General features: G+C 52.3%; 7 protein-coding genes across 9 annotated transcripts; 3 read left to right on the forward strand and 4 right to left on the reverse strand.

The window, feature by feature from the left end:
* Positions 1-2,928: 2,928 nt before the first annotated feature.
* Positions 2,929-31,823, forward strand: TESK1 (testis associated actin remodelling kinase 1). Its single transcript, XM_083465972.1, has 10 exons — positions 2,929-3,195; positions 17,752-17,873; positions 18,339-18,387; positions 18,569-18,715; positions 18,803-18,885; positions 19,006-19,096; positions 20,646-20,729; positions 27,803-27,892; positions 28,932-29,079; positions 29,857-31,823. Exons 1-10 carry the CDS (start codon positions 2,944-2,946, stop codon positions 30,798-30,800), a joined length of 2,010 nt encoding a protein of 669 aa, XP_083322098.1. The 5' UTR covers positions 2,929-2,943; the 3' UTR covers positions 30,801-31,823.
* Positions 31,824-34,163: 2,340 nt separating this feature from the next.
* Positions 34,164-53,904, reverse strand: CD72 (CD72 molecule). The gene is made up of 8 exons (XM_083466219.1): positions 53,479-53,904; positions 53,286-53,393; positions 48,323-48,412; positions 47,756-48,061; positions 45,798-45,979; positions 44,445-44,536; positions 39,800-39,941; positions 34,164-34,647 (listed from the first exon to the last, which is right to left on the reverse strand). The coding sequence occupies exons 1-7, from the start codon at positions 53,546-53,548 to the stop codon at positions 39,803-39,805; spliced, it is 987 nt and encodes a 328-aa protein (XP_083322345.1). The 5' UTR covers positions 53,549-53,904; the 3' UTR covers positions 34,164-34,647; positions 39,800-39,802.
* Positions 53,905-58,353: 4,449 nt separating this feature from the next.
* On the reverse strand, positions 58,354-67,738 carry LOC310689006 (B-cell differentiation antigen CD72-like). Its single transcript, XM_083466213.1, has 7 exons — positions 67,434-67,738; positions 67,255-67,344; positions 64,523-64,612; positions 63,348-63,713; positions 62,309-62,478; positions 61,381-61,460; positions 58,354-60,528 (listed from the first exon to the last, which is right to left on the reverse strand). The coding sequence occupies exons 1-7, from the start codon at positions 67,501-67,503 to the stop codon at positions 60,390-60,392; spliced, it is 1,005 nt and encodes a 334-aa protein (XP_083322339.1). The 5' UTR covers positions 67,504-67,738; the 3' UTR covers positions 58,354-60,389.
* Positions 67,739-71,354: 3,616 nt separating this feature from the next.
* Positions 71,355-80,079, reverse strand: LOC310689005 (B-cell differentiation antigen CD72-like). The gene is made up of 6 exons (XM_083466212.1): positions 79,624-80,079; positions 79,240-79,329; positions 78,224-78,526; positions 74,480-74,649; positions 73,479-73,558; positions 71,355-72,649 (listed from the first exon to the last, which is right to left on the reverse strand). Exons 1-6 carry the CDS (start codon positions 79,850-79,852, stop codon positions 72,511-72,513), a joined length of 1,011 nt encoding a protein of 336 aa, XP_083322338.1. The 5' UTR covers positions 79,853-80,079; the 3' UTR covers positions 71,355-72,510.
* A 3,584-nt stretch (positions 80,080-83,663) lies between these two features.
* Positions 83,664-90,216, forward strand: LOC310689009 (uncharacterized protein). Of its 2 annotated transcripts, none has more exons than XM_083466217.1 (5): positions 83,664-84,784; positions 86,294-86,665; positions 87,925-88,074; positions 88,981-89,130; positions 89,687-90,216. In XM_083466217.1, exons 2-5 carry the CDS (start codon positions 86,320-86,322, stop codon positions 90,028-90,030), a joined length of 990 nt encoding a protein of 329 aa, XP_083322343.1. In that variant the 5' UTR covers positions 83,664-84,784; positions 86,294-86,319; the 3' UTR covers positions 90,031-90,216. The 2 variants fall into 2 exon arrangements, with proteins under 2 accessions (XP_083322343.1, XP_083322344.1); XM_083466218.1 differs by lacking the exon at positions 83,664-84,784 and adding an exon at positions 85,130-85,199.
* On the reverse strand, positions 90,169-96,094 carry LOC310689003 (beta-1,3-galactosyltransferase 5-like). Of its 2 annotated transcripts, XR_014517260.1 has the most exons (4): positions 95,349-96,094; positions 93,083-93,827; positions 91,221-92,564; positions 90,169-91,159 (listed from the first exon to the last, which is right to left on the reverse strand). XR_014517260.1 is itself a non-coding variant. In XM_083466209.1 (3 exons), the coding sequence occupies exons 2-3, from the start codon at positions 93,443-93,445 to the stop codon at positions 91,896-91,898; spliced, it is 1,032 nt and encodes a 343-aa protein (XP_083322335.1). In that variant the 5' UTR covers positions 93,446-93,827; positions 95,349-96,094; the 3' UTR covers positions 90,169-91,895. The 2 variants fall into 2 exon arrangements, 1 of the variants encoding a protein (XP_083322335.1); XM_083466209.1 differs by having other exon boundaries at positions 90,169-92,564.
* A 267-nt stretch (positions 96,095-96,361) lies between these two features.
* LRPAP1 (LDL receptor related protein associated protein 1) lies at positions 96,362-108,210 on the forward strand. Its single transcript, XM_083466200.1, has 8 exons — positions 96,362-96,614; positions 98,401-98,545; positions 100,307-100,431; positions 102,224-102,344; positions 103,339-103,503; positions 104,762-104,844; positions 106,373-106,549; positions 107,465-108,210. Exons 1-8 carry the CDS (start codon positions 96,456-96,458, stop codon positions 107,528-107,530), a joined length of 1,041 nt encoding a protein of 346 aa, XP_083322326.1. The 5' UTR covers positions 96,362-96,455; the 3' UTR covers positions 107,531-108,210.
* The last annotated feature ends 7,980 nt before the right edge of the window (positions 108,211-116,190 follow it).

Below are 116,190 nucleotides of genomic sequence, written 5' to 3' on the forward strand. Positions count from 1 at the left end.
AGGAGGGAGAAAGGTTGTTTTCTGCTGCTCCAGAGAAGCGGACATGGAGCAATGGATCCAAACTACAAGAAAGAAGATTCCACCTAAACCTTAGGAAGAACTTCCTGACACTAAGAGCTGTTCGACAGTGGAATTTGCTGCCAAGGAGTGTGGTGGAGTCTCCTACTTTGGAGGTCTTTAAGCAGAGGCTTGACAACCATATGTCAGGAGTGCTCTGATGGTGTTTCCTGCTTGGCAGGGGGTTGGACTCGATGGCCCTTGTGGTCTCTTCCAACTCTAGGATTCTATGATTTACCTTGGTGAGCAGTTGCTTCCCCCCCCCCCCAAGTGCAACTGCTGGACTCCAGTGTGCCCACTTTCCAGAGAGAATTTGACCACCCTTTTCCAAGTAGGCGGGACGCGGGTAGCGCTGTGGGTTAAAACACAGAGCCTAGGGCCTGCCGTTCAGAAGGTCGCTGGTTCGAATCCCCGCGACGGGGTGAGCTCCCGTTGCTCGGTCCCTGCTCCTGCCAACCTAGCAGTTCGAAAGCACGTCAAAGTGCAAGTAGATAAATAGGTACCACTCCGGTGGGAAGGTAAACAGCGTTTCTGTGTGCTGCTCTGGTTCGCCAGAAGTGGCTTAGTCATGCTAGCCACATGACCCAGAAGCTATAGGCCGGCTCCCTCGGCCAGTAAAGTGATATGAGCGTCACAACCCCAGAGTCGGCCACGACTGGACCTAATGGTCAGGGGTCCCTTTACCTTTACCCTTTCCAAGTAGGCAGCCTTGCCAATTGTGTGCAGCAGCTAAAAACTTTGCCGTGTTGTCTTTGTACCACAGGGTTGGCGTTAGAGTTAGAGCCAGGTGAAACAGCCTCCTGAACCCCGTGTCTGACATTGTGTGTGGTTTGCACCCGAGAATGAGACGCATGAGGCCTCTGGCTGGGACACGGGCAGAGTGCTCCTCGCTGAGTACAGAGCACCCATCCCTAAGCCCAGACTGAAGCCATTTTACGGCGCCTGAGAAGACCTTTCTCTTGGGCGGTGAGGACAATTGCCTCTGTCAGGCGAAATGGCTGAGTGTCAGCAGCGGGTGAAGGGCAGCCGTAAATCTCCCGCAGGCAGCCCTGTCCCAGCGCTGGTGGCTTAATGGGGTGGAACAGGCAGGCCTTGGCTTGGAAGGAGCCTCAGGGTGGGGGGGGGGCGGGGGGCTGGCATTGCCAAGGGAGAGGCTGCAGCAAAGGGGGCATGGGCCTCCACATGCCTCCTGTACTGCGTGGCCTTTCTAGGAATGTATTATCCAGGCCGGAAGAGAGACGCCTATTTTAAATTGGATTTAGATTGGACAACCGGTGAGCTGTAGAAGTTTGGGGAAGGGCCATAGCTGAGAGGTAGAGCACCTGCTTTGGGTGCAGAATGTCCCAGGTGCAGCATCGCCATGTGGGGCTGTGAGAGGCTGCTGTCTCCAATCCCAGAGAGGCATTGCTGCCAGCCAGGGTAGACATCACTGCGCAAGTAGACCAATGGTCTGATTCTGCTAAGGCAGCTTCCCATCAGGGCCAGATTTAGGCTTCATGAGGCCCTCAGCTCCTGAAGGTAATGGGGCCCTTTCTATGTCCAGCTGTCCTTTGTCTACAACAAAGTGTCACTGTTATTTTGTGTTGAATATATGCTATATGGCAATTTATGGGCCTAATAGGTATCTCAAGCCATTTGCACATCACAAAATATGTATTTTATGAAAATAATTGTTGAACTGAAATGCAATTTTAGGGAGCAGGCTAGCAGGTGGGGCCCATTACTCATATATTGTGGGGGCCCAGGTAAGCCCCACCCTGCATAATTGATCACATGACATTGATGTGCGCACACCCCATGTGAATGGGAATGCACATCCACTTTGTGGGGGCCCAGCGCCCTCAAATATTTTATTGTGGGGGCCAAAGCCGCCACAGCCCCCGGTAGTTGGCCCCTATGCCTCGCTGGATCTCAGGCGCAGGGATTCTTCAGAAGGTTCCTTCCTTCGCCTGCTCCAGCTCCACCCCACCCGCCGCCATGGCTCTCAACAGCACATTGATTGACTTAGAATCAGAGACTAGTATAGTGGGAAGGGACCCTGAGGGTCATCTAGTCCAACCCCCCGCAGTGCAGGAATTGTGCATTTATTCCTTAAAATATATGTGCATACCGCTGCATCAGCAATAAAACTAGAAGGAGGTTGCAATGTTCAAAATGCCTGGGGGAGGAGGAGAGGGGCTGGGGTGGGATCCTCCCCGCGGGCCCTGACGCTGGTCTCGATGGGAGCCGCGACCCTCGCGTGCCTCCTGCTCTGCGCGGCGAGGGCGCCGAGGAGCCTCCCTGTCCCGGCGCAGTCTACCCCGGAGAGAGACCGAGAGGCGGACGCGGCGTCGCCTCCCTCCCCGCGCAGCCGTCGTGGGGGCAGCTCCTTCTGGCCCCCGTCTTTCTTTTTGCGGGATTGCGCTTCCTCTGCTGCCGGTGGGAAGCGGGGCCCCGTCGGTCTTCGGGGGGGGGGGTCAGACGCGGGGAAGGCGGAGGGGCAGCGCGCTGGCACCGCTGGGCGACGGGGAGAGCGATGCGCCGCTGCGGGGCGCGTCCGTCCGGGGCGCTGCAGGGCGGCCGGTCCGTCGGGGCTGCGCGGCTCGTGCCCGCGCGGCGGCAGCGGCGGCAGGCGAGGAGTTAAGGGTGGCCCCGCCCGCGCCGCCGCGGCTCCGCCTCCGCCGGTGCCTCCGCTCGCTCCGGGGCCGCCGCAGAGCAGCCGCGATCGCCGCGCCCGGAGCCCCGACGCCGCCGACGCCGCCGCCCTCGCTGCCCGCCCGCCCGCCCGCGCCCTCCGGCCCGCTGCTCCTCCCGTCCGGCCCGGGCTGGCCCGCCCGCCCCGCCCCGCTCCCCCCGCCGCCGCCCGCCATGTGAAGGGGGCCGGGGGTGCTGCGGGCCGCCCCGGCGATGGAGCGCGAGAAGGCGGCGTCGGGGGGGGCGCGGCGCCCGGCGCTCTCTCTGCGGCTGGACGAGGCGGGCGGCGAGGGCGGCGAGGGGGCGGCGGCGGCGGGCGGGGGCGGCGGCGGGGGCTGTGCGGGCGGGGGGCGGCTGCGGCCCTCCTCCTACCGGGCCCTGCGCAGCGCCGTCTCCACGCTGGCGCGCATCGACGACTTCTACTGCGAGAAGATCGGCGCCGGCTTCTTCTCCGAGGTCTTCAAGGTGAGCGGCGGCGGCGGGCCGCGCGGGAGGCTGGCGGGGGCCGGGGGAAATCTGACAGCCCCGCGCTGGGCGGGCGGGGGCGGGGTGTCCTCCTGGTGGGGGGGGGCAGCACCTTCAGAGCCAGCCCTGTCAAGCCCTTGGGGTCCCCAGGCTGGGGAGGGGGCGCTGTGCCACTTGTGCCCCCCCTCCCCGGCCTGCTCGGGCAGTTGGCACGCATGCCCGTGGTCTGGGCCAGGCCCTGTCATGACAGCTGGGAGGCGTGTTGTTGTCATGGGGCCTGGCATGGCGCCCTGGCACGGGGTGCTTTGTTCTTTGGGGTGGGGAGAGGGTGTCCCTTCTGGGCGCCCCCACCCCGTGCCTGTTCTCCTCTGTCAGTGTGCGAGTGGGAGGGTCCAGCTCTCTGTTGACAGCCTGGGTGAGGTGGGAGGGGACGGTGCCAAGGGGCAGGGCTGGCATTTTTCGGCCACTCCGGAGGGCGCAGCTGGGGCACACTTGGAAAAGCAGCACCCCCTCCATGAGAGTGACCATGTGGGCACTGCCCTCTAGCCCCAGATGTGGAGGCTGGGGTGCCCTGGGGCAGAGAGGAGGCAGCGGCCAGCCACTTGGGGTGGCATGCATGAGGCCTGGGTGAGCTGGGCAAGGATTTTGAGGGGGCCAGAAGGTTGAGGCCCTCACGAGAGACAGGAAGGCAGGCTTGGAACAGGTGGCGGGTTGGTGCCCGGTGGCTGGCAGAAGGAAGGCTGCCCCTCGGTGGATCCTTTGGCTGGCAGGGAGCTCCTCTGTCCTGAGGGCTGGCGAGGCTCCCGGGTTCACCCTCACACTTGTGGGCCCCTGGCACGAAGTAGCTGGCACAGTGCCACTGCTCGGGGGTCAAAATACCTTCTGTTCGCATCTCCCCTTCCTCGGGAACTCACTCTGCTCAGAGCATCTGCCCGGCGTGCAGAAGGCGCAACTTCCGTCCCCAGGAGAAAAACATGGCGAGCTGATGCTGCCAGCCAGTGCGTGCAATACTCAGCCTGGTGGGCTGTTGCTCTGACTCTGTGCCTGAGCCCTTCTCTCTCAGCTGCAGCGCTGGCCTACCTCGCAGGCTTCTTGGAACATCTCCTGAGGCGTGTGAAATGCCGTTGTCCTCTGAGGGGGGAGCCGAAGGGGGCAGTGGGTGGGCCTGGGAGAGCCAGGGGGCCTGTCCTGCCCCAGCGGAGAAGGAGAGTGGGGCAGGGTGGGGAGGGGCCCCCTCCTTCGGCTGAGGATGCCCCCTCCTTGTTTTTGTAAAGTGCCAGGGTCAGGCTCCGTCCAGCACTCCCTCTTCCAGAATAGCCAGAGTCTCTGCTGTGCCCGCTCTTCTCTGCACCCCTTCGGTGTGGGACCCCGAGTGACTGGATAAACTCTGCCTGGTAGATCCATCCCTCTGGCCCTGGGGCTCCTCCAGAGTCACCCACGAGGTTTCGGGCACAAAGATGGTCCTGGCTGACAGCTGCTGCAGCCTGGGTGGCGTCAAAACCCTCTCCCCCCACTTTCACCCCCTTGGCAGCTGCCTGCTCGAGGCTTGGTGCTCCTCTGCTAAAGGCAAGGCAAGCCGGGCAGGGGCTGAGGGACACATCCTGACTCGGGAGTGGAGACCCGCTGTGTTCTGGACTGGCCACGTCCCTTGCAAGAGGCCTCAATGCAGGCTGTGATCTGACCCTGAGCACCGTCCGGCCTCCTGCCAGTCAGCTGGCCTTCTGCCCATGTGCAAACTTCCAGGAGAGATTCAGGACAGGGAGAAGAAAGCCCTTCTTCACACAGGGCATCGCTGAACTGTGGAACTCCCTCCCACTGGAGGCCACCAACTTGGGTGCCTTTAAAAGAGGATTTAGATTAATTCAGGAAGGGAGACCAAGCTCTCGGCGGTTGGCAGCCAGGGTGGCTGTGCTGTGCCTCCACGGGGGCAGCCAGGCCTCTTCTGAATCCCCGTTTCTGGAAGCCCGATGAGGGGCGAGGCTCCTGGGGCTCAGAACCTGCCTGCTGGCGGAGGTGAGTCCCCTTTGGCCTGACCCAAGGCTTTTCTCTTGGCCGTAGGAGAACCTTCCTTGCCTGCCTGCCAATGCCACTTGCTTGCCCTGTGGCTGCTTGGGAAAGGGGCACCTTCCACTGCCAGCCCCGGTGCCCAGGAGGCCCCTCCCTTTGCAGGGCCCCCCGGAGAGGCTAAGGAGGGCGCTTGGCCAAGAGCCACCCTCCCTCCCTTCCCAGGCCTCTCCTGGCCGGGCTCTTTGCACTCAGCCCTGAAGGTGTCCCAGTTGTTGTTCTCCGGAGGGAGCAGTGCATGCTGGGATCCTGCCATGCCCGCTGCCGGCTGCCAGTTCTTGGCAGGACTTTGGGAAGGAGCAGAGGGAACGGCAGAGCGGCAAAGTCCCCTTCGGTGCCCGGGCAGGGGAGGAAGTGGGAGGGCTCTCAATTAGTCCTGGCAGCTGGGCTGCGGGGAAGGGGCAAGGGGCAAGGTGCAGGCGCTTGGGAGATTGCACTCTGCACGTGTGTGTGTGTGTGTGTGTCATGCAGGATCCCAGGCAGGGCCAGTTGGGCCGGCCAGGGCTTTGCCTCGGCTCCTGAGTCATCCGGCCTGGCCTTTCCAGCTTCTCCGCTGCCAGGCAGATGCCACCCGCTTTTGGGCCAAGGACAGAGTTGCCACACGTGCTGCGCATTCCTCGGAACAGCCTTGCTTTGCAGACATAGGGCAGGCGGTTCCCCCTGTGTCGGTTCTTGCCAGGGCCAGCCAAAGGCCTTTTGACCCTTGAGCTCATCTCGGCCAAGAGGGCAGGCTAGGGTGCCACTCTGTACAAATCCTGGCGCCCTGAACTCATGGATGTGTTTGGGCTGCCCCGGAGATTCTTGCAGCTGGCCTCCCTCGGGGGATTTCGACCCAGGGTGGGCTGATCCCCCCGTGGGGCTGGCGGCTTTGTGGGGTCCTGCCCTTTGCAGGGAACTGGCCCTCAGGCAGGGGAGGAGGGCAAGGGGGGCAGCGCAGGAGGGTCTCCAGTCACCAGGACAGAGGCAGCAGCTGGTGCTGATCCTTTGGCCTTTTCCAGCCCCAAATCCCCCAGATTCGTCCCACTATCTCCACAAAGGCAGCTGCGGCTGAACAAAGGCCCCGTCTGCTTCTCCTCCTCAAAAAAGGACTTATCCTCTGCAATTCCAGGCGCAGCTAAAAGCATCACATGCAGATTAAAGTGGCAGATACAGGGTTGTGTGTGTGTGTGTGTGTGTGTGTGTGTGTTTTGGGAGGCAGCTGAAACTAGGAAAAGTTCTTCAGGGCTGCGAAGGCCCCATAGAAAGCCCCCTAACCAGAGACGCTGAGCCCCAAGGCCTGTAAACTGAGAGCAGCCGCTCTGTGACGCAGAGCAGGATTCGCCACCCTGGCGCCCTTCAAATGTCTTGGACCACAGCCCCCCACCTGATGGGATTTGTAGTCGAAAACAGCGGCAGGGCGCCTGGTTGGCAGAGGCGCTGGGTGCAGGGCATAGATTCCTCTCTTGGGCCTCTCTGAGCCAAGCGCATTTGCTCCTTGGCTGAATAATCCTGGCACTGAGGAGGGCATTTTGGGGCAGGCCCCTAAGAGGAGGCTGGACTAGATGACCGCTGAGGTCCCCCTCATCCTGGGTCCCACGAGAGGCCGGCCTGCCCCTGCCTGCATTGCCCTTGCCAGCCCAAGGGGGCTCTTGGATCTGATTGGGTCCCCCCCGCCGGTGTCTCCTGGCACTGATCCTGAGCGCCTCCGCCTTGGCTCCTGCCGGCCGGCCAGCGCTTGTTTCCAGGAGCCGCCCTTCCTTCCGTCCCTCTCTGGGTCGCTCCTTGACCCCTTGCCCTTCCCCCACGGAGTGTGGGGGGGGTGCTGGACCCCCCATGCCTGGGCTGCTCTGTGTCTCTGGGCCAGTCCCAGCTTGCTCAAGTATTTTGTAAATATTGGAAGAGATGCTCAGGAGGCCTGGCTTGTGTTTGGGCTCTGGCGGCTGCCTTGCGAGTCAGGAAGGAGCTTTTCCTCCGCTGGAATTGGCCGAGCTCCAATCCTGGGCCTTTCCCCTCGCGGCTTGACTTGCTCGCTCGAGTCACCTGGAGGTCTCTGCCTCTGCTTGCTCTGGGTGGCTTGCTAAAGGTCCCCTGGATGCAGCGATGGGGGGGGGGGGCAAACCCTGCCTTGGGAGCGGGGGTCTTCTGGTCTCTCTCGCCCACCCCCAACTACATACAGTGGGGAGCCCACATTTCTGCCTGGAGGTTTTCTGCGCAAGCTGTGCGCAGGGTTTGCATTTGTGGATTTGTGTCTGTGTGTTGCACACGATCCCACTGGCATTTGCTGAAGGGACGCTGTGGGGCTTGGAGGCGCTGCCCTGCAGCCCTGCCTCCCTCACAAGGCTGGCGTTACCCCACAATGAACAGCAAGGGCTCAGCCCTCCTCCTCTGGATTTGGAAAACTGGAGCAGAAGCAAAAGCTGAGGTGGTTATTTCCACCATCCAAGAAAGACAGAAAAATCAAGTTGTGATTCCTGCATTGTGGTGGGTTGGACTAGATGACCCTTGGGGTCCCTTCCAACAAGCCTGTGATTCCGAGTAGTCAAAGGAGGCTCCCGACAGAGAAAGGCATTCACAAACACACATGCACTGCACAGCCTCTGACCCCCCCAGACCCCCCTGCCCCCCTTGGTGCCTGGGGCCGAGTTCTGGGGCCCCTGGGGCCCCAAATGTCACTTGGTTGCTGCTTCCCACTGGGAGGGGTGCCCCAAGTTGCCCAGGCCTGGCCTGGCTGTGCCCTGCACTGTGTGTGCCCGTGGTCTGGAGTTTGGTCTGGAGGAGGGCAAGGCCTGGCACAAGGCTGCCCACCCACCTGCCAGCCGCGAGGAGTGGGCTCGGAAGCCGTTGGGGTGGGTGGGGAGGCCCATCTGGGCCCCAGCTGCTGCCGGGAGGGAGGTGGGCGGCCGCAGCAGCAGCAGAGTGGCGGAGCTTGGCTCTGGGAATGTGCCCGGATTGCAGGCCCCGTGCCAGGAGTGGGTGGCATCACTGCAGGAATCTCTGCCTGCTCCTCTCGGAGCTGGAGAACATCAACAGCCCACCCCCCGCCATGCACAGAGGAGCAGGCCAGCTCGTGACTCCTGCCTGCCAGCCAGCCAGGGTGTCCCCAGACCGGGTGCCATTTCGGATTCCCCCCCCCCCCCCGTTTGGAGTGTCTTGGCAGGGGCCCTGCCCTCCTCTGTGCCAGGGGCTGCTTTGAGGAGTGAGCACTGGCCTCTGAGCCTTGTGTGCGAGGTGCCCCTGCCTCTGCCCTCTTGGGGGGGGGCACACCCCTCCCCCACTCTCCCCTCCCCCAGGCAGACTCTCCCAGCCTGGCCTGCCGCCTCTGATCTTCTTCCCGGCTTGTGCTGAGGGATTATTAGGGTCATTAGGTGCCACACCCAGCCCAGGGCTCATTAGAGGGGAATTAGAAGCCGGCTAATCTGGGTTTGCCCCTGCTTTGCCCTGGCGGGCAGCCGAAGCCACTCAGAGGGTGCCCACCCACACAGAGCCACACAGTGGGGGCACTTTGAGCACAGCAGGAGGCATGGATTTTGGAGTGGGGTGTTGTGTGTGTGTGTAGAAACAACCCCTTGTGATCTCTGGCCTGCTCTGCAGGGAGGTTGTGTGTGTGTGTTCTTTGCAGTTTGTGGGGCCTGCCTTGTGCTTTTCAGCTGTGATTCCTGTGTTGCAGGGGGTTGGTCTGGATGACCCTGAGGGTCCCCTTCCAGCTCTCCCATTCTAGGATCTCTGCTGACAGCAGGACCAGACAGAAGAAAGCTTGGGGGGGGGGGAGAGACATGGGTGGCTTTTGCGGCTCCTGCCAGTTTCTCCCCTGATATGGGGGTCCCTTTTTTCTGGGGATTCCCCCTGCCACCCCCAGCTCCTTCTGTGCTGCCCCTTTGCCTCTGGGGCTGGCTTGCCCCACTATAGGAAGGTGCCAAAGCCTGCAGGGGCACAAAAGGCCTTGCCCGGGTGGGAATGGGGGGTGGGAAGCCCTTCCTGAGCCAGGAGGAGTTCTGAGAAAGCAGCAGGAGGGGAGAGGCTGGGGGTTGGCCGTGGGTCTTGGCTGAGGGCCAGCCAGACTGGGGAGGGGCCCCAGGCTCCCAGCCAGGGCAGGGGCTTCCACGCTGCTCTTCCTGAGCCCAGCCCTCCTCTGTTAGCTGCTGCAGCCTGGGCCCGGGCCCTGGGGGGTGCAAGAGCAGTGGTGGGTGGTGGGGAGGGCTGGCGCGTGTGGGGAAGCGCCTCCTTCGAAGGGGTGAGGGTGGCAGCCGTGTGAACATCTTTGTAAGAGAAGCATAGCACTGGCAGGGACCACGAGGCATGAATCTTGTAAGTGTGGCCGCCTGTGCCCTTTGGAACTCCCTGCCTCTTGACTTCAGGGAGGCGATTTCGCTGCCCCCTCTTTTTCGGCGCCTGCTAGAAACAGGTTTTGTTTTGACAAGCCTCCCCAGAGATTGAGAAGGTTGCTGCCAGTTTTAATCCAATTTTATTCCGTTGTTATTTTAGCTTTTTGAAAGTCTTAAATTATAGCTGTCGGTTGTTATTGATAATTTTATTGCTTAATCTTTTTTTGTAAGCGGAGGCTTTCTTGAACAAACAAGCAGCGTATAGATTTCATGAAATAAAGGCGGAATGACTTGATGCAGGAGGCTGCCTTGCCCTGCCCACCCCCTGCCCACTAGCCCCTTCTCTGGCGGCCAGAGGCCAAAGAGCCTGGCACCTTTTCCTGCTGAAGGTGGTGAGGGTTGCACCCGGGGCCCTTTTGCGGGCAAAGCAGAGACTCTCTTGCTGGCCTAGGGCCCTTGAGCTGCCCTCCGAGGCGCAGTCTGGCCGCTGGCCCCCTTAGCCCGGGCATCTCCCGCTCTGACTGGCAGCAGTGGCTTTGCAGGGCCTCCCGGAGAACGAGAGACACCCTTCGCCAGCTGGAGATGGTGCCAGGGCCCAAGCGGTGTGCCAGCCGAGGGAGGCTCTGCCCTGTCCTTGCCACCCTCCGCATCTATCAGCGGCTGGATCAAGCCAGCTGTTCATCAGGTTCTGCCACGTCCTGGTTTCAGAAACAGGCTGGGCTGTGCCGGTATTTGTCTGCTCTTGCCAACGCCAGTGTGGCCGTAATCAGGTCAGTGCAGGCTGGAGCTTGGGCCAGTGGTGGCCGAGGTTTGCAAGGGTGGCGGAAAGTGGCGGAGGTTTTTAAGCAGAGCTCGGAGGGCCGCCTGTGGGCGATTCTTGAGCCGTGATTTCTGCATTTCAGGGGTGCGCTGGATGACCCCTGGGATCCCTTCCAGCTCTGTTGTTCTAGGCCTCTATGATAGGGGCTTTTTCCTCACTGTCGTTGTGGCCAGAGCTTCACATGGCAAGACCCGTTTCCCATAATCTTATGCTGACTGCTAGCAAAACATTTCTCTGTCATGGCAAGTTGATGATCTCTTGGTTTTAATTTTCCTCTGCGGTTTTTATTGCATATAAATACCATTGCTATAAGCCTCTTTGATTTATTTTTTAATGATGTAGCAATATATAATTTTTTTTACACAAATAAATGAATACGCCGGTCTCCCCAGAGGCTACTGCCCCCAATGCCCCTGTTTCAGCTCCCCGGTTGGAGGAAGTCAGTCTCTGCCAATTAGGCCATTTGCTAGGAATCCCACGGCTGGGGAGAGCTGCTTCTGCTGTGCTCCGATCCTGCTTGTGGGATCCCTTTGGAGGGATCTGGTTGGCCCCTGTGAGAACAGGGTGCTGGACCAGATGGGCCTCTTCTGGCCTGATCCAGACTCGGGCCTCTTCTGATGTCCTTATTTTGCCACCAGGGCTGGAGAAACACCAGGGACAGGTTTGAAGCGTCTTTCAGACTCTTGCTTCTCATCAACAGCATTTTTTTTAATTTCTTGCCATCTTTTCCTGGTTTGTCCTCAAACACCGACCCAGCAAGGCAGGCCAGGCCTCTTTCTATTGTAGGAGCAGAAGAAAACAGTAACTTTATTACCATAACTCTCGCTTTGTTTTGTATTTGTGTACTTAAACCTAGATTGGTTTCTTTCCTCTTTTTTGTAATGTTGAATTTATTCTATGTTTGCTAAATTGTTGGTTTTTGAGTTTATTAACATGCTCTGTATTTTGTATATTTGTGTTTTGATGTTTTGAATGTCTACTGTCAGCTGCTTTGAGTAGAGCTCGTTTTGGAAAAGCGGCGTAGAAGTAAAATCAACCCACCAACCGGCTGAGAGTTGGCTGGCCTGAACAGTTTTCACTTATATCCCCCCAACCCAACTCTGCAGTTGGCAGAGAAAACTACACTCTTTTATCTTCTCACATAAAAAACCAAGGATAAGCCCCAAATACCTCAGAAGGAGGATGGGGAATCCCCAGCATAGAAGCATATTACATTGCCAACCAAATACGCCATATAATCCCATATATACTAGAAGATGAGACAAAACAATGGGTACGCCTAGAGAGGGACACAATTGAAAATACCTGCACCATAGCATACCCTCTCCTCCCAAACAAACAGTTTTTACTTCATGCTTCCTGGATGCGAACCCGTCTCATTCCCAAATGCCGCTGTGCAATATGTTCTGGATATTCAAAGTATTTGCACCCATGTTCAAAATCAGCCAGGCACATTTTGCACCCGGCTCTCAGCCACTTGCGACCAAGAGAAGATGCCCATTTGCCCGGATGGCGCCTGACGTCTCCCCCATCTGGAGGCGCATGCCAGGGGATCCTTGGGTCTGCTCTCATACACTAGCAACGCATCCTGTCGAATTCTATCAGTTATACATTATCTGCAGAATCAGAACGAATGTATTGAAAATTACAACTTTCACGTCATCTGCCCCCAAATGGCCACCGGGCACTCCGTTTTGGCAGCTGTATCCCTGGTTTGAGGAGCCATTTGGCACCCAGCTTCTATATCTGAGTTTCTATTTTTGTATAATCATTTTTATTAGTTTTACATATGTTACATTGTTACATATGTTACATGTTACATTGCGTAACATCGTATCTTATTAAATCTTTTTGGCTCAACTGAGCTTAATGGCTTCCCTCCCGCCTAATAGTTTACAAACTTAAATTTTGCATCTTTGTATTTCACTTCCTTTCCTATTCTTGTTATATCAAGTTATTACATTGCTCATCCTGAATAGGTAGCCGTTTCATCTTACGTATCTTCAGGTAACCCTGCTAGTGATGTTAATTGCTCACAGTTGTCTTTCAAACTTAATATAAATTTATTCCAGTCTTTTCGGAATGCTTGGTCTCGCTGGTTCCAGATTCTTCCCGTCAGTTCTCTATATCTGAGTTTCTAACTCTGGTTTGCACTGAAATTCTCCCAGAAATGTAAACGCTAACATGCAATAAGCACATCAGTAGGTTAAAAATTCTCCTCTTCCAACTGTTTTGAAATCTGCCCCCAGCTGCGAGGGAAAGGGCATTGTGGCCCAATCCTTTTGCAATCCTCGCAGGCCCCAGCCCGGAAGTGCTGACGCTCAGCTCCAGCTGGGCAGGACTTCCCTAAGGGAGCGTTGGGCAGCCACCACAACCTCATTAGGAGGCTTGCCTGGCTCCCAGGCTGGAGCTTATCTGGGCCAGATCTGCCTCCCTGGTGCCTCCCTGGCATTGACGGGAGGTGCCTTCAAAGAGACCTTGCTGGGACAGAGGGGGCCACAAATGGCGTCGCCGCTGCTCTTGGGAGCCGGTTCCTTCTCCTCTGCTGTGACGCCGCCTTGTTTAGACGTAAACAGAGGCCCCAATTGTTCCCTCTTGCATCACCTGCCTCCGTCCTGGCCTTTCCCTCGGATGCTTTTGTGTTCCTTGGTGCTCACCTGGTCCCTGGGTGGCGCTGGCTTTGGACGTCCTTGAAAGGGGACCGAGGAGGGGAAAGGGTCAGGGATGCAGGGAGGTCTGGAGCCAGCAGGTCCGTCTCTCTGTATCTGAACGATAATCTTGGTCATTTGATTGCCCTTTTTACCCATTGTTGTCTTCTTAATTGTATATATTGCTTGTTTTATGTTGCTATGGCCATTGGCTAATGCAAATAAAGTTTGTCTATGTACAGTGATACCTCGGGTTACATAGGCTTCAGGTTACTGACTCCGCTAACCCAGAAATATTACCTTGGGTTAAGAACTTTGCTTCAGCATGAGAACAGAAATCGTGCTCCGGCAGCGCAGTGGCAGCAGGAGGCCCCATTAGCTAAAGTGGTGCTTCAGGTTAAGAACAGTTTCAGGTTAAGAACGGACCTCCAGAACAAATTAAGTACTTAACCCGGGGTACCACTGTATCTGTCTGGGAAATGGGCCTTTCCTCCTGCATCTGAATGCTGGAAGATTCGGGACAGAGAAAAGACAGTCCTTTTGCACATAGCGCAGAGTTGAACTGCGGAACTCTCTCCCACAGGAGACAGGGATGGCCGCTGACTTGGGTGGCTTTAAAGAGGATTAGACGAATTGATAGGGGAGAGGGCTACTGATAGCTCTGTCTCCATGGCTGGAGGCAGCAATCTTCTGAATATCCCTTGCTGGAAACCACAGGACTTGCTCTTGAGTTCGAATCTTGCTTCCGGGTTTCCCTTTGGGGCGTCTGCTTTGCCACTGCAGGATTAGAGAGCAGGGCTAGGAGGGCTCCCTCTGGCCTGATCCTGCTGCTGGGCTCTTCTTCTGATGTTCTGCTACGGCTAGAGTTTGGGTCAGCTCGCATCCTTGACTTCCTCAGGCGAAGTTCTCCCAGTCCTGTTCTGAGCCCTTGATTCTTTTTTCTGCATTTATATTCCACGTTGAGCTCCTTGGAGAAAAGGTGGGGCCATAGAATTGTAGGAAGGGAGACGCACAAGGTCATCCGCTACAACCGCCTGCATTTCAGAAAATGAACCCAAGGCAACCTGCTGGATCATCCCTGCCTGGGCTTTCATGGCTGGCAGGGGCTTGACCTCTGGTCCTGCTGGCTAGCTTCTGGCCTGGCTTTGGCACAGCAAGGGGCTGCGCGGGTTGGGATGGATGACCCCTGGGGTCCCTTCCAGCTCTACAATTCTATGATTGGAAGGACGAGCCGGATCAAAGTGTCTGCGATCCACGAACATTAACTCTGTTATCTGGAGCCCAATCAGTCAGGCTGGATTCTGGAACATGCTTGGTTTTATCAGCCCTGCACTTTGGAGCAAATCCTGGCATGTGATTTACGGTTTTTCTATTCCTTTCTGTAAGCCCGGAGGACGGGCCCTTCCTCCGAAGGGAGCTGGCAGAGGGGAGGCTCTGGAGAAGTCTCTGCTGCATAAATGTCAGGCTCCAAACTTGGACATCCTGCCTGAATAAACAGGCTGGGAAGGAGGCCTTAACTCTTGCAAGGCGCTTGCATTTGAGTTTAGGGGGAAAGCGCCAGACACGAGTTTGGGGTGGAGTTTCCTTCCATGCTGCTGAGGGAGGGGGAGGCGTGGGGAGAGGGGAGGGGAATTGAGTTCACGTGTGTGTCGTCCCCCATCCCCCGCAGTCCCAGGAAGATCTGTGTCCTTTAGCAGAAAAAAAGGGGGGGGGGAATCTGGCAGCATGTTAGAAGGTAGTTCTGCTCCAATCCTGAGCACTAGAAGGCTGCTGCGTGGCTTTTCCTTTGGCCAGACCCATCGGCTGGGGGGTCTGTGGGGCTGGCAGCCTCCTTAGTCCTCCGTCTTGCAGGGAGTCCCTGCCCTGAGGTGCTTCCGCTCTGTTTGCGGGGGGGGGGGGCAGGGGCGGACTCTGATGGAAGGCGACACCTGTGACAGGTGATCTCTGGGCCACCATTTGGTGAGAGAGAGCTCAATAATTGAAGGACCTGGCGGAAGGGATGCATTAGGGAGGCTGGCTATCGCCTTTCACACACCAGGCCTTGGCAGCAGTTGGTGAGGCACACACTCTGCCCCCTCCGCCTTGCCTGGCACCCGAGAGAGTCTGCCTGCTGAGCTCTGTGCCTTGCAGGGCAAGGGTGGGAAGAGCTGGCATGGCCAAGGAGAGTCTTGGGGGTCTGTCTGTCCGGGGCACGGAAAATCATCGTGGAAGCACAGAATGGCTGAGTTGGAAGGGACCCCAGGGGTCATCTAGACCTACCTCTCGCAGTGCAGGAATAAATGCAGGCGGCAAACTCTCCTTCCTTAGCGGTTCTTAAGCAGAGGTGGGAGGGATTCCTGGGGGTTGGACTAGAGCACCCTTGAAGGTCCCTCTGTGAAGGGCTGATGGCAGCCCCACCCCCAGCCCCACCCCACAGCATCCCCTGACCTGAGCTGGGGGGGGGTTATGCCCTTGCCAATCATGCTGGGGTCGAGCCTTGGCCCACCTTGAGCTTCTCTCACCAGGCAGCCCTGCGCTGGGTGCAGACTCAGCCCCAGAACTCTTCCAGGCTGATGTGAAGGTGTCACGAAGCAGAGGGTCCCTGAGCATGTGAAGAGTGCACCTGGGATTTGGGGGCACAGCGGCTGGAGGAGGTGCTCTTCCGCTCGGTACAGAGCAGCTCAGTCAGTAAAGCATGAGACTTTCATCTGTGGGTCGGGGGTTCAAGCCCCACAGGGGCAAAAGATTCCTGCATTTTGGGGGTTGGACTAGATGACCCTGATGGTCCCTTGCAACTCTGCAGTTCTGTGATTCAGCTGGATGGTGCTCTTCTTTAGAGACATTCTGTGAGGGGACTCCTTCCCTCTGGGGTCCTGCAGCCACCAGCCCTGGGTCTCCCCTGCCCCCCACATCTGTTCTGCCCAGACCCCCTTGCCCCCTTCCTCCTCGTCTTCCCTGGGGCTGCAGGGGGGGGGGGAAGCAGCCAGAGGCGGCGCAGGAGGAGCAGGCAGCCTCGCCCGCCGGGCCTTGGAGCATCGACTAAAAAGGGCAAGAGCAGCAGCTGACGGCAGCAGCCAGGAATCTGGGAGGCAGCCCCTCGGGGGAGGACTCCCTGCAGGGGGGAGAAGCAGCTGCTGGGCCCGGCTGGGGGGGGGGGCAGCTGTCTCAGAGGCCTCCAGGTGTGGGCTGGCGCAGACGCTTCTCTCCCCATCCCATGCCAGGAAGCCGGGGGGGGGGGTCTTCCTTGGGAGCAGCTTCTGGCTGGGCTGTCATGGAAAACCTCCCTTTTGCACAGCCCTTCTCCCCCCACCAGCTGCTTCCATGGCATATGGAGAGCTGCAGAGCGGGGGGGGGGGCAGTGGCAAAGCTACCTGCTCTGGCATCAGGAGTGAGGTACATCCGGGGGCATGGCTGGTGCACGTCCCAGGGGGTGTGGCATGCCACCTGCGTTGGGGGCGTTGGGGGTGCACAGCACACGGCACATGTCCTGGGGCATGCACAGCGAGTGCCAAGCACCCCAGAAATGTGTGGTGAGCACCGAGGGTCCCAGGGGTTGGGTGCAGGGGCAGCTGCGACGTCACCCCCCCCCCAGTTGGCACCCAGGGCGGACCGGCCCCCCCGCCCTCACCTTCATCCACCAGTGGGGGGAGGGAAACGAGGCCAGCACCATGTCCTCAAAGTGGTGTGATAGGAATTTTGAGGTCTTAGATATGTGTTAAATATTCAAAAGTGTACCAGCCAAGCATGTACATAGATTGTATGTATGATGTATGGAGGGGTGGCCTGGAGCTCCAGGGCAGGGAATTTAAAATGTCTATATAAGGCCTTTCGCGCCATTGTTCTGGATTCCTCCTCCTTTCCTGCGTGTGAGGGGAGCCCCCTGTTGCAACAGATCAATAAAGATCAGGCTTACAAGCTGCTTTGCTTCTCAATATTCTCTGCTTGGCCTCCGTTATTTTCTCCTACCAATAGGGAACCTACGTAAGGACTCTATACGGGCTCTTGGATATCCCATAAGGGGAAAAGGGCAGATTTTGTTTACAACAGTGGCCAATGACTCCCCTCTTCTGAGAAGCCTACAAGCCTATACGTATTTTATCAAAGTAATTCTTGAACTGAAATGTTGCTGTATGTAGGTTTTATTTTATTGTTTTTTTATCTTGCATTTTAGAAATGTCCATCCAATTGTTTTTTCCTTTAATATTTTTTGGGCCCCCAAGAGAGTGGGGCCCTGGGCTACAGCTTGTTTAGCTTATACTCAGGGGCGAACGAAGGCGTTGTGACACCCAGGGTGGCAAACTACTATGTACAGTGCATGTGCGGCTTCGCTACGTACGGCGCATGCACCAAATGTAGCAATGCCACACATGCACTGTACATGGCAGTTTGCCAGCGGCGTCACTCGAACACCATATGGACGCATGTGCGCATGTGCAGAGTCGTTACGGACGTATGTACAGCGCATGTGTGGCGTTGTTACGTATGGCGCATGCATGTGACACCGCACATGCACTGTACATAGCGGTTTGCTGCTGGTGCTGGGATCCTCTGCTTGCGGCTGCAGCTGCGAACAGAGGATCCTCCACATGTGGCTGTGGTGGCCTTCTTGTCACCCCCCAGACATGGCACCCGGGGCACCCCGCCCCCCCCACTGCGACGCCACTGCTTATACGTAAATCTGGCACTGAATGCAACAAATGGCGAAAGCTCCCCCCCTCAAGGAAGGCCTCCGCTCTCCCTGCAGGTGAGGCATCGCCAGTCGGGGCAGATCATGGTGCTGAAGATGAACAAGCTGATGAGTAACCGTGGCAACATGCTGCGCGAGGTGCAACTCATGAACCGCCTCTCCCACCCCAACATCCTCCGGTGAGGCTGCCTTGTGGGGGTGGGGGGCTCTGGCCAAAGGGGGTGCCCAGCCTGGCCTGAGGGGGTTCCGGGTGCAGCCCCCCCAACCTCTGCCTGCCCTCGAGGAACATCTCCTGGGGGACTCTGGCTTCAGTTCAAAAAAGCCAGCGCTTTGTTCCAGCACAGGAGATGGAAAGGTCTGGGGAGTTGGGGCTTCTCTTGTGAAGTACATAGAAGGGGGGGGTCTCAATGTTAGAAAGTGAGGGTTTGAGTGGGCTGGGCTCCTTCTGTCCCCCCCCCAAAAAAAGTCTGGAGCTCTGTGTCCTCCTTCCTAGTTGCCAGAGGTGCTGTTCCCATTTTACAGACTGGGGACCTGAGGCTGAGGGTCGGAGGGGCGTGGGTGCCTCCCACCCCCAGGGCACAGTGCGTGAGGGGAGGGTCCCCCGGCGTCCTGACGGGTCCTTCTGTCTCCCCCTCTCATTCCAGGTTCATGGGCGTCTGCGTCCACCAAGGCCAGCTTCATGCGCTGACGGAGGTGAGGCTCACCTGCCTGCCCGCCTGGGCCCAGGAAAGGTGGACGGGGAGCCACTGCCATCCCTCGAAGGGAGGCTGGGGGCCAGAGAGAGAGGCTGGGTGGGGGCCGCCTAGAACTGTAGGGTTGGCGGGGACCCCCAGAGGCCATCTAACCCACCCCCTGCTGTTCCTCCTCCCTGCAGTACATCAACGGTGGCAACCTGGAGCAGCTGCTGGACAGCCCCACCCCGCTGCCCTGGCCCGTCCGCGTCAAGCTGGCCCTGGACATCGCCCGCGGCCTCCGCTACCTGCACAGCAAGGGCATCTTCCACCGCGACCTCACCTCCAAGGTAGGCATGGGGTGCCCCACAGCCCCCTCCCCGCCCCCCCTCCTTCCTTGGACGCCTGTGACGCCTCTTCTTCCTCCCTCTGCCCAGAACTGCCTCGTGAGAAGTGAGGACAACGGCTACACGGCCGTCGTGGGAGACTTTGGCCTGGCGGAGAAGATCCCCACCTACAGGTGAGGCGGGTGGCCCTTCCTGGCCAGGGGGAGCCGTGTGGGGTCCAGGGGGAGTCCTGCTGGGCTTCGGCTGACCTCTTTCTCTTGGTCCTCCCCTCCCCCTTTCTGCTTCCTCCCCAGTGACGGGGGCGAGAAGGAGCCTCTGGCCGTCGTCGGCTCTCCGTACTGGATGGCCCCGGAGGTCCTGCGTGGGGAGCTGTACAACGAGAAGGTAGGACCGTAAGGGGGGGCCAACGGGGGTCCACCCAGCCCCACAGCCTCTCCTCACAGGGAGACCTCAAGCAGCGCACGACGGCCACAGGGCTGCCCTCCCAGGCATAGTCAGAATCGCAGAACTGGAGAGTTGCAAGGGACCATCGGGGTCATCTAGTCCAACCCCCTGCAATGCAGGAATCTTTTGCCCAATACGGGATTCAAACCCACGACTCCTGAGATTAAGAGTCTCAGACTCTACCATCTTCAGAGGATATGTAGTCATTGTGGCTAGTTGGACTGGACAATATATCACCCAAAACCGGTTTGAAGCTCATATCATGATATTGGTTTCATAATTTTTGACCTAGCAATATATTGTGAATGAGTGTGTGATTTTGCTGTGCAAAAACCACAATACCGGAGAAACCATGAAGCCAGCTGATGCCTCTGCCTGGCTCCTTCCTTATTCCAGACATTGTGGTATATCAGCGCATCAGGATTAGGTAAACGGCGTTTCCATGCGCTCCAGTTTCCGTCACAGTATCCCATTGTGCCAGAAGCGGTTTAGTCCTGCTGGCCACATGGCCCAGAAAGCTGTCTGTGGACCAACGCCGGCTCCCTCAGCCTGAAGCAAGATGAGCGCCACACCCCATAGTCGCCTTTGACAGGACTTAACTGTCCAGGGGTCCTTTACCTTTTACCTTTTATTTTGTGATGTCTAGCTGATGATATATAATACGATATTGACAACCAGATATCGCCCAGGCCTAGTGGCTGATGGTCAAGAATAGGCTCACCCTCCCTGAATAATAATAATAATAATAATAATAATAATAATAATAATAATAATAATAATAACAATAACAATAATAATAATAAATAAAATAAAATAAAATAAAATAAAATAATAATAATAAATCAATTGATTAGGTATACCCCACCCATCTGGCTGGGTTTCCCCAGCCACTCTTTTAAAGCCACCCAAGTCAGGACGTCTTTTGAGAGGGAGATCCCTTGTTCATGGGCTGCATGGAGGAATGTCAGGACGTTAGAAGAGCCTGCAGGATCGGGCCAAGGGTGGAGCCTCGAGTCCAGCCTTCTGCTCTCTCTCATAGTGCCCAACTAGATGCCTCAATGGGAAGCCAGCAAGCCAGGCCTGAGGGCAACAGCAGCACTGTCTTCTCCTGGGGCTTCCAGCCTCTGGTCTTAAGAAGCATCTCTGCCTCTGACCGTGGAGACGAGGAGAGCTGTCCTGCCTAGTAGCCCTCGAGAGCCCTTCTCCTCATGAATTTGTCCGATCCCCTTTCCCAGCCAGAGAATTAAGGGGGGAAGTGGGGTGCACAGGGTCAGCCTGCTGTTGGGCAGGGAAGCTGACCAGGAGGGTGAGGGGGTGTGGGGACTGTGGGCCTGGACCACAAATACCAGGGGGCATGGGGGGCTCTTCTTCTGTCCCCGGTTTCCCTCTGGGTCTGGGGGGGGGGGCTGGAGCCTCTTTTTGTCTCCCCTTCCCCTGAGTGCGCAGGGGCCCTTCCTGCCTCACTGCCTCCCTTCTCCCATCCCGCCAGGCTGACGTCTTTGCCTATGGCATCATCCTCTGCGAGACCATCGCCCGCCTGCCGGCCGACCCGGACTACCTGCCCCGCACTGAGGTAAGACCCTCCCTCCCTCCCTGTGGGGGCTGCTTCCTCCCCTTCCTTGCTCTGCTAGGCTCCTTCAGGCAAACCACTGCGTGTCTTTTAGGCGTTCAAGGGTGTCTTCTGGAGGCCCTCCGAGACCCTCCTGGCCTCATGGGCACAAGACAGGCTGGTTTTGTTGTTGTTGTTGTTGAGTCGTTTAGTCGTGTCCGACTCTTCGTGACCCCCTGGACCAGAGCACGCCAGGCCCTCCTGTCTTCCACTGCCTCCCGCAGTTTCGTCAAACTCATGCTGGTAGCTTCAAGAACACTGTCCAACCATCTCATCCTCTGTCGTCCCCTTCTCCTTGTGCCCTCCATCTTTCCCAACATCAGGGTCTTTTCCAGGGAGTCTTCTCTTCTCATGAGGTGGCCAAAGTCTTGGACCCTCAGCTTCAGGATCTGTCCTCCCAGTGCGCACTCAGGGCTGATTTCCTTCAGAATGGATACTGGGTTACACCAAGGATTCTGGGCCAAGGAGGCAAGGCTGATCTCCCACCCAGATACCCAGATCCGTCCAGGGCTCCTCGCTCAGCGGAGAGTAGAAAAAGAGTGAAAAAGAGACATCCTTAGATTAGGGCATGAGATGGGCACTTTGGCCTTTATATTTAGCTGCTCAGTCTGCTCAGAATGTGTCTTAATCCACAAATAAAACCTCAGAGCTCTGTGTGGATTTTCTCCCCCTCTCTGACATCTGTTTATGACTGTGCCCAACGCAGTGTGTGTTGCCTGCCATGTTCCTCTCTCTAGCTGAGCTGTTCAGTCATGAGGAGGAATCATTGTTTGGGGCAGGCAGGGGGCGTTTTCACCCCCCGCCCCACAGCTTCACTGGGGGTCTCTCTCCTCTTTTCTACTGTCCTTAATATGTTCTGTCGAGACGCAGTTTGGTGTTCCTGGCCAGATCGGCTGCTCTTTCAGAAACGCTCTGTTGCGTTTTTGCTGCCTTGGTTGCTCTGTTTAGGAAGGCTGGATTAGCACAGACATCACAGGCAAATAAATAGACCGCAGAATCACAGACGGGATCCCCAAGGGTCATCTCTGACAGTAAGAGCTGTTTGACAGTGGGATTTGCTGCCAAGGAGTGTGGTGGAGTCTCCTGCTTTGGAGGTCTTTAAGCAGAGGCTTGACAACCATATGTCAGGAGTGCTCTGATGGTGTTTCCTGCTTGGCAGGGGGTTGGACTCGATGGCCCTTGGGGTCTCTTCCAACTCTAGGATTCTATGATTCTATCTAGTTTAATGTTTGATCTTTTATTGTGTTTTTAATGTTTTGTTGGGAGCCATCCAGAGTGGCTGGGGAAACCCAGCCAGATGGGTGGTGTGTGTGTGTGTGTGTATTATTATTATTATTATTATTATTATTATTATTATTATTATGGTGCAACCCCCTGCAATCCTGGAATCACAGCTAAGTAATCCCAGAGAGATGGCCACCTGACCTCTGCTTTAAAACCTCTGATAAGGAAAATTCTGGGTTGAGAGACTCCTCAACAGCACAGCTCATCGGGGTACCAGTCCCCTGCGGGTCCATGCCGTCAGTAAAAGAAAGAAATTCCAGCCAAGCAATTTGGAGCACAACAGCAGTCAGTAGACTTCGCTCCTTCATTGTTGTGCAACAGGTTCAAACAGCAGTGAGTGAACCCTGAACATGGGGCGACATTGACTTTTAAAACTTTCCCACCATATCCCAGAATACAGTTTGTACAGCATCATCGATACATCATTGTTACATCACTAAAACCTCAGAAAGGGGAGGGTTACACAAGATTAGCATAGACAGATATGTCAGGGCAAGACCCAAGGATGAGATTAGCATAAGGCAAACACTCCTTAATTACCCACCACCCAAAGTACAATAGAACTTCCTTTGAAAGTCTGGTGATGAGATTTGGTTTCCCTTGGCCAACAATCAGCTGAGCAGTTGCCACCTCTGGGTTCTACCCTGGTGGGGTGTGAGGTGGAGGGAAAAGAGTCCTTTTCCAAGGGCAAAATAGCGTTGGAATGGAGGAAACTGGCAAAGGGGTTGGTTTTACAGTATATGATTTTTCAAGCTAGGTATCTTCCCAGAGCTGTCAAGTTGAAAGGATACATTCAGGCATAATATTTGTAACATCTAACAACTTTAAATATGTGCCCCCCCCCTGTAATTTCCATAACAGCTCAAATGAAGGAGAGCTCACCGCCTTGCAAGGGAGCTGCAACACCTCTAACTGTCAGAAAGTTCTTCTTAATGAATTAAATTCTGCCCCCCTAACCCCCCAGAGATGGGACACGGGTGGCGCTGTGGGTTAAACCACAGAGCCTAGGACTTGCCGATCAGAAGGTTGGCGGTTCAAATCCCACGACTGAGTGAGCTCCCGTTGCTCGGTCCCAGCTCCTGCCCACCTAGCAGTTTGAAAGCACGTCAAAGTGCAAGTAGATAAATAGGTACCACTCCGGCGGGAAGGTAAACGGCGTTTCCGTGCTTCTCTGGTTCGCCAGAAGCGGCTTAGTCATGCTAGCCACATGACCCGGAAGCTGTAAATAAAGCGAGATGAGCGCCATAACAAAGAGTCGGCCACGACTGGACCTAATGGTCAGGGGTTCCTTTACCTTTAACCCCCCAGAAGAAGTTGCTCCGCAGGTATTCCCATCCCAGCCTCTGTAGCGCAAATGCATCCCTTCCTGGCTCCCTCCCAGGAGACTTGGGGAAGCCCTTAATTACGCCTATTACCTGTGCAGGTGAGGAAGGAGGTGATAATTGGCCCTCCTCCGCAGCCCCCTGAGGAATGCTGGTCTCCCAGCTCACCTGGGCTGCTTTGGATAACCTGTTCATGCAAACCAAGAGAGCTTTCTCTCCAGGGAAAGGCGGAGCTCAGCTGCCCAGGCAGGGACTTTCCCAGCACCTGGTGTCTTCCAGCCGCTTCCGACTACAACTCCCATCAGCCTCAGCGCTGTCATGTGACCATGCTGGCTGGGGCCGGTGGGAGGTGGAGTCCAAGGCCTCTTGCGGTTGGGGGGCACCAGGGGTCATCTCTCCTGGCTGCCCTGTGGGATTCATAGCGCAGGAATTTTGCAGGAAAAGGCTTCGAAGCATCTTTGGGGAGCTTTGGTCCTCAGATGGTGAGGGGAGAGCAAAGGGTCCTTTGAGAAGCAGGACTTCATTTCGGAGACAGATGACGCCCAATATCAGTTTCCAGGGCCTGTATAATTTGGATATTTTTGGAACAACCGAGGGCCAAACTAGACATTATGTTAAACGTCATAGTTTGGCATCATGGGACATATTTATTTTTAAAAAAGACTTTGAACAGTATATTGTAGGCGATGTGTCGGATATGAGGACCATTCATAGCTGTCAACTTTTCCCTTTTCCTGCGAGGAATCCTATTCGGAATAAGGGAATTTCTCTTAAAAAAAGGGAAACGTTGACAGCTATGGGATCATGGCATGAGGACAGCTTCCCCCTGCAGTTATCGAACTCTCTGTCCGATCCTATGAAATCCCTGCTCCCCCCCCCCTGCTCTTTGAACCCGGAGGAGCATTTCCACTGTTCCCTCCCTTCCAGATATAGCAGCTGCAGGTGGGGGGGGGCGCCCTTTTTTTCACATCTCCCGCGAATCCCCTGGAGGAGAGCGGTGCCACTCGCTGCATTGTCTCTTTCCAACAGAGAGAGTTTTTTTTGGGGGGGTGCACTCAGTTGCTGACTGCAGTTGAACAGTTCACTTTAAGGTAGAAGGAGAAAACATCTGGGTGGGGGGATTCTGCCCCCCCCCAAGTCCTTCCTCCTGCATTTCACAGAAAGAAAACCTGCTCCTAGGAGAGCAGCCCGTGCTTTGTCTCAGCGGCTTCCCTGGAGCCCAGCGCCCCCACCCTTTGCCCTTGGTGCTTCCTGGGAGTCGGGCCAGGAGCTTCTCCGCTCTCGGTTGCCGTGGAGCCGCCTGCCTCAGAACTGGGCCACGGCCCCCTCTCTCCTGGGCTGTGTCCTAATAATAGGTTGCCCTGGAAGGCGGCCTCTGGGTTGGGCGTTTCCGGAATGACTGCTCCAGGACCCAGGACCTCTCCTGGTGCCAAGATGGAGAGGAGCGTCTGCCTGGCCTTGCCGGGCAAGAGAAAGGGGCTTGGGGGGGGGGGAGGAAGCCCTTGCTGTGGTAGCCCCCTCCCCACCTCTAATTCCACAGCAGCCTTGACTTCAAGGTGAAGAAGACAGGAGGGCCGCAAAGAGACCCTCTGGGTTTTCTGCAAGACTTTCTCTCCTTTTTGCTTCCTGAAATTCATTCTGATTCTGCAGATAAAATATCTGGGAGAGAATTCAGCAAGATGTGTTGCTAGTGGGCGAGAACGGTCCAGATCCAAGGATCCCCGGGGGTGCACCGTGTTGTAAACAGAATCTGCTCTTTCCCCTTATGGGGTACCCAAGAGCCCATATAGAGTCCTTACGTGGGTTCTCCATCAGTAGGAGAAAATAACAGAGGCCAACCAGAGAATATTGAGAAGCAAAGCAGCTAGTAAGCCTGATCTTTATTGATCTGTTGCAACAGGGTCCCCACGAAGGGAGGGAGGAGAGAACGCAGAACAATGGGTTCCAAAATGACTCCCAGGCTGCGCACCTGGTCCTTCAGTGGCACTGTTACCCCATTCAGGACCAGGGAGTCTTCCACACACCCCGCCCCGTCCCCCCAAAACAGGTCTTCTGTCTTGTCATCTAATTTTAGAGTGTCAGCCCCCCACTCTTGATGATTGTTTGAATGTTGCCTGTGGACGGCATTGTGCAGATAATACTCCGTCCCCAGAACTGCCCCATCATCCCAGAAAGATGCCTGCTCCGTGAGATAAAGGCTGCTGTCCTTCCGCCTCCGGAGAATGCCAGATGTGTGTGTGGGGGGGCCTCTGCCAGGCTGAGCGCTTCCCCTTTTGGAGGGGGGCATGGAGAGAGCGGCTGATCCACCCTCTGGCCCTGCGGAGAAGGCCCTGCTTGCCACCTCGTGGCCAGGAGCTGCGTTGCACAAATCTCTCTCTCGGCAGGATGAGCACAGAGCCGGCTGGATGCGGCCGCTGGACCCTGCACACATTTGGGATTCAAGTTGTTTCCTCCTCTCACCAATACTTGTGATCCTTCCATCATTTTTGGCTGGGTCTGCACTGACCACTTAGCTTAGCTTCTCCAAACGCATGTCATGTTTGGGTCAAGCAGACAGGTGAAGGGTGACAGAGGCTCATGAATTGATTTTAGAACGTATTTCAATTAATTGATTGTGATTTTATGTAAACTCTTTTATTTTACAGTTGTTATCCGCTCTGAGCCCGGCTTTGGCGGGGGACGGCGGAATATAAATAAAATTTTATTATTATTATTATCGGTCTCCAGCAGACTCTCGGGCAGTGGTGGCAAAAAATTTAGAGATTGAGTGCCCAAACTGCAACCCAAACCCACTTATCTTTCGCAAAGTGCCAACACAGCAATTTACCGTATTTTTCTGTGTTGTTGAGCTATTTTGGGGTAAGGAAGGTCATAAGAACTTAAGGAGAGATGGCTGGACCACCTAGTCCAAATGCCTGTGCAAAACCAGCAAGCAGGATTCGAACACAAGAGCCCTCTTCTCCCCTCCTGAGGTTTCCAGTGACTGGGGCACAAAAGGATTGCTGGCTCCAACCGCAGAGGCCGAGTCCAGCCCTCCTGGCTAGTAGCCATTGCTAGCTCTCTCCTTCTCCATAAATTTGTCTAGCCCTCTTTTCAAAGCCATCCAGGCTGGTGGCCATCACTGCTTCCAGTGGCAGTGAGTTCCAGAGTTTAAGTATGCACTGGCTAAAGAAAGACTTTCTTTTCTCTGTCCTGAATCTCCCAACGTTCAGCTTCCTTGACTGTCCACAAGTTCTAGGGTGGAAGGAGAAACTCTTCATTTTCTCTATGTCATGGCTATTATTATTTTTTTAAAACTTCTATCATGTCACCTACTGATCTTTTCTCTAAACTAAAAAAATCCCAAACGCTGCAAGCTTCCCTATAGGGGAGTCTCTCCACCCCCTGGAAAATTCTGGTGGCCCTTTTCTGATCCCTTTGCAACCCAGAAATACCCTTTTTCGGAAGAGGCATTCAGAACCGGACACAGCCTTCCTGATGTGGCTGCAGATTTGTATAACGGCATTATGACATCGACAGTCTTCTTCTCGATTCTTTTCCTAGTGATGTTAATGGAAAAATCTGAGGGCTCCCTTGGACAAAAACAAAGATACCAACCAGGATAACTTGGAGCAAAACGGCAGCCTGTAGGCTTGGCCTTTATTGAACTGTTGCAACAGGGTGCTCCCCTCACCTGCAGGAGAGGGGAGGGACCCAGAAAAATGGTGTGCAAGGCCTTATAAAGACTTTTGAAATTGCCGCCCTGTAGATCAAGCCCACCCCCAGAAACATCATGCATACATCACAGAAAGGAGGGGTTGAGGGAGGAGTTGTGGTGGTAACCTGAGTGTCCTGTCACCTGGCTGGTTCCTCCTTTCCCCCTCCCCATGAGTCACTTCCAGGAGACAAAGGGGAGTTGGCAGTTTCCTGCCCCCAGAGGGAAGAGCTGATTATTGTCCTTTGTTCCAGTCCATGCTGAATCCACTCCCATATGCAAGTTCTTTGTGATCTTGATGGTCTTCTGTCTAGGACCATCAGGGTTGGCATAGCAACTGGGCAGGGCTCCTGTGGATGTGCTGGGATGGTGAAGGGATTATGGCTGCCCTGTATCAAACCTTCCCCTGTTTGTAGTCCTTCCTTCATGGAGTAAAATAAAAGTGGAACAGTGCAAATCTGATGTATGGTTGATTTTCTATGAATTTATAACAGAAGCGTAGCGTATGTAGTGTGTGAGTGTGTGTGAAGTTTGTACAAACTGAATGATTGGGGGGGGGGTTCCTGCGACAGTGATCCCTAGCATGGGCCATTTTCTGCAATTTAATCTTTCTTGGTTTTAAATATTGAATCCATTCACCACAAAAAGAACTGCAGTTTAATCTTTATTGATTTTAAATATTGGGAACGGGCCTTTCTCGCGGCCGAACTCACCTCCCTCTCCCTTCTTCCCTGCAGGACTTTGGGTTGGATGTGGCCGCTTTCTGCAACCTGGTGGGAGCCGACTGCCCTGCAACATTCCTCCAGCTGGCCTTCCACTGCTGCAGCGTAAGACCCCCCCCATCACCCCCCCCCCGAGACCTGAAGGAGCCTTCAGGCTGCCAGACCCACCTGCCAGAAGGGAGCCTCTTTGCCCCTCCTGGCCCTATACGCCTGTGAGAGAATCAGCCCTGGCTGGGTGTGGTGGCTTTGCAGGGGCTGGAGGGGGGCAAATCCTGAGGAATACAGAGTCCCAGCCCCAGCCATGACCACGAATGCATATCACTGGCCTTGAGAGCACCTTTTGGGTTCAATTTAAAGGAAGCTTTCCTGGCTACTTCCCTCCCTTGAGAGTCCTCTGCTTCACAAATTTGTCTGACCTTCTTTTAAAGCCATGCAGCTTGGTGGCTATTCTAGCCTACGGTGGCAGGGAGTTCCACCGTTTAGCTACATGTCACCCAAAGAACTACCATATTGTTGTATAAGATGATGCTTTTTGCTGAAAAGGGGGGGGGGCAAAAATTGGGTGTCATCTTGTATACAGATAGTGAATGTGTGTGTGGGGGGGTGATTAATGGCAGCAGCAAGCAGGAGATTGGCAGCGGCGATGGGGCGGGTGGCGGGTGTTTGGCGGCTGTGGCCAGGCGGGCAGGCAATTGGCAGCTGCGGTGAGGTGTGCGATCGGCAGTGGGGGGCAGGTGGGGGAGCAATTGGCAGAAGTGACCTCCCCCATGTCCCCCAAAAGTTGTACAACTTAATTTTGGGTTAAAATAAATAGGGGTCGTCTTATACATGGAAAAATACAGTACTTCCCTTTAGGGGGGACTGAAGTCGGTGAGAACTGTGTACCATGCCCAGAAATCTGTCCTGCTCCCAGTCTTGGTGGGTCTGGGTCTCCGAGGGGAAGGCAGCCCTCCCCCTGAGGCAGGCTGGACCCCCCGCTTTCCATCCCATAGATCCCCCTGGTTCCTGGTTCCAGGGGAGGCAGCAGCCCACCAAGCCCCCCACCCACAAAGCCTTGGGGCTTTGTTTTGCAAGTGCCCCCCCCCCACAGACGGGGTGTGTGTGTGTCTTCTGCTGAGCCAGCTGCCTTCTCCCCCTCCTCTAGATGGAGCCCACCTCAAGGCCCTCCTTCCTGGAGATCACGCAGCGCCTGGAGGGCATCTTGAAGCAGCAGCTGGCAGCCCGAGACGCCCGAGACGCCCTGCAGAGCGACAGGACCAGCACCCCGGGGAGCCCGGCACTCTCCCTCCGTGGTACCTTTCCCAGTTTGGCTTTCCATTCCTGCGTCACAGCGGGTTGGACTAGATGACCTCTGGGTCCCTTCCAGCCCTGCAATTCTTTTTTTTTTTTAGCTAATCTTTATTAATTTTTTAGTTACATACTGTACATTACATTTTACATTTGTACTTGCTCCTAAGAGCTGACTTTCCTCCTTCCTTCTTCTGGCTTTTTTATATAGTCTTTAACTTTTCGCAATGTCTTCAGCTCTGCACTGCTATGGTTCTAAGTGCACAGCCTGTTTGGGACAAAGGCATTGGACTCTAAACAACAGCTTAAAAAGTATTCCTTTTAACCAGCCTTCTGCCAACTGCCTTGCCTTGAAAGTGGCATATAATATATTTTTTTGCAAATTAGTATTCTAATTATTCATTACATTCATACATCACCTTTTCCTCCAAGGAGTTCAAAGTGGCTTGCATGTTCCTCCTTTGCAACAAGCTTGAGAAGTAAGTTGGGCTCAGCGCCAGGGCCTGCCTGCCAAGGTCAGCTTCCTAGCTGAGGGGGGATTCGAACCCTGGGCTCTCCCAGCTCCTAGTCCAGCACTCTAACCACTGGGCAACACTGTAGTGTCGTGGTAACGCCACGCCTGCTCCAAAGGACTCCTGCCCTCCTGAGTGATGTGGACCCAAGCCACAGCCTTCACTTGGTCAGAGAAGCATAGAACGGCAGAGCTGGAGGGGAACCTAAAGGCCATCTAGTTGTCATGCTTTGAGGTCTGTCCCTGACCACCCTTTCTCCCTCTGTTCCAGACAAAGCCGCCCAGGAACCCCTGCTGCCCGCCATGCCACCCAGCCTGCTGGACCAGCCTCCCATGCCCCCGGACCAGCGCCTCTCGCGCAGCCAGTCGGACATGGTGCCGCCCAGGGCGCCCCAGGACACCCCGCAGCGAGTCAACCCCTTCTCCCAGCGCCACGACCTCCAGGGCGGCCGCATCAAGCTCTTCGACACACCCAGCAAGTCTCTGATCTCGCTGACCTTCGACCTGCCGCCCCCCTCGCCCTTCCCGCCGGGCACCCCCGTCACCCCGGAGCCGGCCGTGGAGGCCCACTGCGACTTCTCCGAGCCGGCTGCCCTGGCCCGCAGGTGCCGCTCGCTGCCCGCCTCCCCGGAGATGCCCCGCCGCGGGGGTCCTCGTCCCCCCCAGCCCCTCCTGTCCCTGGACTGCAGCAGCCTGGAGCGCCCCCTCCGCTCCCCTCCCTCCGGCGAGCTCATGGACACCAGTCCCGACAGCCCCCCCTGTGCCCTCCCTGCGGAGCTGGCCGCCCCCCTGGCGCCCTCCGTGGCCAACGGCAGCTTCATCCGCACGGCCGTCTCTGGGATGCAGCCCTGGCCCTCCAACGGGCTGCTCTTGAACAACAACAGCAAGCCCCCCAGCTGGGGAGGGGGCTTCTCGGAGCTGAGCGTGCCCCCGCCCGGCTCGGGGCCTCCGCTGGAGCATGCGGGGTCGGCCCTGGCCCTGAGCGGAGGGGGCAGCGTGGGGGTGCTGGAGCAGGAGGAGGTGCTGAGCTGCCCCGCCTGCTGCCTGGGGCCCTTTGGCTTCAGCTTTGCCTCCGTCTGCCACCGGCCCCCCGCCAGCGCCCCCGCCTACCAGAACCTCAACTGCGAAGCCAAGAGCCTGCTGTGCCCGGAGAGGCACCACAAGGGCCCGGTTCTGGCAGAGCCCAGCCTCAAGCTGCCCGAAGCACAGTCCTAAGGCAGGACACACAGAGGCCCCCCCCCCTGAGCCCAGCGGGGCAAAAGGGGGGCTGCAGACCCACGACGGACACTTTGGGCGGCCTCAGGGGGCCGCAGCGCATTCAAGATGGCACAGCCGGTGCCAGCGCTCGGCCGGTTCTCAGGGCCTGGTGAAGCGGAGGAGCCTGTGGGGCCATGTTTTTTGGGGGGCGGGAGGTTAAGATTCCACCCTGTGGCCTTTTGTAGCAAAGGGGCTTCCCGGTGCCTGGAAACCCCCCTCCCCCCCCCTGGCAGGAGCTGTGGGAAGGAAGGCGGGGTCCCTTCCCACGAGCCAGGCGGAAGTGCAATAAGGTGGCCGCCCCACGGACCCCCGTGCAGTTGGACTGGGGAGGGGGGCCACACACCAGCATCCGAGAGCCCCCCCAAGGTTTCTTTCTGGGTGGGGGGCTTTGCCCACCCCAGTGCAGTGCCTCCCTCTGCAAACCCAGGCCTGGTGAGACCTCCTGATGTGGGCTGGAAATAGTGGCCTGGGGACCAGTGGGTCTTGCCCCCCCAATAATACTTGCCCTGCTTGTTTGGGGGGGCCACAGAAGAGAAAGAGACTCTAAGGACCGGGGGCGGGGTCAGGAGACAGAAATGGGGGGGCAGGGAAGTGTGCTTGTTTGCGTGTCACATTTGGGGACTAGGAAACTGGGAGACACAAGTTTGGACCTGCAATGTTGGGGGGGGGCTCAGCCTCCCCCCTGGGTGCTCCTGAGCTGTACGAGTGTTGGAGGAGGCAGGCGGGTGGGGGGGGGGAGTTGGGGGCAGAAACTGGCTTCTGTTCCCAGCACTTCTCTCCTGCCCATGTGCAATAATGACGAGTACTTATTTCTGGCTGCATCTCGCCCCCCCCCACGAGGCTCAGCGTGTCCCCCCCTCCGGCCCCCCTATACTCAGTGCCCTGGTGGGATGCAGCTGCATTTTTAATAACGACAAATGCTGCTTTATGTATTCAGCTTATTTAAAGTGTTGGAGAAATAAAACATGACGACGGTCGAAACGGCCTGGTTTTTGCCCAAAGCGTCCTGGGGTCTCAGATCTGGCCGGTCGGGGGGCTTCAGCAAAGGGCTGGGTCTTTGGCTTGGTCTGCATCTTCCTTTTTTGCTTTAGAGAAAAGGCGAGGAAGAAGCAGCGCAATAGGAGTTTATAAACTCCGCATGGCATGTGAGAGGGGAGAGAGAAAGTTTGCCTCCCTCTCTCATGACACGGGACACGCAGTGAAGCTGGATGTTGGAAGGTCCTGTGTGAGTGTCTGGAGCATAGCTGTCAACCGCCCCTTATTTGGCAGGAAAGTCCCTTATCCCAGTGCCGTGTCCCACTGCTGTCCCTTATTGATGATAAAAAAATTCCTTCCAGTAGCACCTTAAAGACCAACTAAGTTAGTTCTTGGTATGAGCTTTCGTGTGCATGCATCTGAAGAAGTGTATCTGAAGAAGTGTGCATGCACACGAAAGCTCATACCAAGAACTAACTTAGTTGCTCTTTAAGGTGCTACTGGAAGGAATTTTTTTATTTTGACTATGGCAGACCAACACGGCTACCTATCTACCTTATTGATGATGTCCCTTAAATTTCCCGGGTTTCAAAGGAAGCAGCTCCTCTCCCTGCCGACTGGGGGGTGGAGCTTGCATGCCTTGTGCCGATCAAATCGGCCGCGTTACCTGGGGACTCGCCTTTGCTCAGCGCTTCCCAGCGGAGAGGTGACGGTGGTTTTCCTTGCTGCATCCCCTTTGCCGGGTTGCTGCGCTGTGGGAACCACCGCTTGAGGCTTCATTTGGCTGCTGGCTGGGCTTTCTGCCTTTGGCTCGGAGGGGCTCAGAAGTTGAACATACCTGTGCCCCTCGGAAAATCCCTTATTTTGGCTGCTGGTCCCTTATTTCCGAGGCTGCTGGCCCCTTATTTTCAAATCTCTAAGTTGACAGCTATGGTCTGGAGGTGGTTGGAGGATGGATGGCAGCTGACAGATTGAGGTTGAATCCTGACAAGACAGAAGACCTGTTTTGGGGGGACAGGGCGGGGTGTGTGGAAGACTCCCTGGTCCTGAATGGGGTAACTGTGCCCCTGAAAGACCAGGTGCGCAGCCTGGGAGTCATTTTGGACTCACAGCTGTCCATGGAGGCGCAGGTCAGTTCTTTGTCCAGGGTGGCTGTCTACCAGCTCCATCTGGTACGCAGGATGAGACCCTCCCTGCCTGTGGACTGTCTGGCCAGAGTGGTGCATGCTCTGGTTATCTCCCGCTTGGACTACCGCAATGCGCTCTACGTGGGGCTCCCTTTGAAGGTGACCCGGAAACTACAACTAATCCAGAATGCGGCAGCTAGACTGGTGACTGGGAGTGGCCATCGAGACCACATAACACCAGTCTTGAAAGACCTCTCCCAGTACGTTTGGCTCCCAGTACGTTTCCGAGCACAATTCAAAGTGTTGGTGCTGAACTTTAAAGCCCTAAACTACCTCAGCCCAGTATACCTGAAGGAGCATCTCCACCCCCATCGTTCTGCCCGGACGCTGAGGTCCAGCGCCGAGGGCCTTCGGGCAGTTCCCTCGTTTCGGGAAACCAAGTTACAGGGCAGAGGGCCTTCTCGGTGGTGGCAAATGCAATCCCTTCAGATGTCAAAGAAATGACTATCTGACTTTTTGAAAACAACTGAAGGCAGCCCTGTTTAGGGAAGCTTTTAATGACTGATGGTTTAATGTATTTTTAATCGTTTGTTGGAAGCAGTCCAGAGGGACCGGGGAAACCCATCCAGATGGGCGGGGGTATGAATAATAAATTATTATTATTATTATTATTATTATTATTATTATTATTATTATTATTATTTCCAGGACAGGCAAAATAAAGCCCTTCTTCATGCAGTGCAGGGTTAATACTGTGGAACTCCCTCCCACAGGAGGCAGAGACGGCCACCAGGTGTGAGCAGGCTGGTCCAGTGTCCCAATGTCAAGGCCTGTGTTAAGATTAGGGCTGTTCAAGGAATTTGGCTGCCCGAGGATGAGATGGCACCTCATTCCATGCCCAAGATCTGATGGGACCAACAGCTGGATTGGACTTTGGTGCTTCCTGTGGGGCCACATCCTTTCCTGCACCTGACGGCAGCATGCGAAGAGGCTCAGGTCTGGCAGCTCACACAGGCCGGCCCAATCCAGACACACCCGCCCATCCTCAGCCCAAGGTGGCTGCCTCTCTTGGCCTTGCAAACGTGATGGTGATGCTGCCAAGGAGCGTGAACAAGGGATGCCCCTCCCCATGTGGACAGGTGAGCCTGTTGGGAATCTCAGGTGAGATCCCCACACGGTGGAAGTTGCTCCCAGTACCAGGCACCAGGCAGCAGCCGAGAAAGTTTCAGATAGTTTACTGTTGCAGAAGATAAGACAGTTCCAAATGTTGATACAGCTTGCAGGCTTTTGCAGATACAGATACAACTACAAGTACAAAGGATCTCCGTTGCTCCAAGTTGAGCCATTCGAGACGTAGCATTGGGCAAGCAACACAAATAACAGACAGACAGACAGACAGACTAACTGCAGACTCACAGACTGACACTCGTGAGCTGACATGCATTAATTGCAAATATAGTTGGGGCACTGGGCTGCTATCATAGCAACTGGCTTGGCTGACCTTGCACCTGGGATTAGCTCATCCATGGGGAGATTTACATTCATGAAGGAAAGTGACCCCTTCTCATGTCCAGTTGTTCCAGCAGAACTCTGAGGCCACAGCAGCTCCAGAAGCGCTGTCCCTTCTTCGGAGTCAGGGCTAGCTCCACCAGTTCAAGGTCCTGAAACATCCCGATTTGTGCAGCTAGGACCTGCAGTGGGCTCTGCAAATTCCAAGCATTAAATGGATGCCCATGAGGAAGATTTCCTGGGTGGCTAGCTAAGCAAGCAACAACAGACCCCAACACAATATTAGAAATACATTCATGAGAAGAACGAAATGGTTTTTTTGTGGGTTGACATTTGTTCCCATTCAGAACAAGCAGCAAATTTCCTAGAAAAAGCAGGAGAAAAGAAACAAAAATCCCCACCTTCTGGACCCGTGACTTGAATATCGTGGGACAAACATCATTACCATCATCATTTTATTACTTATACCCTGCCCATCTGGTTGGGTTTCCCCAGCCACTCTGGGCGGCTCCCAACAGAACACTAAAAACAGAATAAAACTTCAAACATTAAAAACTTCCCTAAACAGAGCTGCCTTTAGATGTCTTCTAAAAGTCAAAACAAAATAAAAAAATTCCTTCCAGTAGCCCCTTAGGGACCAACTAAGTTAGTTCTTGGTATGAGCTTTCGTGTGCATGCGCACTTCTTCAGATACACTGAAACAGAAGTCACCAGACCCTTATGTATAGTGAGAGGGTGGGGAGGGGTATTACTTAGAAGGGTGGTGGGAATGGGGGATTGGCTGATAGGTGTGGTAAACCTGTTAACGACTGCAATAGGTCTTACAGGAAAAAGCAAGGGGTGAGATGACTAAGAATAGCTTTATCATGTATAATGAGATAAAGGTCTCTCAGTTCTTTATTTCCTTGACATCTGATGGGAAGTGGGGGGGGGCTGAGTTGCAGGAAGAAAAGAGTAGGAATAAATGCAAATGGTAAGAATTAGAAAGAAGCCCCCCAAGGATCGGGGATTGGGACCTATGGTTTCTAGCTTGTTGATAACCGATCCAAAGTTAGCAGTGAGGTGACCAAGCCTGCTAATGACAGGAAGCTGTTCAGGGTTGTTGAAAGAGCTGTGAAGAGCGGCAAGGAGACCTGTCCAAACTGTGCAAATGGGACCACAGGCGCTGTAGCCTGTGGACCTGGTGACTCGGCGGGCACCATTTGCACCCCCCCGACCCGCGAAGGAGCCTTTTTAAAGGCTACGGAACGGGGGACGGGGAGTGGCGTGGTGCTGAGAGTCGACTGCTTCTCCTACGGAGCGAAGCCGCATGCCATGGCTGGAGAGCGCTGACTTCTTCCTTTGAACATTTGGACTCTAAAAGTAACAACCCGTGAGTAGTACGGAAATTGGAATTACAAAGGGAAAATTCTTTTTTTTTCTTTTTCTGAATTAGGCACGATCGGGGAAGGCGCAAAAAGGAAGTCCGTCTCCCCGTACTGTAGATCAGTGTTTCCCAACCTTTTTTGGGCAAAGGCACACTTGTTTCATGAAAAAAATCTCGAGGCACACCACCATGCCAGATGGGGAAAGGTCACTTTTTACTTATGTAAAAAAAAAATAAAAAATAGTAACTTCCAACGAATTCTGTAGGTCTTGTTTCTGAATCATTAAAGCTGCATTTGGGAAGGATTCGTAAGGGCGCACAGCAACTCAGTCCCACCAACTCCACAGCAGGGTTCTCAGGTTCAGTGAAGGGCTCCCTCAGGGGGGCACATATATACACCTGGGCTCCCGAAAAGCTACCGCAAGAGCCCTTCAGGAGTTCACATAGCGCAGGCCTGAAGGCTGCAGCTTCCCACTTAGCATCCCGCCAGAGGAGGAAACCTCAAGTGGTCGACCTGTTTTTTTCCCCTCCCGCCTCCCTTTTGGAGCGCAGAGTTTTGAAGGCCGGCATCAACTCCGTTTTCCCGGATACTTCCCGCTCGAACCGAGGGCTGGGTGAAGCAAGGGCGGCGCTGCGCGTTTTACCTCCACGGCGCAGGGGCTCTGGCTCGCCTTCAGCCACCGCACGACAGCGCTGGCTGCCACTTCGTCCTGCAGCAGCAGCTCCAAAACAGCCGCCATGCCCACCTCTCTCCTCCTCTAGCACTACCGCGCGGGCGAGCCTCCGGGGCGGGCGCACAAGGAGCGTGGGCGCCACCCCTCGACGCCGTCCCAAAAGCCGCCAAAAAGCCCTAAAAAAAGAGGAGCAGCAAAAAAACCACACCACACACGGGGGGCGTGTTCTAATTCGCTTCTAACTCCGGGTTAGAGCGCAGCATGTGGAGGATGGGTGGGGAAAGAGAGAGGAGGCGCACTGATAGAACGCCAGGCACGGGCCGCCAGGGAGAGCCAGCGCGCGCCCCACCCCGGACGCTCGCGGCCACCGCCGTCCCTCCCTCCCAGGGAAGGCGGGATTAGAGCAAGCGCCCGGGCAGCAAGAAGCGCGCGCGCGCGCCGGCCCTGCCCTGGATCCCTCAGAACCGCCAGTCTCTGGGAAAGTGGGCGTGGCTTCAGAACTCTCAGGCAGCAGCGCCTGCTTTAGTGGGTGGGGATTGGTGCAAATATAGGCAGGGCGGGCTGAGAGGAGGAGCCGCCGCCGAGGAGCAGCGGCACCAGCAGCGTTTCCTCTCCCCCCTCCCCTCCCGTGTCAACAAGTGGGGCGCCTGCGCCGGGGGTTTGCGCGTCAGGCAGGCAGCCAGGCAGGCAGACGGCGAGAGCCCCGCGCTGGGCGGCCTCTCCTCACCGCCGCCGCCCCGCCTCTCGCCGCCCGACTCGCCCGCCTCCCTCCCACGGCACACCAGGCAACGTCTGGCGGCACACTAGTGTGCCGCGGAACACCAGTTGGGAAACACTGCTGTAGATAAATTAAAGCAAGGATTAGATAACTAAGGTCGAGAGAACATCTTTCTCTTTATTGGATAAAAGTTATTAACTTCACGATTTGGCAATAAAAGTAATTTTGCTGGAGGATAAGAGTTGACTTTGAGAGCTGAAGTGCAACCCCCCGGGACCTGGGAGTGATCCGCGAGAGAGCCTGTTGAGGAGACATAGAAGAGTTTGACAGCTGTCAATTTAGCTGTCAAAGCTGAAAAAAAGAGAACTTGGTTTCTGTTCTCTTTGCTGGTTATATTTCTTACAACTTGGTTTTAAACTGTTGAAAACAAAGAAGAATAGAAACAAGTTAACTTGACTTTTGGATTGGAGCTGGAAAGGAATACTAAGTAACCAGCATCCCTCTAGAGGGGGTTCTGGGACACTACAAGAATGGCTGCAGGTGGAAAAATACAGGCTGAACTGGACAGAATGTTTTTTCTCTTGGGAAAGTTACAAGGTCAAAGTGAAGCTTTGGCTACAAATGCTACAATTTTGAACTTAACAGTAAACAAACTTATTGAATTTGATAAGGATTTGACTCAAGAAACCCATGCAGCTGAACAAGAAAAGAAATCTGAGATTTTTGAGAGAGTGGAGAGAGAGATACGTGCTGTTCCGGAGGAGAGGGAAGGAGGAGCTGGTGTCAGCATCGCCCTAGAGCCAGTGCACCAACTGGACTCTTGCACCTCAACCCCGACTGGGCTAGGCGAGCTGGGAAGCACCGCCAGAGACCTCCTTTCTCACAGGAACAGGTCACAGTGCTGTGGACTCACAGCTTAGAGCTGAGAGCACCGGATTCACTGTCTCAATAATACAGTCGTTGTGCAGCAGAGTTTTGCAGAGTCTTGCAGAGTATAAACCACTCGGAGAGCAGCTCTGTAGAATATCTTCCTTTTATTCTGTAACTACAACTATGATACAAAGCTATATACAGAGCTGAATATTCTAAGCATAAATCAATGCTACACTGAGAGTCTGCAGCTGCTCTTTGCAGCAATCTTATCTCTAGGATCTCCAACACTCTCACTTTCTCCGATACACTGACTGACTGACTCTCTCTCACACACACAGATATGTTGCTGGGCAGAATAAGTAGATAGGCAGGACACGCCTCCTCTTCTCTGGAGAGTCAGCAGAGACCATCAGGAGATGGTCAGGAGATTCTTGGGTATGGGAGGGGTGAAATCTCCTCAGCTGGAATGCCGCAGATGATAAAGGAGAGCCAGAGGCCTGTTAAGATGGATACAAAGGAAAACAAGATTTGGATGATGAGAATCTGGTTTGAATTGGAGAATGAAGAATGGAGAGATCTCCTCATGGGGAGATCTGAAGACCTATAGAATACAAATCTGATTAAGGTGGAAGCTGGAGTTTTTGGGACATTTGGGACATTTGGACTTAAAAGGAGCAAGAAATAAGATTTGGGCCCCACTTTTACATATGGAGGTCTGGTTGGAAGAAACATGGACCCTATTGGGACAGAGCTTCTCCGAGACTTGGTGTTCAATACAAAGGACTATCAAAAGAACTGGCAGAGAGGGATTGAGAGAGAATTAAGAGCCTCGGACGTGAGGTCTCCAGGCTAATAGTTGATAGACTGATGGACATTTGTTTGGGATCGAAACCGGGAAAGGGGGGGGGATTTTGGGAATCCAAAGGGTGTATAATTACATTTTGTTTCTGTTTATTTTGTTTTGTAATCAGTATAAAAACTGGGAAATTCGTGGAAGGGAACTTGGGTCGACTTTAGAAAAGGGTGTAAAGAATGAGCATTGATGTATAAATTGAGGTTTATAAGTTAAAATTGGTTAATTAAGATGAATTAAATGTAATAAGGCAAAATTTGGGGACAAGAACTTGCTGAGCTAATTATTGGAACTGGAATACAAGAAGGGGAGGTGTGGGGAAGTCAGGGAAAGATGTTATTGAAAATAAGGAATGTAAATTCTATGTGTTTTTAATTTTTCTTTTGCTTTTTTCTTGTTTTTTTTTTGAAAATTTCAATAAATATCTTTTAAAAAAAACTGTGCGAATGGGAGGGGAAATGGCGAACGCCGTTCAGTGCCAGCCAGGGTCAAGTGATGCACTTTGAGGCAGAAAATTCTGATTTCATGTACAAGCTGGTGGTTGTCTGAACTGGAAGCGATGGACCAGGAGTGAGACCTTGGGGTCACAGCAGAGAGCTTGTTGAAGATGCAGACCACGTGTGCCTTTGCCGCGAAAAAGGCAAAATCTCTGCCAGGAGTCATTAGGAAAGGAATTGAAAACAAAACTGCTAATGTCATGAAACTGCCATGATACAAATCTGATGCAGTGACTGCATGTGGAACATGGTTGTAGTTGCCACACCTGAAAACGGATATTGCTGAGGTGGGAAAGGTTCAGAAAACAGCAGCCAAAATGACCGAGGGGCTGGAGCAACTCTGCCTCCCCTAATTCATCTCTTACCTCTCAAGCAGGAAATGGTTGCTCAGGGCTGGCTGGCTTCTCACAAATGTATGGATGTGGCGTTCCTTCCTTATCCACTGAGATGATTCCACTCTTCAGTGTTCCAAACAGAATATACGATCTGTGATTAAATGTTTTACTTCTGAAAAGTTCAAAAAGCAATTTATGAAAGAACTCAAGGGACAAAATCCACCCTAGTTCTCTCTCTCTGCACAATGGGCTGCTCCCTCTACTGTTAGCGGCACCCAAATCTCCAGGGCTGGTTGTAACCTCACATGTCAACCAACTGCAGAAATCTACAGCTGTAGAAACGTACATTGCAATTTATTGTGGAGAAGTGGCAGGTGAGAAACGAGTTGGGGGTCCCTAAGCTGCTGCATGCACATGCTAAAGGAAAATCTTTGGGCTCAAACAAAGACACCAGCCAGGAGTGTAGAAGCAAAACAGGAGCCTGCAGGCCTGGTCTTTAATCAGGGGGACAGGATCACACTTTAATCAGGATCACACTTTAATCAGAGGACAGGATCACACTTCAAAACGACCTCGACAGATTAGAAAACTGGGCCAAAACAAACAAGATGAATTTTAACAGGGAGAAATGTAAAGTATTGCACTTGGGCAAAAAAAATGAGAGGCACAAATACAAGATGGGTGACACCTGGCTTGAGAGCAGTACATGTGAAAAGGATCTAGGAGTCTTGGTTGACCACAAACTTGACATGAGCCAACAGTGTGACGCGGCAGCTAAAAAAGCCAATGCAATTCTGGGCTGCATCAATAGGAGTATAGCATCTAGATCAAGGGAAGTAATAGTGCCACTGTATTCTGCTCTGGTCAGACCTCACCTGGAGTACTGTGTCCAGTTCTGGGCACCACAGTTCAAGAAGGACACTGACAAACTGGAACGTGTCCAGAGGAGGGCAACCAAAATGGTCAAAGGCCTGGAAACGATGCCTTAGGAGGAACGGCTAAGGGAGCTGGGCATGTTTAGCCTGGAGAAGAGGAGGTTAAGGGGTGATGTGATAGCCATGTTCAAATATATAAAAGGATGTCATATAGAGGAGGGAGAAAGGTTGTTTTCTGCTGCTCCAGAGAAGCGGACACGGAGCAATGGATCCAAACTACAAGAAAGAAGATTCCACCTAAACATTATGATACGGAAGGGGGGGCGTGTCTTCTTCACCTTCTTCTTCGCTACAATATATCCATTTATTTCCAATTGTCAATGTCAAAAGGGACTAAAATCTATAAAATGCATAGAAAATCAACGTGCCAATTTGCTCAATTTCTCTAGGACTCCATGACACCTCCCCTGTCCTCCATAATCCCTCAAGCAAGGTGTCCAGACCCTAATCCTGTCAAAACACTCTGCCAAGCCTTGGCAGATTAGAGAACTGGGCCAAAACAAACAAGATGAATTTTAACAGGGAGAAATGTAAAGTATTGCACTTGGGCAAAAAAAAATGAGAGGCACAAATACAAGATGGGGGACACCTGGCTTGAGAGCAGTACATGTGAAAAGGATCTAGGAGTCTTGGTTGACCACAAACTTGACATGAGCCAACAGTGTGACGCGGCAGCTAAAAAAGCCAATGCAATTCTGGGCTGCATCAATAGGAGTATAGCATCTAGATCAAGGGAAGTAATAGTGCCGTGGTATTCTGCTCTGGTCAGACCTCACCTGAAGTACTGTGTCCAGTTCTGGGCACCACAATTCAAGAAGGACACTGACAAACTGGAACGTGTCCAGAGGAGGGCAACCAAAATGGTCAAAGGCCTGGAAACGATGCCTTATGAGGAACGGCTAAGGGAGCTGGGCATGTTTAGCCTGGAGAAGAGGAGGTTAAGGGGTGATATGATAGCCATGTTCAAATATATAAAAGGATGTCACATAGAGGAGGGAGAAAGGTTGTTTTCTGCTGCTCCAGAGAAGCGGACACGGAGCAATGGATCCAAACTACAAGAAAGAAGATTCCACCTAAACATTAGGAAGAACTTCCTGACAGTAAGAGCTGTTTGACAGTGGAATTTGCTGCCAAGGAGTGTGGTGGAGTCTCCTACTTTGGAGGTCTTTAAGCAGAGGCTTGACTGATACGGAAGGGGGGGGCATGTCTTCTTCACCTTGTTCTTCGCTACAATATATCCATTTATTTCTATCTGCCAAGCCCTTCCTCCTGGCGATGCCAGGTGACAGACTATGCAAACATGGACCATTGTCTTCTCAGGATGTGCTTATCTGCGCATATCTCCAGCTCTCTGCATATTCCCCCCTCCCTCCTCCATCCAGCTCTCTGCATATTCACCCCTCCCTCCTCCATCCAGCTCTCTGCATATTCCCCCCTCCCTCCTCCATCCAGCTCTCTGCATATTCACCCCTCCCTCCTCCATATGTTAATCTGTGTAACCCAACCTCTTAATGTATTCATGATGTAACTGGGATGTATTTTGCACTGTATTCTGGGATATGGAGGGAAATTTCAAAAGTTCATGTCACCCCTTTCTCGGGGTTCAATCTCGCCTTGAACCTGTTGCGCAATAAACTTGGATCTTCTGCAGTTTGCTCCTGCGTCCGGCTGAGCTCATTTTCTTCCGCAGGGACCCACGGACTTAGTCCGATGAGCTGGGTGGCAGAGTAACCCCGCACCCAGATTTTAGCAGTAACATTGACAACCATATGTCAGGAGTGCTCTGATGGTGTTTCCTGCTTGGCAGGGGGTTGGACTCGATGGCCCTTGTGGTCTCTTCCAACTCTATGATTCTATGATTCTATGATTCTAATCAAAGGCTGTTGCAACAGGACTCCCACCCACCACATGGGAGAAGCAGGAAGAAGCCCTGAACAAAGGGATGCTTCCTTTTTTATAAGTTTTCCCTTTCTCCTCTGGGGAAACATCATGCATCCATCATAGATACATCATACATATGTCACAAACAGGGAGGGGTCTCTGGTAGAAACCGGACCCAGAACACAGGTGTGCCAGCCCTTATATAGACATTTGAAATTGCCCGCCGTGGAGTCCAAGACCACCCCCAGAAATATCATACATACATCACAGAAAGGGCGGTCTACAACAGAAATCTGAGTGCCTTGTTTATCTCCTGTCATTGTTTATCTCCTGTCTGGCAGGTTACCTGTTAATGCTTACTTGACTGGATTTCCTGGGGAGCTGGCCAGTCTTTTGTAATGATAAATACTTAGTTCCTGAGCCAGGTTACAGGCTCACACCCTATTCATATCTTAAATGTGCCCTTAAGACAGGATTTGTGAGGAAAGAGACAATGGTGAGATTTCCCACTTTGACCTTACAGAGAAATAATTGAGGTCAATTTGTTCAGGACTTTTTTCTGTGGGGTTTTCAGACATGTGGTTTATATATTTATGTACATGTTTGCATGGTACATTTATGAACATTTGACATATATCTAAGACCTCAAAATTCCTATCACAGGGGTGTATGATGTCTGCTGGAGAGCAACCCCCCCAACACAAACACCCACCCAATGCCTTGCTGGATCTAAGTCCGCCTGCTGTTCTCAGAGTGGCCAGGCAGGCACCTCTTGGGAAGCCCCCAGGCAGCCCCTGAGTGCAGCCTCTCCCTGCTCAGGCTCCCCGGCCCCTGGGATTCAGAGGGGAAGCTGCCTCTGTCCTCCTCCTGCCCAGCTCAGACCCAGTTCAGGGAGTCTTCAGAGGACAAACCCAACGCCCCACAGACCAGGGAACTTGGGGGTCAGGCAGAATCCCATGGAACAGGTCTGGAATTTCTACGGCAGATATCGTGCCACAATCTGAAAAGTCTGTGCTGAGAATTTACAGTTGCCTGGCTGGGAGTTTCTGTGCATTTCCTGAGCTGGGAAAGACTTTAAAAACACAAGGTGCATCCTCAGCTTTCGGCATCACAGAATCCCAAAATTAGAAGGCAGGGAGGAACACAGAAGGGGACGCCTCCTGGTCTAAACAGGGAAATGGCTCCTTGTATACAGATTGAAATACTTGTGGGTGGGGACTTCTCTGGTCCAGTTCAAACGGGGAGGAAAGTGGATGATAAGAGCTAGATAATGCTGAGATGTGCGCAGCAGGTGGAGCCAGAGGCAGGCAAGGGAAATGAAGGCTCCTCTGGTCCCCATCCTCCTCCCTGCAGAGTCATGCAAGGGCCACATTGAGACTCAGGAGGAGGAGGAGGGCCAGCCGGTGGGTCTGGCTGAGGGGTCTGGGGCAACCTCTCCCCTGCCTCCCTGGATCTTGGATTCCCCTTGAGATTGACCTTGGGCTGTTTTGGACCTGGAGGGAGACTGATACCCTACTGAAAGTGATGGCAGGATTAACTCAGGTCTCTTCCTTCTGATGGCTCTGCTTTGATTAAAGCTGAGTTGGATACAGCCCTCTGTTTTCAAAAATGTGCTCAGTGTAATTCATCTCTCTTGCTTTGTATTGCCTGCTTCTTTTGCCAAAGTTTATGATCCTTTTTCCTCTCTGATGGGGTCTTTGTGCCACCCTCTTGGCCCTGATGGTTCTTTTCCTGAGAGGCTGTGGAAATTCTACCTGAGCTATTGTGCTTTTGCCTTCTGGGGGGATTGGATTCTTCCTATCCTGTAGTCATCCAATAGGACTAGGCAGTAGCAAAAGGACCTTCTCTGGTGTACTTACCCTTCATAAGGGGTGTCATCAACCCAAGTGAAAACCCAGTCTTTCTTCTTTGTAGACCATGTTTCTCGTAGTCCAATCCAGTATTCGTTTGGCTGTTGAGTAGGAGCAAAAAGAGTGTTTTTAGCTAATCAGTGGAGTCAGAATTGTGATGGATGAGTGAGTTATTTGGACAACGGGCTGTAAGTATCCCTGAAGGAGCACCCTCCTATCAGATGTCAAGGAAATAAACAACTACCTGACTTTTATAAGACATATGAAGGCAGCCCTGTTTAGGGAAGTTTTTTATGTTTGAAGTTTTATTCTGTTTTTAATGCTCTGTTGAAAGCTGACCAGAGTGGCTGGGGAAACCCAGCCAGATGGACGGGGGTATAGAAATAATAATAATAATAATAATAATAATAATAATAATAATAATAATAATAATAATAATAATAATCATCATCATCATCATCATCCCTGGGGTCCTAAGGAGCTGCTGTTTCTGCTCCCCTTGACTGCATTTGCCCTGCTTCTGTTTCATTTTCTAGTCTCTGAGGCTTCCCCTTCCCCTTCCTTTCTTCCTATCAGCCAAAATGCCTCTTTCCTCAAGTGTGGCTTAAACCCTGCTCACTTTGGCAGGTTTACATTCAAGGTCCTTCCTGATTCAGGGATGGGTTTTCACTGAAAGGCTGGCTAAAACGGAGGAGGAAACCTTTGCTTAGCAGTGCCTTGCAGGGATGTTGTGAGGTCAGGTGGAGCCAAACGGGTTCCCCACCCCTAGTGCTGAATATCCTTTCTCGTCGGCCCCTGGATATGCTCTGCAGGTGGCGGGGGGGGGCCTATCCCTAGGAGCTCCCCCTGGTCCCCTTTGCCCATCATCAGAGCAAGTTGTGGGTAATGGCTGACTATGAATGAGCAGCAGGCCGGATCATTCCTCCTTCATCGCTCTCTTGGAGGAGCAACAGGAGAGGAAGCCAAGCTGAGCGCAATGTCTGGATCGGGGTCTCCGTTTGCCAGCTGATTAGGGTTTCTTCAGGGCAGGTGAAACATACCTGTCTTGGTTCAGAAGCAACTGTTTGTTCACAGCAAGCCAGGAGCCATTGCTCACAGCCGTGTGTGAACTGGGCCGCGCTGCACATCGCTCGCTCCCTGCGTTCTCATTGCTTCCACTTCTGTGATTTTGACTTCCCCTTCTATGGTTTGGGTCCCCAGCAGTGTGAAATCAATGGGTTTCATTTTGGGTGGAACTGGAGAATAACCTGCTTCTGGGTTTCTCTTACCGGTCAGTAAGGCTTGACTCTGGACTCGACGTCCCCTCCTCACCCTCCAGCCCCTTGCATTATGTTGGAGCTACTTGTACCCCACAGTTATTACCTCCTCATCCCTTGCTATTACACCATCCCATAATTCCCTTGCGCTCCAGGGCTTTAAAATAAGCAGCTGAGAGGATCTGGCTTGGCAGGCTTCTTGGCTGTTTCTCCAGCTCTTCCTTTCTGACGAAGGTGAAACCCACAGGCATTTCCACCGGAAGAGCTTCCATCCATGGGGACAGCAGCCTGGGGGAGAGAAGGTCAAGGGAGCAGCTTTCAGCTTCTGAGCGGCTGGGACTGGCAGGTGGCCTCAGGCTGGCAGCCAAGCCCTGGTGGGACACAGACTTGTCCTGCCAATCTGCTGAGAGCCTGTGTGCCCCTCCAGGGTATCACCATTTGGGGGGTGAGATCCATAATAAACAACTTCTGACTTTTAGAAGACATCTGAAGGCAGCCTTGTTTAGGGATTTTTTAAATGTTTGATGTTTTATCGCTGCTTATTATTATTATTCTGTTGGGAGCCACCCAGAGTGGGTGGGGTATAAATATTTTGTTGTTGTTGTTGTTATTAATATTATTATTAGCATCCTGGCAGATTCCGATTTGGCGCTCTTCAGCAACAAAACTTATTTGTTGCTTTGCAGAAGAGAATCTGTGCTAGGTCCAGTTCATGCGATATTATAGAGCAGCAGTGTCCAACCGGTTGACTGCGATAGACAGGTAGATTGCCGGAGTGTTCCAGGTTGATTGCAGGAGCCAAGAAAGTGACCCCCTGTTGCTCCTTGGCGCTCGCGACGTGCCCCACCCCTGGTGCTACATCCCATCGTTGCTTCTGATGCTGCTTAGAAATGTTGTGTTCCCTCCCCTCAGCAGAGTGCGGGGAATGAGGGAGGGCAGCGGACTATAGGACAAGTGTTTTAATTCAATCCTTCCCCCCAAAATTTCATCAACTAATGCCAACTCTGGTTTGTCCCCCTGAAAAAGCTCAACAACTATGGGCAATGCCAATGGGCAGATCACTGCCAGTTTTATTATACTGGGAGTAGATTGCAGTCTCTATAGAGCTGGACGTGCCTGGTATAGAGAACGAGTGATGATTGGTGGTGCATGGTGGCTGCTGGGCACAAAAAGCAACATGTGACCTGGGAGATGCGCCCCAGAGGCTGTGCGAGAGTTTCAGTTTCATTTTGTATGTTCCTGGGATGTGGTGAGTGGATCACACGGAGCGCAGAGATGGGGCCCGAGGTTGTGGCACAGTTGCCATAGAGTGGCACCAACAGAGCCCCCTCCCAGCCCATCAACAGGCCACACCCCTGAAACAAATGCTCATCTGTCTAAGCAATGAACAGGGTCAGGGCTCCCCCAGCCCCCTATGCGGGATGTGATACATAGGTAGCAGTCAAGTACAACATTCCTCGTTTTCCTAGAGTGGACATGCAAGGGGATGTTTGGTCCAGACAGTTGGAACTTCCTGTTTCCTCCTGGCTGAGACATACTTCCTTTTGCAAGTGACTAGAGATGGGCGTGACCTTACCTGACCAGGTAACAAAAGGACAACGCACGCAGCTCTCTCTCTCTCTCTCTCTCTCTCTCTCTCTCTCTCTTTGACTTCCTCCGTTGTTGGAGCAGCTTTTTAGCTAGAAATGTCCTGTTGGCTTTCAGCCGACAGAGGACAGTGGGATTATCCCCATATGGGATAGACTCACATGTATATTTTTGTAACTACATCTGCCTTCAGGGATCCATCTGTGAACTGATAATGTGAGTAAACTTCTTTTATATACTTTACACAAGATTGTGGTGTGTTTATTCTTTTAAGAGGGATCTAAGGGAACTCACCAGGAACTTACCGTTAATAGTGAGAGGCTTACACAAGCCTGCAACCAGCTACCTGCTGTGCATTTAAAGGGGGAATGTAAAACTCTGCCAAGTAAAGGAACTTGCTAGTGCAAGTGAGGAAGGATATTAACAAACAATATATCCTCTCCTGCCTCCCTGAACATTCCCACACCACAGACCTACCCATCTGCTGGCAAGAGGTGGCTTCGCCCAGCGCTCTCTCGACTTGCTCCTTCTCATGCTTCAGATGCGTCAGGTTGTGGTCTGCTTGCCTCACTTGGTCTCCCAGCTGCCGTTGTGTCCTGTTCCCATCCCTCCAGCTCTCTTCCAGGGCCTTCTGGGTGAGACGGAGATCTCTTTCAGCCTCGCGGAGCAGCTCCTGAGAACCGGACAGGCTCTCCTCCAAGGTGCTGAGTCTCTGGGCCAGGAGGCTGCTCTGCGCCGCATGGTTTTGGGATTCCCGCTGGAGCTGCTGGGAGAGCTGCCCATCTGCAGAGGAGAAGGGGGGGGACACCAGGCTGGGCTCTTCCCCACCAAGAGCAGCCCAAGCAGCTGGTCTCCCTTGAAGGTTTTTTCCCAGGGGACCACCCCCCGCAAGGTGGGCCTCATAAACTACATTATTCAAATGCACCTTTTCATGCCCAGAGCCCAGGGCAGAGAGGGCAAGCTGTGAGCCAACTGTGATCCCCCCCCCAACTGATTGGCTTTTCCCAGGGTGATGGATTTGGGCAGGGGGCACCCGCTACTCACATCGGACCCCCAGTCCTACGGCGGTGGCGAGAAGGAAGAGGCAGGTGGCCAACAAGGCCAGGATGGCATACCAGGTCCGATGGTCTGACTCTGCAAGAGAAGCTCACTGGGATCAGCTGGGGGCTCGGACTGGCGGCTTTTAGCCCCAAAGCTGCCCGGTTGCAGTTGGGAAATGGCCACTTGCGCCTGGTCCCTGTAACAGCTGGCGCTCCGAGGCATGTTCAGGACTGTGTGTCTGTGTTGTGCATGGGAAGGAGGCAAGAAGGTGCACTCGTGCAGGGATGGATCCTGCCTTCAGTGCCCCTCGCTGGGAAGGCCTTCCTGAAAATGTTGAAGTAATAGTTGCCGAGGAGTGAGCATGCTTTGAACTGGGTGCAGCCAAGCCTCGTCCTCTGGGGAGTTTGGCCCATCCAGTCATTGTTCTCTAGAAAAAGTGGGAACTGGGAAGAGAATTAGCTGAGTGGCAGAACAGCTGCTCTGCATGCAGAAGGTGCCAGGATCGGTTCCTGGTGGCATCTCCAGGGAGGGATGGGAGAGGCCCCAGTCTGAAACCGTGGAGGGCTGCTGCCAGCCCGTGGAGACAATACTGGGCTGGGTTCCCAAACACTCTGTGCTCCAAAACGCTCTGATTCTTGCTTGTATGGAAGATGTCTGGAATCTAGAGCCCAAGCAGGAAAATGATTAGTCTCAGAATACACCTTTCCCCCTAAAAGGCAGCGATCCCCACCTCCCAAGCATCCATGAAGGTAACTCCAGTCTTTCCCCTCCTTCTCCTTGGCTGTCTTCACGTTGCCCAGGGAGGAGAAGACTTGGTGGTGCAGACTGAAAGTTGGAAGCAAAGGATCCCATGAACCTGACACTGAGGCGCAAGGGTTCCAGCGACTGTATTGGGATCCCCCCCGCCCGCCTCTCCCTGGGCTCCCCAAATCAGCTCTGGGTGGTCAAGAGAACCCCCAGGACAACATGCAAAGGGAGGAGAGCGGGGAGAGTCGTTCAGTCTGGTGGAACGACCAGAAGAGCAGGACTCTGGACTCTGAAGGATCCTTGATGGATGGTAATGCTGTCACTGGATGTGGAGGACAAGGGGCTGCAAGGAGGACTTCAGCCTGGGGCCTGTGGATTTAATGGTGATTAGATACCTGGCACAATACTCAGACTGCCTTACTTTACAAGGTCCTTGTTACAGATAGGTAGCCGTGTTGGTCTGCCATAGTCAAAATAAAAAAATTCCTTCCAGTAGCACCTGAAAGACCAACTAAGTTAGTTCTTGGTATGAGCTTTCGTGTGCATGCACAGTGTATCTGAAGAAGTGTGCATGCACACGAAAGCTCATACCAAGAACTAACTTAGTTGGTCTTTCAGGTGCTACTGGAAGGAATTTTTTTATTTTTACAAGGTCCTTGTAAGCGAAACTCTGAATGCTGAAAGTCACATGCATGTGGAATATTATTGCTTGGCTTATTATTCATTATTTGAGCCAACAAAACCAGCTGGACAGATGGGGGTTTTAATGGTGTTACCTGTCCAGAAGACAAGGCAGGTCAGAAATCTATTGAGATAAATAGCCCTTTCATCATCTTGAACTTGTATTTTAAGTTTCTCAGATAAATGGAGAACCTTTCTTATCTATGCCGCTTTCTTACTTCTGCAAAACACCAGAATGAGTCATATTTGCTTGATTAAAAAAGTTCCACTTACAGTAAATAAGGAAAATAAAATGCAGACTTTGCATCTTACATGTCAGTGGTCTCAAGACGTGCTGATTTGCTAAGCAAAGTGGCCCTTGGGGGAAGGGGAAACTGGCTTGGGCAACTTCAGGCAGTCTGTTCGTTGAGTATTTACTTGCGCCAAACTTAGGTGGACTTATTTATTCAGCATTTAGGTAGAGGTAAAGCATTTGTTCTGCATTGTTTGTGACTGCTTGCCCTTAGTCATTTGTTCACCACCCCACACTTTTGAATCCGTTTCCCCATCACTTTCCAAACCAAGAAAACTCAGATTCTTGCAGGTTGCACAGGATTTCTTTACCTTTTAAAGTCTGATCCTTTTAAAAAATGGATTTGCTGCAGTTGGGTGTCAGAGTCCCATAATCTGTGCAAACCTAAATGTCACCTGCAAATCAGTGGCAACCTTTGCTCACTTGTTTACGTAGAAGAGTTCTGTAAAGCAGGGCGCTTCAGAATAGCACAATATTGCATAAAACCAGTCATCCTCCTGAAACAACCTGCTCCCCCCCCTCCTGCAACATGTGGAATAAAATGTGGCCCCTACTTTTAAAGCTGAAGTTTCGCACTCCCAGATTTGGAATTATATTTTGAAGCTGCCTGCCTCTGTCGGATAAAAGACTGGATACTGCTGGAAAAGACACAGCTGCTAGATTTGGAGGGTCCTGATGTCAAACATGGCTGGCATGCTTGTATCTGGTATGGCAAAGAAGGAATACGTAAAAGCTTTGCCAACAAAGTTATTAGAAAAAACTTAATTAGGGTGTGGGGAAAATACAATAAAATAAAACAAAATAGAAAACAAAACACCAAGGTGGTTATCCCCAATAGAAGCTGAGACAAGGAAATATAATAATATGAGTGGTAACTGGGGTACCTATAATGATTTGTTATACTTTTCAGGAGAAGAAAAAATGAAGAGATTAAAGAATTTGTTTCAGACTAGCTAAACTATCATCAAATCACTTAAAAATGTAAGGTGAATAAAAAATGGGGATTTGCAGAAAAACCATCACAATTCGAAAAAGAAATATTAAGATCTAGAGTTTAAAAATTTTCCTCAAATATATAGGATATTATTAGATTGGGAAACTAAATAAAAATTTGTGAAATCATCTATGTTCAAATGGGCACAAGATATGGGTCACAATATTGATCTGAACCTGTGGGAACATTTGTAGAAAATAAATTTAAATTTAAACTGCTAGTTTAAACTGTTTAAAAATGATCCACAGGTGGTACTTGATGCCAAGTAAACAAGCTAAAATGTTTAGAACTAAAAGTGGCCTATGCTAGAAATGTAAAGAAACAATTGGCACATTTTATCACTCATGGTGGTCTTGTAGAATAATAACATAATTATGGGAGGTGGTTTGTAACGGATTTAAGAAAATGTTTAAAAGAACTTTTCCTAAAAATCCAGAATCTTTCCTTCTAGGAATAATAACAATATAAATCCCCCCCAAAATCAAACTACTCTATGGATGTGACTACAGCTGCCCACATTCTGGTAGCACGAAAGGGGAGAGCAGATGCAGTACCATCAAGAGAAGAATATCTAGAACTTGCCAGTATGACAGATTAAGAAATAAAGACCCTATGAATTTATAAGGGAACTGGACATTATATATAGAATAAACAGAAAAACATTTTAACAAGAAAATAAGTGTAACAGACTGGGGGGAAATGCTCAGCAATGGATGTGACAAAGTGGGACAGTGTAAGGCAATGAAAAGAATTTAGTAGAAGAAGAAAACGCAGAAAAGACAACAGACAGGAAACGAGAGGAAGAGTGGACAGGGAGTTAAAATTAAGGTTTTTAAGAGTTAGATATGCAGATGACACAACCTTGATGGCAGAAAGTGAGGAGGAATTAAAGAACCTTTTAATGAGGGTGAAAGAGGAGAGCACATATATGGTCTGAAGCTCAACATCAAAAAAACGAAGATCATGGCCACTGGTCCCATCACCTCCTGGCAAATAGAAGGGGAAGAAATGGAGGCAGTGAGAGGTTTTATTTTCTTGGGCTCCATGATCACTGCAGATGGTGACAGCAGCCACGAAATTAAAAGACGCCTGCTTCTTGGGAGAAAAGCAATGACAAACCTAGACAGCATCTTAAAAAGCAGAGACATCACCTTGCCAACAAAGGTCCGTATAGTAAAAGCTATGGTTTTCCCAGTAGTGATGTATGGAAGTGAGAGCTGGACCATAAAGAAGGCTATTCGCCGAAGAATGGATGCTTTTGAATTCTGGTGCTGGAGGAGACTCTTGAGAGTCCCATGGACTGCAAGAAGATCAAACCTCTCCATTCTGAAGGAAATCAGCCCTGAGTGCTCACTGGAAGGACAGATCGTGAAGCTGAGGCTCCAAGACTTTGGCCACCTCATGAGAAGAGAAGACTCCCTGGAAAAGACCCTGATGGTGGGAAAGATGGAGGGCACAAGGAGAAGGGGACGACAGAGGACGAGATGGTGGGACAGTGCTCTCGAAGCTACCAGCATGAGGGAGGCAGTGGAAGACAGGAGGGCCTGGCGTGCTCTGGTCCAGGGGGTCACGAAGAGGCAGACACGACTAAACGACTAAACAACAACAAAGAGTTAAATAAACTGGAGGAATAAGTTATGTTGCTATCATTATTAACAAATTATAATTTATTATTTACAAATAAAAAATTGTCCAGGAGCCCCTTATAGACCAACTAAGCTTGTTCTGGTGTAAGCTTTCTGTGTGCATGCACACTTCTTCAGCTTATTTCCTCCCCTGGCTGCATCAGACCAACACGGCTACCTACCTGAATCTATTATTATTTACATTATTATTATTCCCCCCCTTTCTTACTATTATGGGTCTGACTTTAACATATTATGCATTGATGATATGATAAAACAGAAAAGAAAAGAAAATTAAAAATCACTAAGTAGGCAGCGTAGATAGACGTCATCCTATGGCCCCCATGCTTTTTGGGGAGCCCCGGGCAATATAATAAAATTGGTTCGTTAAAATGGTTGGCTGGTAAAATAAGAAAAGTATTAGGACATGATTTGTGAGGCCCTCTTCCCCCGAGGTTTTGACTACCTGGGGGCCTAAACAGGGTTTAATCCAGCACTGGTGAGGAGCCTCCATTTGGTGGAGGAGAACAAGCATCTCCAGAGCCCCCCCTTCCCTTCCCTTCCCTTCCCTTCCCTCCTTCCTTCTCTGGCATCCTCCTCCTAGTGGGGAGGGTACCAGAGACTCACCTCTTGCATCTTCCGGTTCCCTGGGGGTCTCCTCTTCCTCTTCCTCCTCCTGCCCCCTGGGCCTGGGCCCCTGGATGTTCTCATAGGTGAGCTCCCCATCATTTGGCTCTGGAAGACAAGGTGGTGTGAGGAACAGGTGGTGACATGGGGTGGGGGGAGCTGGGGGGGAGATCTGGGCTGGCTGCGCCTCTACCTTCCTCCTGGCTCTCCCTTCGAGGGACCTTCGCAAATCTCAGGTCAGCGTAAGTCACACCCTGAGACATCCTGGGAGCTCCAGCCCTGCCCTGAGATGCCCCTGGGGTGGGGGGAGCAGTTCCCTGAGCCTCACACACTCTGAGCGGGGAGAGTGGGGCTGGGCCTGGTCCCTGGGAGCAGGTGGGACCCACGGAGCATCAGATCCGGACTCCTGCTGCCCCCGCTCTGTCAGGTGGGGTCTGGAAGGGAACGCCCTCCCCTGGTCCCCAGAGGGCAGGCGCCTGATGTGCTTGCCGTCTGTCCCTGCAGAGCAAAGCATGTGCCATGTGCTCAGTGTGGCGCCACAGCTCACTGGTTAAGTGTAGACCTCGTGCGCATGAATGAGGACATGGGTTCATTTCCTTCCTCTTCTACAGTACAGCCATTCAAGCAGACTCCTCTAGAACAACTCTGGTGAATGTTCCTGCCACATCAGAGGCAGGAGTATGAGCTACCATATTTTTCCGTGTATAAGACTATTCCCCCCCCCCCCAATTTTTGAAGTTTAAAATAAGGGGTCGTCTTATACACAGATAGTGCATAGCACATTTTCTTAATTTTGAACCCCCCCAAATATTTATACACTGGGGTGTGTTATACACGGGAAAATACGGTATATACAAAATATTAATTGAGGGAGAATTTGGCCATCTTATAGCCACAAATATTCCCTAGGAAATGAACTTTCAAGTAATAATCGCTATTGAAAATTAAAAAAAACCAGAAGACACTTTTGGGGCTTTTAAAACAGTTTTGGTCCAATGAAGGGAATCCTTTTGAAACTCTTACTTACGCCAGATATTTCCCCCTTGCGAATATCCCACACGATCCCAGGGGCAACATCAACCTGTGGGAGGGGATGTGGGGAGACTGGATCTTACAAATGTATGTGGTAGTTTTGCAATTCCGCTTACCCATTCTGGGTTTTGGTATTTAAAGAATTGAGTTTAATCTTGCTGCCTGCCATTCCAGCCTCCAAGCAGTGGGAGATTCCAGGGGTTCCTGGTGCTCACCCAGGGTCCGGTTTCCTCACAAAGAGCCACGCAATGGCGCACTGCCTTGGGCTTGAACACTGAGCATGGGCAATAGCCCCGGCTGAAAAGCTGATGTGCTAGAATCATGCAGCCAAAGAAATTCTAGCCCCCGTCTTTTCTATGATGTGTGGTAACCATTTTTGGATTACAATCATACCTCATGTTACGCTTGCTTCAAGCTACGTTTTTTCAGGTTGCATCCCATGGCGACCCAGAAGTACCGGAAAGGGTTACTTCCGTGTTTTGCCGTTCACACATGCACACAGCACAAGCGCTAAATCACGCTTCTCACATGCGCACAAGCGCCAAATTGCACCGCGCACCTGCGCAGATACGGCACTTCAGGTTGCGCTCTTTTCATGTTGCGAACGGGCCTCCAGAATGGATCCCCTTTGCAACCAGAGGTACCCCTGTGTATGTGTCAAAAAGATTGTGTTTATAACCCTCCCTCCCCCCAAGATTTCATGGTCAAATGTGGAAAGAACTGCAGAAATCTGATAGGTCTAAGCAACATGGTTGACGGCCTGTGAGTGATGTTGTCTTTGTATATGGGGAAAATGAATATTACTAAATATTTCCCTCAGAGAGGGAGTGCCAGAGTTTGGGCACCACCACTGCATCAGCCAGCACAGCTGAGGGTTGTTGGTTTTTTGGGGGGTGGGGTGGGGAGGACCCAACAACACACACCTGGGATTTGCTTTCCTTGGCATAAAAGTCCTTGGAGTTGGTAGGCATTTTCTCCGATAGAATTCTTTCTTCTTATTATTATTAGTTCCATGCACACATGCAAGCTGAGCCTCAGGTGGAAGGGGTCTCCCAGCACTAGCCCACAGGGCAGTGGCCTCGGCCGCCCAAGGCAAGCAAGCCATCAGGGGGGAGCTTCTACAGCAAACTTTTTTCAAAGAGGGCCAGACCTCTTTGAAGTGAAGGGCCCTGAGGGCCGACCAAAGGGCCAACCAAAGTTGTTGACCTTTTTTAAGGATTGAAATTATTGGGGTTTTTTTAGGATTTTACCCCAGGAAATAAACTGCCACAGGAGCTGGACTAAACCGACCAGTGGGCTGGATTAGGCCCCGAAACAGACTTTGGCCATGCCTGTTCTACAGGATCCAACCGTTTCCTTTCTGAGTCAGGCATTATTCCGGCCCCTGTTTGATCCCAAGCTGTTACATCAGGTAAGCTTATCTGGATTGTGTCATACAATGTTGCATTGGTCTTTCCATGTGGTTACTTCTTGCCGTCAGGATTATTTCAAATTGTTCCTAATTTCTCTTAATTGTTATACTTATTGATACTAATTTGATACATTTTGATCCCTTTTGGGCCCAGGTTTGTGGGAAAGTGGCATGGAAACGAATGGAAATCTCCCCCCCCCCCCTTGTATCTGGCTTGGCATAGTTTTGCCGCTCCCTGGACAGTTGGCGCTTATGGCCCACGAGGCCACTGAGAATCCCTGGAGCCTCCGACAGGCTCAAAGCAGGTCTGCAGCTCATAGGCTTCAATTGCAGGTTAGCATTGGGTCTGGAACACAGAATTCTTATTTTTATTTTTTGAAATTTTTATTCATTTTTCATTTTCATTCATTACATACATCTCAAATTCTTAATGTTTACTATATATTCCTCCCTCCCTCCCCTCCAAGACTTCCCCCAATTTGCGTTTCTGGCTTGTTTCTATTTTCGTCCGCTTTGCTATTGTAGCAGAACCCCCCCCCCCATCATTCAGTTTGTACAAACTTCACACACACACTCACACTCACACTCTACATACGCTACACTTCTGTTATAAATTCATAGAAGAATCAACCATACATCGGATTTGCACTGTTCCATTTTATTTTTACTCCATGTGACAAGGACTATCAAAGGGGGGTGGCTTGGTTTCTGGTCAGCCATAATCCCTTCACCATCCCAGCACATCCACAGGAGCCCTGCCCAGTTGCTATGTCAACCCTGATAATCCCAGACAGAAGACAATCAAAATGACAAAGAACAGTGGATTCACCACAGGCTGAAACAAAGGACAATGATCAGATCTTCCCTCTGGGGGCAGGAAACTGCCAACTCCCCTTTGTCTCCTGGAAGTGACTCATGGGCAGGGGGAAAGCCAGGTGACAGGACACTCAGGTTACCACCACAACTCCTCCCTCAAACCTTTCTTTCTGTAATGTATGCATGATGTTTCTGGGGGTGGGCTTGACCTAGAGCAGGGGTCTGCAACCTTTAAGACAAAAAGAGCCACTTGGACCCGTTTCCGAAGAAAAAACAACTGGGAGCCGCAAAACCCGTCATTATAAAAATAACTTTTTTGTCACTTTTTGATTATTTCTTTGTTTGACCCCTCAGAATTACTCCTCCTCATAGAAATAAACGTTAAATTAGCAAGTTACCTTTTTGTGTGTGTGTGTTCTTCACTCCCCTTCAAAACAGTGACCAGCGCACATGCCAGTACAGCGCCCGCCACAGTGGGGAGTGTTGGGGCGCACAATGCGCCTCCTCCCCTTGCCGCTCCCGGAGCCGCGGCAAAGGTGTAAAAGAGCCACATGCGGCTCCGGAGCCGCAGGTTGCAGACCCCTGACCTAGAGGGTGGGAATTTCAAAAGTTTTTATAAGGTCTTGCACACCATCTTTCTGGGTCTTTCCTCTCTCCTGCAAGTGAGGGGAGACCCTGTTGCAAGAGTTCAATAAAGGCCAAGTCTACAGGCTGCTGTTTTGCTCCAAGTTATCCTGGTTGGTGTCTTTGTTTTTGTCCAAGGGAGCCCTCGGATTTTTCCGGTAACACTATCTCTCAACAGAAAAGATTATTAATAACATAACATCAAACCTATAAACATAAAAATAAAATTAACTGGAAATGGAACACAGAAATGGAGATTGAACACAGAAATTTAGTCCCCATCCTTCCCCCTCGATGAGTTCTGCAAGGGAGCAGCACTGAGGATGAGCAGAGGAGGAGGAGGAGGACGCTAACAGCCAGGACCACCCCCTTGGGCAGGCCGGTGGGGAGCTGGGTGGGGGGAGACGGAGGTTGGTGGAGCATGGGAATGTAGAGTGGGAATCTAGCCCAGCCGCTGCAATGCAGGAACCACAGCTCAAGAATCCCTGGCAGACGGCCACCCAACCCCTCCTTGACCACTTCCAATGAAGGAGAGTCCACCAGCTTCCAAGGGCAGGGGTGCCAACTTGAATAAAATAATGTAGGGGCCCAGGTAAGCCCCACCCCACATGACTGATCACATGATGCAGTGCACACACACCATGGAGATGCCTATCAGCTTTGTGGGAGCCCAGCCCCCTCAAATAACCCCCTAGGAGTTGTCCCCTATGTCCAAAGGAGTCTGTTCAACTGCTGAATGGCTCTTATTGTTCTTCCCCATATGGTTGGAATCCCTAAACTCCCCATTTAGGGACTAAGAATCCCTCACGTTCGATATTGGTCAGAGAAGAATGAGCTAAGGCAGGATCCAGTGAAAGCAAGGCAGATCTTTACTATTCTGTTGCAACAACCGTACCCACCTTCCTTGGTAGGCGGTGAGGACCCAGAACAAAGGTGTGCAGGAACTTTTGAAGGCTTTAGAAATTGCCCAGCCCCTTAGTTAGGGCCACCCAAAAAGAATCAAACTTGTGTCACATAAAGAGGGGGTCTGCAACAGAAATTTGAGTCTGTGGCTTTTCTTCTGTCTGTCAAGATATCATGATGTGCTGCTTGTCCTATCTGACCAGTCTGGGCCATTCTTTTGAAATGATAAATACAGTAGCACCTCAGTTTGCATTACCCTCAGGTAACACAAACTTTTTGGGTTGCGAAAGTGGCAAACCCAGAAGTGTTTCACCCCGTGTTCATGCACAGAAGAGGTCTATCACTTGGGTTGCGAAAACCTCAGGATTTGGCTGGACCTCCGGAACGGATCCCATTCGCAACTGAAGGTACCACTGTACCTTAATTCCTGAATCCCATTCATCAAATTTCTTCTTCTTTCTTCTTCTTTGTTGATCCCTCATAGCCGAGTAAGATTGTCTTCTATGAACAGGGTCTTAACAGTGAGTCTGTAAGTGACTGTGGAGGCCAGTTCTGGATCCACATGTCCTTCCACAGTGGGGACATTGGTTTCCAGGTGGGAGTGGAGCACGGTGAAGGTTTGCCAAGCGTGCCTTCCTCTTGGCACGTTTCTCCCTTGCGTCCTGAGTTCGAGTGTCTTCAAAGCCCATGACACCTTTGGTCAAGGCTGTTCTCCAACTGGAGCGCTCACAGACCAGTGTTTCCCAGTTGTTGGTGTTTATACTACATTTTTAAATATTTACCTTGAGAGCACCTTTAAACCTCTTTTTTTGACCACCACCATTGCTGTTTAGTCGTTTAGTCGTGTCTGACTCTTCGTGACCCCATGGACCAGAGCACGCCAGGCACTCCTGTCTTCCACTGCCTTTACCTGTTGACCACCACCATTACGCTTTCCATTTTTAAGTTCAGAATAGAGTAGTTGCTTTGGAAGATGACAATCAGGCATCTGAACATCATGACCAGTCCAACAAAGTTGATGTTGAAGAATTATTGTTTCGACACTGGTGATCTTTGCTTCTTCCAGTACACTGGCATTAGTTTGCCTGTCTTCCCAAGTGAATGTGTAAAATTTTTCAGAGACACTGTTGATGGAATCTTTTGAGGAGTTGGAGATGGTGTTTGTAAGTGGTCCATGTTTCACGAGCATACAGTAAGGTTGGTAGTACAATAGCTTTGTAAACAAGCATTTTGGTTTTCTCTGCCAATGTCCCGGTCCTCAAACACTCTGCACTTCAATCAGGAGAAAGCCACACTTGCAGAGCTCAGGCGATGCTGGATTTTGGCATCAATGTTGGCCCTTGTGGAAAGACAACTGCTCAGGTAAGAGAAGTGATCAATATTTTCCAACATTAGAGCATTGAGTTGGATTTGAGGTGCTGCAGAGGGGTTGTTTTGGCCAGTCTGGGCCATTCTTTTGAAATGGTAAATACTTCAATTCCTGAATCTCACTGCTCAATTTTACACCTATTGATGTACAGAAGATGCTCTGTTGACAGGTCTGCTCTGCTTAACAGATACTTGCCAGACCGTTTTTTGCAGAGTGGGACGTGGGTGGCGCTGTGGTCTAAACCACAGAGCCTAGGGCTTGCCGATCAGAAGGCCAGGGTGAGCTCCCATTGCTTGGTCCCTGCTCCTGCCCACCTAGCAGTTCGAAAGCACGTCAAAGTGCAGGTAGATAAATAGGTACCACTCTGGCACGAAAGTAAATGGTGTTTCCATGCGCTGCTCTGGTTTCGCCAGAAGCGGCTTAGTCATGCTGGCCACATGACCTGGAAGCTGTACGCCGGTTTCTTTGGCCAGTAAAGCGAGATGAGCGCCACAACCCCAGAGTCATCCGCGACTGGACCTAATGGTCAGGGGTCTCTTTACCTTTAAGCCCCTTCATTCCAAGCAGTTTACAACAGTTTGTTTATTTACAGGATTTACACATGAAAAATAGCAATTTGGAAAGGCACCCCCCCCGGCCAATACTCTGCTTTTGCAGAGAACGATCTGAGGTCACTTAAGAGTGTGGCTCCGGGATTGCTGTCCTGCACCATTTCAGAATATGGTTTGTATGTGTGCCCACACTGTGTATTATTGAACATTTATTTTATTGTTTTGACAATTAGAAGGGAGTGTGCTTTGGTTGTTCTCATGTAACACGCTCACCTGGGGACAAATAAGCTACTGGTGATGGCAAGAAGGGGGTTCATTGCTGGAAGAAGCCATGCTGGCTCCTCCAGAGAAGGCCTTGCCTGTCGGGGGTCTTTGGGCGTACTTTGGCCCTACTGAGCTCACACTGGCTGTGGATATTGAGCGTTCTTCTCGCAGATGTATCTGGTTTTTGTTGAACAGTAACACATTTGTAGGGCTCCGTTGCTCATTTGAGCGCAGGTGCTGTGTTGACCACAAGAAGTCACAATATTTTCAGTCCTAGAAAAACAAAGATGACAGTCAAGGCAAAAAGCCCAAATCCCTCCTCACCATTCATCATTATCTAAGGCCCTTCTTCATCTGCCTCCTCCATGAGAGATCTGGAGGGTGGCAACATGGGAATGGGCCTTTTCTGTGGTGGCTCCCTGTCTGTGGAATGGTCTCCCCAGGGAAGTTCGACTGGCGCCTTCATTATACACCTTTAGGTGCCAGGCGAAAATGTTCCTTTTTAAACAGGCCTTTGGTTGATCTGATTGACATCCTATACCCTTTTTAAAATGCAGGCTCTTTTTTTGGGGGGGGGCGCTATTGAATTATTGTTTTGATTTTGATTTTATGTATGTGATATTTTACATGAACCGCCCTGAGACCTTCGGGGGGGGGCAGACTCCTCCCAAATCCCAAGTCCCCACCACAGCCTCTAACTAAGGCCAGGACAATGACCATTGTCAAGGCACCAGACATACACAAGAGCCACGTGTACCAGCCACGTTTTGCAGAATCTGAATTGTCAGTGGTGGCCAGTTTAGGAGGAGTCTCTTTGGGGGCTGCAAAATATCTTCCGGGAGGAGAATCCAGATCCGTCCAAAACAGGGACAGGCAAAGTCTTTTTTTGCCCTGCTGCTTTCCCCAGGATAACTGGATCTTTACCAGTGAATCAGAGCAAAGGTCAATTCAGGTTTTCCACAGAATTGTTTTCATTGGTAAAGGGAAGGGTTTTGTGAGGCTAAGCCCTATACGAAGGGGAAAGGCTGCAGATTCCAGGGGTGGCTGTAGGAGGAACTCTGCTCTCTTCAGCCCAAGCAAATCTGATTTAATGGGTAGCAAAGGGACCCTCTCTCTTCCACTCACCCTTCATAGCCCGTACCATCAACCCATTCCCAGGACTCTGATTGCCGGACTTTTTTAAGTCCAATCCAGTATTGATCACTCTAGGAGAAAGAATAAAATGTTAATGGAGAAAGACCTCCTTCCCAATGAAACTTTCCTTTCTCACTGTTTAAGAGACTCATATATAAAAAACTAATACAGTTAATTAGAGTCTACAGAAAACTAGAGAGTAGCAGGAAAATTTGCTTTTTCTCTACCTGGCTATGGGGCAAATAGATACTCCAAAATCCGGAGCCCTGGTTGGCTTCTGGCCTATGGTCACCCCAGCACACACCTTGCTCAGGTGCAGAGTGGTCTGGAAGAAGACCCAGGTCCAGAATGCAGAAGATATGAATTGAGGATTAATTCTGTAAAGTGAAATTTAAAACCTTCTATCCCACATATGTGGGCGAAATAAAAAAAGGAAATGGGATGTGAAGCCTTTTTAGCAGAATAAAACACTTACATGTTTTTGCAGCTTACTGAAGTTGAGGAATAAGGCAGTTATACATTTCTATCCCCTTTTATTTGTGGTCTGCTGACCTTCCCCTTGTTCACATCTGTTTCAGAGACTGAATTACATGTTTTAGTAAAAAAAAATTTTTTTTAAACCCCTGTTTACTCACATTTCAGTGCAGGCAGCATTTACAGCAAATATAGTATGCTGATAAATACTACAGTAAAATAAAAGTTGGTAGTCTTGGCTAACATGGCTGCAAACCCCACACAGAATGTGCCATGGTACCCCTTCCAGTTCATGGGGGGGGGGGTTGCATCTGCACTGAGAAATCAAGGGGTTATCTGTCCTGGTGGATATTTCTTCATGATCTGCTAGACTCTGGACTTGACTCCCCAGCCCCAGCAGCCGCCTTCCTTAAAGTCTGAGGCATTTGCACCCCAAAGGTATTACCTTATCAATGAATGTGGCATCCCATAGTTCTTTTGCACTCCAGGGCTTTAAAACAAGCAGCTGAGATGATTCCCTCTTGCAGGCTTGCCAGCTTTCCCACCAACTCTTCATTTCCCTTGAAATCCGCAGGCATTTCCACTCAAAGAATTTCCATCCTCGGGGACAGCAGTCTGGAGAAGGCAAGGGAAGGTCAAGGGAAGGTGTTCAGCTGAAAGCCACCTGGTCTCAGGCTGGCTTAGGGTGGGACCCACTCCAGTTGGACCCAGGTCTGTCCCCAGTCCATGGGCTGAGAGTCTATGAGAGGGAGAGGGGGTGTCGTGGGTGACGTGGATCATGGTGCCCACACAAGAGAGAAGCTGGGGGAGGGGACACTTTTCTCATGTATTCCCAGACAGAGCCAGGGCTTTGGCAGGTGGGCAAGGAGTGTCAGGGCCCCAGCCAGGGAGTCTGCAGGTGCTCCTGGGTGTGTCTGTGGGTGCCATCAGAGACATAGTGCCGCCTGTGCATGAATCCACTGGAGAGGCTGGGGCCGGGGGCCAAGGCGTTAGAGAGCCAAGGTACAACTGTAATTGTGTACATTAAATAATATTGATAATACAGTGGTACCTTGGGTTAAGTAATTAATTCGTTCCGGAGGTTCGTTCTTAACCTGAAACTGTTCTGAACTTGAAGCACCACTTTAGCTAATGGGGCCTCCCGCTGCCACTGCGCTGCCGGAGCACGATTTCTGTTCTCATCCTGAAGCAAAGTTCTTAACCTGAGGTACTATTTCTGGGTTAGCGAAGTCTGTAACCTGAAGCGTATGTAACCCGAGGTACCACTGTATTGTGAACACTTTAATATACAGTATGGAAATCTAATTCAGTGTGTACTCTTGCAGCCCACGTGCTCTGAGAGGTTGGACCACCCTGCCCATCCTGTGTGATCCCAATCCTCTTCCACCACCTGAGAGGCAGGTGATAGAATAAGGTGCGCAGGGAGCCTGCCCAGCCTCCTGACCTGAATGCAACAGACATACCCTTCTGTTGGCAAGTTATACCTCGTTCCAGTTTTCCCCGCATCTCCTCCAACTGCTGCTGAATGGTCTCCTTCTCCTCCTGCAGCCTTGCTTTGTCCTCTTGCTGCTGCTTTTTCTCCTCTTCCAGCTTCTCCTTCTCCTGCTGCAGCTTCTCCTTCTCCTGCTGCGTGAGCATCAGGCTCTGGTTGGCTTGCCTCAGCTGCTCCTGCGTCCGGTTCCCGGCAGCCAGGCAGTTCCAGAGAGTCCCGTTGGTGGAGTGGAGCTCCTCCTGGGCCTCTTCCAGCTGGGCCTGGGTCTGGGCCAGGCTGCCCTCCTGGGAGCCCATTCTCCGTTCCAGGGCACTGCCATCTTCCTGCGCCTGCTGCAGCTGCCGTGAGACCTGCCAGTCTGCAGAGCACAAGCAGGGGCAACATGAGAGGAGGAGGGGGAGGAGAAGGAGGAGGAGGGAGCTTCAGGTGCCAGGCAGGCAGCATGGCAGAGGGGAGCCAGGCTCCACTGTGGGTGCCCAAAGGCAGGCTGCTCAGAGAGATACAAAGGGGAGTTTTGAATTCTGGTGCTGGAGGAGACTCTTGAGAGTCCCATGGACTGCAAGAAGATCCAACCTCTCCATTCTGAAGGAAATCAGCCCTGAGTGCTCACTGGAAGGACAGATCCTGAAGCTGAGGCTCCAAGACTTTGGCCACCTCATGAGAAGACTCCCTGGAAAAGACCCTGATGTTGGGAAAGATGGAGGGCACAAGGAGAAGGGGATGAGATGGTGGGGCTGTGGTCTCGAGGCTACCAACATGAGGAGGGCAGTGGAAGACAGGAGGGCCTGGTGTGCTCTGGTCCAGGGGGTCACAAAGAGGCGGACACAACTAAACGACTCAACAACAGCAACAACAACACATCCGAGGAGACAGTGAGGTACTCTCCCAATGTGAGGCTCCAGCTCCCCTTGAACCTGACCACTGACCATGCAGGTTGGGACTGGTGGGAACTGGAGTTGAACACTACCTGGAGGGCACCAGGCAGACCCTCTCTGAGCCCAGGCTCCTGGGTAAGCTCTGCATCAAATGCCTGCGACACTTATTATATTTTATTTATTAAATTTATATGCTGCCCTTTATCAAGAGATCTCAGGGTGGTTCACAGACATTTCCCCCCTCCCCATTTATCAGGTCAATGGGCTTGGGCAGGGGGCACCCGCTACTCACATCGGACCCCCAGTCCTATGGCGGTGGAAAGAAGGAAGAGGCAGGCGGCCAACAATGCCAGGATGGCGTACCAGGTCCGATGGTCTGACTCTGCAAGAGAAACTCAGTGGGGTCAGTTTGGGGTTCCTGTGGGACGGGGTCAACCCTCAAAGGAAGCCTGATCCCGGAGGGAGGGCTGTGTGGAGACAGGGAACTGAAGGCAGCCCCAATTCCCTGTCAGGGCCCAGCAAGCTTTGCTGCAATCGTGGCCAATCTCATTTGTGGGGAAGGAGCAGGCTCCTTTGGGGTCCTCTCTCCTCTTGTTTGGCGTGGGCCCCTCTCCTGCAGAGCCCAAACACCCCAAGCCACTGCCCCAAGTCAGACTGGTGGAATGGCTGCGGAAACCCCAAGATTCCCCCCAGATTTATATTCTGCATGGTTGAAAAGGGTCCAGTGTTAATTTGAGTAAAAAGTTCATGAAATTAAAGCCTCTTTGGGAGCCCTTCTTAAGTCTGAAAATCTGGAGGTACAGAAGTCTCCTTTCTGGAAGGCCCTGAACAGTAAAGACTCCCCTTAAACGGGCTAGGGATTTCCCCAGCCCTAGAACTGCCTGGTTTGTTGGTGATCATTATGCTATAAAGGGCTGTAAGTTTTACTCACTGAGTGCCAACCAGCTTTCAAAAAGGAAAAACCAGGACACACCAAAAGTTGTTCAACTTTTTTTTAGGAAGACCCCAAACCTGTTGAATTCTGCTTTTAATTATGAATCATTATGGCAACTCTCATTTGAAATGCCCCCACTACAGTATACGGTATGTAGGCTGTAGAGGCTGTGAGCTATTGCTAGTAGCAATGCTCTTAACTTTCAACAACAAGGTTGCTGCTTTCCTTCTAAGTCACACAACTGCCCCCTTTAACTCTAAACTGAGGCTTTGTCCTTCTATCTCTAAACTGAGGGAGTGGGGGGGGGGGGGTCGGCCAATTACACTAATTAGTGAAAGCTGAACCGTTTGTATCATGTGTAACATTTTGGACATTTTACTTGTTCCACTTCATGAGTTAAATGGTCTGCAATGGTCTCCAATCCTTTGTGCTTCTGGCCCAGTTGAGACTCGGTGCCTTGAGTTAGTTCTTGGTCATGATGACAGCGAAGTTCCCAATGAGGTTGTCAGAGCCTGTGCAACTCCATCTTTTTGTGAAATGGCCAGGACATCAATGCATAGTGATGTCTTTTCAGGCACTATAACCCAAGCCAGATGCGGTCAAACTCTGCCTTCCTCAAAGCAGCTCAAGACTGAAGGGTAGTTAGGAGAGAACAATGTCTTCTTTCTTTTCATCCCACTGTTTCTTGCAGCAGTGGAGGTGGAGGCTGCTTTCCTGGTGGTGGGAATATTGAGCAACTGCCATGAACAGGACTCCTGAATCCTCTCTGTGGCTTTTAGTGGAGGGTGAATGGGTGTAGGGGATAGAGAAGCTAAGATAGACATGTGGGGCTAAATAAAATTAAAACAAACCAAAAAACTGAGGGCGTGGGGCCGCCCAGTTGTCTTCTTGCACGGAGCCCATTTCCTTTGTTCTCCTAATAGCTGCTCACCCAGGCGATCCCCTTGACAAAGGAAGCTAGCCTGGCTTCTAGTTTAACAACTGCCTACACCCTTCCTTCCACAAACTCATAACAATATTAAGCAGTAGAAACTGCTCAAGGAGGGCCCCAATCCAGCAAGGGGGAAAAAAAGCAAAGATATAATTAGGTGCACAGCTTGTGAGCTTCCTGGGCAGCGAGTGTCACTGTTTCTTTGCACAGCGCCTGCCGAATAGCAGTGGGAGCTCAGTTGGCAGAGCCTGAGGCTCTTATCCTCACGGTCATGGGTTCAAGCCCCACACTGGGCGAAAGATTCCTCCGTTGCAGGGAGTTGGCCATCTGAAGGGGATTCTTTAGTCGTGATGCCTGCATTGCCTGTTTGAGGTTTGCTGTGACTCCCTTCATTAAGGCCTTTGAGAAACAAAAGACCGTTAAGAACCATACACAGAATTCTTTGGTTAAAGTCGCAAATTCACCTGAGGTTCTTTTGAGCACTTAAATTGTCCTACCTAAGATGTGATGTTTCAGTACAGGGTAGTATTATTGACCTATATTAATGGGCTCCTTGCCGTGAGCGCAGAGGATGAGGCAGATAAGAAACCGATTGGTTTTTTTTAAAAAAGAGAAGCCTACATTTTCAGACGGTTTCTGAGAAATGTGTGTGTGTTTATTTAAAAAAAAAAACTTCTGCAAAACACCTGAAAGAGCCCTTTGGGGTTGATGGAGCTTTTTGCTTCAGTGGGAGAAACCCAGCCTCTGTCAGTTCTGTGGCTGCAAGGCCCCCAGTTGTAATCAAAGGGGTCCTCTTTTGAAAGAGAAACAGGGTCCTTACCTTTCAGATAAGCCCCCACTGTATTCCCAAAAGACTGGAATAATTTTTAACATACTGAGAAGACCACTGTAAACAGTTAAAACCATTGGCAAGGATGCAATGACACTTATAACGTGAAATGAACTTTGGAAACTATGAATATGCAACAGATAGATAACAGAAAAAAGATGCAGAAAAAGAAAACATTTTCTTTGGAAATGGAAGCCATGGAGGGAGGGGACGAAGTGTGAAGGTTCAAAAGAACCTTTTCATTTTATGTTTTGAAATGGTTAATGTTATAATGTATAAATTTATGTAAAACCAATATATATATATATAAAGGACGTGGCCGACACTCACCTTTCATGCCCTCAGTGGGGGTGGGAGTCCTCTTCTCCTGGCAGGGGGGGCCCTGGATGTTCTCATAGGTCAGCTCTCCCTCACTGGGGTCTGGAAGAGGAGCCAAGGGGTGAGTCACGGAGGGGGGGACCTGGAGGGGGACCCTGGTGAGGGGATCTGGACCAGTTGGCTCTGTGTACCTTTCTCCTGGCTCTTCTCCGGAGGGGTCCTCACGAAGCGCAGGTCAGCGTAGGTCACACCCTGTGACATCCTGGGGGGGGGGTCCTGTCTCACCTGGACTAGTGGCAACGGGAGAGGCTGGGCTGGGGGGGATCTCCTGGGCTCTCTGCAGAAAAAAGAGGAAAGTGGTGGCAAATTAAAGAAAGTGCAATGTGAGAGACTTCCTGCAGTGTCTGAAAATAAAAGTCCTACCTTCCCCCTCCCCTGCAATCTCCTCAGGGGACCCAGGCCAGCTGCGTGGCCCCCTTGGCGCACCGCGGCGCATCAGAGCATGGCTTCCTCTTTCCCCTTTGCTCCTTCTCGTAATCGGGCAAGTCAGCGTCACAGGCCCACGGAAGGGGCTTCCCCTGCAGGTGTGTTGCCCCGTCAGCAGAACTTGGACACCCCCCCGCTGCCCCCCTGCGGATCCAGGCCCTCCCCCTCCCAGACTCAGAATTATTCTGAGGCCCAGAGATGAATCATAGAATCATAGACTTGTAGGCTTGGAAGGGAGCCCAAGGATCATCTAGTCTGACCCCCAGCAATGCAGGCACCACAGCCACCCAGCTTCTGTTTTAAAACCTCCTTTTCTGTCCTTGGAACCCATTGCTCCCCCCCCCCCCGGGCAGCAGGAAACAAGCTTGTTCCCTCTTCCGTGTGACAGCCCTTGAGATATTTGAGGATGGCTTTCCCATCTCCTCTCAGTCTCCTCTTTTCCAGGCTAAGCATCCCCAGCTCCCTCAACCGTTCCTCATCAGGCTTGGCTTCCAGACCCGTGATCCTCTTGGTTGCCTCCTCTGCACACCTTCCAGCTTGTCCTTATTCTCCTTAAACTGGGATGCCCAGGACTGCAGGCGGGGTCTCACCAAGGCAGGAGACAGCGGTACTGTTACTTGCTTGGATCAGGACACAAGACTTCTGTGGATGTAGCCGAGTGTAGCATTGGCCTTTCCCCCTCTTCTGCTGCTGCTTCATCCTACTGTTGAGGTGCTAGGGAAGGGGTAGGATCTCTGGTGGGGGACGTATCCTGCTCCTTCTGGGGTCGTTTGAGCACCTTTGGTCCCCACCCTGCACTCTGCTCTCACCAGTGGCTCCTAGAAGCTGGCAGCAGGTGGCAGTGGCTACACCTCAGGAACGGCTTCAAGCAGCCAACTAAACAAGGTGAGGGGAGCTTGTTAGAATTCCTGTTCCGTGATTGCAGTCATGGGATTGTTGTCTTTCACATGACGGTGTATGTTTTGACTCCACAGAGTGGGAAGTGACGGAGACAGGATGTTTGTGTTACTGTGTTCCGTGAAGTGGAACTATTGTCCTTTGTTCTTTTTCTCTTTGCTGTCTGATGCTAGAGAGAGAGAGGGAGCCATGTTGCAGTGCTCCGTGTGTGTTTATATGTAAATAAAGTAGATTAGCCAAAATGCTGAGTTGCTGAGGTCTGTTACGCATGATGCACAAACTCTGCAGTTCCCTAAGTGTGCCGGTGTCTGTTGGCATCACACATGTGCATGCACATGAAAGCTTAGACCCAGAACAAACTTAGTTGGTCTCTAAGATGCTACTGGACAATTTTGACTGCACGAGGCCAACACGACTACCATGTGAATCTCCCTGCATGTGAAGACAGGCTCTGGAAATTGAGCGGCCAAGACCCAGAGGGGGTCCAAGGGTCAAGAAGGCAATTTCTTCCTGTGCTGAAGAGGGAAGTGAGGGGCAGGTGGGGCTGGTCCGTCTGGGAGAAGGAAGACTCTGATCCTAAACCTCGGCTGCCTTGCAGGACACCTTTGGGGGAAGAGAAGGCTCAGGAGTAAACCCTACACAAATCTGGAGTGGAGTCCCTAAGATGGTTGGCTGGCGCCTAGTACGCCTCTTTCCGGCAACGCCTGCAGCCCAGCTGCTGCCCAGCGTCCTGCTCTGCCTTCCTCTGGACCACGTCAGTGAGGTGAGAGAGAAGTCTGGTTGTCTGGGCAGCCCAGGACCCCAGACCCACCAGCCAGGCTTGCGCCCCAGAGGGGTCACTTTGCTGCTGCTGCTGCTAATGCAGAGGTTTGCCTTCACCCCCAGCGGCACACTCCACTGTCTCTCAAGGCAGAATCACACTGGTGACGCATGCCAAGCTTGTGGCCTGATAAACCCCTCCATCCTCATGTGGTTTCTAGGCAATGTAGAGATCAGGTGGGATTGCTATGAGGAATTATGAAAAATATGGAGCAAGCCATTTGTGTCAGGACTGAAAGCATTGCGTTGACTGGGCTTGAGCCATTTTGATCTGATTTCTGACCAATCCACGCCTCTGCATCTCTGTCCTGTTTCTATGCCTGACAGGCACCTATCAGCATTCTAAATACACAGGCCAGTTGTTCATCAGGCATCCTGGGTCATCAAGATAGAAGGCAGCCTGGATGTAGTTTAATCTTTAGGTAGATCTTAAGGACCCGAAAGAGAGTTCACAAGGAGATGGTAAATACTGTTTACTCCTGTTTATGACCTCCAGGGTTTTCCTAAAAGCATTCCTCCTTGATTCCTCTTTTATTTACTCTGAACTACAGATGCATACACAAGTAGGAAATAGGTTATTTGTAGTTAAAAGAATTTCTTCTGATTTGACTTTGTCCCACGTGGGGTTTTTGAAATACTCAGAGGAAATCTGATTGGTTCTTACGAACACTGTGTAAAAAGTTCTTTTGTGAAAAAAACGACCTGGGCCGAGGGGTGGACGGGATTATTATTGGCACCCTTCCCAGAGTCTTGCTGGTCAAGCCTCTGTGTATTTTATTAATCAGAGTCCAGTCTTCCTTTGCTTTGGGAACGCTACAGGCCTGGCACCAGGGGAAGTGGAGACGAGCCCTTGAAATAGTAGCCTTAAATTGTCATGTTCATTAATTTCAATGGGTCTACTCTAAGTTGAATACCACTGTAGCAGGAACCCCCCACCCCAATCATTCAGTTTGTACAAACTTCACACACTCACACTCACACACTACATATGCCACACTTCTGTTATAAATTCATAGAAAAATCAACCATACATCGGATTTGCACTGTTCCATTTTTATTTTACTCCATATGACAAGGACTATCAAAGGGGGGTGGCTTGGTTCTGGTCAGCCATAATCCCTTCACCATCCCAGCACATCCACAGGAGCCCTGCCCAGTTGCTATGCCAACCCTGATGATCCCAGACAGAAGACAATCAAGATCACAAAGAACTTGCATATGGGAGTGGATTCAGCATGGACTGAAACAAAGGACAATGATCAGATCTTCCCTCTGGGGGCAGGAAACTGCCAACTCCCCTTTGTCTCCTGGAAGTGACTCGTGGGGAGGGAGAAAGGAGGAACCAGCCAGGTGACAGGACACTCAGGTTACCACCAACTCCTCCCTCAACCCCTCCTCTCTGTAACGTATGCATGATGTTTCTGGGGGTGGGCTTGAGCTAGAGGATGGGAATTTCAAAAGTTTTTATAAGGTCTTGCACACCATCTTTCTGGGTCTTTTCCTCTCTCCTGCAAGTGAGGGGAGCACCCTGTTGCAACAGTTCAATAAAGGCCAAGCCTACAGGCTGCTGTTTTGCTCCAAGTTATCCTGGTTGGTGTCTTTGTTTTTGTCCAAGGGAGCCCTCGGATTTTTCCGGTAACACCACCTTATTATGTTTCAGTGTTGCATGAAGCATCAAGCATGTCCTGCCCTGGACTTTCAGCAAATGGATGTCACTGGGGAGGCCCAAGTTCCGATTCTCTCTCTCTCTCTCTCTCTCTCTCTCTCTCTCTCTCTCTCTCTCTCTCTGTGTGTGTGTGTGTGTGTGTGTGTGTGAGAGAGAGAGAGAGGGGGGTGGGGTGGGGTTGTGTCCATTGATTTGTTGTAGTATTTGTCCAAGGAGAGGGACCAGCCATGAGCTCACACTCAGTTCCAATCTTATGTTTATTATTACTATTATTACTATTGGTATTATTAACAAGAGTATAATCTTCATACTTATAAATAAAATTTGTTTTACGGTTGCCTGAAAGTAACAGTTTCCTGAGTGGTCTTACAAAGCAGCAGTAACAAACCATAATACAATATCAGAAACACAAAATGCAATAATTTGAAGAATGAAAGGAAAGAAAAAGAACAAGACTTTCCTGCGAGTAGAGAGAGAATAAAGCCATTTGCAGGTCACCATAAACCACCCTTTCCTTTCGTGTGTTCCAGATCCAATACAGTGGTACCTCGGGTTAAGAACTGAATTCGTTCCAGAGGTCCCTTCTCAACCTGAAACTGTTCTTATCCTGAGGTACCACTTTAGCTAATGGGGCCTCCCGCTGCTGCCGTGTGATTTCTGTTCTCATCCTGAAGCAAAGTTAGCGGAGTCTGCAACCTGAAGCGTATGTAACTCGAAGTCCCACTGTAAATGGATTTGGCAGTGGCCCTCTAGAGGCTGTGTCACCTTGGAAATGTTCCCCTGACCCTCCGGCCTTGGGGAGAGAGAGGGAGAGGGAGAGGAGACCCCTCTCTGAAGGCAACCATTCGGAGCCTGACACTGGAAGGCACAGCTTCCCAAACTGGTCTTGTTGGTGACACACTTTTTAGACACGCATCATTTTGCAACACAGTAATTCATCTTTACTAGCAAACCGGAAGGTGTGTATCCACAGCAGGACCAGAAGAGGAATGACCGCTGGGAGGAGCAAAGAGAGAAGGAACGCCCTGGTGCATCTGCAGCAACACAACCGGGCACCTTCCTCTGCCCCAGCTGCAACAAAACATGTCTCTCCCTTATCGGTGTCTACACCCACAGCTTCTGCTGCTGCTTCTTCTTCTTTGGCGATGCCAACACAGTTGGGAACTGTAGCTCTGTGAAGGGGGTCTCTCCACACCCCTAACAAACTATGGTTCGCAGGATTCATGGATGGGGGAACCATGGCTGTTACGAGTAGCACAAGACGCACATTCAGTGTATGTAGTAGAAAAATTAGGCCTGAGGGCAGGAAGGGGGTTCATTGCTGGGGAAAGGCATGCTGGCTCCTCCAGAGAAGGCCTTGCCTGTCGGGGGTCTTTGGACATATATTGCCCTTACTGAGCTCACACTGGCTGTGGATATTGAGCATTCTTCTCGCAGATGTATCTGATTCTCTTTGAACAGTGACACCCCTGCAGGGCTCCGTTGCTCATTTGAAGGCAGTTGCCACTAGAACTGCTACAAGTCCCAATATTTTCAGCTCTAGAAAGACAAATATGACAGTCAAGGCACAAAGCCCCAATCCCTCCTCACCATTTTTCATTATCTGAGTTTCTGGGCTTCAGCTCTCCCACCAACCCTGCCCATCATTCATGCTGACTGAGGATGATGGAAGTACAGCCCAAAAAGCTCACCTGAGGTCACTGTGACCTCAGCAGATGGGTGGGTGGTGGGTGGGGGGCACCGGTCAAATTTGGCCTAATCCGGTCCCTCAGCCAGATCCACTCTCACACACACTGCCCAATTTACATACCAGATCAGGGCAAGGGAGGGGGGCAAATTAGCCCAGCTTCCTGGTCTCACAGTGGCCCATCGGACGCCCCCAACGGGACGCTCCAAAGCAATGCTCCCCTCATGTCCTTTCCAGCCCCTGGAATTCAGAGACCGTGGAGGCAGAGCAGAGCCTTCAGGGTCACTTGGACTGATTTCGTATCTGAATTATTGCTTTGCTCCCAAATTCTTGTCCTGGAAAGGTTTTGTTCTGAATAGGCTGGACACACTTTGGGGGGAAAAATAAGACTTTCCAGAAAACCTCAAAAATGGCTCAGTTTCTCCTGGGAAACCAATGGAAACAATTCCACAGAAAGCCCAGTTTTGCCCAGTGAGCAAATGTCAGCCTGGGCTTTCTGCGGAATTGTTTCCATTGGTAAAGAGCGTGTTTCTGTGGGGATGAGCCCTAAAAGAAGGGGAAAGGCTGCAGGCAGCAGATTTGGGGGGGGGGGAGAGGGGCTGATGGGGGGAACTCTGCTCTGTTCAGCCCAAGCAAATCTGACTTGATGGGTAGCAAAGGCACAGTCTCTCTTCCACTTACCCTCCAAAATCCGTACCATCAACCCATTTCCAAGAGCTCCATTTCCAAGTTTTACTAAGTCCAATCCAGTAATGAGTTCTCTAGGAGAAAGAATAAAATATTAACAGGGAAAGACCTCCTTCCCAATGGATCTCGCCTTCCTCCCTTTTTAAGAGGCTCATATATGCAGAACCAATACAGTTACTAATAGTCCTCAGGACACCCGTCCCAGAATCCTCCACAACACCCCTTCCCAGCTCTGGGACTGGAGAGTTGGCTGATCTTATCTCCAGCCAAGGTCTACTGTTGCATCTCTGAGCCCCAATCTCTGAGCGGTGCGAGATCCCAAGGGTTTCAGGCGCTCACCTGGGCTTTGTGTCTCCTTTTGGAAATGAGGCACAGAGGAGACTGTGGTGTCTTTATGACATATGGTCTATTTGCAGTGCACATTTATGCAACCTGAGCCTGTGATGGAGGGGTTCACAGCACCAACACCCCCAAAGTGTCTTGTTTCTCACCACAGCTGCCTTGGATTCCATCCTGCTCGGCCTCTCTGACTTTCTCTGAGTCTAGCACTCCTGAACTCATGACAAAACATTCCCTGGTCAGTATACAAAGTCTCCCAAATATATACCTCCCCTCCCCCCCCCCCGAAGTTCAACAGTATGACATCTACACCCTTCTGGGCTTCTTGTAGCTTGAGAACACACACAATTCAGTGAGGAAGGCCCACTGGAGGTGATGTATATGGAGCAAAATTGCTCACAGCTTCTTCAGGAGCAGATCCTGTGCACATTCTCCTTCACAATCTACATATGGGGCTAGAGTGACCCACTGAATCCCCACCAGTTCTATGGTGTTTCTTTGGCAAGTGCACTGAGAAATCAAGGGGTTATCTCTTTCCTCTTGCTCCCTCTCCTGGTGGATATTTCTTCATGAACTGTTAGACTCTGGACTTGACTCCCCAGCCCCAGCAGCCCTCTTCCTTAAAGTCTGAGGCATTTGCACCCCAAAGGTATTACCTTATCAATGAATGTGGCACCCCATAATTCTTTTGCACTCCAAGGCTTTAAAACAAGCAGTCGAGATGATTTCTCTTTGCAGACTTCCTGGCTAACATCCCAACTCTTCATGTCATCTGAAATCCACAGGCATTTCCACCTGAAGAGATTCCATCCACGGGGACAGCAGCCTAAGAAAGGCAAGAGAAGGTCAAAGGAAGGCGTTGAGCTGAAAGCCACGTGGTCTCAGGCCAGCTTAGGGTGGACCCACTCCAGTGGGACCCAGATCTGTCCCCGTCCATGGGCTGAGAGCCTATGAGGGAGAGAGGGTGTATGTTCCCAATCCAGAGACAAGGACCTTCTGAAAAGCACCTGTGTTGGGCCCAGTTCAGACCGCGTGGCCGACCATGCCAGCCGCTGAGCAGAGACAGATGGAACAGACTTGAGTGTAGGCAGATGCACACATGGATAGTTGCCCTGTTGCCACATTCTTCCCACCTGTGTAGATGACGTGAATCATGTCCACACAGGATGGGCTATGGGGACAGGTAAAAGGTAAAAGACCCCTGGACGGTGAGGTCCAGTCAAAGGCCACCATGGTGTTGAAACAAATCATCTTGCTTTTCAGGCCAAGGGAGCCGGTGTTTGTCCACAGACAGCTTTCTGGGTCATGTGGCCACCATAACTAAACCACTTCTGGTGCAACAGAACACCACGATAGAAACCAGAGCGCATGGATACGCCGTTTACCTTCCCACCACAGTGGTACCTTTTTATCTACTTGCACTTTTGATGTGCTTTTAATAATAATAATAATAATAATAATAATAATAATAATAATAATATCTTTATTGTCATTGCCCCCTCTCGGGGACAAAGAAATTACTTGGCTGCTCCATCCACCCAGGTAGGGCACTCCACACAAAATCAAAACAACTATAAAAACACTAATTAAAACGTAGATAGGTAGCCGTCTTGGTCTGCCATAGTCAAAATAAAAAATTCCTTCCAGTAGCACCTTAAAGACCAACTAAGTTAGTTCTTGGTATGAGCTTTCGTGTGCATTCTTGGTATGAGCTTTCGTGTGTATCTGAAGAAGTGTGCATGCACACGAAAGCTCATACCAAGAACTAACTTAGTTGGTCTTTAAGGTGCTACTGGAAGGAATTTTTTATTTTGACTAATTAAAACAATACAGTATAATACAGCAAGGAAGATTAGATGACTTTCAAAGTCCAGGCTTCCCATTCAGGGCCAAGATCGCTCTGGAGAAGAAGCTGTTCTTAAGACGGCTCGTTCTTGTCTTCATCGTCCTGTATCTCCGTCCCGACGGCAAGAGCTCGAAGAGACAGTGACCAGGATGCGATGGATCTTTTACTATGTCCAGTGCCTTCCTATGGCACCTTGTGGCATAAATCTGCTCTAAGGTGGAGAGTGGGCAGCCAACAATGCTCTCTGCTGCCTTAACAACTCTGCACAACCCCAACCTGTCCTGGGTAGTACAGCTTCCGTACCACACACATAAGCCATAAGTGAGAACGCTCTCAATGGCGCAGTGATAGAAGAAAAGCAGCAGTTTCTGCGGAAGATCCTTAGAATTCTCAAAAAGCACAGTCTCTGCTGTGCCTTCTTCACAAGCCCCCTTGTGTTGACACTCCAGGACAGATCCTCTTGTAATCCAATGCCCAAAAATCTGAACGTTGTTACCCTCTCCACACAGACCCCATCAATCAAAAGTGGCTGGACATTGCTCTTCTGTTTCCTGAAGTCCACCACAAGCTCCTTTGTCTTCCTTGTATTTATGAGCAACTTGTTAGCTCTGCACCACTCTGTCAGCCGCTCCACCTCATCTCTATAGTCCGTTTCACCCTCCCTTTCAGAGATGAGCCCAATCACGGTTGTGTCATCTGCAAATTTGACAACCCTATTACTAGGGTAAGCAGCGACACAATCGTACGTGTAGAGAATATAAAGGAGCGGACTGAGTACGCATCCCTGTGGTGTTCCTGTGTTGAACTGCTAGGTTGGCAGGAGCAGGGACAAAACAACGGGAGCTCACCCCGTCGCCGGTATTCGAACCGCCGAACTTCTGATCGGTGAGCCCAAGAGGTTCAATGGTTTAGACCACAGCAAACGGGGCAACCCCCCCCACACACACACTTGGACACCAAGCATTCAAGCACAGACTTCTGTCTGCCAAGAGCAGGGCAAAAAGTAAGTGGAGCCAAGGCCTCAGGCTGATGCAGAGAGAGAACCCTTTTCACACACATTCCCAGACAGAAACAAGCCTATATCTCTAATTCAGGCAAAGTGGGAAAGGGGATGAGCTGACCATGTTCAAGGAGGGCATCAGTTCTGCCCCCAAGCACCGCTTGTGTTCGGCGCCACTGCGGTGTTTGCCCTCCTAGGTGTGTGACATCATACTGGGTTCATAAGGAAAGGGTTAACTAATTGGAAAATAAAGAACCAATGGGAACCCAAGGAGAGGAGTTAGGAGTTAGAGTTAGGGTGGCTGAGAAGTCAGTCTGGGTTAGAGAAGAGATGGAGAGGTTAAGTCTCTGGGTTGGGCTAGTCTGATGTGAGAGTGAGATAATTTGTTAAGAGGAGTCAGTCAAACAGTTGAGATAATCAGTCAGGAGGTATTAGGAAGGTATAGGCTGGTAAATAAACTAAAGTTAAGATACTGACAGGAATATTTTCTGAGAAACCATAAGCTTGCTAATGTTTATAAAATAAACTTGTTTATTTGGTTCAAGTTTAACAACTGCCTGGACTCAGTGTTTACCCGAGTGTAACTGGTTGGTGGCAGCAGGGAAGCGAGCACAGTGGTGGCACAGGGATCAATAGACCGTTAAACGTCCGGGGACCCTGTGTGATTGCCACAGCCACTTCATCAGAAGACTGAGAGCTGTGAAAGGACCTTTCCCTGATACCCTCTGGCAAGAGGGCAGAGAGACCAGCTCTTCCTAGGCACCAATCCCCTGAATTCAAGTAGCGCAAAAGGAAAACCCAATGAACAAAAAGCTGAGTCTTCTTTGGGCCGGAGGGAGGTATCTGAGATACCCTTCCTTCCTTCCTCTTATATTTCCCCCAGATGCTTCGCTCTAACCCGGAGGAAGCATTGCGACTTGCATTCTTCTGCACATAATGGAGATGCAGCCAAAGCGTACAGAGCGTAGCTTGGTCCTCCTCGTGGGTTTTTGAGATTTTTTTAAACCCTGCCCTTTTTCTAAGGAACTCAAGGCTGCACCATATGGTACTTCCTATCCTGCCATGGGCGTAGTCGCCCCCCTAGATGAAGTGAAGTTGTACCTTGGAAGTCGAACGGAATGCGTTCCGGAAGTCCGTTCAACTTCCAAAATGTTTGAAAGCCAAATCGCGGCTTCTGATCTACTATTTAATGATGTACTATCATTAAAGGAAAATTGGATGGAAAAGGATGATGGAAGTAAAATGTAGGCCAGACTTTGAGCTCTTGCCAGAGCACCTATGATCTTCTCAGCCAAGTCCACCACCGCAGGGGCAGGTGATGCAGTGGGGCACATGGGTGTCCTGCCAGCCTTGCAGTAATAATCATAATCATAATCATAATCATCATCATCATCATCATCATCATCATCATCATCATCATCATAATTTATATCCCACCCATCTGGCTGGGTTTTCCCAGCCGCTGTGGGCAGCTCCCAATCCAATATTAAAAACTCAATACAGCATTCAACATTCAACATTGCCAGCCTCCTGAGCAGAGTGCAACAGGCATACCAATGTTTTGGCAAGATTTGGTGTCCTCTATACTCTTCATGGTCTGGTCCAGATGCTGCTGAACTGCATCCTTCTCCTTCTGCATGAGCACCAGGCTCTTGTTCGCTTTCCTCAGCTGCTCCTGTGTCCGGTTCCCAGCAGCCAGGCAGCTCCAGAGGGTCCCGTTGGTGGAGTGGAGCTCCTCCTGGGCCTCTTCCAGTTGGGCCTGGGTCTGGGCCAGGCTGCCCTCCTGGGAGCCAATTCTATGTGCCAGGGCACTGCCCTCTTCAGTCGCCTGCTGCAGCTGCCGTGAGACCTGCCAGTCTGCAGAGCACAAGCAGGGGCAACATGAGAGGAGGAGGAGGAGGAGGGAGCTTCAGGTGCCAGGCAGGCAGCATGGCAGAGGGGAGCCAGCCTCTGTTGGATGGGGGGGGCACACAGGCTGGCTTGGCCCAAAGGAGCTGCTGCTCAGAGATATGCAAACACAGGCTATGCATGTCTTATGTATTATACAAATGCTTCCTGCATTGGGGGAGACGATGAGGAGCGCTCCCAATGTTGTGGGGCTCCAGCTCCCCTTGACCCTGATCACTGGTCATGCTGGCCAGGGCTTATGGGAACTGGAGTCAATAATAATAATAATAATAATAATAATAATAATAATAATAATAATAATTTTTATTTACACCCTGCCCATCTGGCTGGGTTTTGCTGGCCACTCTGGGTAGCTCATCATACATTAAAACATCAAACATTAAAATATCAGACATTTAAAACTTCCCTAAAGAGGGCTGCCTTCAGATGTCTTGCTAAAATCAGATAGTTGTTTATTTCCTTGACATCTGATGGGAGGGCGTTCCACAGGGCGGGTGCCACCACCGAGAAGGCCCTCTGTCTGGAGGGTGCCAGGCTCCCTGTCTCTGAGCCCAGGCTCCAGGGAAGGCTCTGCATCAAATGCCTGCAACACCCAAGGGTGCTCTCCCCCCTCCCCCATTTATCATCTCAATGGGCTTGGGCAGGGGGCACCCGCTACTCACATCGGACCCCCAGTCCTATGGCGGCAGTGAGAAGGAAGAGGCAGGCGGCCAACAATGCCAGGATGGCGTACCAAGACCGACGGTCTGACTCTGGAAGAGAAACTCAGTGGGGTCAGTTTGGGGTTCCTGTGGGACGGGGTCAACCCTCAAAGGAAGCCTGATCCTGGAGGGAGGGCTGTGTGGAGACAGGGAGCTGAAGGCAGCCCCAATTCCCTGTCAGGCCCAAGCTTCTCTGCTGCAATCGTGGCCAATCTCATTTGTGGGGAAGGAACAGACTGGCCCCTCCTCTGCAGAGACAAGTAATGGGCCAAAATGCCCCCAAATCCTCCTCCTCCTCATGGCAGGTGGAGGATCCAGGTGGGTTAAGACCTGGCCGGCACTCACCTTTTGTTCCCTCTGTGGCAGTGGGATTCCTCTCCCCCTGGCAAGGGGGGCCCTGGACGTTCTCATAGGTCAGCTCTCCCTCTCCAGGGTCTGAAAGAGGAGCCGAGGGGTCAGTCAAGGAGGGGGGGATCTGGATCTGGTCCACTTGGCTCCATGTACCTTTCTCCTGGCTCCTCTCCAGAGGAGTCTTCACGAACCGCAGGTCAGCGTAGGTCACATCCTGTGCCATCCTGGGGTGGGGAGGCCCTGCTGTGCCTGAACTGAGGGCAAAGGGAGAGGTCTGGCTGGCTGGGAGCTCCTGGGCTGTCTGAAGAAAAGATGAAATTGATGGCAAGCGAAAGAAACTGAAATCTGATAGGGTCCATCAACTAACCACAAGCACCAGACTTCCTACAGCGCATGGTGTCTCGTCTGTTTGGCATGCAAAGTCAAGCCTGTCAAGGGACCCAAGGCATGCACAGCAGAGCAGCAGAGTGTTGCAGAAAACATGAGGCTTCCTCTTTCTCAGCTGCTTCCTTCCCCAACTTGGTTGCATTTGTTGGTGGTGCTTTTGTACAGAGCGATATTTCAAGCCCTGGGCATCTGTCAGGGGTGCTTTGGGTGCAATTCCTGCATTGTAGGGGCTGGACTACATGATTCTTGGGGTCCCTTCCAATTCTGGAATTCTATGTTTCCTATGATAGTAGCTATATGGTATTATTATTAATTCAACTTATTAGGGTGTGATTAACTTGGCTGGGAAACAGGGAAATGTAAAGATCTCTTTTGTTCCACTTGATGGGTGTTTGGTGGAGGGCAAGGAGAACCATGGGGCAGGGTCCAGGATGCTCAGATTACGGCCACCAGACCTCCCCTTACATGATGTAACCATGATGTAGTTTTTTTGGGGGGGGGTGTAACATGGGGATGAGCAGCTAATAAAAGTTTGGGTTCTCTTTTGTTGGGGGCTTCCATCTTGTTCCACCTGGTGGCAGGTGGGAGTCCTGTCGCGAGGGTCTTCAATCAAGACCAAGCCTCCTGGCTGCTGTTTTGCTCTGGTATTCCTGGCTGGTGTCCTTGTTTTTTGTCCAAGGGAGCCCTCAGATTTCTCTATTAACAAAAGGAACTTAAAAAATTGAAGGCAACATGTGGCAAGAGTTTTTTAAAAAACCAAAATGGTTATACCTGCAGTCCATCTCCCATCAAAGGCTAGACCACTTATGGAATGGATGCTGCCCCCCCCCCCAGACATATAGTCCCTGCAAGCACTAGGGAAGGGAAATGTTGTTGACCTCCCCCTCGGGTGTTTGTTTTCCTTCCCTTTTTCACTTTCTCTCATTCCTGCCCCCCCCCCTTCTTCCATCCTGGAGCCCAAGGCGATGCAGATGTGGCTCCCAGGCAGGTGCTGCCAGAAACAAATCTGAAAATAAGAAGAGCCTGCAGCTGGATCAGGCCAACGCCCCATCCTGGCCAGTATCCTGCCCCCCCCCCCCAGTGGCCATCCAGATGTCTCCTATGGGAAACCTGCAAGCAGGATTTGAGCACCAGAGAATACCCCCTTCCTATGGCTTCCAGCAACTGGGATTTGGAAGCGCTGCTGCCCCCAGCTGTGACCATTGTGGCCAGGATCCATGGACAGAGCCCTCTCCCCCTCCAGGTATTCGTCTCATCCTCTTCTAAAGCCGCCCAATTTGGTAGCCATCTCTGCCTCCTGGGGGTTCCACACTTTAACTGCGCTGCGTGAAGACGGTCTTTCTCTTGTCTGTCCTGAACCTTCCCACATTCACCTTCATTGGAGGTCCATCAAGTCTAGCGCCAGCGCTTCGTTTCAGAAAGGTGGTTGCCTCTTTTGCCTTCAGACACACACCACCCTATGACCAAAACATCCCCTAATTCCACCTGCAGGGGAAGATTGTGAGATGCCAACGGGTGGAGTGATCCTGAGTGCAAAAACTGCATGGCGGATAAGCTAAAGTTACCAGATTTTTTCCCATTGTAGCAGGAACCCCCCCACCCCAATCATTCTGTTTGTACAAACTTCACACACACTCACACTCACACACTACATACGCCACATTTCTGTTATAAATTCATAGAACATCAACCATACATCGGATTTGCACTGTTCCACTTTTATTTTACTCCATGAAGGAAGGACTACAAACAGGGGAAGGTTTGATACAGGGCAGCCATAATCCCTTGAGCATCCCAGCACATCCACAGGAGCCCTGCCCAGTTGCTATGCCAACCCTGATGGTCCTAGACAGAAGACCATCAAGATCACAAAGAACTTGCATATGGGAGTGGATTCAGCCCGGACTGGAACAAAGGACAATGATCAGATCTTCCCTCTGGGGGCAGGAAACTGCAAACTCCCCTTTGTCTCCTGGAAATGACTCATGGGGAGGGGGAAAGCCAGGTGACAGGACACTCAGGTTACCACCACAACTCCTCCCTCAACCCCTCCTTTCTGTAATGTATACATGATGTCAACCCCTTTCTGTAATGTATGCATGATGTTTCTGGGGGTGGGCTTGACCTGGAGGATGGGAATTTCAAAAGTTTTTATAAGGTCTGGCACAACATCTTTCTGGGTCTTTCCTCTCTCCTGCAAGTGAAGGGAATACCCTGTTGCAACAGTTCAATAAAGGCCAAGCCTACAGGCTGCTGTTTTGCTCCAAGTTATCCTGGTTGGTGTCTTTGTTTTTGTCCAAGGGAGCCCTCGGATTTTTCCGGTAACACAATGAATCTGGGGACACTTTAACTAACTAACTAACTAACTACACATTCGGGATGTTGATGCTGCAGCGATGGCGTTGGCAGAGGGGCAGCCTCCTCCTTGACCTCAACCGCCACATTTCCCCTTCCTCTGAGGCTTCTATCTCCTTTCTCCATGAGCCTGGCCAGCCCCTGAGTTGTTGGTTCTTCGGTGGTGGTGGGGGGGAGCGGTGTGCGGTGGGTCAGGCATGGAAGGGGAGAAAGAGGGCTGAGAGCGGTAGCGACGGAGAGGCTCGGGCAGAGTGATGCCTCCCTTCCCATCAGAGCAGCCCCAATCCCATTCCTACTTGTGTGCAAGCAGGAGGGGGCAGGGATCCCTCAGCTGGGAAGGGAGGCTTCCTGTTGCTTAACTGAGAGACCCCTGCCGCCTCCTGCTTGCATGCAAGCTCTGATAGGCAATGTGCAGCCTCCCTTCCCAGCTAAGAGATCCCTGCCCCACTCCTGCTTGCATGCAAGTAGGAGTTGTGAGGCTGCTCCGACAGGCAGCATGAAGCCTCCCTTCCCAGCTGAGTTGCTGGGGTCAGGGAAGGTGGAGGCAGCCCGGAAGCTGCGTCTTAAAAGCCCCTGCAGCACCATCATATGGGGACTTCCGAGCAGCTCCTGAAGCCAGCCAGAGCCAACTGCTGCAGGCTGCTGTGTTTCCTGGGGACATTAGATGAAATCGGGGGACATTCGCTGGATGAAATTTGTCCGGGGACTTATTCGCAAATCCAGGGACTGTCCCCGAGAAATGGGGACATCTGGTAACCCTAGGATAAGCGCTGATCCTTCCCCGCCTGCCCCCAACTTTGCCTCTTTTGAAACAGGAAGTTTGCTGGAGGGCTCCTTTTTCACATGCCCTGAGGGTGCTTCCTCCGGAAAGGAGGGCTGCTTTCTGCTCTGCAACCTTTGCTAGCTGCACTTTCACTGAGTGTGCCAGCTGTGATATTGCAAGTCGGGACCCCCTCCCATTTGGGGAGGGGGCAGAGCTCTAATTGTTACATTGCTGCATTGTGCTGTGGATGAACACCTGATCTGTGGGTGCCTCTGGGAGCCAATTCATCTGTGGGGCATTGCAGTGCAAGGAGCGTGTCACTATTTAGCTGGAATGAAGGCGTGTGCTGGCACCGGATATGGTTCTGGGGACTGAGGAGGCCTGTGTCTCTGATGCGCTCCACAGGCGTGCGCCACTTAACGCACAGCTTCTGCTTTGGGATGGGGTTCAGCTGGAACCAACCCCCCACATGTGGTGACCATGACAGGGTCCCTGCTAAAGAACCCCCCCCCCCTGACTCCAGGCCCAAGAACAGGAGCAACAACATCCCAAAGGGGTTTCGCCAGTCCCGGCGTTCTGAACCGCAGACCCAAAGGAGGACTCGTGAGAGTGGCTGGGTGCAGGGATACCAAAAAAGGACGTGGAAACATTGGAGTGATCAGGTCTAGTGCTTTGTTCAAGACAGGTGCAGACCTGCAGCAAATCAGCCGGGCCTCCCAGGCTTTCCAGACGCAGGACAGACGCAGAAGCCAGGAGGCGGCTTGTCCACACCCAAGTCAATGTGCAGGTATTCATTAGACACAAAGCAGCAGACATCGCTTTGGCCAGGACTTCCCCTCGCTTCACCTGACCAGATGAGGGCATAGGTGCCAAACAGCCCAATCCTACAGGTAGCTCCTCTTTCTGGACTCAGAGCCCAGCACCCCAAGATCACAGATAAGGCAAAGCCAGCTATGAATAATAATAATATTTATTATTTATACCCCCACCCATCTGGCTGGGTTTCCCCAGCCACTCTGGGCGGCTCCCCACAGAATATTAAAAACAAAGAATGTCAAAGCAAATAAATATCAATACAGATGAGCTCATTGCTGCAACCACTACCAGTTAATTGTGGGCTATCTTGACCACCAAGATGGTGTTTGCAGAGCTTCTGGAACAGTCTGCCTTTGGTTCAACCCCCCCTGGAGCCTTGTCGGAGCAGGTGCCAGGTGAGCTGCAGGGAGCAAGGCAGCTGCAAAGGCCCTCTCCCTTCTTGCCACCCTGAGAACCTAAGGCTGAAGCTGGATCAGGCCAGTGGCGCCTCTAGTCCAGCCTCCTGTCCTGTCCTCCCAGTGACCGACCAGATGCCCCCAGGGAAGCCCCCAGGCAGCGCCCCAGAGCAAGAGCCCCTCCCCTCTGCTTTCCAGCCACTGCCCTTCAGACGCGCGGCTGCCTCTGGCCCGGGAGGCCGAGCCCGGCCATTGTGGCTGCAGCCAAAGCCGGCCGCCTCCTCCAGGGATGCCCCGGTCCAGGTGGGCGGCCATCGCTGCCTCCCGAGGGGGCGAGTCCCGCAGTTTAAGGCTGCGCTGAGCGGAGAAGGACCCTCTCCAAGCTTCCTTGGGAGGGGGCGCAGGCAGGGCTGCCTCCGGGGGCGGCACCGGGGTCCAGGTAGGTTGGCACGGGAGGAAAAGGGCTTCTTCCCTCAGGGTTGGGGTCCAGCCAGGGCGGCCGCGTTGCGCAGCTGGGAGAGGAGGGAGGCTTCCGGGACCCTGGAGGGGGGTCCCCTGGCTGCCCCCCGAAGGGGTTCCCCCGGCAAAGGGTCCAGTCGCGCTTGCTGGCTGGCAGAGGCGCGGCGGGTGCAGCCCCCGGACAGGCCGGGCGGGGTCGTCGTTGCTGCTGCTGCTGCCCTCGCCGCCTCCGCGCGCGCCCGGGTCCTGCGCAGCCTCGCCCGGCCCGGCCATGCGGAGCCCCGAGCCTCGTCGCCGCGGGCGGGGGCAGCTGCAGGCGGGCGGGCGAGGGACCGGGCGCGGCCGGGCATCCGCAGAGCCGCCGCTGGCCAGCCGGACCCCGAGCGCAGAGGCAGGTAAGGCGCGCCGGAGCCGGGAGAGGCGGGCGGGCGGGCGGGCGGGCACGCTGGCGCTCCCTTCCCCGCCGGGCGCGCGCCTTGCCCTTGGCCGGGCAGCTCAGCTGCAGCCCCGCTGGGGATTGAGGATGGGCGGGCGGAGCCCGGGAGTCGCGCTCCTGCCCCGGCGCCACGCTCGCGGCAGAAGACAGGGCCTCTGAGCGTGTGCAGAGCGGCGCCCGCCAGCTGCTGCGCGCTCTGGAAAAACAAAGGGCTGCAGGAAGCGGCCTCGGGCCTTCAGTCCCTTCGGGGGCCAAGAAGTGGCGCAAGGAGGCCTGGCCGGGGGCCGGGTGGGCAGAAAAGGTGGCCCCCACGCTGCCGCTCGCCAAGCCTAGCCCAGGTAGAGTGGCAGGGGAAAATCTCCTCCGCAACTGCAGGCGCCGCTCTCCATGAACTGCTAGGCAGGGCTTATTCCTCTGCCTGGTCCCGCCAGCTCAGAACTGGTCCTTCTGCATGCCAGACAGGTGCCCTTCCAGACAGGTGCCCTTCCCTCCAGACGGAGGGGCATACCAGGCTGGCCTTGTGCTGGGCCATGCAGCTGAGCATTGTTGACACTGGCTGGCAGAGGCTCTCTCCCAGGTTTCAGGCAGGGCACCTTCCCAGCCCACCTGGAGATGAAAGCAGAGACCCCCGAGCTGGGGCCCCACGTGGGAAATGGCCACAGGGCCAGTCATAGGCTGGTCCAGCTGCCTCAGTATTGTCACCCCAGTGGGAAGCAAGTGAGCAGGACCTGCTGCTGGGAAACTGGGAATTGTGAGGTGGGGGGAGTCCAGGAGCCACACTCAGGGATGCTGAAGAGGCAGGCAGGCAGGCAGGCTGCCAGAGGAGGGAGCTGTCTGGGGTCAAGGGGAATCTGAGGCCCAAGGCAGGAGGTCTTGCAGGGGTCTCTCATTGCCTGCATGGGGGAGCCTGATGGTGGCAGCAAAGGGGAGTCTGGTGCAACTCCCCCCCCCCCCAGCAGAGCTCCCTGGTTTCCTGCTGACCCTGGGCCCATCTGGCTCCTTCCTGGAGCCCGCCCTGGTCCTGCGAGCCCCTTCCTTCCGTCTTCCCTGCAGGTGCCCACCCCACGGAGCCGCCCTGAATGATGCCCAGGGGCCGTGCCTGGACCCAGCAGGAGATCGCCTGCCTCCTGGCGTTCATCGGAGGCTGCCGGCAGGTGACGCTGCTGATGGCCTCCACCTCGCGCCCCAACGAGGCCCTCTGGCGAGACATCTCCCGCCGGCTGGCCCTGGCTGGCTACAGCCGCAACGTGGCCCAGTGCCGCTCCAAGTGGAAGGCCCTTAAGCAGGCCTTCTACTCCGAGTGGGAGACCCGGAGGCAGCAGGCTGGGGGGCGACCCGCCCCACAGGCACCCCCCCACTACAAGACCATGAAGAGGATCTGGGAAGCCGCGGGGAGACCTGTCTTCGGGGAGAGGCGCCTGCCAGGTAAGGGAGCCTCCTCTCCCCCCTGCCCCCCTTCCCTAGCCAGCTTTGGGGTGGGCTTCAGGGGAGCCCCGGTCCTCTCTCCACCACCCAGGATTTGGGGGATGTGAACAGGTACTTTGGCAAAAAGAGGCAGGTGGTGGGAGAGGAGAGGTAAGAGAGCAACATCAGAGGCCTCCCTACTCTTGCCCCCCCCAGGGGGGTATTTTTCAGTCAGGAACAGGAAGGAACAAACCCTCTCAGTTTGAGCAGGTGCTGTTACCTGTACAAACATTTTATCCACAAGAATGAGGGACTCATTTTTTTAAAAAAGAGAGAGAGAGAGAGAGAGACCAGAAATGCCCTGGATTTGCAAAGGATGGAGCTGTGTGGCCTCAAGCCTTGAAAATTTCTCTACTTACTGGCCCCATCTGAAGGTAACTGGGAATGCCAGTGCCTGGGTCCTGGACAATGGCTTGGCAACACAGGGGTGCATGTGGGGGGTCTGGGGCATACCCAGGCCTAATGCTTTTTTAAAAAAATGGGGATCGAGAGAAGCTGGCAGAGAGAGAGAGAGAGAGAGAGGGAGAGAGAGAGAGAGAGAGACATGAGCAGAAGAAAAAGGCTGGAATGGATCTGGAGCTGTGACCTGTGCCAACGCCCAGCAGCAAGGCAGATCCATTCCAGCCTTTTTCTTCTGCTTGCATCTATCTCTGTCATGTGGTTCTTCCTCCATCTAAGCACCACTTGCCACCTTGGGTAGAGACAGATCAGTGGGGATGAGGGGCTGCTTTTGTGGCATGCACATAAGGAGGAGGAGGGACTATTCCGCCCTCAGCCCCCCAGATCTGCGCTGCTTCTGTTCAGCTTGGCATGGGGCTTTTTCTCCTGCTTGGCCTTGTAGACCACTCTTGTTGAAGTTCTTTTGCCTCTTTACCTCTTCCTTGCCCTTTTTTGTTTGCTTGTCATTCCCCCCTTCCTTCGTTGAAATATGTATTTTTTAAAAATCCCAGAATGCCCATCCTAATCAAATGCGCTGCTCGCATCTGTGCTTGTCAACTGCTGTCCTGCTTGGTTACCTGGTTACCTGTAGTCCATTGTGTTGGACTACAGCTCCCATCAGCTCTGGGCAGCACAGCTCTGCTGCCGCCAGCATCCTATGTCCATGCAGGCTGTGCCTGATGGGAGTTGTAGTCCAAACCAATGGGGGGGGGCATAGGAGGACACCAGGTTGCCAATGGCTGTCCTATGAGATTTGCCTTATGAGTCCATTTTCCTTCCAGATCTAGGGAAGCTGCCTCCCCACGAGGACGGGGGCGATCCAGAGGCCAAGCCGTCTCTGTCCTTGCCACCAGAGATGGCAGGCAGCAAAACCCAGGATCTGTGCGGTGGGAGACGGTTGACTTGCTCAGCTTCTGCGTGTCAGGCTGCTGGTAGGTGTGTAGCTGAAAGCAGGGAGGGGAGAGCCCACCAAGGCTTCTCCCAAGGCAGCAGAATCTGCTCCTCTGTTGGAGAGGCAGTGACGGCCACCAATCGGAATGGCTTTAAAAGAGGAAGAGACAAACTTCTGGAGGAGGAGAGGGAGATCTGTGGCCACTAAGCTGTGTTGGCTCTGCTCTGCCTCCATGGTCAGAGGCTGCAATGCTTCTGAATGCAGAGGTCCCTTGGTTCTCAAACTTAATCTGTCCCAGAAGTCCATTCCAAAACCAAAGTGTTCCAAAACCAAGGCTCGCTTTCCCATAGAAAGTCATGCAAAATGGATCTATCCGTTCCAAACTTTTAAAAACAACCCCTAAAACAGCAATTTAACATGAATTTTACTATCCAACGAGACCATTGATCCATAAAATGAAAGCAATAAACTGCAGTCACAAAATCAATCAATCCATCAATCAGTAACTGAACTGGGTTCCACACAGCCACAAAAACAAAAAAAAGAGCCACAAAAGCAAAAATGCAAAATAAATAGCAAAAACAGACAGACCTCAGCGTAACACTCAAAACAGAAGTGTGGCACTCAAATCAGAAGCATAACACTCAAAACGGAGCATGTTCAACTTCCAAAAAAAGTTTGCAAACTGGAACACTTACTTCTGGGTTTGCAGTGTTTGGGTTCCAAGTTGTTTGAGAACCAAGGTACCACTGTATCATTTCCTGGAAACCACAGGAAGGGGGAGTCGCTCTTATGCTCGGGTCCTGATTTTGGGTTTCCCAGTGGGGCAGCTGGTTGCTGGACTAGATGGGCCCCTGGCCTGACCCAGCAGACTCTTCTTCGGCTCTTCAGGAGCGAGGGGTTGCCTGCAGGAGTTGAACCACGAGCCCTTTGCCGACTCTTGCAGATTCCCCCTTGGCCTGCGAGGGCTCCTTGAGGCCCTTGCCAGGGAGCCCGGACCAGCCAGCCTGCGCTGCAGAGAAGGACTCGCCTGAGACTGCAAGAGAGGAAGAGGCGGCCGCGGACGATGGACAGCCCTCTGGGCCAGACAGTCAAGGTGAGCTTCACTTCTTTGCTTTGGATGCTCCAAAAACAGGAGGGGTTGAAAGCACCCCAACATCACTGAAGCACACCTTTGTGTTGGTCTTCTGCAACCCCACATTCTCCCAATATCCCTCGACTGTGGCAAGGTGTGATTTGACATGCAGCACTTCAGGCCCATCTGGGGAAAAGTTTATGTTGTTGTTTTTACAGATTTTGGGTCCTATTGAAGGGAATGAGAAAAATGAAAAAGGACACAAGCTGCCCTGGGTCCAAGTGGCCCCACAAACAACTGCTGCAGTTCCTTCCTTACTTTTCATGTCTGCAGATGCTCAGCTCAGAATCTCTTTCCGTTTCTTCCGGGAAGAGAATGCATTCATACAAGGCAATTTGCTCACCTTCCCTGATGGGCATTTACAAACGGCATAGGACCCCCCCAGGCTTACAAATCTCCTTCTGAAATCTACAGAAAAGGTGTCCGTTCTCTCTGGTGCTTTGGGAGAGGTCCCCCTTGGGTGGTGTCTCTGCCGGACCCCCTGACCCTTGCTCCCGCCTCCTCTCTCCCCTCTCAGAGCCCGGCATCGTCAGCCTCCTGCAGAGCATGCAGCAGATCCTGGTGCAGATCCTGCGCACGTCGCGGCAGCAGCAGCTCCTCCTGGAAAGCCTGGCCAGCGACACCGTCTCCCACCTGCACGTCATCTCAGACAACCTGGTGCAGGTGGGCGAGACTCTGCACGAGTTGCTGCTCCACAGCCACGCGCACTCGGCCGATCCGTACGGCACCCGCACCCCTCTCCACGGGGGCCCATCCCAGCCCTGTTCCCCGGGGGCCCCACCTGCCTCTCCCCTCCTCAAGGAAGAAACTTGGCTGCTGCCTGCCGCTGGCTTCCGACCTCACGGCTCGGCCCCACCCTGAGCCACCTCCCTCTCCCAAGTTTTTGAGATTCCATCAGATTTGGGCAGGGGCAGCACAAGGGACTCCATTTGCCCCACTGGGCTGAGGGGGGGGGCATTTTCCAAGGTCAGTGTTTGTATCCTTACAGAAAAGCCTCCAGACTTTTGTAAAATTTTATTTTTTCAATAAAATTTGAAAATGAGGAAATGTATTATGCCTCTTTCCTGTGCAGAAACCTCAGAGCGGTGTTCAGAAATGGAGGGCAGAGAATATCCTGGCATGTTTGGGAGGGACATGTTATTCTACTCTTCTTGACATCCTAGCTTTCAACGTGCAGGGATTTATTTATTTACAGTGGAACCTTGGGTTGCGGACGTAATCCGTGACGGAGGCACGTCCGCAACCCGCAGCACTCGTAACTTGCAGCACCGCGTCCACGCATGACGCGATTTGGGGCTTCTGCGCAAGCGGTGAAACCTGGAAGTAGCCCTTTCCGGTACTTCCGGGTTTCCTGTGGTCCGCAACCTGAAAACACATAACGTACAAGTGTTGGTAACCCGAGGTACCACTGTATTGGTTTTAATTCACTTTTACAAGCCTTTGCCTACAGTCTGAAGTGGCTTATTCCACAGGAGAAGCTGAACCATTTCTGAACAGAAGCTGATTGCTGCAAAGTTACTCGCCTTGAAGCTGATAAAAGGCAGATAGCATTCCCAAAGGAGGAAGCAACCCTCTGTCCACCAGGACTCCTGACTCTGGGTCTTTCTGATGGCACTGAAGGGCCAAGGGCTGTGTGCGCTTGCCCCCCAGCCCCCCAATGTGGGGAGGTAATCTCTTGCCCCATTCATTTCCATCTTGCAGCACCAACAAGCTGAGCTGACTGTTCCAAGATGGGGGGGGGTGTCTCCTCCTGGAAAGCACCACAGATTAGAAACCACAGCTGGGCTATAAAATACCGGGAGGAGCTGAGATGAGTTTCTAGTTGAAATTAGTAATCCTAATGAGTAATATTAGGATTAGTTGTTGATTAGGATTAAGGTTAGGATAAGCATGTGTTGTTAATAATGCCTGTTTGCAGAATCTCAAAATTGTAGTTTGGGAAAGGACTCAAGGCTCATTTAGTTCGACCTCTGCAATGCAAGAACTGCAGCTAAAATGCAGGAACTGCAGCTAAAATGCAGGAATCGCAGCTAAAATGCAGGAATCTCAGCTAAAATGCAGGAATCGCAGGTAAAATGCAGGAATCGCAGCTGTTCAGTGCCTCGCAGTCCCTCTCTCACATGGTCGGAGGTAGGCTGTCCTGAAACAGGTCTGGGAGGGGGCCCTGAGTGGCTCCTGGCAAAACAGCCGCCCCCTCTGCTCCCCGAAGTGCCACTACATGTGTGAGGGGAGGGCATTTTGCCCAATTGATGCAGAGTTTCTGCAGGCTTCGCAGTCCTCATCCTGGCTGCTGCAACAGGCACAAAGAAAGCACCCGGTGCTGGATCACATCCTCCAGGTATGGGGCGCTCCAGGTCCAAGTCCAGTGACAAGGCCCTCCCTCTGCCTGGGATGTTGGAGAGCTGCTGCAGGTCAGAGTGGGCCGTGTTGGGCCAGATGGGCCAAGGGTGCCTGGCAGCCTTGAAGGTGGAGCCTCGTTTCTTCCTGGGGCTCCCTTTTTGCCAAGAGGCCCTTGGCACATCCAGGCTCTGCTGGGCCTACAGAATATTGTGTGTTTCCTTTACATCCCACCTTTCCGCCAAAAATGCCAGCGGGACTTGCTTTCTCCAGCAGGAGGTTGGTGTTGGGGAAGGAGCCTGAGGAGGACAGCACTAGGCTCTTTCTGCAATCCGCACTCGGAGCAGGAGGAGGGCAAGCCCCCCCCCCCCAATGCTGCGTTCTCCAGCTCACCACCTGGTGACCTCCGGCCTGTCTCTGCAGGCGTTCCGGGCTTCCCGCATTCTCCGCGTGGCCAGCTCCTGCTCTGGCGCACTGAGGCTGTGGATCACCATCAGATAGCGGAAGTTGCACACTCGCCACCTGGCGTTCTGCTTGGCAAAGCGGGCGCTGGACTTGGGCCGCAGCCCGGCCCCCTGAGCCAAGATGCCCACGTAGGCGTCTTCCACCGGGATGGGGGGGACGCTCTCTGCCGCCCGCAGGACCCTCGCGGCTGCATCCAGGGACAGGATGTAGCCGATGCCGCTGGCGTACGGTGGGTATTCTTCCGGGTGATAAGCTTCCCTTGGCACGTACCACTTGCTGGAGGGATGCCGGATGACTTTCCGCTTCTCCCGGGCAAAGACGGAGCCTGCATAGAGGCCGCTCCGGAGGGTGTTTTGCCTGGCCAGGAACTCCGGCAGCCGCTCGGTGTTGACAAAGCAGTCGTCGTCTGTCTTGAGGAGGTAGCTGGGCCGGCAGCGGCCGAGGGCCCACCGGAAGCCATGGAGGACCTTCAAGGTGAGGTTGCGGTAGGTGTCCAGGTAATTCCCCACCAGGACATCCCCAAAGTCCTCCTGCTCCTGCTGGATCTGCCGGGAGGCCTCCTCACCTGCGCTCCGGCCTACCAGGAACACGACCTGCCAAAGAAGTTGAAAAATATCTTCATGCATGTGATAACGACGGCGAGAGTCTTAATAGCACAAGGATGGAAGAACGAGGAAATCCCGACTAGAGAATCGTGGCAAGAGAAACTGATGGACTATGCAGAATTGGCCAAATTGACACATAAACTACAGGACAAGGATGACTGTGACTTTAAAGATGAATGGGAACCCTTTAGAAAGTATCTAAAGATGCCCCAAAGTGAACTGGACTCCTTGGCAGGTTTTGAATAACACTCACAAACCTTTTATTGATAATAACCAGTTAGACAAATTAAGGATTTATACAATTTTGTAACATGAAGAGAATAGAATTTATAGAGAAACCAGAGATTGGAACTGAGGGAAGTCAAGGGGGGTGGGGCGGGGGGGTTGTTTTATGGGAGGGAGGGGGAGGAGGGAAAATGGGGGAAATTAAGGATGATATGTTTTAAGATAATATGTTTTGTTTAAATTCCTAATAAAAATGTTTTTTTTAAAAAAAGGAACACGACCTGCCACGGGTAAGGCTGGGGCTTCTCTTGTGCAGCCCAGGTCCTCCGTATCACCTGCCGGGATTCCGTGTTTCCTGGGGCCGACGTCACGAGGATTAAGAGCACCTGTCCAGGCTCACAGTGCGGCTCCCAGACAGCTTCTGAGAACAGAGGCCCAAAGTCCACCCCCTGGCGGGCTGCGTTTCCGGCTCCAGAGTGGGTCCTCTGGGGGGGCTCCTGCCAGGCAGCAAAGAAAGGGCTGGAGGCCCCCAGCAGCTTCTGCGCACCATCGGCCAGGAGCAGGAGGCACCAGAGCGGGATGGCGGAGAGCAGGAGACAGAGGCAGGCCAGACCCTTTGAGCCCCAGGGGCGCCTGGGGGCCATGGGGAGCGGGCATGGCAGTCCCGGCAGCCTCTGGTCACATCCTGCCGCTCGAGGCAAGGAGACGCAGCTGGGCAGGAGTGCTGGCCTTTGCTCTCGCCTGTTGGACGCAGGCCGGCCAAAGGGCAGCTGCGAGAGGGAGGAGATCTGCAGGGGCCGAGGCCAAGCGCCACCCGGCCTCTGACTATGGCAGCCAAGGCCAAAGGGGGACTGGAGCGCCACAGGCAGGGCGAGAGGGGGCTCTCCAGAATGCCACCTGCAGGCCCTTCATTTCGGCTGGCCAGAGGGAGGGCAAATAGGAAGGATGCTTTGTGTGGCTGGGTGGCAGATCCGTGATGGTTATCGATGCTGCTGGCCTGCGCCTGTCCTGCTCCTCTTGCATTTCCTAAGCAAAAGAAAAAAAGCAAATCTCACGCGTGTGCACCGGGAGGAGGGATACGTCTTTGCACAGCGCCTAGTCAAACTATGGAACTCCCTCCTGCAAATTGGATGGTTTGAAAAGAGGATGGGACACATTCCTGGAGGAGGAGAGGGAATGTCAGAATTCTTCTGGAAAGCCCAGGAAGGGGCTGTTCTTGTGCTGGAATCCTGCCTCCGGATTTTCCAAGGCTGCATCTGCTTGGCCCCTGTGAGAACAGGGTGCTGGACCCGATGGGCCCCCTTTGCATTGATCCAGGGGGCTCTTCTAACCAGGGCCAGACTGAGGCTGGATGAGGCCCTCAGCTCCTGAAGGGAATGGGGCCCTTTCTATGTGCAGCTGTCCTTTGTCAACAACAAATTGCCACTGTTTTTTGGGTCGAATATATGCTATATCAGGACGTGGGTGGCGCTGTGGGTTAATCCATAGAGCCTAGGGCTTGCCAATCAGAAGGTCGGTGGTTCGAATCCCCGCAATGACGGGGTGAGCTCCCGTTGCTCGGTCCCTGCTCTTGCCCACCTAGCAGTTCGAAAGCACTTCAAAGTGCAAGTAGATAAATAGGTACTACTCCAGCGGGAAGGTAAATGGGGTTTCTGTGCGCTGCTCTGGTTCGCCAGAAGCGGCTTAGTCATGCTGGCCACATGACCCGGAAGCTGCACGCCGGCTCCCTCAGCCAGTAAAGCAAGATGAGCGCTGCAACCCCACAGTCGGCCACTACTGGACCTAATGGTCAGGGGTCCCTTTACCTTTTTTTTTAGATCAAGAATTAGATCAAGACCACCCCCAGAAACATCATACATACATCACAGAAAAGGCGGTCTAAAACAGAAATTTGAATGTTGTTTTTCTCCTGTCCTTGTTTATCTCCTGTCTGGCAGGTTCCTTGACTGGATTGCCTGGGGAGCCTGGCCAGTCTTTTGTAATCATAAATGCTTAGTTCCTGGGCCAGGTCACAGGCTCACACCCTATTCATATCTTAAATGTGCCCTTCAGACAGGATTTGTGAGGAAAGAGACAATGGGGAGACTTTTCCATTTTCCTTGACCTTTCAGAGAAAACATTTGGTCAGTTTGGGAATCAAAAATGGTTCCAGGTCGGTCTTCCTGTGCTGATCTATGTACGTGCTTGGTTGGTACACTTATGAACATTGAACATATATCTGAGACCTCCAAATTCCTATCCCAACGTCCGTCCGGCCCTGCTTCTTCCACTGCACCCGGACACCCCCAAGGAGGCCCCCTTCCTGCCTGGGATACACTTCCTTCCCCCCGGACAGATGTGGCTGCTGGCGGCCCCTGAGCCTGGGCGGGGAGGGTCTCTGGGCCTGGACTCCCGCCTGGGGGCTTCCCCTGCTTGGCCCCGATCCAGCAGCCTCGCTCTTCCGAGGCCCCCATCGAGCCTCCAGCTGCAGAGGCAGTCTATCTCCAGGGGGCGGGGCTTGGAGGGCGGGCAGGGGGCGGGACCGCGCTTGCTCCTCCCTCGGCGCACCTGGTTGCCCCGGCAACGAAAAGGCGGCGCCGCCCCCTCGCTCCCGAAGGTAGAGAGAGGCCCCTGGCTGGGCTGGCGCTCCCCTCGAGGCCCGGATGGACGGGTCTTTGGCCAATAGCTGCCGCGAGGCTCTTGCGAGAGACCAATCGGGAAGAGGAGAGGGAGGGGCGCCTGTCGGGGATCCCGCCCAATCGGAAAGCGACAGGGACGCCGCAGAGATAAGAAATTAGAGGTGCAGCAGCGCCGGCTAAGTGTGAGGGAGAGTCTCCTCTCAACTGTTCACGTTGGGGAGAGAAAATGAAAGCGGCTCCGCAAGAAATGCCGAGAAGAGAAGAATGGCAGGTGAAGATGCTGAACTTTTTGGAGCTGGCCGACCAGACGGGAAGAATCCGCGCCCAGAAAGAGGGGGAGATACAAGGGGATTGGAAGAAATTTAAGGCATATCTAGCTAAATATTGTGAGAGAAGATAAAGAGAAAATTCTTGGAAATAGTAAATAGGCTTAGGGGTAGAACAAGAATATAGGATAGTAATCTTTAAGGACTAGATTATTAATAAAGGAGAAGAGGTTAGTAAATGAAAGGAGTTAATATGATCAGAAATATGAATTTGGAGAATGTTATACAGGTGATATAATGAGCTTCAGTTAGAGGAGATTCGAGGAAGTCAGTTATCAATGTCATGAGAATTAGGTAATTGAAGAACCATTTTTTCTTTGTATTTATTATTGTGTAATGTGGTTTTCTTTGTTGAGTGTTTTGTGAGGGTATTTTTGGGGTAAAATCGAAAATCAATAAAAAATATTGGGGGTGGGGAGAGGGGTGGGGCACGCTGAGGCTGCGCGCAGGAGGCGGCGTCGGCAGCAGCAGCAGCAGCTCTCTCTACCCTTTTCCTATCTCTATGGGTGACGGCAGAAGGAGGACGTCCTTTCCGCCCCGTCTTTCTCCTTCTTAACCAATCAGCAAGCCGCCCGTGTCCGGCTGTTGGGCCGGCCAATCGGGCCGGGCGAGAGAGGGCGCGCGCGTCTTTTTGCGTCGCGCCCGCGCGGTGCATTCCGGGAGGCGTAGTTCTCCTGGCCTGGGCGCTCCTCGGCTTTCCGCTCTCCGCGATGCTCCGGGCGGCGCGGCTCCTCTTGGCGGCGCTGGCCGTGCAGGCGGCGGCGGGAGGCAAGTACTCGCGGGAGGCCAACGAGGAGGCCCAGGCGCCGGCGCCCCCCGCGGAATTCCGCCTGGCCAAGCTGAGCCAGGTGTGGGCGAAGGCGCAGCGGGTGAGTCGGAAAGGGACCCCGGGAAACCCCCCCCGACGTCACGGGATCCCCCCTCGGAAGGGAGCCCCCCCAGGAAATGCGGGGCTCCGACCTCGCCTGGGAAACCTCCAAGGAAGGGGAGGCCAGAAGGGGGGGCGCTGCTTGATGGTTCTTGGGGGGCTCCCTTCTGGGGCGAGGGGTATCCCGTGACGTCGGGCTCTCCTTCTCGGGGGGTTTCCCAGCGGAGATCGTCCTGCTGAGATTCCTGCCCCCGACGTCACGGCATTCCCCCCCGCCCCAGAGCGTCGGAAGGGAGCCCCCCCAGGAACCCCCCTGGAAATGCGGGGCTCCGACCTCGCCTGGGAAACCTCCACGGAAGGGGGGCGCTGCTTGATGGTTCTTGGGGGGCTCCCTTCTGGGGCGAGGGGTATCCCGTGACGTCGGGCTCTCCTTCTCGGGGGGTTTCTCAGCGGAGATCGTCCTGCTGAGATTCCTGCCCCCGACGTCACGGCATTCCCCCCCGCCCCAGAGCGTCGGAAGGGAGCCCCCCCAGGAACCCCCCTGGAAATGCGGGGCTCCGACCTCGCCTGGTAAACCTCCACGGAAGGGGGGCGCTGCTTGATGGTTCTTGGGGGGCTCCCTTCTGGGGCGAGGGGGGATCCCGTGACGTCGGGCTCTCCTTCTCGGGGGGTTTCCCAGCGGAGATCGTCCTGCTGAGATTTCTGCCCCCCCCCGCCCCCGACGTCACGGGATCCCCCCCCCCGCCCCAGAGAGTCGGAAGGGAGCCCCCACCAAGAAGCATCTAGTCCAGCCCCTGGAAATGCGGGGCTCCGACCTCGCCTGGGAAACCTCAAGGAAGGGGAGACCGGCGCCTTCCCGCCGTCGACGGGGCGCGTTGCTTGTGTCTTTCGGGTTCTTCGCTTTTTGTAAGCCGCTCTGGGGTTCGTTGGAATGGAAAGCGGCGCAGGAATGCAAAAGAAATCCGATTTCGTACTCAAAGTTACTCCTCACGTCGAGTCGGAGCCTCCATTCCCGTAACGAACCGTCCCACCCCCTCGGAGGGGCGGCTCCTGCTGGCCTCCATCGGGCCACTTGGCGGCTCCTTGGCGAGGCTCTGGAAGACCCCCGGCGGGGAAAGAGTCGACCCCCCCCCCCGCCTGCTGGGAAGGGTGCTGGGGGAGGGTCTGGCAACATCTCCTGGATCCAGGCGGCTGAGGCCGGACGGGGCGCCCCACTCGATGGCAGATCACTGGGTTAATCTTTAGCCGGATCCCGCCTGGACGGCGCCCGGAGGGGTTAATCTTCAGCCGCCCCACCGGCTGGTGGTCTCTCCAAGGTGCCTGGTCGCCCTCCGATGGACTGGCCTGGGGGTAAGGAGGCGCATTACAAGGGGGGCGAAAATCCAGTCTGAACAGGCGAGCAATGAGTAGGGTCCCTCCGTCGTGGTTTTTTAAAAGCCTGCATCTTTCTCGTCCTTTCAGGGCAGGTCCGGTGTTGGGGGGTGATTTTGGCAAGAGGGGAGAGGGGGCAAGGGGAGAGGGGAGAGGGGGCAAGGGGGCAAGCAGGGAGAGGGGAGAGGGGGCAAGCAGGGAGGCAGCATCAAGGCAGTCTGGCCCCTTCCTCCATCTCCCTGGTCCCCCTCCCACTTGTTCATGCTTTTTCCCACCCAAAGAATGGAGGAGACTCTTCATGGAGCAGATCTTCCCTCTAGGGAAGCTGAACATCACTTGAATTGGATTCTCAGTGCAACTGATTCAGACCCTCCTCTCCCCCCACCTCCTCCCCCAAATGCCTTCTGTTTTTGCAGCTCCACCTCTCTGCTGTTAAATTGGCAGAGCTACACAGCGATCTAAAAATTCAGGAGAAGGATGAGCTGAGCTGGAAGAAACTGAAGGCCGAAGGGCTGGATGAGGATGGCGAGAAGGAAGCCAAGCTAAGGCGCAACCTAAATGGTAAAGAACTGCTCCGTTCTGTAGACCCGGCTTTGGGTCACTGAGGCTTTTTAAAAGAAACCCCAAATAAATAGGAAAACCACCCTTCCCATTAGAAGTCTGCATGCCTTAGCTGTCTAATGCGTTCAGACAGGCTGTGGTGCAGGGATAATTGAGAACACTGTTGGCTACAAACTCACTGATGCATCTGGTGTCAAGAGAGCTAAGAGGCTGTGGGAGCAGCTTTCATTCTTTGCATGGAAGCTCCCCTCTGAGTCACTGCAGAACTTCCTGCAAAGTGTTTTGCAATTTAACTGGCTCCGTGTTCTGCAAAAATTCCTGAGCATGAAAAGCTCTGCTGCAAACAGTGGCTCTTGTGGAGCTGGCTCCAAGCTGCTTCAAGGTCAGCTCTTGCCTGAGCTTCCTTTCTGCTAGGTTTTCCCAGGAGGAGGCAAATGTCCCATTGTCTGTCTTGCTGGCTGCTTCTGGGGACAACAAACTGGCTTCCCAGGCTGCTAGGGGGGCCCATTTGCCTGGGGAGACCTGTTTTGGTGTCAGATGGAAGATACAAGAGCAGGATTTGGGGCAGTCCTGAGTGAGAAGCAGGGCAGTGTTCTGGGTGCAAATATCCTCCACTTTCAAGAAATTGCACTTTTCACTAGAACTGCCACTAGCACCCCCCTTGGTCCCTCAGGATGTTTTGTCCTTTCCTAAGCAGGAAGACCTCTTCCGGATGCCCTAACCATTGGTGCTTGGTGGAAATATGGTCCTAAGACTGCCCTCGTGGTCCTGGGCAGGCAGGCGTTGCTTTGCTGAGTCAGACCAAAGTCCCTTTAATCCAGGATTCTGTCTCCCATAATGGCACATTAGATGCCTGCGGGGGAAATGAACTGCCCCCTGGACAATGACCAGTGGTCCACTAAATTTGGCTTTGCCCGCCTCTGGCAAAGGGAACAAACAGGCCTGGCAGATAAGGGTATCTCAGCATTTTTTGGTCTTGCTTCTGACATACAAAAAAATTGGTGATGGCCTTTAAAATCCAACTCCCACCAAGAGACCTGGTACCCCCAAGTTCATTATCAGTCAGAGAAGCATGAATGGAGGCAGGAGCAAGGAAGGAAGAAAGGCAGATCTTTATTTCTCCGTTGCAACAGAGCCCCTCCCCCCAGAACTTGCAAGGAGGTGAGGACCCAGAACAAAGGTGTGTAGCAACTTTCAAAGGCTTTATAAATTGCCCAGCCCCTTGGCCAAAGACCAGCCCAAAGCACCAAGCACCACAAAAATGGGTTGCACATGTAACTCAGGCCAAGCTGAGAGCTCAGGTTTCTGCAACACATTTGCATGCCTGTCACTCAGAGATTTGAACAATACCAGATCCTTGTTTTTCCTGGCTTGCCAGAGCATCTATTGAAATGCTGCATACACAGGTACAGAATCTGTTGACATAAGATTGGGTCCCATTCCTAACGTTTATTTATTAACAGGGCTTCAGACTTTCAAATATAAAGACTGCTGGCTGTGGAGGAATGGTTTTAACAAGAACTTCACTTCCTTCTGTCTGTTTGGAAGTGGGTCTCACAGTCCAGCTGGAGGCTAAAGATGGCCTCGCTTTTGCTCTCTGAACTGTCTAATAATACACTCAAATAAAGTGTCTATTTTCCCAGAAAACATTTCTTAAATTGTTGAAGGGTGAAGGACCAGGTTTGGGCTTTTTTGGGGGGAGGGTTTCTTGCTATGTGTGTGTTCCTTAAAATTTGTGCAACCCTTCTGTTGCTCCTCCAGTGATTCTGGCCAAGTATGGAATGGATGGGAAGAAAGACGCACAGCTGGGAGACACAAACTACGTCAAAGACAGCCTGGAGAACGACGTGCTCGATGATCCCCGGCTGGAGAAGCTCTGGAACAAGGTCTGTCTTTGAATGGGGGGGGGTGTTCTTGTTGTGTCCACAATGTCAGCAGGTGCGTGGATCTAGCCCCTGATTTGCTAGTCTAATAGGAATGCCAGCAGAGGGGGAAGCAAGCAGCAGTTGGGGGGGCATTGAACCCTAATGCTGTACCTGCAGATTTCCCCCCTGCAAATGCAGAGGCCCCTCCCCCCCCAGAAAGACTCACATCTGATTCTAGAGCTTGGCTGTAGTGATAGATAGATAGATAGAGAGAGAGAGAGAGAGAGAGAGAGAGATAGATATCAAGGGGAACCATCAGTTTTTGGAGCGTTCTGCCCTCCCCTAATTCTGCCCTGTAGATGCCTCATAGCCTAAGTCTTGCAAGGGAAATAGTAACATTGGGAGACGCTGAAAATTTGTAGGACAAAGCAGCAGGACTCAAAGAAATTTTGTGTGCCCCACATTGCAGTCCAACACCTTCCAAAACAGGATATTCCACAAAACGCTGCATCCCTGCCTAGTTGGCAAAGTGTGGGATTACCCTTGATACTGAAAAATCTAGGTGTGAGGCTGCTCAGTCCCCCAGCTGGTCTGGCAGAGACTGCGGGTCCCTGCGGAATAAAGGAAGGATTCCAGCCACCAACCGGAGCAAATAGCTGTAGATCAAGGTTTATTGCGCAACAGGTTCAAAGAGGAATTTTGAACCCCGAGGATGGGGAGACGTGGACTTTTAAAACTTCCCACCATATGCCAGAGTACAGTTCACACAGCATCATTGCTACATCACCGACATGTCACCAAAGGGGAGGGGTAGACGGGGTTACACTAGTTTAACCTTGGCAGACATGTCCACATCAAGAATCACAAAACAGAGAAACCAGTAGGAGAACACTTCAATCTCCCAGGACATTCTATACAAGATCTCAAAGTAGCTGTTTTACTACAAAGGAATTCCAGAAATAGACTGGAAAGAGAAGCTGCTGAATTGCAACTCATTACCAAACTTAAAACCATGGAGAGACCTGGTCTGAACAAAGACATTGGATTCTTATCTCATTATACATGACTAAGCCATTTTTCACCTTCTCACCCCTTGCCTTTTCCTGTAAGACCTATTGCAGTCGTTAAGAGTCGTCAACAGGCTCATCTCAGCTATCTGCCAATCACCCATTCCCACCACCCTTCTGAGTAATACCCCTCCCCACCTTCTCACTATATAGAAGGATCTGGCAACTTCTGTTTCAGTGTATCTGAAGAAGTGTGCATGCACACGAAAGCTCATACCAAGAACTAACTTAGTTGGTCTTTAAGGTGCTACTGGAAGGAATTTTTTAATTTTGACTATGGCAGACCAACACGACTACCTATCTGTAAATGTCCAGAGAAGTCCTTGGTACAAGATTAGCCTAAGCAGACATGGCAGGGCAAGACTCAGGTATAAGATTAGCATAGGAAACACCTCCGAAGTCCCACCACCCAAAGTACAAGAGAACTTCCTTTGCATGTCTGGCCGCTTGGCAAGTCTGGTGATGGGATTAGGCTTTCCTTGGCCAACAATCAGCTCAGCAATTGTCACCTCTGGGAACTTCCTGGAGTCCGTTTTCAAGGGGAAAATAGTTTTGGAATGGAGGAAACTGGCAAAGGAGTTGGTTTTATATTATTTTTAAAGCTAGGTAACTTCCCTGAGCTGTCAAGTTGAAAGGACACATTCAGGCATAATATTTGGAACATCTAACAATTCTAAAGATGTGCCCCCCCCCATAATTTCCGTAACACCCTCCTGCTACTGTTCTTCCTTGGATCTCTCTTCAAGGCCAAAACTTCAGGCAAGTTCACCGAGGAAGAGCTGGACAAGCTGTGGCGGGAGTTCAGGCACCACAAAGAGAAAGTCCAGGACTACAACATCTTGCTGGAGGCCGTCAGTCGGACGGAAGGTATTTGCACCCCTCTTGCCACCCCCTTTTCTGTAAATAATTTTTATTCATTTTTCATTAATAACACTCCAATTGATAGAATATCATATCTTCCCACATCAAAATACAAATAATAAAGCCAATTATACATTCCAAATTATATATTTTAATTAGACTTCCCGTGTTCTGGCTGGTCAAGAGAAATTTTTTTATTTCTTGTTCCTGCTTTTTCTCTCTTGTTTATTCCCAATATCATACTTCCGATCTTAATCCTTTATCTTATCAACCACTGGTGTGAGACTTTCACCTCCTGCCACTCCCTTGACCCCCTTAGGTATTCCCACCCCTCACTTTGGGACAGGGTGGATTTGATTTAAATCAAATTGATTTAAATCATGATTTAAATCGCTAGTCAGTAAGACTTGATTTAAATTATTTTTTTTACGGAAAGACTCATTCTTGTATATTTACAAACAGATGAAGGTTTCATTTTTGGAATAATAAATTTTCAGAGTAGTTTTTACAGTTACATCGAAAATTACTGATTTGAAATACATAGGCAGAGAATTATGAAATTACTGTGAGGTTTAATAAGTTAAGTGTTTATATTTGGACAACTTTTCTGCTGTGCTTTATTGGAAGGAGAAAAATAATCATTTCCTTAATAACAATTTAAACAATTTATTTAACTAAAACGATAACATTATAGCATATGTATGCATGTTTATTAACTGATGTGGTTAAACAATTTTTTAAAAACACACACATACCTTAGACTGAGTTTTAGCACACATGAAAAACTTACATCATTATTTCCTAATGAATAGCCTTTGGACTATAATGTAACTTAAAACAGAAAATTTTTAGAAATATTTTTCCTCCAAAAGCATTTTATTTTAAAAATCCGAATTAAATTTAAAAAATCAGCCGTTCATTTTAATCCTCCCTGCTTTGGGAGCCTTCTCCCACCCGCGGCTTCCTCCGGCTGATGGTGTTTTCCGTTTCGCCCCCCCAGACACCCACAAGAACATGATCTCCGGCCTGGAAGAGGAGGAGGTTTCCCGCAAGCACGACCTGCTCCACCAGAAGCACTCTGAGCTCAAGGAGAAGCTGCACAGCATCAACCAGGGCTTTGAGCGGCTGCGCAGGGTCACCCACCAGGGCTATGACGACTCCAGCGGTAGGTCTCCCCCCCCCCCCCCCACCGCTTGCACCTGCGAGTTATCTGGCTGGGGCGCAGGTGGGTCTTGGCCAGGGGTCAGCAAACTTTTTCAGCAGGGGGGCCAGCCCACTGTCCCTCAGACCTTGTGGGGGGCGGACTATATTTTTTGGGGGGAAATGAACGAATTCCTATGCCCCACAAATAACCCAGAGGTGCATTTTAAATAAAAGCACACATTCTACTCATGTAAAAACACGCTGATTCCTGGACCGTCCCCGGGCCGGATTTAGAATGCAGTTGGGTCGGATCCACTCAGCGTTGCCTTCACAAATTCCACAGCTGTTCTCTTGCCTTGGAGAAAGATCTGCTTTTGACCCCCCCCCCGGCAGCCCTGTGTGATTCCAGGTGATCGTTGGGGGGAACCGCTTGGGCGCCTGTGGGGAGCGGCATTTGTTTTTTTTATATATATAAAATTTTTATTGGTTTTACAGAATTTTAAAGAACAGACAAACACTTAAAAAGACATACAAACACGTATAATTTCATAACATTTTTTTCATAGACCTCTTTTCCGGGACTCCCCCATACCCCCCCTTTCTGCATCCCAATGTCCATAATTTTATAGCAACTCCCAATTGTTCCTTTCCAACCTCTGTCATCTTAGTCTTCTCTATATTCTGACCTTATATCACTGTATCCCTTTATTCCTGAAAACCACAACATTCTAACATTCAACAAGTTTGTAATAGTCCTTAAGGTAGCTTTTAAATTTTCTCCAATCTTCTTCCGCCGTCTCTTTTCCTTGATCACGAATGTGGGGAGCGGCATTTGGGCTGGCAGGGAGGCAGCAGGGAGGGTGGTTGTCAAGGCAACGGGGGAGGGAAGCCAATGTGCCTGGATGCTGTGGCTGGAAGTCGCAGGATGGGGGCTTGCAGGGGGCTGTGGGGCTGCTGTCTTGCTTGGGGGCTGCTTCTCTTTGGGGGCAGCTGGTTGCCCACTGTAGGAGCCAGCATCCTGGACCAGATGGGCCCCCTTTGGCCTGATCCTGATGCAGCCAGCCGCTTTCCTGAGGTTTTCCCTCTCTCACTCTTTGAACAATTGAAATAAGATGGCCAGAACGCCAGGAGCTTCTCAGCTGGAGTTTAATAGAGGGGAGATACTTTCTCTTTTCGTGCACAAGTATTTCCTGGGTGCAGAAGAAATAGCAGTGAAGCCTTTTTGCAATCCAGCTGCCACTGTTCGAGTTTCCACACAGAAATCTCCTTTGTCCCTCCAGAATTTGAGGAGCCCCGAGTGATTGACTTGTGGGATCTGGCAAAATCCACCAATTTCACAGAGAAAGAGCTGGAATCGCTTCGGGTATGTTGGCGTCAACCTCTCTGGTTTGGGGGCTTTTCTGGCCTAATTCTGATCATCCTCTTGGCCGAGACGCAAATGCCTTCTTGCTTTAACATTCGGGGGAGCAGGGGCTCCGGTTGGGTGCCTTGCGCTGCGTTAATCGGGAACGATGGCTGGGATCTGGAGGAGCTGCGTTTCGAAGGGGCCTCAGACTGATTTGTAACAAATGCCTCCGTCTGAAAAATGCTTTGCGTTCCTTGCGGAAAAGATGGTCCTGGTGCTCTCTGTCCCTCCTTGGTTCTCTCTGGGTGGCTGAGGGTTCAAAGGATCATGTGTGTGTGTTTGGGGGGAGTGCTGTGATCCATGAGAGGCAGTCAAGTACAACATTCCTTGCAATGCTAGAGAAGACACGCGAGGGAATGTTTGGTCCAGCCAGTCGAAATTCCTCTTCCTCCTGGCTGGAGAATCCTTCCTTTTGCCTGTGATAGAAGGTGGGCGTGACCTTACCTGTCCAGGTAACAAAAGGACAAGTCACACAGCACACCTCTCTCTTTTTGACTTTCTTCTTCATTTGACCGGCTTCAAGCTAGGACTGCTCTGCTAGCTCTCAGCTAGCAGAAGCACTGGGATTATTCCCCCATATGGGGTAGATCCACATGTACATATTTATAACTAAGTCTGCCTTCAGGAATCCTACTATGAACTGATGTAAGTAAACTTTTGTTGACTTTGAATAAGATGGTGGCATCTTTATTCTTTTGAGGGATTCAAGGGAATTTACCAGGAACGTACATTTCAATCTGAGACAGACTGAATTGTGTAATAGTGAAAGGCTCACACGAGCCTGCAACCAGCTATCTGCTGTGCATGTAAAAAGGGGAATGTAACTCTGCTAAGTAAAGGAACTTGCTAGCACAAGTTAAAGGTAAAGGGACCCCTGACCATTAGGTCCAGTCGTGGCCAACTCTGGGGTTGCAGCGCTCATCTCGCTTTACTGGCCGAGGGAGACGGCGGACAGCTTCTGGGTCATGTGGCCAGCATGACTAAGCCGCTTCTGGCGAACCAGAGCAGCGCACAGAAATGCCGTTTACCTTCCTGCCGGAGCGGTACCTATTTATCTACTTGCACTTTGACGTGCTTTTGAACTGCTAGGATGGCAGGAGCTGGGACTGAGCAACGGGAGCTCACCCCGTCGTTGTGGGGATTTGAACCGCCGACTTTCTGATCGGCAAGTCCTAGGCTCTGTGGTTTAACCCACAGCGCCACCCGCATCACTAGCAAGTTAGGAAGGATATTAATAAACAATATATCCTCTCCTGCCACCCTCAACATTCCCACATGACATGGGTGTGCTCTCCGTCCTTCCTTGGTTCTCTGGGTGGTTGAGGGAGCAAAGGATTGTGTGTGTTTGGGGGGTTGCTGTGACATGGGTGCTGAGGACCTCCTCGAGGGCACGGGACACCGCCATACCCACCTGCGTATTTATCGTAAACCCCTTTGAGCTCTTTCAGCTACTGATAAAAGGAAGCGATATCTCCTGCTTTTCTAGGAAGAGCTGAAACACTTTGAAGCGAAGGTGGAGAAGCACCACCATTACCAGAAGCAGCTGGAGATTTCGCACCAGAAGATGAGGCACATCGAAGGGATGGGCGACGAGGAGCATCTCAGCCGCAACAAGGAGAAGACCGCCATGCTGGAGGAGAAGACCAAGGAGCTGGGCTACAAGGTGCACAGGGGAGCCTCTGGGAGGGGAGGGGGTCCAGGAGCCCCCGTTCTTCACCCCCCCCTGCACATTCATCTGGGGGTGCTCTGTGGTCTCAGGGAGAGGCGGGAAATCTGACCCAGCCTTGTTTGAGGGGAGACAGCGCTGGAGACGGAACGGGGTGTGAGTGCCTTCCTAAGGGATCTTCTTGTCTGCAAATGCGCAGGCGCTGCTGGTCCCAAGGCAATGTCCTTCCAGCACCCCAAGATCCTAAGGACTGCTCCCCCCAGTCCCCCCTCGACACCTTGCTGCTCTTCCTCAGACCCCCTTCCAGAATGGCTTTGGCCTCGCACTGCTTGCATGTGTGTGGGCAGGATTCCTTGGGGCAGCCGTATTCAAAGTAGCAGGAGCAAGCAGCTGTTTGCCCTTTGCTGAGCTGCACCCATATTGGCAAAACCTATTGGTGTTTTGCAACTTTCTGACTAGTTGCAGGACCGTAGCCAGACCTAGCAGAGTAAACGCAGAGTTCATGAAAGCAATTGGCAACTTGGCTGCAGACAGGATGGACGAAGCAGGAACCAGGAATTTGTAGTTAGGGGTTTATTATATACAGTGGACTAGTTACAGGAACAGAAGAGAACACAGATCTTTGACTAGCTCTCTCATACATGACTCACAACTCCTACACTGACACTGAACCACAGAACTCCCAAACTCTCACATTCCAGTCAGTAGGCCATAAATCATCATTCCTGTGAGAGAGCTTGACCAATGAGGGAGCTGTCTCCATGCCTCTGTATCACCAGGCAGACTTACTCCTTCACGTTGCCTTGGCTGTCTGCCAAACCCTAATTGACTCTGTGTGTGAAGCTGCACGTACACAGCTTCCCAACAAACCATTCCTGTACGCTGACATGCACCTGTCTCTTGTCTTCTCAGGTCAAGAAACATCTTCAGGACTTGTCCTCCAGAATTTCCAGAGGCCTTCAGCACAATGAACTTTGAAACTTCCTTGTTCACGTAGGATCTCTGTACAGTGATCAAAATCAGTATATCCCGAGGTTTATATAATTACTTAAGATTCTGGTGCAAATTGTCTTTGGTACAGCCGCCGCCTTCCTAGTTTCTCTCCTAATCCTTCATATCGGTGAATCTTTGAAGACTCTGGGTGTGCAGGCCTCCAAGCACTGCAGAACAGAAGGCTCTGAAGTGAGAGAGAGGGGTGTGGAAGGGAAGGGAGAAGTCACTTAACTGCTAGGAAGCACATTGGCAGGTGGAGAGGTGCTAAAGATTTTCATGCACTGTGTTGATTTCTCCTCCTGAATAAAGGAGCAAAATGTGGAGATAGCCATGAGCCCCTGAGCCTAGAAGAACCGTGATAATGTGTGCCTTTGCTGCGGCACCTGCAAGGACCAAGTTGATGTGTGTGCAAAGTATGCGGTACAAAAGGACCCCAGAGCGACTGGCCAAATAGGCAGAATCCCCCGAGAGCGTTGGGCAGACCTTTTCCTCCAAGAGGGGGGCTGGCCGACTCCTGGGGTAACAGGCTGCCTGTGGGGTGGTTTCCCTTGAGAGCATGTTGGGAACTGGGGGGAGTTGCACTGCTAGGAATGACACTGAGTAGCGGGCACTTTCGTTTAATTCTGTGTTTGTGTTACATTTTGCGAAATAAATGGTCCGACTGAGGTCTTGGTCTTGTAATGATTGCAGGAGCTTCGCTGCGCTGGAGTGCCTGCCGTTTTCTCTGGGCTTTCCATCTCCCAACGGCTGGCAGGATGACACAGTTGGGGGAGACAGGAAGGTGACTTGGGGGGGGGGGTCCTGGCCAGGGTCCCTGGATGGCCCCTCCCAGCAGGAAGCTGTGCTTTGAGGAGACCCCTGTGATGAAAATATTGGATCAAGGCCAGCTCAGTCAGGTACCTTTTAGCCAGACACAGACTGAGCACGGACTCAATATGGGACCCTAGTCCTGGTGTTCTAGCGATTTTTGCATTGATTAATTAATTTGTTTTAGCATCTCTGTGGTTTTGATTACCGTATTTTTCCGTGTATAAGAGGCCCCCGATTTTGGGGGACTGAATTTAAAGCAAATGAGGCTCAAAATTGTTGACCTTTTTTTAGGGGGAATTGCGCACATTCTCCCTAGAGCACACACACCTCTCACAACGGCATGGGGTGGAGTTGTGCGCCCGATAACCAGCTGGCTAGCAGCGCACAGCTTCCCCCCCCCATCTGTGTATAGGATGACCCCAGTTTTTTTACATGCTTTTTGAGTCAAAAAACCTCAACACATGGGAAAATCTGGTAGTTGCTCACTGCTGTGAATACACAGAAGGGTCTGAAATGGCCACAGTCTTGCTGGTGCAACAGAAGCCCATTTCTCCCCCGGTGCAAGGACATTTCTCTCTGCCTCCATCACTTGAATAGCAAAGTGGGCAGGAAGGGGGGGGGCAGACAAAGGCAGGGACGACAGCAGACCCAGCTCCCCAGGGCCTATTTTTCTAGGCCATCCGCCTTGCAATGAATGGGAGCTGCTCGACAGCACCCTCCTTTTGCTTCGTGCAAGCGTGTGTGTGTGAGCTCGTGAAAAAGAGAGTCCGCCCTTCTTCACGCCTCTCCGGGTGGAGATGTTGTGGAAGACAGAAAAAGAAACCGGGCGAGAGGGCATCCTGGGGCACAGCCTTCTTCCCGGCTGCTCCACTGGGCTTCAGTTCTGTTTAGTGTTCTTCAATAATTCAAAACTTAGAGGGGGGAAACCACCGCAGCCTCCCCCTCTTTACCTCTCAAGGCCTGGCTTCTGGCAGCCTTCCTGCTGTTCCTGCGCTGCATTATGAAGCCAGGATTTGTGTGGGCTGCCTTGAGCAATTGTGGCCAGCCTGGCTCTGAGCCACACCTGTTTTCTTCTCTGCTGTCCTCTTGGCTTGGCCATTATTCCCCCCCCCCCCAGTTTAATATATTGTATTTATTTAGGCCATATTTTTAGCCTGGTGTTCAGTCGTATTGATTTCCAAAGCAGAACACAATTGAATTACAATACAGTAGTACCTCAGGTTACATACGCTTCAAGTTACAGACTCCGCTAACCCAGAAATAGTACCTCAGGTTAAGAACTTTGCTTCAGGATGAGAACAGAAATCGTGCTCCGGCGGCGTGGCGGCAGCAGGAGGCCCCATTAGCTAAAGTGGTGCTTCAGGTTAAGAATTTAATTCGTTCTGGAGGTCCGTTCTTAACCTGAAACTGTTCTTAACCTGAGATACCACTTTAGGTAATGGGGCCTCCCGCTGCCGCCACACAATTTGTTCTCATCCTGAAGCAAAGTTCTTAACCTGAGGTACTATTTCTGGGTTAGCAGAGTATGTAACCTGAAGTGTCTGTAACCCGAGGTGCCACTGCAAGATCAAAAGCCAACATTAAGGAATGGATCTACAGTTCATCTTTCCGCCAGCAGGGAACAGCTTTAGCGACAAAGTTAGTTGAATTGCTTGGCCGTTTCTGAGTGGGAAGCAGGTTGCCCTGAAGATGCTGAGCTCTGCAGTCTCCCCCGGTCCTGGCGCAAGGGAGCCCCCACCCCCGCTGTATGACTGGCGCATCCCTTGGCACAGAGAGGGTTGGATGCTTCTCTCAGATGCTGATCCCTGGGCTGAGGCCTGCGATGGGCAGGTGTCCAGTCCAGTTGCATTTCGGGAAAGCTGTTTTGTTGCAAAAAGGACCTCAGAAACAACTGATCTTGAGAGAGGTAAAGGAAGTTTGATTGTGAGGAGGACCAGCTCTATGAGACTGAACTCCAGCTGTGTGGTGGAAAAGGCGAGGGGGGGTGCCCTAATAATATTAATAATAAATAATTTATTATTTATACCCCGCCCATCTGGCTGGTCTACCCCAGCCCTCTGGGAGGCTTCCAACAAAATATTAAAATACCGTAATACATCAAGCATTAGAAGTTTCCCTAAATAGGGCTGCCTTCAGATTTCCACCCCATCTCCATTTGGAGGGCTTTCCTGTCTAGTCTATTGATCCGTCTGCCAATCGGTTTAGGACCCCCTCTTGCATTTTTTATCACCCATGCAAATTGGCACCACCCTGCAAATGGTCATTTGCATTTTCCTCACCTGAAGTGCTTCCCATTTTCAGTTTGGTTTCTCAAAGCCCCCCCCCCCTTGTTCAGACTGCCCCCCCCCCGGACCAGAGTCTGGGCCCAGGAGGGGTTGCCTTGCCTTCTCCATCTGTTCTCCTCCCTCCCCACAAGGGGGATATGGTGGGCGGTACGTGTGCCCTAGTGCTGGGAGAAGAAGAGGAGGGTTTGCTCTCTCTTCAGAAAGCAGCTGCAGGTGGAAGCTGGAGGTGGCTGGGGCCCAGGGGCAGAGTTAGCTGCATGGGCACCCGGAGCAGGGGTTATGCAGTGCACCTGCGGGGGGGGGGGGAGGTGATCTGCCACATGGGGGTGCGGCAATCCACAGCAGTGGCAGGATCCTCCGCAGCTGCAGAGGGGGTGGCACAATTCTCTGCACACAGCGCGATGGTACCAGGTCGGACCACCACTCCCGGGGGCGATGGGGCAAGCCCCCCGTGGGGTGCCTTTTTGTCACCCCCTCAGAGATGGCACCCAGGGCAGACCACCAACCCCCTTTGTCCGCCAGTCCTGGGGCCGCCCTTGATTCAAGGTGAGTCCAGAATCCAAGCCTGCCTGAAGATCCTTTCTGAAATCTGGGCCTGGGGGTGAGAAATATTACCTGCAAAGATCCACTGCCTACTCAGGGAGCCTTGACTGAAAGGGCTGCTTCTGTGATCACCACCCACTCGGTCCTCTCCTCTCGTGAGTTTGGCACAGGGCCGGTTTTCCTGGGTGTGAGCTTCACCCCCACAGAGGAGGCGGCAGTGGTCAAGGCAGCCGGGCTGTGGGAGCTGCTGGCGCTGGCATCCGAGTCCCAGTTGCCTGGGCCCTTGGCAGGATGCGCAGAACATCTTTAATCACACTCTCTGTGCATTTGCAGCCCTGCAATGGCTGCCCAGGGAGCCTCTGGATTCTGGGCTGCCGTTTAATTCTCTCCTCCTGATTTACTGTGCATGGGCTTCCTGTCAGACTTGGTTTGCTGGACTGCCAGAAGGAGATCGCTTGCTTGCAGTGATGGATTGTCCCCCACCCACCGGGTGCTGTATGCCTCTGTGTGTGTGTGTGTGTGTGTGAGAGAGAGAGAGAGAGATGATCTACTGTGCCGCAGGGAAGGCTGCATTTGCTGACAGCTCAGGACCCCAGGGGTGCAGAGTCTGCTGCAGTTGGCCCCGGTCCAACCGGAGGGTTGCTTTGCCTGTGACACATCTCCCTCTTTCCAAGGAAAAAAAGCATAGACAGCGTCCGGCCTGTGAGATTATTCCGCCGTAATTTCTTTACTAAAATACTTGTATACTGCTATGTCATTTTTTAAAAAACCATAGCCCACTCAGCTGCATTTGTAAGAATTTGGTCTTTTAGTGTGGCAGCACCTACACTTGGGAACTCCCTGCCTATTGACATCAGGTGGGCGCCCTCCCTGTCCTTTTCCCCGGCACCTGCTAAAAGCCTCCTCCTGCTGCTGGGCACTTCTGCTCTCTGGGGTGGAAGAGCAGTCACTGCTGCCGCTTCCAGGGACCTGGTGAGGCCAGAGAGAGAGGGGGGGAGGCCAGGTCTCTGCCACAGCACAGCTCTTTTCTTTGTTTGGTAGACCAGAGACAAATGTCCTCCCAGGTGCTTGCTGGGCCCAGAGTTGGATGAGTCCCTGACCCCAGTTTCTGGCGCATTTACCGTCGTGCTTCTCCAATACTGACATAATCCCTGCAAAATGTACCTTTTGCACAGAACTAACCGAACCACATTCAAATATAAAACAAGTGCATTGCTTTATATTTCTTCTGTTCTTCCTCTTCACCGTCTGCCTGAAAGCGAACGTCCTGTTTTTAGCTTGCTGAGAGAATGTCAGGTTTGGTGGGGTAATTTCCCCGCCATCCTATTATCCAAACTTGTGTCCGTTGAATTCTTTGGTCCCTTTCACACACACCCAAAGCCTTTAAGCCGGCCGGTGTTGGAGAGGGAAGTGGCCTCTGTTATCCGCTCAGGGGAGGGGAAATGCTTCAGGGTGACGCAGGCCCCTTTTTTGTCCTCTTCACATGATTTCATCATCTTCGCACGCTAAAGTTAGCAGGAAGGTGTGAGGAGGAAGCCGTGGAACAACTGGGCGCTCCTGGGTTGCCAAACTAGTCAGGGCCGCCCAGGTTGGGTGGCTTGGGGGAAGCTACTCTGCCGAGACCCTCCGATGAATGCCCCATACCATGTCCTGCCTGGTAGGTAAAAGTAAAGGACCCCTGGACGGTTGAGTCCAGTCAAAGGCAACTCTGGCATTGCGGCGCTCATCTCGCTTTCAGGTCGAGGGAGCCGGAGTTTGTCCGCAGATCATGTGGCCAGCAGGACTAAACCTCTACTGACACACGGAGGACTGTGACGAGTGCCAGAGCACACGGAAACGCCTTTTACATTCCCGCCACAGTGGTACCTATTTATCTACTTGCACTGGCGTGCTTTCGAACTGCTAGATTGGCAGGAGCTGGGACAGAGCACTGGGAGCTCACCCCATTGCGGGGATTTGAACCGCCGAACTTCCGATCGGCAAGCCCAAGAGGCTCAGTGGTGTAGACCACAGCACCACCCGCATCCCTGCCTGGATCTGGTTCCCGTCAGAAGGAGGGCACACCCTGCCCACTGGAACAGGCACAAGCCTCCTGCTTCCCAGAGCACAGCTGTATGTGGTTGCTCTCCCACCAGCCGTAGAATCTCCCCATCACTTAAATCCTACTCCACCCCCCTTGACCGCCGACTTTTTGCCATTTTGTGGGGAGCAGGAGTCAGGGGTGCTTCTTCTCCAATTGCGGTGCGGTCTTCCTTTCTGCTGCTGCTGCACCTGCTGAATTAATACCTCCTCCCCCCTCCTCCCCCCTGCGTGTCTCCTGCATTAATGCCCCCCTCCAGTATAATCAATTGATCCATTGATAGGTTACTTGATGGCTCCATTTTAATACAGTGGGTGCCCCCGATTACTTTGGCAGCAGATTTATTTTAAATAAAAAAATCAAAATACAAGTAGCTTATAAAAACTGCAGTTGACAGGCGGCTCCGTGCGAAAGGAGCTGTTTGAGGTGCGTGAGAGAGAAAGGGGAGGCCCTCTTGGAGGAGGAGAAAGGACCCAACAGAAGGCAGGAGGCTGAGTTACCCTTTAGAGTTGTCTTTCTCCTTGCATGGAAAGGGGTGCGTTTGAATGCATAAATCAGCTGGAACCCATTTGATTTAATTGACGTGTTAAGATTTCTTTAGCTGGCAAGTGCTGGATCACAGCCTCCTCCCTGAAACGCCGCAGCTGCTCCTCCCAGAAGGAATAAATGTGGGCCTTTCTGTTGCCAGGTTGGAATCCTGCAAATATTTGGATTCTGAAATGTCTTTTGCTCAGACTGGAAACAGCATTATTTTAAGGGCGAGTCCTACTCCCCTTCCCCAGACATTTTGGACCACAGGGGCTGATGGGAATTGTAGTTCAAAACATCTGGAAGGCACCAGGCTGGCCCAGCATGTCGGGATCAAGCCCTGACCTGCATTCCTGCCTTTGCCCCTTCCCTCAGCCCATTCCCCTCTCGCCCAGGCAGGCCAGTTAACCCCTCCACCACCACCACCATGTGAAGTGATATGGCTGAAGGGGGGGGTTGCGTTTCCTTTTATGGGAAGGCGAGGGGCTGATTTGCTAGACAATCTGAGAGCAATGATTCTTTGTTCAGTGGGAAACATTATGTGAGAAAATAATCCAAGTCTACCTAAGGCTCCTTGGATATCATAATTATTCTGGAATGTTATGCAGCCTTTGCCCTTGTAGGATGGTGATTTTTCACCCTGCTGAAATAGATATTTGGAAGTATAACTGCCAAACAAAATATCCTCTCCCACTTCTCTAAATCCATCCAACGCTCTGTTGCTTTTACTCCTCTCCAAGCAGCTACTGTTCTTTTCACCTGGGGGGTTGGACCCCATAGCTCCCCTGGCATTGCTCCTAAAGTAGGGGGCCGGCTGGGTGGAGCTGGCCTGAATGGTCCATCTAGCATCCATCTGCAGCAACGGCCTGGGGAGGTCCAGAGGTGGGGAGGGCAACCTGGAAAGGCATGGAAGGGCGGCAGGCAGCTCTCCTCTCTCCTTTGCCCCCCAGGATCTTGGAGGCAGACTCCCTGGGCTGTGGGGCTTCTAGCTTTTGCTCTGCTGCCAGTTGGGACTGCTGGCCTGGCCTGGGACAGGGAACATCTCCAGCCCTTCAGCTCCCTGGCTTCACTCACAACTGCTGGCCTTGCTGGCTGCTGGGAATCAGAGTCCCTCAATGCCTAGAACAGCGGTTCTCAAACTGTGGGTCCCCAGATGTTGTTGGACTACAACTGCCATCATCCCTGAGCTCTGGGATGATGGGAGTTGTAGTCCAACAACATCTGGGGACCCATAGGTTGAGAACCGCTGGCCTAGAGGGACATGGCGTGGGGTCTTCTGCACTCCCACCAGCCAGGCACTTTCCAAGGCATAGGCAGGATGTTTGAGTGAGAGTGTTGCATGTGCGTAGCTCACTGTGTAGCCAAAGGCACCTTGGAGAGGGAAGGTGGAAGGCTTTGTGACACGCTTGGCAAAGAGGAGTGCCCAGCAGAAGGCAAGCGGGGGACGGGGGACAGGGAACACTCCTGTTTGAGTCAGCCTCCTATGGCTACCCAGATCTGCTCCCCACAAGCCTTCCAGACCCCCAGAGGCGAATGCTGTGTGGGCAGCCCTGGGGGTCTGTTTCCAATGCTTCTCTTCCTCTTCCTCTTCCTCTTCCTCTTCCTCTTCCTCTTCCTCTTCCTCCTCCTCCTCCTCCTCCTCCCCAGTCTGCCAGGCTTTCCTCCCTCTCTCCTTTCTCCTGCCAAAACCAAGAATGAACTCCCTCCTAAAGGCTTCCCTGGGCACAGTTTGGGTCTTTCTGAAGGCAGCCAGGCTGAGGTGGAGAGGAAGACATAATGTCCTGTGCCACCTGGTGAGCCCAGGGCGGAGTGGCTGGGCAGTAGGCGGGCAAGGGTCTTTAGCAAGCTGGACGGTCGCATCCTGCCCCTCTGACTGAGCCAGCACCGACTGGTACATTTCCAATGCCCACCTAGCCAGGTGTGCAGACGCTGACCTCCCATGAAAAGGGAAGCAGTTGTGAGGCAAGACATAAGAAACACCCTCAAAGCAAGCGGTGGTCCCACACCAGAGTGGCGCTCAGGGGGAGCGAGTGCCGTGCCCTCCCACTCCGTGCCAGTGGCCAAGGATGAGGGGAGCTGGGCACCTGGAAGCAGGGGGGGGGCTGTCCCATTTTGCCACCTGAGGCATCAAGGGAACGTGCCACCCTCTGCTCCCCACGCCCTGCCCACCCAACCGCTTCTGCCACATGATGTGCGGAGCAGAGCCTTCCGCAAAGCCTTGCTGCTTGTCTGCTCCCATTCTGGCAGTGGTGGAAGCAGCAGTGTGGGCAAGGGGCCGTCTCTGGTCCTTCTGCCACCCGAGGAGGCTGCTTCACCTGCCTCATGAGTGGGCCAGCTCCGTTGGGGAGGCACCCCTTTGGCCACCCCCAGACAGGCTGCTCTTTCCTTCTTGTGGGGCA

The sequence above is a fragment of the Podarcis liolepis genome (assembly GCF_965112155.1).
Source record: "Podarcis liolepis genome assembly, chromosome: 11".
NCBI classification, from domain to species: Eukaryota; Metazoa; Chordata; class Lepidosauria; order Squamata; family Lacertidae; genus Podarcis; species Podarcis liolepis.

Excerpts from the sequence above, each read along its gene's own strand:
- TESK1 (XM_083465972.1), top strand. The coding sequence starts at position 2,944 with ATGGAGCGCGAGAAGGCGGCGTCGGGGGGGGCGCGGCGCCCGGCGCTC. Across the intron at positions 18,716-18,802 it reads ACCGCGACCTCACCTCCAAG|AACTGCCTCGTGAGAAGTGA; the intron begins GTAGGCATGGGG and ends CCCTCTGCCCAG. Across the intron at positions 29,080-29,856 it reads CCCGGCACTCTCCCTCCGTG|ACAAAGCCGCCCAGGAACCC; the intron begins GTACCTTTCCCA and ends CCTCTGTTCCAG.
- CD72 (XM_083466219.1), bottom strand. The coding sequence starts at position 53,548 with ATGTCTCAGGGTGTGACTTACGCTGACCTGAGATTTGCGAAGGTCCCT. Across the intron at positions 53,394-53,478 it reads AAGGGAGAGCCAGGAGGAAG|AGCCAAATGATGGGGAGCTC; the intron begins GTAGAGGCGCAG and ends CTTGTCTTCCAG. Across the intron at positions 39,942-44,444 it reads GATGACACCCCTTATGAAGG|AAGTAAAACATTTAATCACA; the intron begins GTAAGTACACCA and ends TGAACTTTTCAG.
- LOC310689006 (XM_083466213.1), bottom strand. The coding sequence starts at position 67,503 with ATGTCACAGGGTGTGACCTACGCTGACCTGCGCTTCGTGAGGACCCCT. Across the intron at positions 61,461-62,308 it reads ATGCCACATTCATTGATAAG|AGTGATCAATACTGGATTGG; the intron begins GTAATACCTTTG and ends TCTTTCTCCTAG. Across the intron at positions 60,529-61,380 it reads GATGGTACGGGCTATGAAGG|GACTGAAAATATTGTGACTT; the intron begins GTGAGTGGAAGA and ends TTGTTTTTCTAG.
- LOC310689005 (XM_083466212.1), bottom strand. The coding sequence starts at position 79,852 with ATGGCACAGGATGTGACCTACGCTGACCTGCGGTTCGTGAAGACTCCT. Across the intron at positions 74,650-78,223 it reads CAAATCTTGCCAAAACATTG|GCTGCTGTCCCCGTGGATGG; the intron begins GTATGCCTGTTG and ends TGCCTTTCTTAG. Across the intron at positions 73,559-74,479 it reads GTGCCACATTCATTGATAAG|AGAACTCATTACTGGATTGG; the intron begins GTAATACCTTTG and ends TCTTTCTCCTAG.
- LOC310689009 (XM_083466217.1), top strand. The coding sequence starts at position 86,320 with ATGATGCCCAGGGGCCGTGCCTGGACCCAGCAGGAGATCGCCTGCCTC. Across the intron at positions 88,075-88,980 it reads TTCTGCGTGTCAGGCTGCTG|ATTCCCCCTTGGCCTGCGAG; the intron begins GTAGGTGTGTAG and ends CGACTCTTGCAG. Across the intron at positions 89,131-89,686 it reads CTCTGGGCCAGACAGTCAAG|AGCCCGGCATCGTCAGCCTC; the intron begins GTGAGCTTCACT and ends CTCCCCTCTCAG.
- LOC310689003 (XM_083466209.1), bottom strand. The coding sequence starts at position 93,445 with ATGGCCCCCAGGCGCCCCTGGGGCTCAAAGGGTCTGGCCTGCCTCTGT. Across the intron at positions 92,565-93,082 it reads CCCAGCCTTACCCGTGGCAG|GTCGTGTTCCTGGTAGGCCG; the intron begins GTCGTGTTCCTT and ends CTTCTTTGGCAG.
- LRPAP1 (XM_083466200.1), top strand. The coding sequence starts at position 96,456 with ATGCTCCGGGCGGCGCGGCTCCTCTTGGCGGCGCTGGCCGTGCAGGCG. Across the intron at positions 98,546-100,306 it reads GCTAAGGCGCAACCTAAATG|TGATTCTGGCCAAGTATGGA; the intron begins GTAAAGAACTGC and ends TTGCTCCTCCAG. Across the intron at positions 104,845-106,372 it reads AAGAGCTGGAATCGCTTCGG|GAAGAGCTGAAACACTTTGA; the intron begins GTATGTTGGCGT and ends CTGCTTTTCTAG.